This window comes from Scomber scombrus, chromosome 2 (assembly GCF_963691925.1).
Source record: "Scomber scombrus chromosome 2, fScoSco1.1, whole genome shotgun sequence".
NCBI lineage: Eukaryota > Metazoa > Chordata > Actinopteri > Scombriformes > Scombridae > Scomber > Scomber scombrus.
Genome location: NC_084971.1, coordinates 35,347,096 through 35,491,274, shown reverse-complemented (window position 1 = coordinate 35,491,274; position 144,179 = coordinate 35,347,096). Strand labels below are relative to the sequence as shown.

Sequence of the window (144,179 nt, the reverse complement as noted above, 5' to 3'; positions counted from 1 at the left end):
CCAGCAGCTCCAACAGGACATATAAAAGATCAGGTAGTAGCTGCATTGCTGTTATTAATATTGTAAAGTGTTAAAAATACTTTATAAAAGACATAACTATGAAGTGTAAAAAACTAAAATGCATAAATGCAGGATAAGAAATGATGGAAGTAATTTTGACTATTACAGTTGATTTGGGTACATTTCATTATTAAAATAAGTTAAATAAGTTATGCTTAATCACAGCAGTGTATAGTGCTTAATGCGCCATCTATTGCCATGTTTAGGTATTGCAACAACTAACAGATTACAGTGAAATCAGGACTGAAGACACAATAACTAAAATATAGGTGGTGTGTCTTTTTAAGCATATTACCTTATTGGTAACTCTGCTTTAACTGCTGGTAACTTTAGGTGATGTGAGTGAAATGGGCATTTTATCATATCTGGTTATAATTTTTTATTCCTCTCTCTGTGGGTCAGAGATACCATACTGGGACAAACCAGGGGACATTATAGTGTGTTGTGTTGTGTTTAGATTAGTTTTCCTTTATTATTTTTATTTTTTTGCTGCGGTATGAAGTGGTGCTACGGTTTGTTTGACACGAACCCTAGGACCACCAACCATCAAACTGCGCCCCCCCCCCAAACATTTATGTCACCAGCCGCCACTGTTCAGATCTCTGCTTCACATACTCTTTGTTTCTGGCCAAGTATACGTGATCTCAGTCAGCACATATTCTTATGTGGTGAGCATACGTGCTCTCAGTCAACATACGATCTGAGTTCAACCACTGTATCTTTGCATGTTGTCAATAAAGCAACATTTGGTTTCAGGCGCCATCTTGAACATGAGTCCATCAGCCATTTTAAATCTTTTGAGTTTTGCCTCACACACACACACACACACACACACACACACACACACACACACACACACACACACACACACACACACACACACACACACACACACTGTCTATTTAATGTTGTACAGGAGTGAATATTGCCAAACTCTCCTTTACTAAGAACTCCAAAATCCTTCAACCAGTACTAACTATGGATATGGTAATTGTGTTTGTAGTTATATAGTGTAGCATATTATATTTATTGAGACTGAATCATTCTCATAATGAGACTCAGGGCGCACTCACACTAGGGCCAGTTGTTCCGTACCGTGCTGAAGCACAGATGTCCCCCCTCCCCTGTCCCCTGCTGGCCTGCACTCACATTATCCCAACCGTACTGTACTCAAGCACGGTTGCCTCCGACACGTTGCACAAAAACATATAGACAGTTTACTCTCATAAAACATGCACAGGTGTGTGTTGGTGTGCTGTGAGCCGGTAAAACACAACACAGCCGATCAGTTAACACAACACTAATACAGCACTATGATTACAAAGTGCAAGCTTGTTCTTCTGAGTCATGCCTGTGTAGTATGCAGAACTAGATACTGGTGTAAAAGCAGACGTACTGATTAAACTCTTTACTGCAGTAAAAGTAAGACTTAGTTTAATGACTTAGAAGTCGCCAAATGACTTTAATGAATTTCGTTAGTTTATATAATGCATATTAGTAAGATATGACTTTTATGAAGGTCACAGTCACAGATAATAAACTTAGCATTTTATAATTGTGGTAGCAGCGGTGCAGCAGATGTAATGAAGTCCACGCAGCACGCTGGATGCAAACTAATATTAAGCCTTTAGCCTTTTCATTATAATGTCCATGGACATAAAATTAGTTCTTTTGCTTTAATAATGATAAAATAATACACAAAGAATGGTTGGATTGGGAACCCATACATGCATAATGTCTCCATGTTGCATTTAGTGTTGCACTAAATGACCAGGGCTCAGCTGGTGTTGGGATCCCTGGAAAACTGGCTTCTTTTCCAGGGATTTACAATGTCTTATTTCCGGGAAAAATATGAATCCCTAGTGTGCATGCGTGACCAAGTGTATCGTGCCTAAGCACACCTCTTCCAACCGTACCGTACCAGGGAAGTGTACCGTACTCAAGCACGGTACACTTGCACTCACACTAGACTAATAATCTGGATTTTAGGGGCAAACGTGCTCGGGCACGGTACGATTGCCTAGTGTGAGTACGCCCTCAATCAACTGACTACCTTTCCCCCGTCTTCCAGGTTAGTTCTTAATTAGTTAACTCAAGGCCTCACAAAACTCAAGTTTGTCTCTATTTAATAAATATTTGCAACCCAAACGAGAGACAATGAAAGGGGACAGAAAAAGGTATTATATATTATATTATAATTTCCTAACAATAACCTGATTTAGTCTATACTTTATAGAGATGCCTGTAAAAAATATAATGCAGACACTGCTGACTTTTCTGGGTTGTAAAGTCTTCACTGAATTCTCTTTAAAAGATAAATTAATTTTTACAATTTTGAAATTATCTTTAATTATTTTAACTGGTTCATCAGATCTTTGTTTATGATGTTGATGAAACCTTTATCATTATTTTTATGAAGTGTTATTTATTTGGGAAATCTCATGGACATTGAGATGTTTTGCAAAAGAAACATGAGAGCAGGTTACACACACACACACACACACACACACACACACACACAGATCACAATAAGACGGTTCATTCACATCACAATCACAAACAATCTGAAGAATAGCAGCTAATTAATCTTTAAAGTCACTCAGAGGAACAAATGACTGACTTTTAGCTGTTTTTAACTGTGTTGCAGTTCTTCCCAGTACTGAGGTGATACTGGAAACCAGTCACAGTTGGTTTGTATTTTAGCTTGTGAGGAGAAATGTAAGTTTTGTGTTGATGCTGGTTGTTGAAACACAGTAAATCAGTCAGAACTTTTAAAGTCAACCTGCTCTGTGATCTGTGTCATGGTTAGCAGCTCTGAACTCAACTAAAGGTTTTTAATAACTGTGACTTAGATAACAAGGCTTCATAGATGACCTCTGACCTTCTCATGTAACTGTAGCCGTCTGCTAAGTTTTGTGTTGATGCTGGTTGTTGAAACACAGTAAATATTATCAGTTGTACTCACCAGTGTTTGAGTCAGTTGTTGAGAAAGAAGTGAAGAACTCAGATGGTTTCTTCAGACAGATAAGAGTTGTCGACAGCAGCTCCTCGTGTTTCTGACAAACTAAGTTTTATTTGAGGAATTGAAACGTTTCTCTTTGTAGTGATGCTCCACCTCTTACTGCAGCTTGTTTGTTTCCTGTTGTTATCTGTCACTTAAGTGTGAATCATCCTCCCATCATCCTAATCTCAGACCTGTCTTAATTCTAACCTTAACCCACCTCCAGTATCTAGACTTTATAAATAAGATGACATCACAATGGGACAATAAAATAACTGTCACTAAAAAAAAGATTTCTCTGCTGATTGAACTTCAGTTATCTTCATTTATCTGCAGTTTTGGTTTATTGTAGCTCACAGAACAGTTTTCAGAATCAGATATCAGGTCTTCTGCAGCTCTGAAATAACCAGTCAGTCCAAAGTTCAAACCTCAGTGACTTTAATGCACATGTGCATGCACACATGCATGTGACATGAACACACAGATTGAGAAACACACACACACACATACATACTCATTAAGACTACATGCATGCATGCACATAGACACACATACCTATAAACATTATATGAATTATATGAAGTATTGCCATGAATTAGGGAACATACACATGTGCACATATACACTTATGCAACACATGTAAAATGATTTAAATGATGTACATTTTGTGTGATCATGTCACTATTTATTATGTGCTCAATTTAACAAATTGATGATATGAGGATATGACGTTATGACCAATTTTAAGCAGAAAATGTAACAAAGCCTCTGGTCTTGACTCGAAATACAGAGCTTGAGGTGCACGCAATGCATTTCTATGTGAGGGCTCTGTAGCTTGAGCGAGGATCGCCTGCTGCCTCCACTCCACTGTCTCTTAACCAGAACACACTCTCTGCCTCTGCTGGGTTTGACATCAGTAAACATATTGCATTAAAGCTGCAAGCAGCACACACACACACACACACACACACACACACACACACACACACACACACACACTCTCTCTCTCTCTCTCTCTCTCTCTCTCTCTCTCTCTCTGTCTCTCTCTGTCTGTGTAGACATTTAGACTGAGCAACTGAAATGAACTGCCACTTTGATGAGTCAAACAGGAGAGGAACTTATTTCCAGTGAAACCTGTAGATATGTTTGTAGTTCATGCTCATGTAATTCGTGTTTGATCTAGACTTTGACAGCAATGTCAGTGAAATAGTTGACAGACTGCACAGATGTCTAAAAACATAAAACAGTTTTTTCCAATTGCTGAAACACAATTTTGCAAACTAGGCTAGTTTTATCAAAAATACTTAACACAATTCACAAAACCACACACCCAAACTGCAAAATGAAAAGGCACCTTATAAAGTTGTTTCATTCTGATTTGGTTTCGCTTGAGGATGCGAGCCAATGTTGACAGACTGACTTGTTGAATGTTGTTGAATATGGTGTTGTCTTGGATGATGTGCCTTTGAATTTCTCGTAATCTGATTTCATTATTTTCCAAAACCAAGTTACAATGGCAGCTTCCTGTAGCCCGGTGAACACGTGGCCCCTTCCTCCACCATGGTTGCGTCTCTCAGTCCTTTAGAAATACACAAAAACACAAATATAGGGCTTGGACAATGCAGCCTAAAGATATTTCCCCCACAATAGAGTAAATTGTACAGGAAACGTGTACAGTTAGTGTATGACATCAGCCATTCATGAAGTAACCAGGTGTCACCCAACAGACACACTATGACATGGGGTGTACTACATAGTGTGAAAGTAATCTTGGTTACATAGCTGTACTCCAGTCTAAATGTCTGGATGACACAGGCGACAGTAAAACGGCTCAAATTGGGCTGCTCTCTCTGTCCAGCCTCTCGCATTGTCAGCCCACGGTTGATGCCATTTTGAATTGCAAAATGTGTCTAAAGCAGAAAATGTGTTTAGACTTTTGGAGACTTGAGAAGAGGTTTTGCTCTCTGTGTGTCAATTTAAATAACTGTGCTATGCATGTCATTTTTTTGTGTTAGCAATTGGAAAAAAACTGTAATGATATCACTGAAACTTTACTGAGGATGAAGCAGAATGTCTGAATATCCAACATCAACCTGTCTACATCACAGCTGATTTGACCGTGGTGTCCGAAACATTGGTGTCATAACATGCTGCACAACCTGATGTAAACAAGCTACACATAAAGAGTTCATGTGGCATCATATTGTAGTTTTCAGACATGTTTTGTATCAAACTGGCTCGTTCACCAACCGCAATATGCAACACGGACTCGACTAACGCTAAGTACCGAAATTGTTATCTAACAGCTGTTAGCTTCAACTTGCTAACGCTAATATTTAGTACAGGAGAAGCAAATTAAACAAGGCAACAGAACAAACTGCACTTGAAACACTCTTCTTTATGCAGAGTATTTTTATTTAGGGCACATGGTTTACATTAGCCAGTGGTCACAACTAAATTAGATGGACTCACCTGCTGTTGACCGGACGCTCCAGTGTTTCAGCTCTGACTTCCTTTAGGGAAAGCATTGCCACCTCCAACACATCCACCTCCAGGCATAACATGCCAAATGACCGTACCCTGGTGATGCAGGAATGGTCACGCAACATATGGTCCAGACCAGCCTCCTGACAGCAGACAGACTCTGTCACAGTGGGCATCGGCACGCCCGCCGATAGGGGGGGACAAACGGGTCTGTTGTCCCGGGCCCAGGGTAGGGGGGGGGGGGGGCCCAGAACTGGGCCCACATTAAATTATGGAATAATTTTTCAAAATAGGCCTATTTGTGGAAAAAAATTGTAATATTTGAGTTAAATAAAAGCTTTTAATTGTTTTCTTCCAAATCGCTCTTGAAATAGTGGTCAAGAACCCCCCCACCCCCAACACAAAAATGGTTTGGCCACTGATCAAAACTTGATGTTGTCATTTGAAGTTCAGTAGCTAAAAATGCCCGGTCAGCCCAAGTCCGGTGCTCAGAGAAGAGGAAAATAGAGGCCTTAGAGATTTTCCAAACAAATATTTAAAAAAAGGTGGTGACAGTGAAGCTGGAACTAGTAAAGTCAACGTAGAGCAAGGTAAGAAACAGCGCAGCCAACGTTTACCGGCAGCCTTGTAACGTAACCTAACAGGTCAGCTCTAATGTTAACGTCCATTAGCTTGTATAAAAGCCTGACACAACACTTTATCTTTGACAGAAACAGTTGAGTTTGGTAGCTCCGTCAGAGAGGAGAGAGATCCAGCTGCAGTCAGGTGATAGAGAGAGTGATGCGGGAGAGCTGCCCCGCAACGGAGGGACAGAGTCAGGCTACCGGTGAGAGAGAAGAGAAAGAGAGCGGGAGGGGTCCGCTGCCCCGCAGAGAGTCTGAGCAGGATGGATCAGAGACTGATCAGACATTTAATATCAGCGATCCTGCATTATGGCCCAATAAAATGACCGAGTCTGATAGAGTAGGAGTAGGAAGAGCAGAGGAGAGGCAGTGTTGGGGAGACTTAAACTACATGTAGTTGAACTACATAGCTTAACTACAATTAGCTGTAACTTGCTGGTAGTTAAACTACATTCATATGTTGTGCTGTAGTATTTCAAATACTTTTTGGGTCATTTTTTGTAATTAAACTCAATTTACAAACTACAATTTTGGCCAATAACATGAAATATTATTATTTTATTTTTTAAAGATTTTGTTGGCATAGACGCCTTTATTTAGCAGTGTATATGGCATGCGCTCTAACCACTCGACCACCTGCACATGAAATATTTTTTATTAAAAAAGACCTATATAATATACATTCTATTTTACCATTATTGTGTTCCAGAACTCTCTTTGAAAAAGGGCATGAATCATGACATGCCAACATTGTTGTTCAAGACACACCGATCTAGAATATGTCTACCTCATTCAAACTACTGTCAGGCTGAACTACATGTAGTTTTAAAAGCTACGCTTGCAAAGTAGCTTCCCCAACACTGAGGAGAGGAAGAGAAGAGGAGAGGAGAGGAAAAGCAAGGGAAAAGGAGAGATCCAGGTGCGTGGGGGCCAATCTAAGATTAGCTCGTCCCAGGCCCAGGCAAGACTGTCAGCTGGCCTGGGCATCGGTGTACAGTGGTGTAGATATATGCTATGAATTGGCCACTGCTAAAATATCACATAAGGGGATAATTACTTTGTTGTTTGTTTCATATAAATATGTGGTCCTATGTGTAACAATCTGAAAGCAGTAAGCTTGTTGTGTAATAAGAATGCATGAAGACAGTTTACCCTGAAGTGTAAGTAAATAGGTAGATTCTGGATGTTGACACGTCCCACTTGCATAGGTTAAAGGTTTATTATTAACAGGAGAGCGGGGTCAAACATTCAGTCAGAGCCCTGACCATCCTTTGTTAAACAATGCAGAACTAACCATAAAACCCCCACAGGAGGTCTGGTGATTGTGTAGTTTCAGAAGAACTAACCATGAAACCCCCACAGGAGGTCTGGTGATTGTGTAGTTTCAGTTAAGGAGGTCAAAGGAAGATCACATATCCTGGACTGTGAGAAGATGGAGGATGGAGTCAGATCAACAGCCAATCATGAGACGACAGCACCTCACACATTATATCTGATTGTATTTTTGTATAAAGGGGTCAGGGAAAGGAGAGGAGTCGGACTTCATGAACTGACACACACTGTTGTTCATCAGGGACAGGAAGATCTCGACCCAGAGCTCTGTATGTTTTATTCATTTACTGCTAAATAAAATAGCCTGTGAGACCACTCATCTTCTCCTATCCTTTCATTTAACGAACACACAGACTGAGCTAACACATAGCGTATGATTTAGCAAGTAGAATTAGCTCAAGTTTCAACAAAATGGTGACCCTGACTGAGTGATCGGAAGGAGAAGTGACGGACCACAGCAGGAAATTGAACGACAACAGACAACTGACGTGTGGTGACATCAATCAGCGGCCGCAAATAAAAAGGTAAGCAGACGCCTGTTTTATCAAAAGTTCTGCAATTGGATATACCAAATTGAGTGTTGTCATTATACTGCAAGTGTCTTAGTAAAAGTGAATGAGTAAAACATAGAATAAAAAGGGTAGGTTAATAGGTATACAACGCACAGGTTTAAACACCTTTGGGTTTTTTAGAAGACCCATGAAAGCAGGAGTGTGTTGATGGGTTTGAGTCCCTTGGACTTAGAGTCCAGAAATTCTAACACATTGGCCACGTGTGGGTTTAAACACCCTTTTAGGTGAAATATCCTAAACAAAAGCAGGGCAGACACGTACGGAAATTAAAGAGAGGGGTTTAAAGACCGTTGGGGTTATTTTCCTCATAAAAGCAGCGCTCTCTATTTATCATTTTCAGTTGTATGAAAATGACTGTTATATGTGTTTAAGCTGACGAAATAAGGTTGTTCAGCATAGGGAGATAGAAATTGAGTAGTGTCTCAGAGAGGACACTCGGGGGTGTCTCAGTGAGCAGATAAGCCAGCAGTGGCTGAAAAACTCGCTGAAAGGTCAGTTGCTCGGGTGAACTCCATACAAACTGACTGGCCACTGAGGGTTAACTCTGATCAAGTTCTAAAAGGGAGTAAAGATTAATTCCGGGTCCGTTCGGTATAGACCGATAAAAGCGCTTAGTGAGTGGAGAACTCACTCTTTTTGTTTCTTGTAGGTTGTGGGTTGTTGTTAAAAGTTTTTGTACTGCTGGAAGTGTGTGTGAGATAAGGCAGTTCACATGTGTGGGTGATGCAGGAGTGCTTGTGCCCCCCTCTTTTTTCCTGATCTGGGTGTGTGTCTGATATCCTGAGTGTTAGGGGTTGTATGTGGAAGAGAGAGACCACTTGTGGTTCTTATTGTTTTTTGTTCTTGAGACAACCTATGTTTGAAACCAGTGGTGTGTGAAAGTTTCTTGTTGTTTGTTTATGAAATTTTGTGTTGTTTAAAGAATTGGAAGGTTTTGAATAGTGAGTATCTTTTGGTGGGAAGAGCTGAAACATTTTTGATTTTTGGAATACTCTGTTGTATGTGGGAAGTAGAAAATACAGAGTACACAATACAAGTGGTGGTTAACGTTAGGTAGATACTTTTTGCCATAGTGTTCACATTATATGGATTTAGGAATTCTTAAAATTATTCAGAGTAAAAAAGACATTTTCAAGATTTCTGGTTTAATCTATCGCTAGTAATAGGGTATTTAATCCTGATTGATAAGTTTTAATTTTACTTTGGCTTCCGGTTATTCTTTGTAGTTTTAATAGAAGACTTTCATTGAAGAACAATTATTTTGGGGATAGATGTAGGATTATTATTGTTAGGACAGTAATATAGTTGACTGTGAGAGGTTTGCCACGGGTGCTGATAATAGTTGTCAGAATAAAGTTCAGGGCACAGTAGAAGTTATGTATGGAAAATATGACAGCATAGTGATGCAGTTTTTTGCCTAAGTGATAAATAAATTTGAGGTTATTAAAAGTGGGAGAATTGATTATGTGTCGCTCAAAACTTTGAGATATAAGATGGGAGAAAGGTTGTAAGATAATATTAGCTAGAAAGCTTAGAAAACTAAAGTATGTGTTTATAAGAAGGGTAATGGTAAATGGTTAAGGAAAGTGAAAGGTTGAAGCTGAAGGAGCAGACAGAGACAGGGTTGTAAAAGGATATAAATGGTTTGAGAATGTGTATTAGAGTGTTAAGGAGGTTGTTTCATTGTGTCTAGATGGTACAAATGATAGAATTGAACGGATGACACTTAGGGTTTCTGTTGATGAGGTGAAGTTATGATGATGCCTTTATGTGATCATATAGGAGAGAATAATCCACATACATAATATGACATTAGCCTGTGCAGCCGTAGAAATGTCACAGAGGGAACCAAGCGGTCCCAGTAAAGCAGGACCCTTTGCTCCATCATACCCTATATTGCCCATTGCACCTCCCCATGTACAGCACAAACACAGATGTATCATGACAGGAATGCCACAGTCTGTTAAAGAAGCCATGGAAGGCAACCCTGATATCCCAGGTTGTTCCACAGAACAGTGGGAAAACACTTGACACACCATATGAAAAGACATAGGGTAAAATTAGATGAAGATAAACAGAATACTGAGTCAGCTCACATACAGCTGTTGACATTACAATTACAAGATGCTGAGAAACAGTTAAATGATGCAAAGAAAAACTCGCAAAAACCAGCCAACCAAATAGTTCAACAGCCCCAGCCACAGGCCTGTTCCCCAGATTTATATCCAACAAGATCTTATCAATAACAGGGGGGTAGATTTGCCAGGGTGGTGGGAGGAATGCGTGGGAGAGGCGGGGGTCGCGGAGGATCCAGAGTGCAACCATCCAGCAACTGTTTTGTAGGCGGTCAACCAGGGCACCCCCACCTCAGCCAGCAGGACCATCCTTCCAGGCCCCGTATGCAGCAGTAGCCCTCGCACAGGGTCAGTATCCCAAGACTATGATGGGAGAAAAGGGGTATGACTACTGAAAGGGCCCGAGGACTCAGGAACATGTAGGGTTGGCAGATCCCGACATTCCAAATGGTACTCTGTGTACTGTTCCAAGACAATGATTCAGTCTGGAACACAGATGATGTTATCAGCAGACACATCTCTATCAGCAGAAAGGACAGGAGGAGAAATATACTGGGGACTCCTGGAACCTGAAGGAAGTAGCCGGCATACAGTGATTACACAATTAATGGAAACCCTGGGTTCAGATGCTACACCCCTACACTCCCCCCGCAGACCCCCTCCACACAACCCTGTATTAGGATAGAGAAAGTAACGAGCTTTAACAGCATGCAATTTTTTTTATCAAGAGTTAGAAGGAACACACTGGGGCATTTCCTCTAGCAGTATTGTTGTTGGGAAAGAAGGCGTGACTGCTGTTGTTGAACTTATATAAGAACAAATGGAATGGTTTGAGTGTTCCTGATTAAAAGGAACCATTCTTCCTAGATGTTTCTGAAAAATTACACACAGTAAATGGTGTTCTTTTTCAGAAAAAAGGGGGATGTAGGCAGGTACTGATGTATATAAGTGTTACTCTTGATCCAACAGAGGACAGACACCCGCCATGCACACGACATGCAGCAGGGGTAGCAAAGACTCTCCAAAAAGTAGCACACATAGTCATGGGATACCCACTCACAGGGTTAACAACACATAGTATAGTGGTATTTGTGAATTCAACAGCCTTCACAATGACATCACTAAGACAGACCAGATTAGAAAAAATTCTAAACGCGCCACACATCACGTTTACACATGAAGGAATCAACATGGCTGATAACATGGGGGAGGGAGAGCCACATAGGTGTGAGGAAAGGGTACAGAGAGATATCAGGGTCAGAGCAGACTTGCAAGCAAAACCAATCACAGACCCAGAGGAAACTTTGTTCACAGATGGGTGTTGCTACAGACACCCCACAGAAGGATTAAAAGCAGCATATGCAGTAATAAGGCAAACAGAAGACGGGTTTGAGGAAGTATTGACAGGCACAGTGGAAGGGAAAGAATCAGCTCAGCTAGCAGAATTACAAGCAATGGTAGCAGCGTTAGAATGGGCAGAAGGGAAGAGAGTGAACATTTATACCGATTCAGCATATGTGGTGGGAGCGATACAGGTAGAATTGAGTCAATGGATCAGAGCAGGATTTTTTACTGCAGCCAAAACGCCCATCAAACATGAAAAAGACATTAAAAGGTTAGCAGAGGCCTTAATGAAACCTGCAGAAATAGCAGTCATTAAGTGTAGGGGTCATGATAAAGCAGAGACCACCGTAGCAAAAGGAAATCAGGAAGCAGACTCAGCAGCTAAAAAAGCAGCAGGGTATACGGCTCAAAACATGATGATACAGACCGAGAAAACAGTGTATGATTTGTTACCGGCATGCGATTTAAACATGTTAATAAAAGAGCAGCAGAAAGCCTCCCCTCAGGAGCTAACAGTGTGGAAAGAAAGGGGGGCTAAGGAATCCGAGGGGGTTTGGAGGTCACCGGACGGTCGACCAGTGTTGCCCCCCGGATTGATAGCGTCCACGCTCCACGAAGCACATGGTCTTACACATTGCGGAAAAACACAGATGCAGAGACATCTGACACATTGGTGGCATCCGTTTTTGCCAGCAATGATCGAGAATCATATCAGAGAGTGTAAAACGTGTACAGAATACAATGTGAGAGCAACAGTGAAGCCGCATGAAGGGAAATTTCCTCTTCCACAAATGCCAGGGCAAGAGATAGTGATTGACTATACTGATATGATTGAGAGAGTAAACGGGTACAGGTATCTCCTGGTCGCAGTGGATGCATACACTGGTTGGCCAGAAGCTATGCCTGCAAAGAAGGAAGACGCAAAAACAGTGATCAAATTTTTGATAAATCACTACATTCCGACGTATGGGTTTCCAAAAAGAATCAGGTCGGATAACGGCACACACTTTAAGAATAAAGATTTGCAGGAGGTAGAAGCAGCGCTAGGACTGAAACACGCGTTTGGAGCAGTATACCATCCGCAATCACAGGGAAAGGTGGAAAGAATGAATCAGTCCATTAAAGGTAAAATAGGAAAAGTGTGTGCTCAAACTAAATTAAGCTGGGTGGATGCTCTGCCCTTAGCCTTAATGTCCATCAGAAGCTCAGTTAATTCAATTACAGGGTTCACCCCTTATGAGCTAAGAACAGGTCAACAGTTTCCCGGACCTGGAGCAGGGGTACAGATGGTAGATAGAGAAAGGGTTCATGTAAGGTATAAGCCATACTATGATCAACTAACAGCTTTGGTTTCAGCTTTCTCGAAACAGGTTGGAGCTGTAAAGGGGGACCCCGAGAGGCAGAGCCCGCCTACAACAGACTGGGTCCTACTGAAAGTCATCAAGCGGAAGTGGTCAGAGCCAAGGTGGACAGGACCATTCAAGGTGGTGGAAAGGACATCGCACGCACTCAGGCTGCAAGGAAAGGGAGACAGCTGGTATCACTGGAGCCAGTGTGCTGCCACAGACCCTCCAATCAGGACTTTAGATCAGATAAGACAAAGGAGGAGTATAGTGGAGCATTGATAACGAATTCTTCTTTTCAGCAGCCTGAGGACAACATTCTGGTATAAGGTTGAGAAGGTTTGAAAATCTTCCGGAAAAGTAGTTTTTCTAGAATCCAATTGAGCAAACTGAGCCAGTTTTGCTTGCTAAAAATAATCAGAAGAGTGTATTAAGATGTATATTGCAGCAGGGGAGCCACACCACAACAAGTGGTGGTGGCTAGGAGTGTTTACTATCATATCATGCATTATTGTTATTATGTTGGTGTTGTTATGGGGATCAGCCATGGGGGATCGAAATACGGAGGGGAAAGGGAAACCCGGAAACAAGAGAGCTGCCCAAGAAACGGGGGATTGGTGCCTGAGTAAGTACGGAGGGGTAGAATTGGATTATACGGTAGGAACCAATGTGACGTTCCAATTCGATTTATGCAGTGTAATTGAATGCGGGAAGAATGAAGCACGATGGAAAATGTATGATTTATATCTCTGTGGAAGCAATATGGTACATGAGGCCTGTGTCGAGAGCTTCACCCCAGGGGGAAGCTGGTGTGGAGGGTGGGATCTAGTGTGGCAATTTACAGGGCCACGTTGGGTGCCAACATTGTATGCTGTTAAAGATAAGGGGAAGGTCAGCAAGATTAAGTTTATTAAAGGTCAGTTTCACAGTGATTCTAGGTCCATGAACCCACTGCTTTTGACCATTAACAATCTTTGGGACGACCCCTTTATGACTAAAAATTACATAACACCAAAGAGGTTTTACATAGTTTTAGGAGTAGACCTACAAGGAAAAGATCCTGTGGGTTTAATTAAGGTTAATCTTCTCCCTACTCCACCTGAAAGCAACATCAAAACATCTACTAGTGCCACTGAAATAGAGCACAGGCAGAGAAAGGGAGTAGTACAAATTGATTATAGCAAATTGACCAAGCAGGACATTGTTAAATTAGCTACTGGTTATGGGGAAAAGAATATGTGGTTGGACTGGATAGCTGCTACGGCAGCTTCGATGAACATGAGCAATTGTGTTGCATGTTCCTCGGCCAGACCAACCTTATTCACTACCCCAGCACCACTGTATCCTGAAATTGACCCTGTAGGATTTCAGTGTATGATGTCCCTGACCATGCAGGAAAACCCGCTTCATTGTGCCACTTTGAGTGCTATCTTTCCACCTGTAAAGAACTCTACCATCCCACCCACATTCACCCCACAACTTAACAACTATACTTGTTTCACCAGGACTAACGCCACCAGGATGGGAGACATTTCTACTGATTGGTGTAAAACCATGATTAACATGACGGGCTGGCAGAATGCCAGTACAATGGTTTGGGCCAGGGCAGACTTGTTTTGGTATTGTGGAGATAGGACCTTGCACACGTACCTGCCACCAGACTGGTCAGGAACCTGTGCAATGGTCCGCTTAGGGTTACCACTACTCCTCCTGGGACCACGTCGTAGTGGTTTCACCAAAAAACGGACGAGTAGAGATGCATTTGACCTCACCTCAGGCTCAACCACCTACGTGGATGCCATGAATATAAATTGGCTAGTCAAATAGCAGCAGGGTTTGAGAATCTCCCCCTGATTAGTGCCTTATTTCCAGTTACCCCAAACAAGAACGTTGATCGTATAAATTACATCCATTACAATGTACTTCGCTTGGCAAATAAGACCCGGGATGCAGTAGCAGGTCTCTCAGAACAGCTGGCAGCCACCTCATTGATGACAGTACAGAATAGAATGGCATTGGACATGTTATTAGCAGAAAAGGGAGGGGTCTGCTCCATGTTTGGAGATCAGTGCTGTACTTTCATCCCAAACAACACTGCACCGGATGGCTCTGTAACCAGAGCTCTGGAAGGATTGAGAACCTTATCCTCAGAAATGCATGAACACTCAGGCATCGATAACCCTTTGGAAAGCATCTTGGAATCATGGTTTGGTAAATGGAGGGGATTGATTGTGTCTGTATTAGTGTCCCTAGTAAGTGTAATGGGAATGTTGATTTTATGTGGATGTTGTTGTATTCCCTGTCTAAGATCTTTGTGTAACAGATTGATTGTCACCGCAATTGAAGGAAAGGTTCCTCCTCCTTACCAGATGCCACAGTTGGAGATGGAAGTGATGGCGTTGGTGGCGGGGGAAGGATATCGGTTTGAGGATGAGGATGAAATATGAATATGTTTCGTGGTCTCATGTTTATGAGACCAAAAGGGGGAATTGTAGATATATGCTATGAATTGGCCACTGCTAAAATATCACATAAGGGGATTAATTACTTTGTTGTTTGTTTCATATAAATATGTGGTCCTATGTGTAACAATCTGAAAGCAGTAAGCTTGTTGTGTAATAAGAATGCATGAAGACAGTTTACCCTGAAGTGTAAGTAAATAGGTAGATTCTGGATGTTGACACGTCCCACTTGCATAGGTTAAAGGTTTATTATTAACAGGAGAGCGGGGTCAAACATTCAGTCAGAGCCCTGACCATCCTTTGTTAAACAATGCAGAACTAACCATAAAACCCCCACAGGAGGTCTGGTGATTGTGTAGTTTCAGAAGAACTAACCATGAAACCCCCACAGGAGGTCTGGTGATTGTGTAGTTTCAGTTAAGGAGGTCACAGGAAGATCACATATCCTGGACTGTGAGAAGATGGAGGATGGAGTCAGATCAACAGCCAATCATGAGACGACAGCACCTCACACATTATATCTGATTGTATTTTTGTATAAAGGGGTCAGGGAAAGGAGAGGAGTCGGACTTCATGAACTGACACACACTGTTGTTCATCAGGGACAGGAAGATCTCGACCCAGAGCTCTGTATGTTTTATTCATTTACTGCTAAATAAAATAGCCTGTGAGACCACTCATCTTCTCCTATCCTTTCATTTAACGAACACACAGACTGAGCTAACACATAGCGTATGATTTAGCAAGTAGAATTAGCTCAAGTTTCAACAGTGGCCACACTGACACCAGGTGATGTTGCCGAGCCGCTCTTCACCCCCGACCACCAGGTCCACGACTTCTTCCACCTGTGCCACTGCTCTATTCCCATGCTGTATCTGCTCAAATGCGTACGCCAATCGGATTTCTCACAAACTCAGTTGGTCTTTCAAGTTCATCTTCTTCCATTTTCCAACTTCAGTAACATTTGGACAATCTGAAGAGCCGTGTAGTAACTCATCACGGGGCATCAGAAATGTAGTAAATCATAATAATGGGGAAGCCATTATTTAGGGATTGGAACTAGTCTCATCACGGGAGCACGGAAAATGTAAGAACTTGAGATACTGGCCTCACTAAGGGGACACCAAAATGTTGGAATTAGCAATAACTAGAAATGATGGCCTCGCTACGGAGCACCATAATGTGGTAACTAGTCTCACTAAGGGGACTCTATGATGTTGTACCATAAGAGCCTTATCACGGGGACATCGTTTGTAGGATCTTGAGCTCACTAGAAATCATGGTGTTGGTGATAGCCTTGCTACAAGGCAACCATACATGTAAGAGAAGAAAAAGGAATGCGTTTGGTTATTAATAATGACTAATAATTATAAGTTATGTCGTGTTCAAAATTTGAGGAAAGCGATGCAGGCAACGTTTGAGAGTTCAAAGATCAAAGTGTTTATTTTACAAAGCAAAGAATTATACACAGCTGTGGACTTGGTCTACTTCGCTCGGAAGTTCTGTAGAAGAAGCCTTAAGTATGCATTTTAATTCCTTATATAAGTTGCAGTTTAGGTGATGCTATGTGCCACATCCTCATTGGCTCACACTGGATGCTTTTGTTCTACTTTGGGGGTTTTCCATATCCTATGTGGTCCTGTCATATGCTTTAAGTTTATTGTTGTATTTGGCGCCACTTCCTCTTAATTAGCCCGCAGGAACCCTAAATCCTCCAGTGGAACGGCTTAGATGCATAAATTGTCCTGCTACTTGTCTCGCATTGTTTACTTTCTTCCTCCTTTGTATCAGCTGTGGTGGCCTTCTGTGCTTACAGAGAAGGGAACATATACTCTCACTTCTGTATCTTAGGGTTGAATTAAAGGTCTTAGCCTTCTAGTGAACTTTAGAGTCAGCAACACACAGCATCACTTCAAACCACAATAACGAGTCTGTCTGACTCTACATTTTTTGATGAGATAAGCAAAAACTTATTGGTGTTACATTATGTCTGATTAAAACTGATTAGCAAAAGGATACAAAACCTCACAGTTATTAACAAGAAATTAAAGAACAATCAATTCTAATGATTAATATGGGGCACCACCAGGAAAACCGGAATAATCAAACAGTTAAATTTAGCCTCAATCAGTCATAAAATTAGAAAAGGTGAAAGGTGACTAAATCCCAGTCAGTCTTCTCTTTAACCTGAACCTCATAGTAAAATCTGCCTGAAGACAAACGCTGCTTTCCTAACAAATTAACACATTTCTAAAAACTCTGTCGGGGAGACTTTATACATCAATGTGGAGGGAGGAAATTGGAGGGGGCGCCATAGAGCAATTTTGCCACAGCCATTTCCAGGTCTGGCAATTTTCTTACAGTTACAGTAGGGTCAATCATGAAAATCATAGAAATATATAGATCCACCATAATGTCTTGAATTATTCTGCTCTATTAGATATGTTCCATGTTTCTGTTTCAGGCCAACCTCCTGCCAGAGATGACACAGGCTGAAACCTGATGTGTAAGTGTTTGTTCACTTTGATTCATTAAAACAAGGCAGCACATGTTAAAGTAGTTTCAATCAAAAGCTTGTTTATCTGCATTTAATCTGCATTAAAAAAGATGAAAATTGTATCTATTAATATCTCATATATACATTTTTATTTATATCTCATTGTCTGATTCTCTCCATCATCCTTAAAATTTGAATTTGGTGTAGATCGGACAATGCATCAATACTGTGTCATATACACAGCGCCACCTACTGGACACAGGAAGTCAGCCTCATATGACAAACATTATCCGATTTATATGAAATTTACAGGATGTGTTCTCCACATCACATACTACAACATGACATATAATTGGTGGGTGATCTCTAGCGCCACACAGTGGACACAGGCAGTGATATTTCACCACATCATGCAACGTCAAATAAAAGCCTGCGTATGAAGACTTCTACGTGCGCGCCCTCCGACTGCGCCACAGCCCTGACATGCATGGGGGGGGCGAGGGCCCGTTCATCGCTGCTTGCAGCTTTCATTTCTTTGGTGTTTGACAGTACAACATTTTACTTTGTGAGACATTTCTTGTTATACACATTACATGGACCATCAGTGGCATAAAAAAATCTAACAAGAATAAAATAAAAATACAGTATAAATAAATAAAACCACTCATATAAAGGACATGTTGATAGTTATAGAACTAGGTATAATATCCACACAGCAGATTATAATGTTAGATATAATCAGAGGAAGGTAATTACGCTACAGGCTCATCAGGCAGTGCAATGCGAGTCCAAAACAAGTCCCAGTTCGGTGCCTTATTCTTGTTTCTATTGTTCATCCGGTTGAGCATAAGTTCGTATGAAGCTGTTTTTATCATAATGTTTACCCACTCTTTCAGTTCAGGGGGTTTGGGTGTTTTCCATAATTTAAGTATCCAGTTACTCAAGTTGTCCAAAACTGTCTTCCAGAAGGGTTGAATGACAGGACACTCCCAGATGCAGTGTAACAGAGTACCTATGTCCTTCTGACATTTCCAACACAGGTTATTATTTGTAATGTCTGTTGAGTCTTTGTGGTGTCCAGTAATACCTGTGAGTTATTTAGCTTCCCTAATGTATTTCCCATTATTACATATAATTTTCAGCCATTCCTCGACAGTCATCAGACATCCCAGGTCTTTCTGTGAAGACACATTTCACTGTTTATGGAGAACGATTAAGTTGTTTGTTTTTCTTGTATTTGCGTTAGGAATACTTACAAATGTAATTCGGCAGATGCGCAGGCACACAGCAAATTCAGAAGTGTTAATTCAACTCCTAGGGAGTTAAATTCAACACATTAAAAGTGTCTATATTGGTCCACACTAAATCGAGTTAAAATACATTGAACACATTTGAAAGTGTTAAACAATTTACACTGTGACAGAGTTGGAAAAACACTCTCAGTAGTTGAAATCTAACACTCACAGTGTTGAATTTTTCTAACACTAGTGTGTAGTGTCAAAAATTAACACTCATTTCAACACTGAATAAGATTCAAATTATAGTAACACTATTGGGGTGTTAAATATATTATTACTACTACTAATAATAATAATAATAATAATAATAATAATAATAATAATAGTAAAGACAGAAAACCACACAAGTTGCAGTTTGAATCAACATTTATTTCAAACAAGCACACCACATAAAAAACAGCACTGGCTTTGCACTACAGGTCACACAATATGGCAATGTGGCACAATGTATGTTTTGTCACATATCTCATTAGAAAAAACTGTTTGTCATAGAGTCTGTAATAAATCAACTCCTTAATTGGGAAAACAGAAAATGAATCTGCTCTCTCATTGATGCAGTATGCATTGAAATGATCATCAAAATAAAGAGTGTCCACTCTGCAAGTTAAAATAAAAGCTTGCTCATCATGTATAATAATGTTTGTTACCTTTCTGAAAATAGGAACTTCCATATTTGTTCCAGTACAAACAAACATACCAATCTGATATTCTGTTCCATAGTTCTTCACCCAATTAGTGGTTGACACTTCACAGTATGCATTTACATTAAAAACAGCACTTAAAACCTCACCACCTTCCAAGCTATCAACAGTTTCTTTCTTCACTGGACCAAACTCAAATCTCTGAAAATCAAAATTCTCCCAGTGGTAAGCTAGCTGTCTTTGGTGTTGTTTCACCAATGATTTTGTGATATTTTTGTAATTTTTCACTGATCTTTTAAAAAAATTATGTTTAGCTTCAAATCTCATACACCATACGTGAAGGAGTGGACCTATTTTTGTAATACAACGTGGATAATGTAGCATAAAGTGATGCTTAGGAATCAATCGTTTTTGTGAAAACAAAGACTTAAATAGCTCGTGGTGGTCCATAATCAAGTGCTTCAAATAGTATGTCATACCGTTGGTTACAATAGGTGAAAAGACAATATTCACAATCTGAATCAAGAGGAGGAGCAGATTCCAGTAACAGTTATTTCTTTCCAATACATCACCAAAAATAAGTGTGTTTCTCACAAGACACCATGACTGTAAACTCCTGTTGTTTGATCCCTGCAAACATCAAACCGCACCCCAAAACATATTCAACAGGTTCGACATGATTTCCCATTTTTCCTCAAAGAACTTCTGTCGTTTCACTCTTGTGTTTAAAGTTGAGAAAGGATTTTTCAGTTGATCAAAACACTTTTCCACCTTCTTTTCCAAATCTGTGCCTTGAATTTCTGAAGTACAGCTGAGAACTGCCCCTTTTTTGCTTGCCTATGAATGTCATTTACAAGTTCCTCCATGGACCCCACCATTGTTTGGACTGTGCTCTCAACAGAACCACACATGTTTAACACAAGATTATTGTCAACAGAGAGCTGGGTAGTTGTTGGAGAGTCTGTTCTCATTGCTTGTGACGTTGAGGGCTCACCAACTTCATCCTGAGTGTCCACATTGTCAGCAGGAGGAGTTAAAGCAACATCTCTATGGAAATGAACAAGATGCTTCTTGAAACCTGAATAGGTGCAAAATGATGAACAACATCCCGGCTGTCCACATTTTAAACGTAATGTCTTTCCAGGATATAGACCGTGGTGTAGTCTTAAATGCTGGCAAAGCAATGCAGAACTTGTGGTGTAACAAAGAAACATATTTGCATACAAGGATATTTATCACCTCAAGCGTCGTGCAAAAACCTTGCTCGTAGCTCCTTGACTCTGGGACTTTCCTTGGCACTTCCCACATCAATGTTAAAAACTGTGGTTTGGATGAACATATAGGAGTTGAAAAGGGATTCATGGTAGTTGACACTGAAGGTAAAGTGTGCTTTGAAGAGCTCATCGAAAGCTGCCAAGGATGTCTGGGCCTTGCAGGGGATGGCCTTGTGATCAATGATGACGAAGTATCTTTGGATGCTGTTCTTTGTGCCAACACACAGGAGGAAGGGCTGTCCCGGCGCCACACCAGATAGGACGGTTTCGACACTGGCTCCCATCTTTAACAAAATGTAAAGAAGAATCATGAGAAAATCGTGAAATGTAGCACTTCTGCATTCAACGTAGTCAATAAAAAATGTGCTTCAACACAAGATGTAGGATCGTCAGAATAGTTGCATAAGATTACATTAATATTTGCATACCTGCAAATATCTCACAATATGGTCATCATCATCACCAGGTGATGTTGCCGAGCCGCTCTTCACCCCCGACCACCGGGTCCACGACTTCTTCCACCTGTGCCACTGCTCTATTCCCATGCTGTATCTGCTCAAATGCGTACGCCAATCGGATTTCTCACAAACTCAGTTGGTCTTTCAAGTTCATCTTCTTCCATTTTCCAACTTCAGTAACATTTGGACAATCTGAAGAGCCGTGTAGTAACTCATCACGGGGCATCAGAAATGTAGTAAATCATAATAATGGGGAAGCCATTATTTAGGGATTGGAACTAGTCTCATCACGGGAGCACGGAAAATGTAAGAACTTGAGATACTGGCCTCACTAAGGGGACACCAAAATGTTGGAATTAGCAATAACTAGAAATGATGGCCTCGCTACGGAGCACCATAATGTGGTAACTAGTCTCGCTAAGGGGACTCTATGATGTTGTACCATAAGAGCCTTATCACAGGGACACCGTTTGTAGGATCTTGAGCTCACTAGAAATCATGGTGTTGGTGATAGCCTTGCTACAAGGCAACCATACATGTAAGAGAAGAAAGGAATGCGTTTGGTTATTAATAATGACTAATAATTATAAGTTATGTCGTGTTCAAAATTTGAGGAAAGCGATGCAGGCAACGTTTGAGAGTTCAAAGATCAAAGTGTTTATTTTACAAAGCAAAGAATTATACACAGCTGTGGACTTGGTCTACTTCGCTCGGAAGTTCTGTAGAAGAAGCCTTAAGTATGCATTTTAATTCCTTATATAAGTTGCAGTTTAGGTGATGCTATGTGCCACATCCTCATTGGCTCACACTGGATGCTTTTGTTCTACTTTGGGGGTTTTCCATATCCTATGTGGTCCTGTCATATGCTTTAAGTTTATTGTTGTATTTGGCGCCACTTCCTCTTAATTAGCCCGCAGGAACCCTAAATCCTCCAGTGGAACGGCTTAGATGCATAAATTATCCTGCTACTTGTCTCGCATTGTTTACTTTCTTCCTCCTTTGTATCAGCTGTGGTGGCCTTCTGTGCTTACAGAGAAGGGAACATATACTCTCACTTCTGTATCTTAGGGTTGAATTAAAGGTCTTAGCCTTCACCTGCACATGAAATATTTTTTATTAAAAAAAGACCTATATAATATACATTCTATTTTACCATTATTGTGTTCCAGAACTCTCTTTGAAAAAGGGCATGAATCATGACATGCCAACATTGTTGTTCAAGACACACCGATCTAGAATATGTCTACCTCATTCAAACTACTGCCAGGCTGAACTTCATGTAGTTTTACAAGCTACGCTTGCAAAGTAGCTTCCCCAACACTGAGGAGAGGAGAGGAAGAGAAGAGGAGAGGAAAAGCAAGGGAAAAGGAGAGATCCAGGTGCGTGGGGGCCCATCTAAGATTAGCTCGTCCCAGGCCCCGGCAAGACTGTCAGCTGGCCTGGGCATCGGTGTACAGTGGCCACACTGACACCAGGTGATGTTGCCGAGCCGCTCTTCACCCCCGACCACCAGGTCCACGACTTCTTCCACCTGTGCCACTGCTCTATTCCCATGCTGTATCTGCTCAAATGCGTACACCAATCGGATTTCTCACAAACTCAGTTGGTCTTTCAAGTTCGTCTTCTTCCATTTTCCAACTTCAGTAACATTTGGACAATCTGAAGAGCCGTGTAGTAACTCATCACGGGGCATCAGAAATGTAGTAACTCATAATAATGGGGAAGCCATTATTTAGGGATTGGAACTAGTCTCATCACGGGAGCACGGAAAATGTAAGAACTTGAGATACTGGCCTCACTAAGGGGACACCAAAATGTTGGAATTAGCAATAACTAGAAATGATGGCCTCGCTACGGAGCACCATAATGTGGTAACTAGTCTCGCTAAGGGGACTCTATGATGTTGTACCATAAGAGCCTTATCACAGGGACACCGTTTGTAGGATCTTGAGCTCACTAGAAATCATGGTGTTGGTGATAGCCTTGCTACAAGGCAACCATACATGTAAGAGTAGAAAGGAATGCGTTTGGTTATTAATAATGACTAATAATTATAAGTTATGTCGTGTTCAAAATTTGAGGAAAGCGATGCAGGCAACGTTTGAGAGTTCAAAGATCAAAGTGTTTATTTTACAAAGCAAAGAATTATACACAGCTGTGGACTTGGTCTACTTCGCTCGGAAGTTCTGTAGAAGAAGCCTTAAGTATGCATTTTAATTCCTTATATAAGTTGCAGTTTAGGTGATGCTATGTGCCACATCCTCATTGGCTCACACTGGATGCTTTTGTTCTACTTTGGGGGTTTTCCATATCCTATGTGGTCCTGTCATATGCTTTAAGTTTATTGTTGTATTTGGCGCCACTTCCTCTTAATTAGCCCGCAGGAACCCTAAATCCTCCAGTGGAACGGCTTAGATGCATAAATTGTCCTGCTACTTGTCTCGCATTGTTTACTTTCTTCCTCCTTTGTATCAGCTGTGGTGGCCTTCTGTGCTTACAGAGAAGGGAACATATACTCTCACTTCTGTATCTTAGGGTTGAATTAAAGGTCTTAGCCTTCTAGTGAACTTTAGAGTCAGCAACACACAGCATCACTTCAAACCACAATAACGAGTCTGTCTGACTCTACATTTTTTGATGAGATAAGCAAAAACTTATTGGTGTTACATTATGTCTGATTAAAACTGATTAGCAAAAGGATACAAAACCTCACAGTTATTAACAAGAAATTAAAGAACAATCAATTCTAATGATTAATATGGGGCACCACCAGGAAAACCGGAATAATCAAACAGTTAAATTTAGCCTCAATCAGTCATAAAATTAGAAAAGGTGAAAGGTGACTAAATCCCAGTCAGTCTTCTCTTTAACCTGAACCTCATAGTAAAATCTGCCTGAAGACAAACGCTGCTTTCCTAACAAATTAACACATTTCTAAAAACTCTGTCGGGGAGACTTTATACATCAATGTGGAGGGAGGAAATTGGAGGGGGCGCCATAGAGCAATTTTGCCACAGCCATTTCTAGGTCTGGCAAATTTTCAACAGTTCCTACAATTACAGTAGCGCAATCATGAAAATCATAGAAATATATAGATCTGCATCAACTGCATTGTAATATCACATTTGCTACTGTTTGCACTTCCTGTGTGAAAAAAAAGTGTTGTATGGGTAATTCATCTTTGTAATAAAGTTTACATACATTGAAAGTGTCACTTTTGGTTACTGTCCTGGTTTGGGTGGAAATAGAGTTGCAACTTGAGATGCAGTTTAAAAGTCATGCAGTGTACTGCTTATTGTTAATGAAGATTATACACCATAATGTCTTTAATTATTCTGCTCTATTAGGGTTAGGGTTAAACCTCTGCATGTTTCTGTTTCAGGCCAACTTCCTGCCAGAGATTAGACACAGGCTGAAACCTGATGTGTAAGTGTTCTACAAACACAATTACCATATCCATAGTTAGTACTGGTTGAAGGATTTTGGAGTTCTTAGTAGAGGAGAGTTTGGCAATATTCACTCCTGTACAACATTAAATAGACAGTGTGTGTGTGTGTGTGTGTGTGTGTGTGTGTGTGTGTGTGTGTGTGTGTGTGTGTGTGTGTGTGTGTTTGTGTGTTCATGTGAAAATCAGACAAAACTCAAAAGATTTAAAATGGCTGATGGACTCATGTTCAAGATGGCGCCTGAGACCAAATGTTGCTTTATTGAGCAACACGCAAAGATACAGCGGTTGAACTCAGATCGTATGTTGACTGAGAGCACGTATGCTCACCACATAGGAATATGTGCTGACTGAGATCACGTATACTTGACCAGAAACAAAGAGTATGTGAAGCAGAGCTCTGAACCTTCTGTTAAATGTGTGTAGTTTAAATTTAATTCAGTTCAGTTGAGTTTTATTTATATGACATCAAATCATAATAAAGTTATCTCAGGGCAATTTCACATAAACCAGGGGTCAAAAATCACAAAATGATCCAAACACCATTTCCCGCACACAAACTGGTATTTATAGACACAGAATGTGCAACTCTTGTGTTCTTTAGACCAGAGGGGGAAATCCAGACTAAAATGAAAAAATGACCATGACAATAATCAAGTAGGGATTATTCATCACTGATTGGGCCAATGCCCGCAGCCCTGCATGGTCTAAATCAGGGGTGTCCAAACTTTTTTCACTGAGGGCCATATACAGCAAAATATACGAGGGGCTGGGCCACTTACTAGAGGTGAGGTATATAGCCTCACATCTATTGTATTAAAGTAAGAAAAATCCTTTAAAAGTTGGTCAAATTTGCTATATTGTTGAATATATTTACAGAAAAAATCAGCCGTCATCACAGTTATACATTTTTAGTTTTTGTTGACATTGTCAAAAATGTGATAATTCCACTTAGTTTATTACTGAGGTCGTACTAAGAGGTGGTGGTGTACTTGGGTGCATTATATTGAAAGGTGTTCCTAATATTTTGCCCTCCTCATGTATGTTGATGGAATGGACAAAATATTAGGAACACCTTTCAATATAATGCATCCTAATACACCTCAATCACTCAATAATGAACATAAAGCAGAATTTTCACCTTCTTGTTAAAAAATGTAGTATAAGCTTCATAAATGTAGAATTTATAGCAGAGCTGCTGTATTGGATTAAATTAGATTGCACAGGTTAGGCCAGTGAGAGTCTATCTTATATAGTTAACTTATTCTCTGAACTATATTTTATAGTAATTACAAGTTATATAGTATTATACAGTTAAGTAGTGATATTCAGCTTCAGTAGCATCACGTTTTTGTTGAATCTGCCTCACTCTCTCTCTTCAGGACTGCTGAATGAGAAAGCCTGAAACGTGTTGCTATAGTAACGTCACAGTTACCTGTCTGAGGATTAACATTGTTAATGATGACATCACATGGCGCTGTTTTCATTAGTTTTTCTGAGCAGGTTCTGCCTCAGATGATGTAGATTTATGTTTTAACCAGCGGTCTGTGTTTGTTTCCTTAAACTTAATATCACTGTTAGCTTGTCTGTGTTATGCTAGCGGGAGGTACAGCGAGAGCTACAGGTGTGTTCAGGGTCGAAGTCAGACAGTCGGACATAGCAGCTCCGGCCAGTCGTCCTGCAGTAAACACCGCTGCAGACGTTGGTTGAACATTAATATACATCGCTGTAAATGTGTGCGGGAATATAAGTGTTGGATTTGCGGGAATCAATTAAATTGTGCGCAATACCTGCAATCCCGCGCTGAAATTCAGGCCCTGATCATATATATATATTTATTTTTGTTTTTAATTTTTAATTTTTTAAGACGTTAGTTAAGGCGGCAGGCGTGTGTTGCTAAGGCGGCCGCCTTAACTGTAAAGTGCTGTGGGAAACCCTGTTTGCTGTCTTTTAGGAAGAAAGTTGAGGACTCAATGATGGACTAAGACACATGTTTAAAATAACCATGAACTTGTTATGAGGCTTTTTAAACACATTTATTTGGTAATTCTTCAAACACAGATCAGCCATCCAAAGTTCTTTACATGAAACTATGAAGGTAATAAAAAAATCAAAGATATCAAAAGTAAAACAGTAGAAACATAGAAAGAATATAATCAATGCAGATTTAAAAACAAGTTGATCAATTCTAATTTAATACACTTCAGTGGCGGCTGGTGACAAAAATGTTTGGGGGGGCGCAGTTTGATGGTTGGTGGTCCTAGGGTTCGTGTCAAACAAACCGTAGCACCACTTCATACCGCAGCAAAAAAATATAAATAAGAAAGAAAAACTAATCTAAAAACAACACAACACACTATAATGTCCCCTGGTTTGTCCCAGTATGGTATCTCTGACCCACAGAGAGAGGAATAAAAAATTATAACCAGACATGATAAAATGCCCATTTCACTCACATCACCTAAAGATACCAGCAGTTAAAGCAGAGTTACCAATAAGGTAATATGCTTAAAAAGACACACCACCTATATTTTAGTTATTGTGTCTTCAGTCCTGATTTCAGTATTTTTTAACACTTTACAATATTAATAACAGCAATGCAGCTACTACCTGATCTTTTATATGTCCTGTTGGAGCTGCTGGATGCAGCCACTGACTGAATCTATGTTCCTCTTCTGGAGCTTGGCATAGCAGAGGTCTACATGTGGCCAGATGTGGTGAAACAGCTGCAGAAAGAGCTCAGCAATGCTAAGTCTGCTAAAAACAACTTAGCTCCATGCTATTGTCTCGATGGCTGCAGCTTTCTGTTTGATTTTTTTCAGAGAGATGTTTTAGTCTCGTTCCCCTGTCGTTGTCCACAACGTTTCGGTGCTGACACTTTGAAACAGCAAACAGATAAAGCAATAAAAGGAATAACTCACACTGCATCCAGCTAGCCAGCTCCGTTTATCATAACAGCAGCAGGAGATACTCTCAGCTCCTCCATCACCTGCTGCTGCTTTATCCTCTTTCTCTCTTCTAGTGAAAGTCTTGTGAAATTATGTTTTTGTAGAGAAATTACAGAATAATCTTCTTTAATTTCCGCGGCTCCACTTTAACGTCATCTCCTGAACCTACCGTCAGCAGGAGTTTGGGTGACAGCAGCTGACGGGAGGGTGTGAATGATTTCTGGTTTAATCTATCACTAGTAATAGTGTCTTTAATCCTGATTGAAAAGTTTTAATTTTACTATTGGTTTCCGGTTATTCTTTTTTAGTTTTTAACAGAAGACTGTTTCATTGAAGAACAATTATTTGGGGACATTGCAGGATTATTTTCATTAGGAAATTAATATAGTTCACTGATATGAATTGCATCCTGGATAAAATGCCTCCCCCCACTGAGGGAGGGGGAACATGGATGACTAAGTTTTGTCAATACACATTAGGCCATAAACTAGCACTGGGAGACTGGAGAGCATCATTGGGGAAACAATTGAGTTTTTGGGAAATTAAACAGATCGAAAATACTGCAGGGACGAAGACTCTACCCGATTCAGAGGCGTTTGCTCCACATGCTACAGAAATAAGGGGTGCTATGAGTGAAAGATTTCCAATTCCACAAGGGGCAATGCACTCACTCACTTTCCATTTGAAAGAGGGTGAGGACATGTCTGCTTTTCTGATAAGGTGTAAAAGTGCATGGACTGACACAGTAGTTAGTCATCCAGGGTCAGGCTTGTTACAGACTACATTGTTTAGAAAAACCAGCATGACAGAAATGGCAAAAGCCGTTAAAGAAGCCATCCCTGGTTGCTCCACAGAACAACCCTTGACACACCACATGGGAAGACACAGGACAGATGAAGATAAGCAGAATATATTGGCAGCTCAAGTATAGCGGTTGACATTACAATTAAAAGACGCTAAGAAAAAGTTAAACGATGCAAAGAAACACTGTTTCGTATGCGGCCAACCAGGGCACTGGAGAAGGGAGTGCACGCTGTGGGAAACCCAAGGGAGACAAGCGCACGCAGACACCCGGTTTTCCCAACCAAGCATACCCCAACAAAGAGGGATAACTACATCCCTACGCTTCCCCCGCAGACCCCCTCCACGCAACCCTGCATTATGATAGAGAAAGTCACAAGCTTTAACAACATGCATTTTTATCAAGAGTTAGAAGGAACAAACTGGAGCATTTTCTCGAGCAGTATTCGTGTGAAAAAAAAGGGTGTGGCTGCTGTGGTTGAACTTATAAAAATGGAATGGTATGAGCGTTCCTGATTAAAAGGTTAGCAGAGACCAAAACAGCAAGAAATCAGGAAACAGACTTAGACAAGCCATACTATGCTCAACTAATAGCTCTGGTTTAAGCTTTTTTTTTCAAAACAGATTGGAGCTGTAACCCCCAGAGTCAATGTCCCATCAACCACAGACTGTCCAAGAAGGACTTGAGCACAGATAACACAAGGAGAAGCAAAATGGAGAATTATTAACACATTTTTCTTTTTAGCAGCCTGCGGACAATATTCTGGTAGAAGTGATACCTGTTCGAGGATGAAATGTTAAATGTTTAGTGGTCTCATGTTTTATGAGACCAAAAGTGGGAGTTGTAGATATATGCTATAACTTGTCAAATGCTAAAATATCAGATAATGTGATTTAGTACTGTATTGTTTGTTTCAATTGTTAAATGTGGTACAATGTATAACAGTGAAAACATGATGTGTGTCATAAGGAGAGGAATACACCCAAGACATGTGAAAAGCATGGGAACCAGTATCACACGGAGGTGTGATTGGAAGGGGGTGACTGTATTAACATAGTCCTGAGCCTCCATCTGTTGATCAGATGGTAACAACAGGGTCAGAAAACATCTGGATTGTTTGTATGGGTAACTTTTAACCTTTTGTTGGGCAATGGGAACGAACCCTTGAAAGACCCCCCGCAGAATTTCTGGAGATTCTGTAGGGGTCAACACGGGAATCACACCTTACCACACCTGTAAGGGATTTTCACAGGGAGGTCACAGATACTGGAGTCAGAAGATGAAGGATGAAGCCAGACCTACGGCCCAGCGGGAGACGACACAACTCACATTTCAATTTGCATTCTGTTTTTGTATTTAAGAGGGTCAGGGAAAGAGATAGGAGTCAGAAATTTACGAACGCTGACAGAAACGCTGTTGAATGTTAGGGAGAGTAAATTGACCCGGAGCTCTGTATATGCTTTATAAATTTACTGTTAAATAAATAGCGTGTTGAGACCGAATATTCTTCTCCTATTTTTTCATCAAAACGAACACGTGGACTGAGCTCACACATAGTGAAAGATTTAGCAAGTAGAATAGCTCAGATCACAACAGTGTGTGTGTGTGTGAGAAGCGATGTAACGTTAAAGTAAGTTGTTTATCTGAATTGAAGACCTAACGTAACTTTATAAAAACGTTAACATTATGACAATGTTTCCATATCTGTCATTAGTGACGCTGTAACGTTAACGTTAGCATGAGATTACCAGGTGATGACATTGTATGTGGCCCTGTTTTGGAAGAGGGGGAGGTGGAAGACTGCTTTGGTAACATGATTTTCCTGTAGGCATAGGGACATGAGACTCTGTTAAAAATAATAAATTAATTAATAATAAATCAATGGTTGATAGTTGTGTGTGTTAGGCTAACTTCTGTATTTTTTGTCGGGCTGTGTGGGTAACTAATGACTGTAGTAGTTATAAATGCAGACCATCTGATTAGCTGATGCCCTGAGTCATGTATAATATTAATATACTCATTATATGTTTTGACTTGGTAATTATTATTAATTACATCTTGATGATATTTACTAGCTACTGGTCTGGCAGCTGTATTTGCACATGACACTTAACTTTAGAAGAGAGATGTTTTTTCTAAAGTATTCTACATTTGTGTTTTTGACACTGCTGTGCGCTACTGATAAATCATATTTGTGGGTGCTGATATTTTGATTTATTCACCTTGTCCTTTTGTGTAATAAAAGCTGGTTAAAATACATGAAAAAGTACTTTTCCCCATTTTTATTTCATAATGATAATATTTAATGATTTTTCACCGCCGCATTGAAAATGTCCCAGATTTTCATTTCAGAAATCTGGTCACCTTAGGTTAGGAGGAACCTAAAACCCCATAGAAGCAGCGCTGCAGAATAAATCCTGCAGCCAAGTGGAAAGGAAGCTAATGTTGTCTGTCTCTGTGTTAATATATACAGCGACTTCTCCTAACATCCATCAAGTTAGAGGGAAACACAACCCACATCAACATGTATAATTGTGAGATACCTACGTTTCTTTTGACTTATTGTTTTCTATTGATCTGTGTCAATTCTGAGATCACCAGAATCTGGTCTTCCTCTCATCATCCAGATCTCAGCTCTGCTTTTATTCATCACCACCACCAGTATCTAGACCAGGGGTCGGCAACCTTTAACACCGAAAGAGCCATTTGATCCGGTTTCCACGGAAAAGAAAACACTGGGAGCCGCAAATACTTTTTGACATCTAAAATGAATTTATTTATGAACGCATTTATTAAATAGAAAGGAAAAATATTTAAAACAACAACAACAACTTCCCTTTCATGCTTCGGGGTTCACCCCAGCCGTACACTTATTAATGCTTTGACTACCCTTTTGAAGATGGGCTATCATCTTATCTAAAATGAAGATAACACTGTATATATTGCTTTTTCTTACCTTTACACTTTGTATATACAACTAAAATGTGTTGCTTATGAAATCCACGAAGTGCTACAGAGAAATTAAATTTTATCTATGTAATGAACACATTTTGAACATTTTGAATTCTTGAAAAAATAATACAATGTCTGAATGTCTCTTTCAAATAAATTAAAAAGTTGAACTTAAATCATCCATGTAGCAAACAAAAGCAAAAAAATGCTGTGTGCCGTCATCCTTATATCGCCTTTGGGCTTTCAGAGCATGTAGCGGAGCCTTGACCTGAATTTAAAAAATAAATTGGGGAAAAAAGCACTGTGTCACTAAACAATGAAAAATAAATATTTGCAAAATATCTGCATAAATATTTATTTTACCTGGTTAATGGGACTTCTGCTCCTGAACCTCTGCGCACAGCGTCTGCAAATCGGGGCTGTACGAAGCCACTCTCATCAGAGGTAAATGCAAATGAATCTGTCCAGGCATCATTGAATGTTTTATTTTCTTCAGATATTTTTCTTTTCTTACATTTCTCCATACTTGGCCTTGCTGGGGTTGAAAGTTGCGACAAATGGACAGCGTTTTTCGCGGGTATACCGGTGTTCAAATCAACTGGTTGATGCCGGGTGACTTTTTATTTATTTATTTATTTTTATTTGAACATGTATACAGAATATGGTGTCCAGTATTTCGGATCTCACAATTGTACTTCACAACATGAGGCATCATGCTTGGATTAAGCAGGTGAAGCGAGAGATCATCAGATATATGGACGTGCATTCAGGCATTCGCGAGGTCAGCTACATTTTCTCTCCGTGACTGGAACATCTGCAGTAGCGGACCTAATTTTTAACACCGGCTTTCGCGAGTATGACGTTTATTCTGAGCGACGAAAAACAATAAAATATATTTATTCTAATATGTCAAGATCACAATAATCTTCCAATTTAGAACTAAAATATTAAAGAACTAACACAAATAAAATACACTTCAATTAAATACTCAGTTTTTTTTTTAGTAATTTATTTTCCCAAGCCACTCAGAGCCGCAGTATAAGGATGAAAGAGCCGCATGCGGCTCCGGAGCCGCGGGTTGCCGACCCCTGATCTAGACTCTAACAGGGGATATACCATTATAAATATGATGACATCATGATTGGGGTCTAATCACCAGACGTTACCACATTTTTTCATTATATGCATGTTCAATCAACTCCTGATTTTTTCTGTAGTGTTGGTTTATTTCAGCTCTGAAAGAATCAGTCAGTCTAAAGTTCAGCTCACTGTTTGTCCTGTAATGTTTTAAACTGTTCATGTGATTCTTGTATTTTATTTTCTCCTGTAGTTATTAATAAATCAGATGAGGAAGTTGAGAGTAGTGTGCAGTCTGTCCCTGCCTTTATCAACCTGTCCTCTCTCTGATGTGTGTGTTAGCGGCACCAGACCTAGGGGAAATCTGGACCAGCAGCAAGGGTTACACAGGCTAGGGAGCACTGTGTAGCCAATATATACATTAAATAGCTCTGTGGATTAATAGAGAGAGGACCAAAGTTAGCGTTTTGTTCATGCCTGAACTTGTTTATTTCTGACACACAATTGTATACAATTCACATTCCATCTTAATTCTCTGATTAGTGGACGTAAACTCAATACCAACATATTTAACCCAATAAAATAAAACACAGTGTAACCAAACTAATAGTAAATAATAAAAACATTCTGCCAAAAGAAATATATTTGCACGTGAATTCAAAATAATTCAATATATTTCATATAAACAGAAATTGGCTTCACTCAATTTATAACATATACAATCCTGCTTACACTCATCTTACTGTTACAGGTCTCAGCTGAGAGCCTGAATACAGATAATATACCTGAATAAACAGCAGAAAAGATGAGACAGTTGGTGTTACTTCTGTCCAGTTCAGCCTCGCTCAGCAGAATTATTTATTGACAAATATGCAAAAATGAATCTCATCATAACTCTTTCTGTATGTTTCCCAGTTTTCACTGTTATTCCACACAAAGACCCACAATATCAAAAACATAAAATGATGTAATAATACAAATAAATGAGTATTTATAACCTCTTTTTCCAGATAAAACACTTTTCATTCACTATTTAAGAGTACAGTAACCCTCAGTTCAATCAGTATACTGCTGCTTTAACTAATCATCATTCAGTCCTTTCACTGAGCTTACATTTACATTTTAGTTCACATCCAACAAAAGAAAACAGTCAAATACAGTTTCTCTCTAACCTGTCAGTGTGAAAATTAAAAATAGCTAAACACTGCTAATGTATCAGTTAGCAAAAATGCACGAGCTGCTGGCTGGCAAAGCTAACTTCTCTCAACACCGCTTATATTATGCCATATACATGAAGATATTAACATTATACCTTGAACAGTCAAACAGATAATATTCACATAACGGTATGAAATGTACTGGCGCCAAAACTACACCAAAACTTACGTTGGTAACAGAGAAGTTTAACGGCTGGCGGCATCTTGAAAAAAAACAACATTTCTCTACTTGTTCAGAAAAGCACATAAATACATATTCCACTCTTCCAAAACCAGTTTAACATGTACATTAAGCATCCAGTAACATGTACATGTTCTTATCTAAGTTGTTAATACTTCTCAAACCTGAATAAACAGGAGAAAAGATGACAGTTGGCGTTACTTCCGGTCAGTTCAGCCTCGCTCAGCAGAATGAACGAGGAAACGAAAGTCCGCTCAGAAGAGGGTCGAACAAGGAAGTAACACGCCACACTGCCCCCTGGTGGCAACACTGACATCTGCAGGGTATATTGTAAGGAAGCCTTATAGGTTTAACAAGGGACAATATTTGAGCATTATGACTCATATAAAATACTCTTCTCACATAAATGACATAAATAAACAACCCAAAATGACATAATTTGTGACCATACATTTTGTGTGCGTCACATTACACTGGGATAATATATAAACAAACCCTTTCTACAATATTCTTACAGGTTATGCTCTTACACACACACAAACACAAACACACACATTGTTTACATAAAAAATTTAATCTGTAGCATTTTCAACCTACCACAGTTTCTTCTTCTGCACAGGATTTAACTGCAGTGATACTGTATAGCAGAGTAGTTTCATTCACCACAAAACGTCTTTTCGTCACTTTACAGCATCTGTTTTAGTCTCTGACATACATCCACATTTTCTGTCTTTTAGGAAGAAAGTTGAGAACTCAATGATGGACTAAGTCACATGTTTAAAACAGCCTGTCATGAACTTGTTATGAGGCTTTTTAAACCATTTTATTTGGAATTATTCAAACACAGATCAGCCATCCAAAGTTCTTTACATGAAACTATGAAGGTAATAAAAAAATCAAAGATATAAAAAGTAAAACAGTAGAAACAGTAAACGAATATAATCAATGCAGATTTAAAGACAAGTTGATCAATTCTAATTCATTACAATATAATCATATTTTTGAATTAGCAACAACAGTCAAAGGATTTTTACAAATATTCAATACATTTAAAATATTCAGCAAATTAAAAAAGAGTAATATGAAATCAGGCTGTAACTGAATATTATGTTTCTGTTCATTTTCAAACCTTGAAGCTAAAAGACACACAATAAAATATTCAAGCTCACTAATGAAAAAATATAGATATAGATATATTGAACATCACTGTAGATACATTTCCTAAAATTCATTCTTGATACAGACTTTATATCTTTACAAACTTTGGGATGTTCACTAGATCTTAAAGCTCTATTGGTTTGAACAAAGTTTCTTTTCACATGTTTCTCATGATGGATCCATCAACTATGAAGAGGTTATTAAATGAATAATGGGAGGATACTGAAGCAGTAAAACGACAGTTAAAGGTAAAATCCAACTGTTCATTTTAAAATGTATCATCATTGTAAGGTCTCTAAACCACTGACTGCTAGTATACACTATTGTGGCAGTATTGTAGTAGCATTGATACTGTATTTACACAGTAGATGTAAAACATAATCATTAACACATGAAGTAAATTAATTGTTGGTGCTGCTCAATATGTTGCTGATTACAGAAACTAGATCAAGCAGTTTAATATACAGGACGGATGATCAGAGGGGCGGAGTTTCTACCACCATCATTAGTACAGGGACTGAAGAATGGGTAGAGTTTCTCAGTGAATGCGCATTCAGTAAAGGAGTAGATAAGAGCTGCAGCATCTACGTCATAAAAGGAGACCAGACCCTCTGTATAATCCACAAACACCCCGACCTTCTGAGGAGGAGACTCTAGAGAGAGATGGTCTACCAAGTTATAATTAGCGCTGTACCTATTTCTTTTTCTCAACCCAATAGTCCAGTAACCATTCTCAGGGCTCAGTGTGATTCCTCGTTTCCTGTCGATCGACTCTCTGGCCACTCCTAAATCCCAGCAATTCTTTCCTCTAACCTGAACCTCAAAGTAAAATTTGCCTGAAGTCAAACTTTGCTTTCCTAAAACATTAACAGAAGACACAAATCTCTTTGAGTTGTCTGGGAGATTCTTCCACACATCACCATGTTGTACTTGTTTCCCATCATCAGACAGGATGAGTTTAGGATGAGCTGTATCCGGATCAAGAGTCACATCCACTGCATACTGCTGGACTCTCTTCAGCTCCAGCGGAGCCACAGCTCTTCCCACAGTCCCGTCTTTGGATGCCAACACTACAGAAATATTAGAGAGGAATTATTTTCAAAACTTGAGACTTGACAGATGGAAGTACTTTATGTTCAAGTAGCCTAACTGAGGTGAGCTGGGTGGCCAGTTTTTTATTTGAGTTTTATATTTCCCAGGGATGGAAGGACCTAATTACAACTACTCAAATTATTGTAATTAAGTCATTCTTTTGGGTACTTGTACTTTCATTTTTAAACATACTTAAGTATTCATTGCACTATGTAATCTAGTCAGTTAATTTTAATGGATGGGATGCACCCAGACTGGTTTACCCAAGGGGGGACAGTCCTGATCATGAATGATCCCCAGAAGGGCACGATTCCATTTAACTATTGGCCAATAACCTGCCTCTGTACAACATGGAAGCTCCTGTCAGGCATCATAGTGGCTAAGATGAATAAGCACATGGCCTGAGCAGGGCCCAGAAAGGAATTCTTAGCAATACCAATGGAGCCAAGCACCAGCTACTGGTAGATAGAGCAGTCACCAACGATTGCAAGACCAGACAAACCAACTTGTGCACTGCCTGGATTGACTACAGAAAGGCTCTGACTGGAGGCCTGGAGGAGGGGGGGTCATATTTTGGAATAAAAACTCACTTTGCAATACTGGAGCGAAGTCGCTCTTGCATTATGCTGCCGTGGAAGAACTGATCTAATTGTACTTTTCAGTTGGGTTTAGCAATACGGAGATACTTTTGTAACCAAACATTATAGACACCCATACTTAAATAGGTTATAAAATAAAAACACGGAGGCTACGCTGCTTGAACAGGACGGCCACAAATTTGTGGAGGAGGCCACAAGGAAGTCAGCCACAGCCAGATACCTAGACAGGGTAATGAGGTCTTGAAGAGTCGGATAAATGGGACGAACAAGGTCTGAGCCATCAACACGTACGCCCTGCCATTCATCACTGGTATAATAAGCTGGCCAAAAGATGGGATAGAGGCCACTGATATCAAGACATACAAGCTCCTCACAATTCATGGAGGATTCCATCCCAAGTCCAGCACCCTGAGGCTGTACACTAAGCGGAACGAGGGAGGCCGAGGACTGTCCACGATGAAATAAACAAGATTCAGGAGTACATCAGGAAGATGGCCTCCAAAGTCGAGACGCTTAGTGAATACCTCAGGCAGCAGAAACCCAATAATGGAGAGGAGGAGGACGAGCCCCTGAACAGCATGAACCACCGACAGATAGAAGAAGTGGCTGATATCAATAAATCATCACAGTGGCTGGAAAAGGCCGGACTGAGAGACAGCACAGAAGCACTAATCATGGCAGCACAAGAACAGGCACTTAGTACAAGATCAATAGAGGCGGGGGTCTACCACAGCAGACAGGACCCCAGGTGCAGACTGTGCAAAGATGCTCCTGAGACAGTTCAGCACATAGTAGCAGGGTGTAAGATGCAGTCGGGAACAGTGTACAAGGAACCAAGTGTCTGGCATAGTGTACAGGAACATCTGCACTGAGTATGGGCTGATTGAGAATGACCAAGCTAAGATCCTGTGGGACTTCCTGATCCAGACTGACGAACTGGTAATGGCTAACCAACCAGACATTGTGGTGACGGACAAACAACCAAAGAAGGCAGTAGTGATAGACGTAGTGATCCAGAGCGACAGCAACATCATGAAGAAGGAACACAAGAAGCTTGAAAAATACCAAAGGCTGAAAGAGGAGCTGGAGAAAGCAAGTGGGGGGTAAAGGCAACAGTGGTGCCAGTGGTAATAGTGTGTGTGTGTGTGTGTGTGTGTGTGTGTGTGTGTGTGTGTGTGTGTGTGTGTGTGTGTGTGTGTGTGTGTGTTTATTGAATTGAACTGAATTGAGTCTCACAGTGAGTGACGGCCAGACACACCACAACCACCAGAACCACCAGAATCACCAGAACCACCAGACAGAGCTTCAGGGCCTTCCGTTTGGTGGCAGCAGACGTATCTACACAAAGAGAATAAAAGTGGAAATAAATTTAATTACAGAAATATTAATTGTATGTTGTGTATTACAATCATGAGGAAAATATAATGTTGACTTCTGTAGTTTAACTAAATTATATCAGACCCGTCAGTATTTTTGGGCCCAAGGGACAAAGCTTCTTCAGTCTGTTTGCTGTATGTGCCTGAGTAAAAGTACCAATACTTGTGATCTAAGAGGTTGTCAATGTAATGAATTTATATTATTTATGTTTCAGAGACCTAATTGTTAGAGCGCCTTCTAGCAGGTTTTCGCTGTTTCCTCACAAAATGACAGAAAGAGAAAATGAACTGGTCTGTAAGTTTCAATGCACAACAATTAAAGAAAAATCTCCAGTGAGTTTTAAAATAATAACTGATCACTCGAAGATGAAAATGACCAAGAAAACAGGAACTGTCAGATGTAAAGTGAACATAATTTGAATCTTGGATTTAGATAATGTCGATATTTTTGTGTAGATGAAATCAAGAAACCTCACCTAGTTCAAAGAACGACAGCTCAGTGTGTGTATGTATGTTCATAGCTGGTAGATTTCAGTTCGTACATGTTAATGATAAATCCTCTATGCAAACAAAGCGTGGGAAGGAAGGAATGCCTTTTTTCATCTACATAACACTGCATTGCTGCATTGGCTCCCCGTAAAATCTAGAATAGAATTCAAATTCCTTCTCCTCACTTTCAAAGCTCTTAATTGTCAGGCTCCATCATATCTCCTCTCTCATCTTCTCATTCTCTTCCTCTCCTCTCTCTCTTTTTCTTTCAACCCTAACCGGTCCAGGTTTCTCCTTGTTAAAAGGGAGTTTTTTCTTGCCCTTCACGCTAAGTGCTTCTCATGTGGGAATGTTAGGTCTCTTTAAATATAATAAAGAGTAACTTGAAGAGACCTACTCTATGTGTAAAGTGCCTTGAGATTACTTTTGTTGTGATTTGGCGCTATATAAATAAAGATTGATTGATTGATATTAATTGGTGTATAATGTGTGATGTCCCTGTCTCCCTTTTACTTGGGCTTCCCGGCTCAGGAGCCAGTGGACGGGACTAGAGAGGACGTCAGGGAAACTACCTGCACCTGTGTAGTTTAGGCCTCAGCCTATTTAGCTGGCTGTTTTGTTAATCACTCTCTTTTCTCTCTTCCTTCCAGGCCTTCACCAACCAGATGGGTTAGACTTTGGGTTTTGGTTTTGGTTTTGGTTTGCACACATCACATTTCACTCATCCATATACTGTGTTCATGACTGATGTAACTGACAAACATTATTTTATTCTAACTTAATTTTGTAAAATATTATTTTATTGTATATTGTTTTATTTTATGTTATTTTTGTCATGTGTGATTCCCATTTTTTTTTGTGGACTTTGGGCCGGTTCATAACAAATGTTGTGACAATTGTCAGAGGTGCTTGGCAGCTGTTAGTCATAATTAAGTTTGGTGCAGCACAATTCAGGCTTTGCATTGAAAATGTCTACAGTGCTGAGTGCAAAGTGAATATGATCCAGAATTTTATTTAAGCCATAGGATAGGTCTGGTGATTTCTTTTGTATTTTTCTTAGAATTAACTGATCTACTAACAACAAGTATTGTTTGTGTATCAAAGTCTGATATATCTTGTTCCTCTGCTGTTGTCCAAGAACTATTAAACGCACATCAGTGAGTCAAACCGCTGCACTGAGTGACATGTTCCTTCATTATGAGTTTGGTCACATTAGTTTGTTCAGAAATGGCTCCAAAGATTAATAACAGTGATCATGTTTACAGAGAGCAGTTCTGTGCAGACACTTTCACTACTTCACTCTGACTGTTGTTGGTCAGAGGCTGAGAGGAGGAAGGTCCTCTCTTCTCTTAAGACTCCTTATCATTGATATTATCTGGCACATAAATTGACAATTTAGTAAGTCTGTGTTAAATTAGCATGAGAGGCACAAAACTTCACATCACCACAAAAAGATCTGAGATGTAAATGAGCCACAGTTCAGACTTAAAGCCACTAAATCTGCTGCAGTGTTCTTAAGTTAGGAAACAATTCCTTCCTGAAACAATATTTAGTAGAGCTCCAGAGGAGTTCTCATCTGTTAATAATTTGAAAACTACACCAACAAATACAAACCAGAGATTGCAGCAGCTTTACCTTCACTATGACTGGTGTTAGTGGGAACATCAAGAAGAGGACGAATCTGACAGGAAGAAGGTCCTCTGTTCTCTGAAGCCTCCAGATCAGTACTAACAGATACTGGGAGAGATAATTAATAATCAATAAAATATAATAATGTGCAATTTAACTATGACAATAAAGGAAGTGAAGACTTTTCCACTGACAGTGAAAGCAGAGATGTTTGTGTTAATCATGGTGGACAGATGGAGGTCTGTGTGAATGTGGAAGTTCTTCAGTATTAAAACAAATAAATAACATGAATGTAACATTTCTGTGTGATCTCCACAGTCTGGATGTGAGAGATGCATCTTGTGTGAACAGGTTCATATCTTGTTTCAGTATCTAAATGCAGCTCTCACCCTGCAGTGACATCATGTTTCTGTCTTCCTGTGACTGACCTTCTGGTCCTCTGATGTCTGATAATCTCTGCAGCAGATCATTCATGTTGATCTTCTTTAAAAGCTTCTTGGTCGCCTCCACAGCTCCAGGAAGTTGGTAGGTCTTCACCATCAGATCCACAGTGTTTTGTCTCTCTGCATTCTCCAGCTGGCAGGTTTTGATGGTTTGGTAGCCTTCCAGACTTCCATTCTTTAGGTGCCACTTGAAGTCCTTAAATTCCTCATCTGTTAAATCCTCCAGAGTTTTCAAGAGGTCTTCCTTCTTCACCATCTTTCCTTGTTAAAATTACAGAATATTTTCAACATGAATGACTTTTAATTTCCAGAAACACTATTCTACGGCCATACTATCTTCCCTGCTCTGATGCTGAGTATTGCTTTTGATTCCAAACATCACCCACTAGAAACATAAAACATTTGTATCACATGTATTGCATGCTAATTGTGGTGCCACTTGAATTCCTCAAATTCCTTGTCTATCAAATCCTCCAGAGTTTTCAGCAGTTGAACCTTTGTCGTCATCTCTTCCTGTTAAAATACAGAATATTTTTGACATGAAGGACTTGCAGTTTTCCCAAACATTAGTCCACAGATGTTCTATTGCTCCCTCATGGTCATTGTTTTTAGGTCTCTGATCCTTCCTGCTTCCCTTTTGGATTCTGCTGTCCGTTAGCTAACCTTTTTTCCTGAATAAAATACTGTTGTTAAACTTTTATTTTACCTGTTGGTTCATCTTGCTTTTGAGTCCAGACATCACCTACCAGAAACATAAAAAATAATAATCATAAATGTGTCACATGTATTGCAGGCTACTCAAATCCACCTCTCATTCAATTCCAGTGATGTTTTTAGGTAATAAAGCTTCTTGACTGTCTTAATGCCATCAAAAACTTGACAAAAGCAAATTTTCTTCAGCTCAATGCAGAAAAGACTGAGGTTATAGTTCTTGCACCAGAGAAGGTTGTCCCTGCGATCAGGAAACATTTGGGACTTCTTTCATCTGCTGTTCAATCCAGTCTAGTCAATTTAGGAGTAACTTTTGACCAAATCATGTTTTTTCCAACTGAGAAATATCAGTAAACTAAGATCAACAGTTTCAAAAACCAAGCTAGTCATGATTATACACGCATTCTTGAGTGTTTCTGCCTTAGATTGTCTTCAAATGATCCAAAATGCTGCAGCAAGACTTCTAACTAGGGCTCATATTACCCCAGTGTTACAATCTGTTCATTGGCTTCCAGTAGCATGTAGAAGGCATTTGGGTAATCTTTGTCATCAGGCTCTTAGCATTTCATCTTTATCTTAATTGTATTATTATTTTTTTAATTATTTTTTTGATTTCTATTTTATATGTATGAATGTGTATCTATGTATACAGTATCATTGTGTGTCTGTTTTGTGTGGACTGCTGTAATACCTTTTTATAGTATCTCTTGTAAAGCACTTTGTGACATCTGTCTGTGAGAAGTGCTATATAAATAGATTTTATTATTTTATTATTATAATAACTTGTGCTGTAAGGTGTAAGTACACTGAGAATTGAAGGGAATTCATTGTTTATGAGTGATTGAGCGGTAAAGACTTGGTTCAGATTTGTGAATTGGAGCCTGGGACTAGAAATGTTAGTTGTTTCTTAATTAACTACCAGAATTCTGTATTTCTTTCTTTAAAAAAAAGTATTTCACATGTAATGGTCATTTTAAAATCTTTTGAGTATTGCCTGTACACACACGCACGCACACACACACACACACACACACACACACACACACACACACACACACACACACACACACACACACACACACACACACATTTAGATTAAATATTGTATGTTTTTACCTTTTATCTTGTAAAAGATGTTTTTGGAATACATGCTGTCTATTTAATGTTGTACAGGAGTGAATATTGCCGTCCTCTGCTCTACGAAGAACTTCAACATCCTTCAACCATGACTAACTACTGATATGGTAACTGCTGAAATGCTGAACTTAACAAAAACTTACAACTCTGAAAAAAGTCCAAAGTTTCTCTGACTGGGTCAATCTCATAATGATACTCAATCAACTGGCTACCTTTGTCCTGTCTTCCAGGGTGGTGCCCAGAGGTTTACAACCAATCTTTCATAATTAATATTAAGGTCTCACAAGATTCAAGTTTTTCTCTATAAAATAAGTTAGTCACAACCCAAACGAGAATAATGAAAGGTGAGAGAACAGCACATCTTTTGGTTTATTTTTTTATAATATAGGGAAGCCTGTGAAAATATAACACAGACACTGCCGACTTTTTCTGGGTTGTAAAGTCATTGCTGCATTCTGGTTAAAAGATAAATTAATAATTCATTTTTAACTGGTTACTGCAAATGTCTAATGTTTTTTTTATGTAAGACTTTTTAACAGGACATCATCGAAATGTATTCAGTAACCATCAGACTAGTGCAACCAGTGACACTGCACTCTTTGTTTATGACTTCACGAGGAAACTGTGACTTTGATAACAAGGCTTTATAAATGAAGACACAGGTCTGCTGTGATGACCTCTGACCTTCTCATGTAACTCACAGTGATGCTGTGATAACTGTCTGCTGTCATGAATCTAAAGGCTCTGTGGTAGATAGAGTCCAGAGGTTTAAGTAGAAACAGTATGAGCATACAGGATATCTCCATAATAAAGTAAGCACAGTATGGTAGATTGTATAATGTGTGTTTTTTTATTTGGAAAGAGATACAAGTTCTGTTCCAGTACAAGAATACGATCTGAATATTTAGTTTTTGAAGATGTACTGTACAATGAATAGTTAGCCTAATGATCATATCAGCAATAATGATTAGAACATGGACAGTACACATTTATTTAACAAGAAAATAATTTAGAACAAATATTAAAACTTACATATAGATAATGATCTAACAGGTGCAGCAGCAACTAATGAACTCATTTATCAATTTATGCCTACATTTTCTTCATCAATTGTGACATTGTTCTTAATCAATAATTCATATTTTTTAGACTTATATAAAAATATGCTTAAAATCACAAAAAAAGAGAGAAAAGAGTAGGCCACAATTGTATTCATCATGAGTGGTGTTTGGAATAAAATGGAGATAGAAGAGTGTAAGTTTTGTGTTAATGCTGGTTGTTAAAACACAGTAAATATAATCAGCTGTACTCACCAGTGTTTGAGTCAGTTGTTGAGAAAGAAGTGAAGAACTCAGTTTAAGTTTCCTTCAGACAGAAACAGACAGTTGTGTTGACTGCAGCTCCTCTGTATTAACTTTCTTCTCTCATGTAGTTGTTAATTAATCAGATGAGGAAGTTGAGAGGTGTGTGCAGTCTGTCCCTGCCTTCATCAACCTGTCCTCTCTCTGATGTGTGATGTTATGCTGCCCTCTGCTGGAAACACAGACAACTTGTACAAACCTCAGTGACTTTGAGAGGAAGACTGATAGCAAAATAAAACACTTCCACACAGTTTCTTCTTCTGCACAGGATTTAACTGCAGTGATACTGTATAGCAGAGTAGTTTCATTCACCACAAAATGTCTTTTCATTCACTTTACAGCATCTGTTTTAGTCTCTGACATACATCCACATTTTCTGTCTTTTAGGAAGAAAGTTGAGGACTCAATGATGGACTAAGACACATGTTTAAAACAACCTACCATGAACTTGTTATGAGGCTTTTTAAACAATTTTATTTGGTAATTCTTCAAACACAGATCAGCCATCCAAAGTTCTTTACATGAAACTATGAAGGTAATAAAAACAATCAAAGATATAAAAAGTAAAACAATAAAACAGTGAAAGAATATAATCAATGCAGATTTAAAATCAAATTGATCAATTCTAATTCAATACACTGTAATCATATTTTTGAATAAGCAGTCAAAGGATATTAAGCAAATTAAAGAAAAAGAAAATAATAATAATATGGGGTGTGCTTGAGAGGACGCACATAACTCTGCAATATTTGGCTGAATTTGAGAAAGTCTTAGTCTTAAATCGTTCTCCACACAAAGTCTTGCTCTGTATTTTGTTTTCATGCTTGTCAGAGCTGAGAATCAACTCTCACACAAGTACGTGGTGGCAAAGGGCATCAAGGTCTTGACAGCGCATTTGGCCAGCGCAGGCTGTTCTGTGCGCAATCCGATCCAGAAATCTGGTAGGTGGCTTCTGATTAAATTCCATTTTCAGGGATCAATTGGTTGAAATCTCAATCAGACTCTCCTGTTCAGATAATGATAAAGAAGCAGGCACAGCTGTAAATGGATGACGTATCCAATTGTCTGACCTGTCAGTTTCGGGGAAATACCTGCGCAGCTGTGCAGCCAGCTCACTGAGGTGCGTGGTTATGTCACGTTTCACACTTTCTGTCAAACAGAGTTCATTTGCGCACAAAAAGTCATGCAACGACGGAAAGACCTCTGTTTTGTTGTTCTCCGTGCAGTTTAACTAGAGGTTCAACTTCTTTATCGTGGCCTCAACTTTATCTTGCACGTTGAATATGGTTGCGGAAACCCCCTGTAATCCAAGATTAAGTTCGTTCAGGCGAGAAAAAATATCGGCCAGATAACCCAGGCGTGTAAGAAACACTTCATCGTGCAAATGCTCAGACAAATGAAACTTATGGTCACAAAAGAAATCTTAAGTTCATCTTTGAGTTCAAAGAAACGTGTCAATGCTTTGCCTCTTGATAACCAGCGTACCTCTGTGTGAAGTAGTAACGTCTCATGATCACTGCCCATTTCACTGCATAATCCAGTAAATATGCGAGAGTTCAGGGGCCTGGCTTTCACAAAGTTCACCATTTTCACTGTTCTGTCCAAAACATTCTTCAGGCTGGCAGGCATTCCCTTGGCAGCAAGAGCCTCTCGGTGGATGCTGCTGTGAACCCAAGTGGCATCAGGCGCAACCGCTTGCACTACTCCGCTGTGTCTCCCGGTCATGGCCTTTGCACCATCAGTACAGATGCCAACTCATTGTGTCCACATAAGTCCGTTTGATGTCACAAAGGTGTGCAGCATTTTGAAAATGTCCTCTCCAGTTGCCCTTGTTTCCAGAGATTTACAGAAGAGCATGTCCTCCTTAATTGTCCCTTCATGAATGTACCGCACATATACCAGGACATGTGCCAGGCCCGCTACATCTGTGGACTCATCCAGCTGTAGTCCGTAAAATTCACTGGGTCGTACGCGATGTAGTAGCTGTTTTAAAACGTCCTCTGCCATGTCACTGATGCGCCGAGAAACAGTGTTGTTTGATGAAGGCATAGTCTGTATAGTTTTTTTGGCCTTTTCCCCCAGCATTGTCCCAACCATATCCATGGCAGCTGGGACAATTAAGTCCTCCACAATAGTGTGTGGCTTGCCAGTCTTAGCCACTCTGTAAATCACCATGTAAGATGCTTGTAGCCTGCTCCTATTAACGGTATCTGTCTCCCGTATGCAAGTTTTACTGATAGAAAGTCTTCTCAATTCTCGTTCAAAAAACTCCTGTGGCTTATTTCTCAAATGAGCATGTTTCGTTTCTAAATGTCTGTGCAACAGTGAAGGTTTCATTGAGTTGTTGTGAGACAGTACCTTTACACATATAACACACTGTGGCCGAGTAAATCCACCAGTACCAATACAAGTGAATCCCAAAGCAATGTAGTTTTCATCATATTTGCGCATTTTTGACGAGGTTGTTTCTCTGTCCGTCGCTGCATGCTTTCCCACATCAGGAAGCTCTGCATCCGACTCATCGTCGCTGTCCGTGGCTATGCTAGCAGCTTGGCTATCCACAGGTGCATCGCTAGCATCCCGGTCAACGGTCGACCTTGAAGGTGAAGAATAACGTGGGTTGTTGTCGCTGGAAAGTACACCTTCGACTGTGGGCTGACTGGTGATAGCAGTGGATGTGCCTCTGGAAGGGCAATTTATCCTTTTTAGCCATTTATCCATTTTTGGCGGTTAGCCGGGGGTCGGGCGACCGACTTTTGGCAGTGCAATTAATTCACTGAACACTAGAGGGTAGCCTATACAGTGTGCACGACAGTATGTGTGTTTTTTGGCAGTGTGAGCAGGCACCCTAGAGCCTAGACTGTATGTATATTTATACGCCAGTTTCAAAATGTAATCAGGCTGTTTGCAAATCATTTTATTTATTTTTTTCGCGTACCCCCTACGTCACGTTGCGTACCCCAGTTTGGGAATCACTGTCATAGACAATAGACAATAGACAATTACGATATTGCTGCTGTAGATCCTGGTGATGTGGATCAGTGAGTCGTTGTCTCACTCATTTCGGGCATACAGCTTGATGTCATCCATGTGGAGGATGTGGCTGATGGTTGCTCCACTTCAGGCCTACAGAACAGCAGAGGTAGGTTGTAAGTTAGTAGGTTAGTAGATTCACAGTGTCTCATCTCTCTGCTTTCTCCAGCTGCCATATAGAGACTTTGGGGCCTGCTAGTCTTTCATCCTTGAGGAGCCACTTGAATTCCCCAAATTCGTCATCTCTCAAATCCTTCAAAGAGCTCCATCTTCTTCACCATCCCTCCCTGTTAAAATTACAGAATGCATGCAATTACATGAAGGACTTCCGGAAACACTATTCCACAGTCAGACTTTCTCCTGTCATTGTGTTTAAGTCTCTGATCCTTCCTGCTTCCCTTTTGGATTGTGCTGTCTGCCAACTAACCTTGCCTTGATTACCTGCTCTGTTTCTTAGTGTGCCTTTTGAGTCCAAAAATCACCTAAGAGAAACATTACAAATTAAAATAATAAATGAATCACATGTATTGCAGGGTACCTGTATCATAAGATGTATGTGCACTGAAAATTGAAGGACAATATTAATGTTTACGACTGATTGAGCAGTAAAGGCTTGGTTCAGATTTGTAAATTGGTATTGGAGTGTGGGGCTAGAAATGTTAGTTGTTTGTTAATTAAGTGTCAGAATTCTGTATTTTGTTTGTATTTTTGTGAGTCAATAAGAACATTTTAAAAAGTGTATAACACATGTATACACATATACAAACAGTACAGAAAATAAGGACTCACGTGTAAAAGCAAGGTGTGAAGAAGCCACAGAGAGCTGATAACTTTGTCTGGAGATAATGGAGAAATGTATTAAATCGTGTGCAACAACATCAGTTATGTAAGTTTATTGCATGTCACACTGTGCCAGACATTACCAACAATGTCTCAGTCACAATCTGTGTCAGACTGCAAACAATTTTGTCAGATTGTGTGATGAATTTGAATCGTAAATGGAGTATAACTTGTTGTATGAAAATTCATTTTCTTCATGAAAAAGTTCAGGAAGATTTCAAAAAAAGACATTTAGAGACCTCTTACTTTAGTCAACATAAAGTCTTCCTGATTGCAAGTAAACTACAAGAAAGAGAGAGACAGTGACTAGCAGACGCTGCTGTCTTAATGACATTAATGCTACAGGACTCAACACTCCATCACAACATGTCAGATAGGTTGGTTAACTTGAATGAAGTCGACCATTCCTTAAAACAGTGAAGAGACGGAAATGTATTTAATACTCATAGAGAGACAACAGCTGTCTTTTTCCTGACTGAAGTCTTGTTGGTTGTAGATTCTTCTGCAGACTGAGAGAACTGAATCAGTGGAGTCTTTATGAGCCGGTCAGAAGAGCTGAGACACATGAAGAGAGATTAACATCTCAAACAGGAACTTAAACTACACATTTCCTCATGTGAGAGAAAAAGAACATGATTGCTTACAAGTAGTCCAGTATGTTTGGTCTCAACACCAATGAAATTAGGTCAGAACAGAACTGACAGTCATAACCCGAATATGAATGTAATGTTATTTGATGTACACATATCAATTTACAGTCATTCATAATTAATTAATGTTAAGGTCTCACACAACTCAAGTTTTTCTCTTTAAAATAAAATATTCACAAATCAAATTAGAAATGATGAAAGGTGAGATAAACAAACACACTCAAGTATTATTAAGATAAGATCAGATAAGACGTCTTTATTGTCACTGTACTTAGAATACAAAGAAATGGGCACTAGCAATCGCACCTGCTCTATCTCTTTCAATGTCTTTTCCTTTTCTGGCTGAGACGTCGTCCTGAAAAGCCCGCTCCGATCAAGCTTAAAGACCTCCCAGTATGAAAATACGATGTAATATGATAAATTCACGATATATTGCCTCATATCAACTACTAAGATGTTTGTTCATCAGGAATTGATTACTGTATGTGAAAGTTAACGTGAGGAGCCGCATCTCTCCTGAGCTCTGGTAAGCAATGCAAAGCCACATGTTGCTAATAGGCTAAACCTCCATCTTAGCTTGTTGACATTAGTTGACCACATGATGCCTTTGTTCACATACTTTTCTTAAAACAAATCGGAGTTATGGTACTGATGCCTAATGTTTAACACTACCGTGGTCCAGTTTGTATCACTGTAATTTGCCTAGAATGTCTTAAAAAAGATCGCTAATAGCATTAGCTGCTATGCTAACGGCTAATGCTGCAGCTAACTCAGCTAAGCTAACTTAATGACAGCTGGTGCAGCATTAAAGGTGCATTACACCCATTTCTGTTGTATTTAAGTCAATCAAATAATTAAAGGTATATAGTACCTGATATAGTTATCAATTGGTAAGGCTAAGGGTGCTACACTACTACAAGTATTCAGCAACACACAATCAATCATGACCCGTCATAAAACTATACAACAAAATAAAAACTAAGGCAGGTAAAATTAAGATAAGCCAGGTAAGTAAAAACAAAGTGCTGTGAGTGCAATAGTCTGTGGAATATTGCACTAATATATATTGCATATATATAAATGGAGTTTTTAAAAGTGTGTCACTGTCTGTTTATTCAGAGTCTGGATGGCTTTGGGAAAGAAACTGTTCAAGAGTCTGTTGGTGTGTGTTTTTATTGACCTGTAGTGCTGTGGTGGAGCGAGCTAGAGAGTGAATGAAGAGAGAGAGAGAGAGCGCTGACAGTAAGAAATCCGGTAAATCAGATCAATAAAATGTTATTTTCTGATTGTTTCACAGCGGTTCCGTTCAACAGCACTAATAAACTTCCCCACACACCTCCACTCAACCCTGCAGCTCAGCCTCAAACCTCTGAATGTGAAACACCTGCGTGCTGTTTAAAACACAGCATTAGCTTTATGCTGCTTTAGTTGTTTCACTTTAAAAAGTCTTAATGAGAGATCTTCTTTATTTCCATCTCAATCAACTCTGATCCTGATCCACTTCTAAGACATCTGGAAGTCTGTTATTGATCCGCAGACAGTTAGCTTAGTTATTATGGAAACACAATGTAAAAACAGATATTTACTGAAACAGTGTTTTATATGTTCATCAGTAATAAACTAGTTGAACTTTGATAGTCTTTTATTGTTTGATTGGAACATTTATTAACATGGTAAAAATTCTTTCTTGTGCTTAATGGGTGTGACCTTTTTGCTGTGTCATCACCGTTCAACCAGTTGTTAAATAACTAAAGCACAAAAAAAAGTCTAGATATAACCTCTGAATGTTGTTCTCAGAGTGCACCAGAATGATGCATTTGACTTAAAATGTAAAAAATTTGGAATAAAACACTGGAAGATATTAGAGAAGACACCAGCAAGTTTGTGTGCACAAGCCCTGAGTAATTTTCTTTTCCAGCAGCCTTCTGCTTCTTCTTCATGTTCCTGTACAGTCAATGCCTGGGTGCCTGTAACAGGGGAACGTGTGTGAGAGTGGAGTGTTAACTTCATACCGATCAAAGAAGCAATTGAGCTTCTCTGCCAGTGAAGCTGTGCTGTTAGAGTCAGTGGTGATGCTTCCCCTGTAGTTTGTAATTTGCTGAAGTCCCTGCCACATCTGCCTAGTGTTGTTTTCTGTAAAGTTTTCACTTGTATGCCCGTAAGGCATGTTTGATACCTCTTTTAAGGTTGGCTCTTGCAGTGCTGTAGAGGGCCCTGTCCCCTGACTTGAAGGCCATATCACCAGCTTTGAGGGATACATGGACATCTTTCAACATCCAGGGTAAAATTTAATTTTGTACATGTTTAAAAAAAAATCTAATTGAGTCTATACTAAATAAAGAAGCCTGTGAAAATATAAAGAAGACTGCTGACTTTTTCTGGGTTGTAAAGTCCTCACTGCAGCAATCATGGTAACTTCATCTTAAAATGTAACTTGTGTTGTATCTTAGAGAAAAGAAAAATATAACCTGACAACAACAACTAAGTCAACTCATAAATTGTCTTCTATTGTGAATACAGTTGATAAAAATGTAATCTTACAATAAGAATTTTGGATAATGTATCTTTAAGAGATGTGTGTGGGGAGGTAGAGAGAGGGAGGAACCAGTTCCAGTCCTCTGTCATGAGATCAGAGGTTCTGGCTCAGAGATGACGTTATTTTATTATAAAGAGGTCAGGTGGTGATATGATATGATGTTATTATATTATAAAGAGGTCAGGTGGTGATATGATATGATGTTATTATATTATAAAGAGGTCAGGTGGTGATATGATGACACGATATGATGATATGATTTAAGCAGTTATACAATTTTGACATTTCATTTTAAAATCAATTTTGACACCTGTGTAATCACATGGCTTTAGTGTGAATATTTGAAATGTAATTCTTAAAATAAATATTCATTTTTAATGAATTCTTATGAATTATCAATGTTTTCTAGGGTTACACCATGGTACATATAAACTGAGCAAACCTGACCAAGTCCAACAATGTAAGTTTATGAGTAATTGTTAAGAGTTTCTGATCAGGGGTTGTTCTCTGTAAAACCACTTCCTGTTATATGGCCATCACAATTTAAAAAAATTGCCTTTTAAATGGTGGTTACACTTTGAGACACTTCACATGTGGTTCACTTGACTATTTAATATTAAGAACAATTGTATTCCATTACCTTTATTTAATATAAAAGTTATAATGTTATTTGGTACAAAGTTTTTATGGTTACACCACTTAGACATTTTTGCCATAATCCTCTAATATATTCTCTCTAAATGGATTAAAAGCAGAAGTTTGATCAGACAGGCTGCGGCTGAATATCATTTTTCTGCTCATATTCAAACCTTCAAGCTAAACGACACAGTAAAATACCCAAGCTTAGGACAGCATGAATTTTATGACTGCATAATTACATTTAATGAGAAAATATCTTGATATTAAATTTTACTGTAAACATTTCCCTAAAATTCAGTCTTGATACAGACTTGGTATCTTTACAAACTTTGGGATGTTCACTAGATCTTAAAGCTCTGTTGGTTTGAGCATAGTTTCTCTTCACATGTTTCTCATGATGGATCCATCAACTATGAAGAGATTAATGAATGAATAATGGGAGGATACTGAAGCAGTTGGTAAAATCCAACATGCATAAAAACAAATGTAAAAAATGCTATAATAAATCATAAAGATATGAAAAATTAATACTTTCCTGATTAACTGAAGTTTATAAAAACACCAAAACAAAATTCATCATTAATCACAAAAGAATAATCACATCCTGATTAAATCAAGTTCATATAGTACATTACTACTGCATATGTACATTTTTTAACTTGAATGACGGTGAATCTGTTACAAATGTTTTTCTGTCTCTAATCTATTGTCATGTAAGTATTGACTGCTGTGTCAGTATTGTGTATAAATACTTTGTCTGGTGTTTATTTACACAGTAGACTCAAAATGTACAGATAGATTTATATAGAATGATATACTGTACATTATTGGCAGTGCTTCATTGTTTAATAAATTGCTGATCATGAAAAATAGATCAGGCAGTTTGATTGACAGGAGAGATGATCAGAGGAGCAGAGTTTCTACCACGATCATTATTACAGGGACTGAAGAATGGGTAGAGTTTCTCAGAGAAGGAGCAGCCAGTAAAGGAGTAGATAAGAGCTGCAGCATCTACGTCATAAAAGGAGACCAGACCCTCCTCATAATCCACAAACACCCCCACCTTCTGAGGACGAGACTTCAGAGAGAGACGGACTGTAGGGTTATTATTAGCAGTGTACACATTTCTATTTCTCAACCATATAGTCCAGAAACCATCCTGAGGTCTCAGTGTGATGTTTCCCTTCCTGTTGATCGACTTTCTGGCCACTCCTAAATCCCAGTCAGTCTTCCCTTTAACCTGAACCTCAAAGTAAAATCTGCCTGAAGAGAAACTCTGCTTTCCTAACACATTAACATAAGAAAAAAATCTCTCCGGGTTGTCTGGGAGATTCTTCCTCACATCACCATGATGTACTTGTTTCCCATCATCAGACAGGATGAGTCCAGGATGTGCTGTATCAGGATCAAGAGTCACATTCACTGCATACTGCTGGACCCTCTTCAGCTCAGCCTCAGCGAGCAGCTTCTTCATCTGTTTACTGAGCGTCTCCTCCAGCTGAGCCACAGCTTTCACCACAGTCCCCTCATATGATGGTGGACGGACGCTGACCTCTGTCCAGTCTTTGGTGGGTGGAGCAGCTTTCAGGGACGGGAAGTTTTGGAGGAGGTGGAGGTGGTCTTCAGAGTGTGAGAGCTTCTCCACCTCAGAGCTTCTCTTCTTCAGCTCAGAGATTTCCTGTTCCAGCTCTCTGATGAAGTCTTCAGCCTGTTTCTCTGTTTTTTTCTGCCTCTTGTTGATTGAGTTGATGATTTTTTTTTTACCTCTCTCAACAGACTCCTTCAGAATGCTGAAGACCTGAACACCTTCTGCTTTCTCTCTGTCTGCAGCTTCCTTACTGAGGTCAACTGAGTGTTTGATCTCTTGAATCTTCAGTTGTCTCTTCTGGATCATCTCCTGAATTTCAGCCTCTGTCTTCCCCAGTTCTGCTTTCTTTCCTTCATATTCTTCTTTCAGAGGAACAAAATCGTGTGTCTTGTGGTCAGAAGATGTGCAGAGTGTGCAGAGAAATGTCTGGTCGGTCTTACAGAACAGCTCCAGAGGTTTATTGTGCTTCGTACACATCCTGTCTTCCAGGTTCACCACAGGGTCCATCAGCTGATGTCTTTCCTCATGTGAAGGTGTTGGATAAGGCTCCCGGTGAGTTTGAACTAAGCAAAATATAATAAACAAAGAAGAAAAACACATCACTTATTGGAATTATGTTGCATTCTAACAACAAAACATTAAGCCCTAAACAGACAGTATATTGAGGCAGAATACCTGACCAAAGTAATTATTAATAACCTTGACAATGTACAGACCGAGTGACCAAAGTCTGGCAATAAAGAAGGTCCTGTCATATGATGGTGGATGGACACTTTCTTTCTTTGAATGACAACACTACAGAAATATTAGAGAGGAATTATTTCCAAAATTTGAGATGAAACTGTCCCAAATTCGGATGTCTGACAGAAAGAGACAAATAACCCCTCATTCTGAGGCTAAAGAAGAATGAGCAATGTTGTTTGCTAAATATGTCACTTCCTCAGGTAGGTCATAGACATAAAGACATTTACGGAGCGGGGGAGGTTGCAAGGGCTGGATCTACCACAGTCTACATCGGCAACCTGGTGATGCTAACCAAGTTAGCTGTTACGACTATAACCACAAAACTCCGGAGAAAACTGTCGGTGTGAAACAAGTTCACGGCTATTTACTGCAGTCTATCTGTCCACGCTCCTGAACCTGTGAATCAATCAACCTGTCAATCACGACGTAGCCACGCCCTAATGCATACCCTGCTTTATCGTCACATATATAATCAGGGAGGCCAAAATGTCCCAAATGAACATCATACTGCATTGAAGAAGGCGTTAAACTAGCGATTGAGACCATAAACACATTTTGAAAACGTTTACTGAGGTTAGAAATCAAGTGAGAAGTTGGTGAATTCTCCATTGACTTGTATAGAGACGGAAGTCCTTTTGACACCAAAACGGTCGCCCCCTGGTGGCCTTTTGATAGAATGCAGTTTTAAGTTACTTCCACCTGGTTATAACACTACATGTATTATTATGACTAGATGTCTATGTAGTAGTCTATATATACAATGGCATACATCCAAGAAAGAGTGTCAGGTATGAAAAGCTGGACAACACAGGGCCTTGATATGCTCCACACCTACTGACTAAAGAAACTAACTGCCCTCCATGAACACCTGGCAGCACTAACCAACTGTCCTGACCATGAAAGATCCCCAGAAGGGCGCAATTCCATCCAACTATCGGCCAATAACCTGCCTCTGTACAACATGGAAGCTCCTGTCAGGCATCATAGCGGCTAAGATGAATACGCACATGGCCTGAGCAGGGCCCAGAAAAGGATTGGTAGTAATACCAGTGGAGCCAAGCACCAGCTACTGGTAGATAGAGCAGTCATCCAAGACTGCAAGACCAGACAGACCAACCTGTGCACTGCCTGGATTGACTACAGAAAGCCTCTGACTAGGGATGCTCAATATGGACTTTTCTGCCGATATCCGATATTCCGATATTCCCCAACTCTTAATTTCCGATACCGATATCACCCGATACCGATATTTGCAGCTTTTTACACCAAAACTATAAGGTAACAACATAACATATCTCCTACTGTTGAATTAACACATTATGCCTAATTTTATTGTGATTCCCCACTGGATGCATACATAAATGAAACATGGCTTTCCACATGTAAACACTGTCTGTGAAAAATAAGAGAACAACTGCCAACTGAAAAGTGCCAATATGGCACTGCCATATTTATTATGCTGCTTTGCAGTAATTGCAAATTACAAATCTACTATCCGTAGGGGACACTTGGAAACTTAGTTCCAAACCACAGACATAAGCCCCGTTTCTGGAGGCGGGACCTTTTATAGGAACGTCCTCTCACACGGTCCTCTCAGCTGTTGTGTCTCCAGCAGAGTAGGACCCAGATAGGACCCAGATAGGACCCACCGGACTCTGACGGTGACGTCAAAGAGGCGACTCACCGAAAGCATAACAGAGAAAATGACAACGAGGAGGTAAACCTTGTTTCTGTTTGTGTGTTCGTGTACATGGCGGTGGATGCTATGAACTTGTCAGCCACGGTTAGAGACCCACGAGTCTAGCGTGTTGTTGTTGTTGTTATACGTCATCAAGCGCGCGCCGGTAAACATCCCATGCTGCGTTCATGCAGGCTCGGAAATGCTGAAGCCTACAGAACAAATATCGGTTATAAAATCCTGATACCGATACTTCTGATATTACATTTTTAAGTGAATATCGGCCGATAATATCGGACATCCTTACCTCTGACTCAATGCCATCCAACATGGGGCTGTGGAAAATGACTCTGGAGGCCAATTCAAAGCCAGGTTACCATCAAGTGCTGCATATACCAAGGTGATGCACTATCCCGCTGCTGTTCTGCATAGAACTGAACCATTTCAGCCAGATCATCACAAAGAGAAGCTACGGATATCGATTCCGAAGTGGAGCAACCATCAGCCACCTCATCTACATGGATGACATCAAGCTGTATGCCAGGAATGAGCGACACATGGACTCACTGATCCACATCACCAAGATCTACAGCAACGATATCGGAATGTCCTTTGGACTAGACAAATGTGGTCGGATGATATATAGTAGAGAGGGCAATTATCAGAACCAAGGGAGTTGAACTGCCAGAATGCAGCAATGCAGATGTTCAGGACTGCTACAAATATCTTGGTATCCCGCAGGCAAATGGTAACCATGAGGAGCCCACAAGGAAGTCAGCCACAGCCAGATACCTACACAGGGTAAGGCAGGTCCCTGAAGAGTCAGCTGAATGGGAAAAACAAGGTCTGAGCTATCAACACGTACGCCCTGTCAGTCATTAGTACCCCGCTGGTAGAATAAGCTGGCCAAAATGCATGGAGGGTTCTATCCCAAGTCCAGCACCCTGAGGCTGTACAGTAAGCAGAATGAGGGAGGCCGTGGACTGTCCAGGATAAAACAACCAAGATTCAGGAGTACATCAGCACTGAGTATGGGCTGGAGGTCTTGAGGTCAGAATGGAAGTAATCTCCTAAAGTGGCTGAGAATAACCGAGCTAAGATCCTGTGGGACTTCCAGATCCAGACTGACAAACTGGTGATGGCTAACCAACAAGACATCGTGTTGATGGACAAACAACAGAAGAAAGCAGTAGTGATAGATGCAGCGATTGAGAGAGACAGCAGCATCAAGAAGAAGGAACACAAGAAGCTTCTTAAATACCAAGGCCTGAAAGAGGAGCTAGAGAACATGTGGGGAGTAAAGGCAACAGTGATGCCAGTGGTAATGGGAGCACTGGGAGCTGTGAGACACAGACTGGGAGAGTGGCTCCAGCAGATTCCAGGTACAGGTGTGTGTGTGTGTGTGTGTGTGTGTGTGTGTGTGTGTGTGTGTGTGTGTGAGTGTGTGTGCGTGAATGAATGTCAGGTGTCATGTTTATTGAATTGAATTGAATTGAATTGAGCCTCACAGTGGGTGAAAGTCAGACACATCGGAATCGTGAGAAACACCAGACACACCAAAGGCACCAGACAGGACTTCAGGGCCTTCAGTTTGGTGTCACAGGGAACTCCTCCTGGTTTGGCAGCTTGTTGCTCTGAGTTGTTGTTCCAGTTTTTGCTGACGTTATGTCCACATGGTGTGCTGACTGGATAAGTGATCAGACAGTGATCAGACTGGATCAGACAGCTGGCAGCAGACATATCTACACACAGAGAAAACAAATTTAATTTAATTACAGAAATATGAAAGTATGTTTTTGGGTCCTTGCTGTTTGGGCCCCTCAGCTGTGGAACTCCCTGGAGAACTTAGGCAGGCAAACTCAGTGTCATCTTTTGAATCTCGTTTTAAGGGTTTTATCATATAGCTGTTGGTATTTGTTGTGTTATTTAATTATTGTATATTGTCTAAATTTTTTACTTTGGATCTTCTATCTGCATTATCTGATTTTATTGTAAAGCACTTTGTAACTTTGTTTTGAAAGGTGGTATATAAATAGATACATAATAATAATAATAATAATAATAATAATAATAAAAATAATAATTATTATTATATACACTGTCGCCCCTAAAGTTGGAATAATTTAGTTTTCAGACACAATCCTCTGTTTTTTCCTATTGAAATTTTCATTGTGATATGTTTGGAAGACATTGATTAATAAAGTTTTGAGAAGATATACACTTTATCTGTCAAGAATAAATCACATTGTCACAATCATTTCATGGAAAGAGGTAAAAAAATATTTTATTCCAACTTTATGGGCGACAGTGTATGTATACAATCTTTGCAGATTTACAAGTGGAAACACACTCACACAAAAGCACACAACATTGAAGCTGCTGAAAATAAAAAGAGTCATCATCATTATTATTATCATTAGTATAATAATCACATAATGATTTGTTAAAATTCCTTTTTCCTCTCATTTGTTTCTATTCACATAATTACTCATTCACTTATCCATTCACTCATTTCCCCCTGCTGTCTTTCCCATTCTTTGTTTCTACTATTACCACTGCCACATATCAATAATGATCAGATACTTTTATGGCCAAACTCTCCACACAGCTGCTTCCTTACAACAATCATCCACCTCACATCTTTTCCATGCACATCTACGGTTTATCTCTCTATTTCAATATTCTACCTGCTGTTAACCTGTATCCTCCCCTGCCTTCCTATTTGTATGTAATATCTGTGTCTTTGTTGTTACAAATGAAAGAGAATAAAAGGAATTGTAAATGTAAGAACATGTCTTGGGGTCATAAGGAAACAAAAGTCCGTTAACAATCCTTCACAACTCTGCAACAATCAAACAGTCAGTCCAAAGTTCGGCTCATTGTTTGTCCTGTAAAGGTTTATCATTGCTCATTTAGTTTTAGAACCTAGTTAAATAAAAAATGTTATAATTATGATAATATATATATATATTTCAGCCTTAAAAGAAATGTGCCCAAAGTCAGATTACCATTCAATACATTTCCTTTGACTTACTTTTATTTTACGATTGTGAGAATATAATTACAGAATTATTAAATTATTGTTGTTTATTGTAATCATAAAGAAAAAAACTGCTTAGTTTCACTTAACCTCATTTGACAAATGTCAGAAATGAAGAGTGTAAGTGTTGTGTTAATGCTGGTTGTTGAAACACAGTAAATATAATCAGCTGTACTCACCAGTGTTTGAGTCAGTTGTTGAGAAAGAAGTTTAACTTTTCTTCAGATAGAAACAGACAGTTGTGTTGACTGCAGCTCCTCTGTGTTAACTTTCTTCTCTCCTGTAGTTGTTACTGAATCAAATGAGGAAGTTAAGAGGTGTGTGCAGTCTGTCCCTGCCTTTATCAACCTGTCCTCTCTCTGATGTGTGCTGTTATGCTGCCCTCTGCTGGACACAGGAGGGAAACACACACAACTTGTACAAAACTCAGTTACTCAATAAGGTTTTTATGCGTCCATGTGGTTTAGTTTAAATTTAAAGGGTTAAAATGTGAAAATAAACGTATGAATAACTTGCACACATTCTTTTTTTGTGGACCCAGCATCAAGTTTCTGCTTTTAATCCATTTAGAGAGAATATATTAGAGGATTATGGCAAAAATGTCTAAGTGGTGTAACCATAAAAACTTTGTAGTTGTGGTCTGTTTGCTTAACGTGTATGTGTTCATTCTTGGTAAACACATCTCAATGGCATCACTCGTATGAACAAGTGTGTATTTAACCAGCAGTCAGGTGTCCATATGCACAGGTAAAGATGTTTTCCTCTCTGTAATCATTCCTCGTGTTCATACTGACTATTAAAAGATCTCCTTCCAATGTGCTTTCATTGTAACACCTCTTTCAGACCGAGCTCCAACCAGGATTATTCCCTGGTCAGTTTTGTGTCTGAAAGGGTCAACCACCTCTCATTGATACTGATACTAATATTTAATTGTAAAACCTCATAAACCCCAATCAATATGTTTAAGTAGAACATGTACTGTACAACTGTAAAGATAACATATTTTCATCCTTTATTACAGAGACACACACTCTACTCTGTTCATGTTCTGATCTTGAACTTAGATGACAGTGAAATACTGAAGCTGAGGACACCATGAATCTTATGGCTGCATCATTACATCTAATGCAACATATCTTGATATATTGAAAATCACTGTAGATACATTATCCTAAAGTTCAGTCTTGATTTCTTAGTCTTGGTTTCTTTTAATATGTATCAGTTTTTCATTGATTGGTTTGTTTTTATGTCTCTACACTATTCAATCAATCAATCAATCAATCAATCAATCAATCAATCAATCCATCCATCTTTATTTATATCGCCATGTAGTGAGTGCAGTGGCAGTATTGTCTTAAATATACTTTGTGTTTATTTACACCGTGGATTCTAAATGTACAGATTAATTCGATACGTGTATGAATTACATTATTGGCAGTGCTTTATTGTTTAATAAATGGCTGATCGAAAAAATCAATCAGGCAGTTTGATTGACAGGAGAGATAATCAGAGGGGCGGAGTTTTTACCACCATCATTAGTTAAGGGACTGAAGATTGGGTAGAGTTTCTCAGTGAAGGAGCAGCCAGTAAAGGAGTAGATAAGATCTGCAGCATCTACATCATAAAAGGAGACCAGACCCTCCTCATAATCCACAAACACCCCCACCTTCTGAGGAGGAGACTTCAGAGAGAGATCGACTGGAGGGTCACCCAAAACAAAGTAAACATTTCCTGTCAACCATATTGTCCAGAAACCATCTTCAGGACTCACTGTGACTTTTCCCTTCCTGTTGATCGACTTTCAATACACTTTAGACTCCAAATGTACAGATTGATTTAATAATTATGTACTATACAATACTGACAATGCTTCATTGTTCAATACATTGTTGATCATAAAAAAATGAATCAGGCAGTAGGGTTGGTCCGATGGACGATGCCATCGTCCATCGGCGATGGCTGTCAGGCATGACATGATGTGCCCCCCCCGCTTGCGCAGCAGTGTCCCGCATATTGATATGCCCGCAAATTAGACGTATTCTCCCGGAATCTGGAGTGAACGAGCAAGAGCACGCACTAGAGTGACAGTGCGTGTGTGTTTGTGTGACTGTGTTTTCCTATTTTTCAAACATGTTATTGTTTCCTACTGTTTATATCATTGGGTGTTCATAGCGCGCTTTAGCAGCAGCAGTACACTTTGTATTTCTTCTTCGGTGGTTATGCTTATTGTGACTCGGTTTTTGACCGGTGAAGTTGAGCTGGTGAGTTGATATACAATGTGATTGTAACTTGTGTTAAATATCATAAATATGTCCGTGCCATTAACGTAGTTATGTTTATATGTTATGTTTTTCAGTTGATTACCTGCTGACGGCACGATCACTGTTTAAGTACTAAAAGAAAAGCATGTGTGGAGTTGCTAATGAAGAGAAATAAACACGTGAAAAAGACAGAGATTGAGTGTCGGAGCTGAGTGTGACACTGTTTCGCCGGTCAAACACACCCCGTGCGGTGGGATTTGTTAGTTTAACACAGTTGGGTTAATAAAAAACGTACAGTGACTATAAATGCAGCGCGTGCAAGAGCAAAGCTCTATGTTGCCGCTTATTAGATCGATCACCGCCCCCGCCGATGCCATCGGCCATCACAATGTTTTGCTTTGAAGATCGTCGATCGTCCAAATCCTGGACATCGTCCAACCCTATCAGGCAGTTTGATTGACACGACAGATGATCAGAGGGGCGGAGTTTTCACCACCATAATTATTACAGGGACTGAAGAATGGGTAGAGTTTCTCAGTGAAGGAGCAGCCAGTAAAGGAGTAGATAAGAGCTGCAGTCTCTACGTCATAAAAGGAGACCAGACCCTCCTCATAATCCACAAACACCCCCACCTTCTGAGGAGGAGACTTCAGAGAGAGACGGACTGGAGGGTCACCCAAAACGAAGTAATCATTTTGTGTCAACCTTATAGTACAGAAACCATCCTGAGGTCTCAGTCTGATTTTTCCCTTCCTGTTGATCGACTCCCTGGCCACTCCTAAATCCCATTTAGTCTTCTCTTTAACCTGAACCTCAAAGTAAATTCTGCCTGAAGACAAACTCTGCTTTCCCAACACATTAACATGATCTGAAAATCTCTTTGGGTTATCTGGGAGATTCTTCCACACATCACCATGATATACTTCTTTCCCATCATCAGACAGGATGAGTTTAGGATGTGCTGTATCAGGATCAAGAGTCACATCCACTGCATACTGCTGGATCCTCTTCAGCTCAGCCTCAAACAGCTTCTTCATCTGTTTACTGAGCGTCTTCTCCAGCTTAGCCACAGCTCTCACCACAGTCCCCTCATACGATGGATGGACGCTGACCTCTGTCCAGTCTTTGGTGGGTGGATCAGCTTTCAGGAACGGGAAGTTTTGGAGGAGGTGGAGGTGGTCTTCAGAGTGTGAGAGCTTCTCCACCTCAGAGCTTCTCTTCTTCAGCTCAGAGATTTCCTGTTCCAGCTCTTTGATGAAGTCTTCAGCCTGTTTCTCTGTTGTTCTTTGCTTCTCTTCAATCGTCTCAATGAGCTCATTCAGGCTTCTCTCAACAGACTCCTTCAGAGCGGTGAAGACCTGAACACCTTCTGCTTTCAGTCTGTCTGCAGCTTCCTTACTGAGGTCAACTGAGTGTTTGATCTCTTCAATCTTCAGTCGTCTTTTCTGGATCATCTCCTGAATTTCAGCCTCTGTCTTCCCCAGCTCTGCCTTCTGTCTTTCATATTCTTCTTTCAGAGGAACAACATCATGAGTCTTGTGGTCTAAAGAGCAGAGTGCACAGACAAATGTCTGGTCGGTCTTACAGAACAGCTCCAGAGGTTTATTGTGCTTCGTACACATCCTGTGTTCCAGGTTCTCCACAGGGTCCATCAGCTGAGTTCGAACTAATCAAAATGTAACCAAAGAAAACAAAAAATACATCACTTATTGGAATGGTAATACATGCTAACAACACAAATTAGAAACAGGTTTGGCCTTACACAGATAGTATACTGAGGCAGAATATCTGACCACAGTAACTGATAATAACCTGAGACAGAAGGTGACAATGTACAGACTGAGAGACCACAGTCTGACAGACACATGCTCTGCTGTCATTGTTTTGAGGTAGCTTTACAGATAGATTTACACTTTCTATAAGGATGCCATAACGACAGAAATATTAGAGAAGAATTCTTTCCAAAATGTAAGAAAAAAATTGCCCCTAATTCTGATGTCTAACAGAAAAGAACAATGTCACTTCCTTTCCCAACAGGTAGGACATTGGCATATAAAGAGACATTTATAAAAAGGAAATTCTTATTACCATAATCTACTTACTGCCACCATCCCTTGAAGTGTTCTATGTTATTTATTTATATGTCAAATGTCATGAATACTGAATTGAGCCTCACAGTAGATGAAGGCCAGACACACCGGAATCACCAGAAACACCAGAAGAACCAGACAGGACTTCAGGGCCTTCAGTTTGGTTCCAGTACAGACGTCACTGGGAACTTCTCCTGGTTTGGCAGCTTGTTGCTCTGAGCTGCTGCTGCTGGCGTTCTGTTGAGCTTCCTGTCTGAACTGAGAAACCATCTCAGAGATGAAAGTGTTGACCTTCATGTCAGGTCTTGTGTTGAACATTTCTTTACACATTGGACACAGGTACTGGTCATTACTGTTCCAGTGTTCATTGATGCAGTTTTTGCAGAAGTTATGTCCACATGGTGTGGTGACTGGATCAGTGAACACATCCAGACAGATGGAGCACAGAAATGGATCTTCAGATCTCAGACAGCTGGCAGCAGACATATCTACACACAGAGAGCAAATGTAAAAAAAAAAAAATGAAATAAATGGATCAATAAATATTAGGTTGTGTTCATTGTGAATAGTTTTACGAGGTTCTTGGCAGTTGTCAATCATAATTAAGTTTGATACAGCATATTTATGGCTTTAGATGGAAAATGCAGCATTTGTTGGCACAGTTTCATGATGAGTCTGATTTGCTGTTTCAGTTTGCTGTTTACTGCAAGTCATCAGTACAGTGTAGTAAAATATCTGCATTTTAAAGTCTGTGTAAAGTAAGAATAAATATGTGTTCTGAGTTTGACATACCACAGAAAAGTGTGTTGTTAACCACCCTGCCAAATTTGAATGATGAAAAAAATTGCCAAATATATGAAATTAGGCTTCAAAGTTGTGTAAAAGTCAGCCTATTTCTCTTCTCCAAACGCTGTGGGCGTTCCCACCGAGTCCGCTGAAGCCCCGCCCCCTACCAAGTGTCCCACCTGTCAATCAAAGTCACCACCTCTACCAGAAACATGGACGCTATGTCTGAGAGCTTTCTGCTGCTAACTCAGCTGCTAGCTCGGCGGCTAACTCAGCTAACTAGCTAACTGTAGTAGTAGTAGTATGATCTGAATGTATTTATACCTCTACAGCAGCAGGGGCGGGTTTATGCTAAGCCTAGCTCCACAAATCAAATCTAAATGGTTGAAATGCTTTTTACACCTTTTATAGAAATAAATGTATGACCTATTTAATGTGTTTAGAAGAAAATGTCTTAATTCACTTTACACGGTCTTTGAATGCATTGTTCTTGTTTGCTTCATTTATGAAGTTCACCTTTATGCATTAAAAAGCAGATGAGATCAAAAGTATATCAAAACTTATGAAAACAGCACTTATCTCAGTACTCAGTCAAATAAAGACCCGACTCTGCACAAGCTATTGCCTCATATCATTGATCAACAGACATTAAAACCATTAGTTAAATATTAACATTTTGAATTGAGTGAATAATTTCCTCTGTCATTCACCCAGATCAAACAGGAGAAGCTGCAAAAAAGTTTGACTTTGGAAAGTTATTCATTTAATGGATTAAAATCTATTTATGATAAACATCACTACAAATGGATGAACTTCACACTCTGCAGAGGGACCAGACAAGGACGTCCACTATACTGTGCACTGTCATATATAGGATATATACTATTATTTTTATATTACTATTATGTATTTTTTGTACTGTTTTTGTATTTGTATAGCTTCTTTATTTATTTTCCTTCACCTTGGAGCTGCTACCTTCCTATTATTTGCCCTTTTTTACTTGTACTTTTATTACTCACCTCTATTTTTTTAAAACATGACTGTGAGAGAACGTACAACAATTCCAATTTGCCTTTACTGTATTGTACTTGTTAAAATAGCAATAAACTCTATTCTATTCTCTCACTGAAAAACATTTAGTAATAAGTTTACTGGTAATTCTCTGAAATCCAGATTCTTTCATGATCATTGCAGACGGATCATTTGGCACGGTTTTAATTTGGTTAATTCAGCTACATTGAACAAAGCATAATCAAAATGTATTAAAAACTGCAAGAAAATAAGTCTGGACATTGCTCGCTATTTGTTGTTTTAATTCATTTGTTTTTGTTTTTCCTTACATTAATCCCCCAATTTTTATTTCTATTGTTATGTTGTATTTAACTTTGATCTGTTATTAATATCCTCTTTGAGATTCTGTATTTTTTCAATGTTCAATAAAGTTCTGAAAAAAAAAAAAGTCTGTCAAAAGTAATTACCTAGAGCGCCGCCAGCGCCCCCTGTAGGTTTGGGGCACTTCAGCATTTACCTGAAGTTTAACACTTATTCACTACCAGTGCAGAATGACAGGATGAGTACGAGATGAAGAGAAACATACTATAATGATCCACAAGAGGAGAGCAGAGAATGGAGGATGTAAAGAATCAGTTCAAATAAGTATCAGAATAAGTTAAACAACGAGGGAAGCAGATACATAAAGAAGCTTTGCATACCTGTGGTGTTCAAGGTAGTCAGGTGAGCAGGAACATGGCGTGTACCGAATACCACAGAGAGCGTCCTGAAACCTCTTCATGTAATTCTTGTATTTTCTTCTCTCCTGTAGTTGTTAATAAACCAGATGAGGAAGTTGAGAGGTGTGTGCAGTCTGTCCCTGCCTTTATCAAACTGTCCTCTCTCTGATGTGTGATGTTATGCTGCCCTCTGCTGGACACAGGAGGGAAACACACACAACTGGTACAAAGCTCAGTGACTTTGAGAGGAAGACTGATAGCAAAATAAAACACTTCCACACAGTTTCTTCCTCTGCACAGGATTTAACTGCAGTGATACTGTATAGCAGAGTAGTTTCATTCACCACAAAATGTCTTTTCATCACTTTACAGCATCTGTTTTAGTCTCTGACATAAATCCACATTTTCTGTCTTTTAGGAAGAAAGTTGAGAACTCAATAATGGACTAAGTCACATGTTTAAAACAACCATGAACTTGTTATGAGGCTTTTTAAACTATTGTATTTGGTAATTCTTCAAACACAGATCAGCCATCCAAAGTTCTTTACATGAAACTATGAAGGTAATAAAAAAATAAAAGATATAAAAAGTAAAACAGTAGAAACAGTGAAAGAATATAATCAATGTAGATTTGAAAACAAGTTGATCAATTCTAATTTAATACAATATAATCATATTTTTGAATAAGCAGTCAAAGGATTTTTACAAATATTCAATACATTTAAAATATTTAGCAAATTAAAAAAGAGTAATATGAAATCAGGCTTTAACTGAATATTATTTTTCTGTTCATTCTCAAACCTTGAAGCTAAAAGACACACGATAAAATATTCAAGATCACTAATGAAAAAATATAGATATAGATATATTGAACATCACTGTAGATACATTTCCTAAAATTCATTCTTGATACAGACTTTGTATCTTTACACATTTTGGGATGTTCACTAGATTTTAAAGCTCTGTTGGTTTGAACAAAGTTTCTTTTCACATGTTTCTCATGATGGATCCATCAACTATGAAGAGGTTATTAAATGATTAATGGGAGGACACTGAAGCAGTAAAACGACAGTTAAAGGTAAAATCCAACTGTTCATTTAAAAATGTATCATCATTGTAAGGTCTCTAATCCAGTGACTGCTAGTATAGACTATTGTGGCAGTATAGTAGTAGCATTGATACTGTATTTACACAGAAGATGTAACACATGAAGTAAATTAATTGATTACAGAAAATAGATCAAGCAGTTTAATTGACAGGACAGATGATCAGAGGGGCAGAGTTTTTACCACCATCATTAGTACAGGGACTGAAGTATGGGTAGAGTTTCTCAGTGAAGGAGCAGCCAGTAAAGGAGTAGATAAGAGCTGCAGTATCTACATCATAAAAGGAGACCAGACCCTCCTCATAATCCACAAACACTCCCACCTTCTGAGGAGGAGACTTCAGAGAGAGATCAACTGAAGGGTTATTACAAGCTTTGTACTTGTTTCCATTTCTCAAAACTATAGTCCAGAAACCATCCAGAGTACTCAGTATGATTTGCCCCTTCCTGTTGATCGACTCTCTGGCCACTCCTAAATCCCATTTAGTCTTCTCTTCAACCTGAACCTCAAAGTAAAATCTGCCTGAAGACAAACTCTGCTTTCCTAACACACAGGCATTTCTAGAAAATCTCTCTGGGTTGTCTGGGAGATTCCTCCTCACATCACCATGATATACTTGTTTCCCATCAGCAGAAAGGATGAGATAAGGATGTGCTGTATCAGGATCAAGAGTCACATCCACTGCATACTGCTGGACCCTCTTCAGCTCAGCCTCAAACTGGTTCTTCATCTGTGTGCTGAGCGTCTCCTCCAGCTGAGCCACAGTTCTCCCCTCAGTTGTTCCCTCAGTTGTTCCCTCATATGTTGATGGATGGTGGACGCTGACCACAGTCCCGTCTTTGGATGCCAACACAACAGAAACATTAGAGAGGAATTATTTCCAAAGCTTGAGATGAAACTGCTAAATATGTCACTTCCTGTCACAACAGGTAGACATTCACTTCAAATGACCATATTCTACTCACTTCCATGTCCTTTAGTTATATGTGTATATTAATGAATTGAATTGAGCCTCACAGCAGATGAAGACACGACACACCAGAATCACCAGAATCACCAGAATCCCCAGAAACACCAGACAGGCCTTCAGTTTGGTTCCAGCACAGACTCTCGGTTTGGCAGCTTGTTGCTCTGAGAATGTAAGTCAATGTAATTAATATACATTGTACCTAACTGAACGAGAGAGCCCTGCAACTGATTTCCTCTGTTTTTCCCACAAAAAGACAGCAGGTGGTAGAAAGAAGAGAATAATAAGTTGGTCTGTAAGATTAAGCGTACAACAACTTTTTTGTTTAGTTTTTTGTCTCCAATGAGTTTTAAAAGAGTAAATGGTCAGTCAAACTGAGAGTGACCATTGTTTCTCTGTCTTGTTTTTAAATGAGACACAGTAATAACTATCAGATGCTAAATGAATAGGACCTGAACGTTTGATCTAGATCATGGAGGAAGAAAACTTTCCTGGTTTAAAGAAAGACAGTCTAGTCTGTGTATTTATGCTCATAGCTGTTTAGATGTGTAATAGAATGACAGGCTTAACAAATGGACCAATAAATATTAATTTGTGTAAAATGTTATGACAATTTCCATAGGTGTGTGGCAGCTATCAGTCATAATTAAGTTTGATATGATGCAGCAGATTTCAGGTTTTGCATTGACAATCAGTGCTGGGTGCAAAGTGAACATGATCCAGACTTTTTATTAAAACACTGGAGTTTGGTCACATTAGTTTGTTTAGAAACTGCTCTAAAGACTAATAACAGTGATCATGTTTTCAGAGAGTAGTTATGTGTAAGGCAGACTCTACTGAGCATGTGCAGCTTTGAGCAGCTTTACCTTCATAAACTTCAGGTAGAAGATGAGGAAGACGGGAGGAAGGTCCTCTGTTCTCTGAAGCACCCAGATCATCACTGAAATTCACTGAGAGAGATATTGGTAATTAATAATAAATCAAATGTAATAATATGGAATTTATATATGAAAATAATGTTACTGTGTTCTTGTGAATAAAGTTAATTGAGAATGACTGCATCAGAGTGGAAGTGAAGACTTTTCCACTCTTCCTGTGACTGACCTTCTGGTCCTGAGCTGCAGTCTGATAATCTCTGCAACAGATCATTCCTGTTGATCTTCTTTAAAAGCTTCTTGGTCGCCTCCACAGCTGCAGGAAGTTGGTAGGTCTTCACCATCAGATCCACGGTAACTCGTCTCTCTGCATTCTGCAGCTGGGATGCTGTGATGGTTTGGTAGCCTGCCAGTCTTCCATCCTTCAGACACCACTTGAATTCCACAAATTCCTCATCTGTTAAATCCTCCAGAGTTTTCAAGAGGTCTTCCTTTCTCACCATCTTTCCCTGTTAAAATTACAGAATATGTTCAACATGAAACACCAGTCCACAGCCAGACTTTCAACTGTTTAAGTCTTTGATCCTGCCTGTTTCCCTTTTTGATTCTGCTGTCTGCTAACCAGCCTTTGCCTCGAGTTAAAAACTCATTAAATGTTCATCTTACCTGTTGCTTAGTCTTGCTTTTTAGTCCAAAATATACCTACCAGAAACATAATCATAAATGTATCACATATATTGCAGGCTATATGTGCTGTAAGGTTTAATTACAGTGAGAATTGAAGGACAATAATAATGTTTTTGACTGATTGAGCAGTAAAGCCTTGGTTCAAATTTGTAAACTGGTATTGGAGTGTGGGGCTAGAAGAGCTCATAACTTTCAGTCAACAAGACTAAAAGAAATTGTGCAACAACATCAGTTGTGTAAGTTCATTACATGTCCCACTGTGTCAGACAGCACCAACAAAGTCTGAGTCACAATCTGTGTTTGACTGTTTGATATCAGTTTGAAGAATTGTGTCAGATGTGTGATGAATGTGAATCATAAATGGAAGATAAGTCACAGTCTGAGGTTCAGGAAGATGTATTTAACACTCACAGAGAGACAACAGCTGTCTTGTTGGTTGTAGATTCTTCGGCAGACTGAGAGAACTGAATCAGTGGAGTCTTTATGAGCCGGTCAGCAGAGCTGAGACACATGAAGAGAGATTAACATATCAAACAGGAACTAAAACTACACATTTACGTGAGAGAAAAAGGGCATGATAGGTTAAAAGTATTCCAGTAAATTGTGTCTCTACACAACTTGTGACACATTCAATTCAAATTCAATTCACATGGACTATAAACCACCCAGCAAACATGCCCATGTGGGTCCCCTGTGGGTTTGCTGTGTTGGTCCCATAGTCATCATGCCCTCTTGGACTTTGGACTGTGGGCAACCAACAGAAACCCCACATGGACCCAATCAGTGGTGAATAATCCCTACTTGATTATTGTCATAATCAATCAGACAAATATGCAATTAACTTTCTAATTTAAGGACTCTCTTCGTCTTGGACCAACAGTATCGGTCATTTTTTCATTTTAGTCTGGATTCCGCCTCTGGTCTAAGAATACAAGAGTTGCACATTCTGTGTCTATAAATACCAGTTTGTGTCTGGGAAATGGTGTTTGGATCATTTTGTGATTTTTGACCCCTGGTTTATGTGAAATTGCCCTGAGATAACTTCTGTTATGATTTGATGTCATATAAATAAAACTCAACTGAACCGAATTAAATTTAAGCTACACACACATTTAACAGAAGGTTCAGATCTCTGCTTCACATACTCTTTGTTTCTGGCCAAGTATACGTGATCTCAGTCAGCACATATTCCTATGTGGTGAGCATACGTGCTCTCAGTCAACATACGATCTGAGTTCAACCGCCGTATATTTGCATGTTGCTCAATAAAGCAACATTTGGTGTCAGGCGCCATCTTGAACATGAGTCCATCAGCCATTTTAAATCTTTTGAGTTTTGTCTGATTTTCACATGAACACACACACACACACACACACACACACACACACACACACACACACACACACACACACACACACACACACACACACACACACACACACACACACACACACACACACACACACACACTGTCTATTTAATGTTGTACAGGAGTGAATATTGCCAAACTCTCCTCTACTAAGAACTCCAAAATCCTTCAACCAGTACTAACTATGGATATGGTAATTGTGTTTGTAGTTATATAGTGTAGCATATTATATTTATTGAGACTGAATCATTCTCATAATGAGACTCAATCAACTGACTACCTTTCCCCCGTCTTCCAGGTTAGTTCTTAATTAGTTAACTCATGGCCTCACAAAACTCAAGTTTGTCTCTATTTAATAAATATTTGCAACCCAAACGAGAGACAATGAAAGGTGACAGAAAAAAACACCCTACGGTTATTAAATGTTTCTATTTTCCTAACAATAACCTGATTTAGTCTATACTACATAGAGATGCTTTTAAAAATATAACACAGACACTGCTGACTTTTCTGGGTTGTAAAGTCTTCACTGAATTCTCTTTAAAGGATAAACGAATAAAACTTTTTTGAAACCGGTTTGTGTGCTGCAAACACAGTTACTGTAAATGTCTAATGTTTTAGATTGTTTTAACAGGACACCATCAAATCCGTAATCCTGTAACCATCAGATCTTTGTTCCCTGATGTTATGAGGAAACCTTTATCATTATTTTTATGTAGCTTTGTTTGGGAAATCTCATGGAGATTAAGTCTGTTTTGCAAACGAGACATGAAAGCAGGTTACACACACACACACACACACACACACACACACACACACACACACACACACACACACACACACACACACACACACACACACACACAAACACACATCACAATCAGAAACAATCTGAAGAATAGCAGCTAATTAATCTTTGGAGTCACTCAGAGAAACAAATTACTCTGACTTTAAGCTGTGTTTAACTATGTTAAGTTCAGATGCAGTTCATCTCAGTACTGAGGAGATAGATGTAAGTTTTGTGTTAATGCTGGTTGTTGAAACATAGTTAATATAATCAGCTGAACTCACCAGTGTTTGAGTCGGTCGTTGAGAATGAAGCTCCTCGTGTTTCTGAGTCTATTTGTGGACTTTTTTCTTTTGCAGCTTGTTTATGTGGTTTTTACTTCCTCTTATCAACTGTCATTTCAGTGTGAAGTGCTGACTCATTTCTTCATTATGTGCACGTTCAAAGCACGTTCAATGAGCTGACGGTCAGTTCTGCTTCTAATTTTAGTCAAGTCTAATTATGCTGAATCTGATACAATCTAATCTGACATACTCTGACCAACCACTTGAGGAACCACTTGATAACATAATGCAACCCAATCTCACAGCAGATTAAGTAACTCAGATTGAGGACTTTTTAGATGAGCAGAAATGTTAAAGATAATAACAGTGAGTCCAGAATAAGAGTAATGCAATCCAGTCTAATGTAATACAGGAGACACATGCTCCACAAGGCCTATGCTAATATAAGGCCTAACATGTATAATTGTGAGATGTCCTACATTTCTTTTGACTTATAGTTTTCTATTGATCTGTGTCAATTGTGAGAACACCAGAATCTGGTCTTCCTCTCATCATCCAAATATGATGACATCATGATGGGGTCTAATCACCACAGACGTTACCACATTTCTTCATTATATGCATGTTCAATCAAATAAATGTCACTTAAAAAAAAGAATTCCCTCCTGATTGAACTACTGTTATCTTCTTTTTCTGCAGTGTTGGTTTATTTCAGCTCTGAAAGAATCAGTCAGTCTAAAGTTCAGCTCAGTTTTGTATGTGATGTTGTAACCTTTTCATGTAATTTTTGTATTTTATTTTCTCCTGTAGTTATTAATAAATCAGATGAGGAAGTTGAGAGGTGTGTGCAGTCTGTCCCTGCCTTTATCAACCTGTCCTCTCTCTGATGTGTGTGTTAGCGGCACCAGACCTAGGGGAAATCTGGACCAGCAGCAAGGGTTACACAGGCTAGGGAGCACTGTGTAGCCAATATATACATTAAATAGCTCTGTGGATTAATAGAGAAAGGACCAAAGTTAGCATCTTGTTAATGCCTGAACTTGTTTATTTCTGACACACAATTGTATACAATTCACATTCCATCTTAATTCTCTGATTAGTGGACGTAAACTCAATACCAACATATTTAACCCAATAACATAAAACACAGTGTAACCAAACTAATAGTAAATAATAAAAACATTCTGCCAAAAGAAATATAGCTGCACGTGAATTCAAAATAATTCAACATATTTCATATAAACAGAAATTGGCTTCACTCAATTTATAACATATACAATCCTGCTTACACTCATCTTACTGTTACAGGTCTCAGCTGAGAGCCTGAATACAGATAATATACCTGAATAAACAGCAGAAAAGATGAGACAGTTGGTGTTACTTCTGTCCAGTTCAGCCTCGCTCAGCAGAATTATTTATTGACAAATATGCAAAAATGAATCTCATCATAACTCTTTCTGTATGTTTCCCAGTTTTCACTGTTATTCCACACAAAGACCCACAATATCGAAAACATAAAAATAATGTAATAATACAAATAAATCAAACAAACAAAAGAAAACACTTAAATACAGTTTCTCTCTAACCTGTCAGTGTGAAAATAAAAAATAGCTAAATACTGCTAATGTACCAGTTAGCAAAAATGCACGAGCTGCTGGCTGGCAAAGCTAACTTCTCTCAACACCGCTTATATTATGTCATATACATGAAGATATTAACATTATACCTTAAACAGTCAAACAGATAATATTCACATAACGGTATGAAATGTACTGGCGCCAAAACTAGACCAAAACTTACGTTGGTAACAGAGAAATTTAACGGCTGGCGGCATCTTGAAAAAAAACAACATTTCTCTACTTGTTCAGAAAAGCACATAAATACATATTCCACTCTTCCAAAACCAGTTTAACCTGTACATTAAGCATTCAGTAACATGTACATGTTCTTATCTAAGTTGTTAATACTTCTCAAACCTGAATAAACAGGAGAAAAGATGACAGTTGGCGTTACTTCCGGTCAGTTCAGCCTCGCTCAGCAGAATGAACGAGGAAACGAAAGTCCGCTCAGAAGAGGGTCCAACAAGGAAGTAACACGCCACACTGCCCCCTGGTGGCCACACTGACATCTGCAGGGTATATTGTAAGGAAGCCTTATAGGTTTAACAAGGGACAATATTTGAGCATTATGACTCATATAAAATACTCTTCTCACATAAATGACATAAATAAACAACCCAAAATGACATAAATTGTGACCATACATTTTGTGTGCGTCACATTACACTAGGATAATATATAAACAAACCCTTTCTACAATATTCTTACAGGTTATGCTCTTACACACACACACACACACACACACACGCACGCACGCACACACACACACACACACACACACACACACACACACACACACACACACACACACACACACACACACACACACACACACACACACACACACACACACTGTTTACATTAAAAACTAAATCTGTAGCATTTTCAACCTACTACATGTGCTGTTATGCTGCCATCTGCTGGACACAGGAGGGAAACACAGACAACTTGTACAAAGCTCAGTGACTTTGAGAGGAAGACTCTGATAGCAGAATAAAACACTTCCACACACAGTTTCTTCTTCTGCACAGGATTTAACTGCAGTGATACTGTATAGCAGAGTAGTTTCATTCACCACAAAATGTCTTTTCATTCACTTTACAGCATCTGTTTTAGTCTCTGACATACATCCACATTTTCTGTCCTTTAGGAAGAAAGTTGAGAACTCAATGATGGACTAAGTCACATGTTTAAAACAACCATGAACTTGTTATGAGGCTTTTTAAACACATTTATTTGGTAATTATTCAAACACAGATCAGCCATCCAAAATTCTTTACATGAAACTATGAAGGTAATAAAAAAATCAAAGATATAAAAAGTAAAACAGTAGAAACAGTGAAAGAATATAATCAATGTCGATTTGAAAACAAGTTGATCAATTCTAATTCAATACACTTATCATATTTTTGAAAAAGCAGTCAAAGGATTTTTACAAATATTCAATACATTTAAAATATTTAGCAAATTAAAAAAGAGTAATATGAAATCAGGCTATAACTGAATATTATGTTTCTGTTCATTTTCAAACCTTGAAGCTAAAAGACACAATAAAATATTCAAGCTCACTAATGAAAAAATATAGATATAGATATATTGAACATCACTGTAGATATATTTCCCTAACATTCAGTCTTGATACAGACACTAGATTGTAAAGCTCTGTTGGTTTGAACAAAGTTTCTCATGATGGATCCATCAACTATGAAGAGATTAATGAACGAATAATCGGAGGACATTGAAGCAATAAAAGAAAAAAAAAAGTTAAAAATCCATTATACATACAAATGTCATCATATATCACAAAAGAATTATCAAATTAATCACATCCTGATTAATTCACGTTTATATTGTACATTACTACTGCATGTGTACCTTTGTTTTATTTTGAATGACAGTAAATCTTGTGTTTTTATGTCTTTAATCTATTGCCATGTAAGTATTGACTGCTGTGTTAGTATCAATACTTGTTCTGGTGTTTATTTATGCACAGTGGACTCTAAATGTACAGATTGATCTAATAATCATATTCTGTACATTATTAACAAAGCTTCAATGTTTAATAACATTTCAATTTTTTTTACTTATACGCCAATGTGGAGGGAGGTAGAGCCATTTTGCCACGCCCATTTCTATGAAGCATAAAATACCACATTTTCTTCACCAGGTCTGGCGTGTGTGTGCAAATTTCATGACTTTTCGTGAATGTTTAGTCTCTCAAAAACATGTTCATTTTGGAAGAAGAACAACAGTTCCTACAGTTACATTAGGGCCTTCACACTGCTCTGTGCTTAGGCCCTAATGAATCATGAAAATCATAGAAATGTATAGATCTGCATCAAGTGCATTGAAATATCACATTTGCTACTGTTTGCACTTCCTGTGTGAAAGAAAGTGTTGTATGGGTAATTCATCTTTGTAATAAAGTTTCAACTTGAGATGCAGTTTAAAAGTAATGCAGTGTACTGCTTATTGTTAATTTTCAAATGGTTAGACAATTATTTTTGGACTCTAAAAATACCTATCAAGGATGTCATAAATTCATGTTCCAGAAAAACAAATTCTTTGTTCTGTTAATCAAATGCAACAATCATCAAAATGCCCCAAAATCCTTCAGATAGTGAGCAGAGGGGATCAGAGCAAACTCAGAAATCAGCAGTAAAAGTCTATAATAGGTATAGTTATGAGACAGACATCCTCAAGTCTTTAACACAAATACATTTTGAAACAAATTATTTGTTTTTCATTTACATTATATGAGCAACGCCCCCCTCCCCTCCCTGATTCAATAACATAAAGAGTAACAATGAAGAACTGCAGACCAGAACCTGTACACAAAGTTTCTGATTCATAATGAAAATGGAGAAAATAATAATAATGAATTGTTTTTTGCCACTCAACAGAACACTTCTGTGTTTTTTTTCTTTTCTCATAATTTACTTTTGGATGCTGAGCTGATGTCTCACAACCGCCTCACCAGATCATTTCTTTTCATTTTCTTGAAAATATCCTTGATCACCTTCACAGCCTGATGGCCGTAAGTCTGCTCAATTAAATCCACCACATGTGTCCTGTCTGCCTTCTCCAGTTTGCTCTGTGGGATGGGCCGGGACTTTTCATTCTGCAAATACCACTTAAAGTCTTTGAATTCTTCCTCTGACAAACGTTGCAGCAGCTTCAGAATTTTCTCTTTGATGGTTGTGTCGTCTTCCTCCTGGTGAATTAAAAACAAGAATATTTGAACATAATTTTATTGATCTTAGTTGAACAGCTCCTCTGAATGCAGCATCAGTTCTAATGATGATTTAAAATATTGGATGAATTTCAACCTGCATCTTATTGAATGAAGATTTGTTGTGAAAAGTCATTACTCACTTCCTGGATGAATAGAGATTGCTCAAAGGCAGGGTGTTCCTCTGAGGAGAAATGGAATAAAACACTTTACATCAGGCTAACTTGATTAATAGACATACAAATAAAAACAGTTTTCATCCATAAATGACAAATTAATCTTGAATCTCTCATCCTTTAATCATTGTTATAAAATTCAGGGTCAGATTTCACATGAAAGAGCAGCAACTTTGTGTTGCTCCTTTAACTCACACAATCAACTATTTCAACATAATTTCAACTCTTTGTATTTAAAGTGGAGCTGACTCAAATATTACAAATATTACAAACACGCAAAACACTTATTTGTTTACATTTTTGCATAAGTGAGGGTGATTATAGAACAACGATCAATGATAACCGTAAAAACAAACAAAGAAAAAAAACAGTTTGAGATCAATACAAGAAATAAAACGGATTTACAAGCTGTAGTATCAAAAATAGAATGTAATAAAAACTAGATTTAAAAAATATAATAATGATAATGATAATAATAAAACGTATAAACTAGACTAAAAACTCAATAAAATAGAATAAAAATATAAAAGATCAAACAAAAAAAAGACACAAATCAGTAAGAGGGATAAGAAACATATAATATTAATTATAACAAACTAATTGATGAAATTTAAATATTATGAGTGACATCAGCTGCAAACACCTGTTGCTGCTCCTAATCTATGGAAACGTATTTCTGTCACGCCAGAAAAAAATAGTTCACGTCTCTGCTTGAGACTAACTATGACTTTTACGTTATAACGTGATAAGTGTTATAATTTTCAGCACTGATGCTTTTTTCCCCCCTTTTTATCATCTTCAGGGTGAAAAAATTACTTACTAGAAAAAATAAATTATTCAGAAAAACAGCTTCTTCTTTTTTTTTAAGTGAATGCAATACGCTTCTGTACACTGGGACAAAAAAAAACTCTTAGGTTTAAATGGAGTATGTGATGAAGTCTTAACAGTGAGGTCAGTGTTTTATCTGAAGAGATATCTTAGTTTAATTTGATCCCACATTAGGTACAAAAGATAGTCCTTTGGACAGAAGAGATGTGTGTTCATCAGAGAGTTCTTTTGAGGAGATGTTGATTACCTGGTCTCATCTGCATCTCTTCTCTGCCACTACTAAGAGTCAGTGGAGGATAGGAGTCCGCTGGAGTCAGTGTCTCTACATGAATCCTCCGTTGCATTTCAGCGCCACCTAGGGGTGGAGACCACGACTTGTTATTAAAAAGAAGGGAGGCATTCTGGATATTTACGTTACAGACTCTGTCTCCAAAAGAATTGAATGATGAACTTCTACTTAATGTAATGATGTCACTTTTCATTTAGAGTGTCCTTTACAAAAGACTAAACATATTGAACATCATATCTGTTAGATAAATGCCCAGCCTATTTACAAATATCTCAGAGGGTTTTGTTCTTGTGATACAGTCTATTTTTCTTACCTTTTCTTATCTTTATCTTTCTCTTATTCATCATGGAGTCTGTATGTGTAGGTTTCCTAATAATTACAGTCTTATTTCTAGCTTGCACCGATGTTGTATTTTTGACCACTGGTATTTATAGATCATATCAAGAGGGCAGCTGTGGCTCAGGAGGTAGAGCGGTCGTCCTCCAAGATTCCTTCCTTGGAAGAATGGCAGTTCGATTCCTGGCTCCTCCAGTCCACATGTCGATGTGTCCTTGGGTAGACACTTAACCCCAAATTGCTCCCGTTGCTGTGCCAACGGTGTATGAATGTGTGTAAATGGTTAACTTCCACCTGATGTGCAGGTTGGCACCCATCAGTGTGTGAATGGGGTGAATGAGATGTAGTGTAAAGCGCTTTGAGTGGTCGAAAAGACTAGAAAGGTGCTATATAAGTACAGTCCATTTACCATTTATAGATCTAGCTACATCAAGTGTATTGGTATTTTATTGTATTTTACCAATTTTTATATTTCTCTATTCCCTCTAATCCTCCTTCTATTGGCTGACAGGTGATGCACATCATTAGTATTAATCCAGGTGCTCATCATTTAGCCAGTGATCTTTTAAGTCGTCTCATTGGATGATTGAGGCAGCTCTTGTTTGTATATTAAAGTGTGAAAATGCTGCCCATCATATGGATGATGAAGGTCTGAGGGACGAAATGTTGAAACTCATTAAAACTATCGATGAGTGAGACAGTATGCAGGAGCCTTATTCATTTTGGTTTCAACACTACAAAGTCTATTCTACTCTATTTTAATTGAAAAACGTGCAATGAATGTGTGATATATTTAAGACATATGACTGAAATCTGAAATCTTGTATAGTAATGGACATTTTCTGCAGTGTCTTACCTTCACCAGAGTTTGAATAGTCATCTGAAATTAAATGAAGAACAAAACAAAATAATGATAACTGATATTGTTGGTTTATGTAGATTTAATAATGACTTTAGCTAAATGAAATTACATTTACATTAAATATCATTAACATTCTAATGCTTGAATCAAAAACCGACCAACGTTATTGTTACAACATAACTTTTACAGATACAACCAGATTATTATTATTAGAGAAACAAGTCCATTTGTGCATTGGTGTTGATTCAGCTCTCATTTATATTTGACATTAATTACACAGAATGGTTGAGTTAACAGAAAAGGCAGAATGAATCTTTTTATATATTGTAGGTAATATTGTTTAATAACCACTGACCTTCTTCAATTCCACAGGTCCACACTGGTTCAGACACAGGTTCTTCCCTCTTGAGTTTAAGGTTGACGTCTCTGTCTGGATTTTTAATGACCACTTCATAGAAATTTGGTTCACTGCTATGATATCTGAGGGTTAATCCCTATGTAAAAAACACACAAGACAAAGAGAGAAGGATTTAGTTTTTTTTCCAAAGGTAAACAGTCAAGTTAATCATTTATAATAAATAACTGAGTTGATTAGTGACTGGTCATTAGGAACAGTGTTTTGTAAATGCTCAGCTCATTCACATCTCTGTCTGGCTGCTGATCGTTCCCACACTCTGAACACAGAGAGCAAAACTGACTCCATGAGCAGTATTAACACTTTCATGAAGAAGCTTATGTGCAGCCAAATAGTCAATAGATGTGTCACTCAGCTCTCAATTCCACCATCACTTACATAAAAAAAAAAAAATCAAAAATCAACACAAATACAAAAAATATATCTAACTGAAATAAAATATAAATGAAGTACAAGATCATGTGTAAAAACACCTTTTGTACACTTCCTTGTAATGGAACATATTCTCATCTTCTGTTCGTATGATATTGTACGAAAAGTTGTGCACTACTTTTCATACGATACAAATTTAAATACATGCAGTAACACGAGTGATCAGTGCGCCTGTGCAACCACGTCTGCGAAAGATCGGATAATTCACTGACGATTTATTTACACTATCGTTCAAATTTTGTGTTTTCCATGAAAAGTCACACTTATTCACCACCATACGTTGTGAAATGAATAGAAAATAGAGTCAAGACATTGACAAGGTTAGAAATAATGATTTGTATTTGAAATAAGATTTTTTTTACATCAAACTTTGCTTTCGTCAAAGAATCCTCCATTTGCAGCAATTACAGCATTGCAGACCTTTGGCATTCTAGCTGTTAATTTGTTGAGGTAATCTGGAGAAATTGCACCCCACGCTTCCAGAAGCAGCTCCCACAAGTTGGATTGGTTGGATGGGCACTTCCTGCGTACCATACGGTCAAGCTGCTCCCACAACAGCTCAATGGGGTTCAGATCTGGTGACTGCGCTGGCCACTCCATTACCGATAGAATACCAGCTGCCTGCTTCTGCTCTAAATAGTTCTTGCACAATTTGGAGGTGTGTTTAGGGTCATTGTCCTGTTGTAGGATGAAATTGGCTCCAATCAAGCGCTGTCCACTGGGTATGGCATGGCGTTGCAAAATGGAGTGATAGCCTTCCTTATTCAGAATCCCTTTTACCCTGTACAAATCTCCCACCTTACCAGCACCAAAGCAACCCCAGACCATCACATTACCTCCACCATGCTTAACAGATGGCGTCAGGCATTCTTCCAGCAGCTTTTCATTTGTTCTGCGTCTCACAAACGTTCTTCTTTGTGATCCAAACACCTCAAACTTGGATTCATCCGTCCACAACACTTTTTTCCAGTCTTCCTCTGTCCAATGTCTGTGTTCTTTTGCCCATCTTAATCTTTTTCTTTTATTGGCCAGTCTCAGATATGGCTTTTTCTTTGCCACTCTGCCCTGAAGCTCAGAATCCCGCAGCCGCCTCTTCACTGTAGATGTTGACACTGGTGTTTTGCGGGTACTATTTAATGAAGATGCCAGTTGGGGACCTGTGAGGCGTCTGTTTCTCAAACTAGAGACTCTAATGTACTTATCTTCTTGCTCAGTTGTGCAACGCGGCCTCCCACTTCTTTTTCTACTCTGGTTAGAGCCTGTTTGTGCTGTCCTCTGAAGGGAGTAGTACACACGGTTGTAGGAAATCTTCAATTTCTTAGCAATTTCTCGCATGGAATAGCCTTCATTTCTAAGAACAAGAATAGACTGTCGAGTTTCAGATGAAAGTTCTCTTTTTCTGGCCATTTTGAGCGTTTAATGGACCCCACAAATGTGATGCTCCAGAAACTCAATCTGCTCAAAGGAAGGTCAGTTTTGTAGCTTCTGTAACGAACTAAACTGTTTTCAGATGTGTGAACATGATTGCACAAGGGTTTTCTAATCATCAATTAGCCTTCTGAGCCAATGAGCAAACACATTGTACCATTAGAACACTGGAGTGATAGTTGCTGGAAATGGGCCTCTATACACCTATGTAGATATTGCACCAAAAACCAGACATTTGCAGCTAGAATAGTCATTTACCACATTAGCAATGTATAGAGTGTATTTCTTTAAAGTTAAGACTAGTTTAAAGTTATCTTCATTGAAAAGTACAGTGCTTTTCCTTCAAAAATAAGGACATTTCAATGTGACCCCAAACTTTTGAACGGTAGTGTATATCCTCAACATTTCTTAACACAAAAACAAGAAAGTTTCCTGGATAACTCAACGAAATGCTGAGTATATATAATATTTGTGGATAACTGGATTTTAATCAATAGATTACATTTTGGGGCTATCTTAAGAACTGCAGTGAGACTTGGTTGCGCCTGCTCCGGCTCACTGCACCGGCTGATGATAATCAAGCCGGTTTATTTAAGTCATCAGTACTCTGCTCACACTTTTGCTTCATGCCTGCTGCCACACTGCTCATACAGGTTAGGTTTCTTACTGCTGTTGTTCATAGATTCACAACATTTCAAAAGACCTCTGTAGCGGCTAAATCTAAAACTTAAAGCCACTGAGGGGCTGCATAGATAGGCTAAGAGTAGTCGACGTGCTGGCTACTGCACGACTATAACTTGTGTCTAGTGAAACAAACAGCTTCCTGATTTCCTTCTTGATTTGATGCGTATTTTATTTCTCACCGTTTCAAGGATATTCAATGACATGCAAGTATCCATTGCCAGTGCATATAAAGTCCATTCAGCTGTGCCACAGACAACAAGACAAACGTGACGGAGACCGGAGCGGTCGAAAAACTGTGTGCTCCTCCGTCTAGCAACACCTGACACCTGTCAGAAAGTTCCCACCTATACAGAAATGTACACCCAACACCATGAGGACACCTACTGGCCCACTTTGGTACCTTCCACACATTGACATAGAAATGGCTCCTACATACCAGCCCCTAATTGTAATGGATACCAGACATACAATTATTTTAAATGCAAACCATGAAGCCATAATCAAAATAATACATGAACACATTTTACAAAATACTTTCCTGTACCACATACAAAGGAACTGAGTTGACCTGCTAATCTGTAACCTCATAAAGTAAGCAAAGCTTTGTCACAGGACGTTCAATGATACTAGACTTTGTTTGCAAACGCACAAGTCCCCTTTTATCCCGAAAAGCCTCCAAGACTGTTCCTACTGGCCAGGAGCCTCATGGGGCAGTAGCATCCATTATGACCACAATATCTCCAGACTTAAGATTCCTCCTTTCCTGGTTCCATTTTCCTGCAACAGAGGTAGGTATTCCCGTACCCATCGTTTCCAGAAAAGGTCAGATATATACTGGACCTGTCTCCATCTTCTTTTTACATATAGATCATGTGGCTCAAACAATCCAGGTGGTAAGGATGGTCTTCCTTTCATGAGCAAGATATGATTGGGAGTGAGCGGCTCCAAATCGTTTGGATCATCTGAGAGTTTGGTGATCGGCCGGTCGTTTAAGATGGTTTCAGCTTCACACATTACTGTTTGAAGTCCATCGTCATCCAGACTCTGCTGTTGAAGCACTGAACTCAGAATCCTTCTCACCATGCGGATTACATGCTCCCAGACTCCACCATGATGTGAACCTGCTGGAGGATTGAACCTCCAAATAACTCCATCCTTCCGCAAAGCTCCTTGGATTTGTGCATGATTCAACGATGCGAGCGCATCCCTTAGCTCTCTCTCTGCTCCGATGAAGTTGGTTGCATTGTCGGACTGAATATGAGCAACTTGACCTCTCCTGCAGATGAAACGACGCAGAGCATTGATGCATGCATCTGTATCCAAAGAGTTAGCCACCTCCAAATGGACCGCTCTGCTGCTTAAACAGGTGAAAACCACACCATAGCGTTTGACTGTGCCTCGTCCTTTGCTCACAACAATTGGTCCGAAATAGTCAATGCCAACGTTGGTAAACGGTGGATAATCAGGAAGAATCCTTTCCTTTGGCAAATCTGCCATTTTTTGCTCCCCCATTCTTCCATTATACCTCCTGCAGAAACCACATTCTGTTATGACCTTTCTCACCGCTGAGTTGGCACTTGTGACCCAGTAATTCCTTCTCAGTGTGGACAGCGTGTGATTGTGCCGACTATGGCCAAGCTGCCTGTGAATGTGCCTTAGGATGAGAGTAGCAACATGTTGATCCTTGGAGAGGAGAAGTGGATGCTTAGTTTCTTCTGGCAGAGAGCCCTTAGTCAACCGTCCTCCAACTCTCAGAAAGCCCATTATCCAAATATGGGTCCAACCTGTAGAGAACACTGTGTCTGCTCACAGTAGCTTTCCCAGATGACAGCGGAGCAATCTCTTCTCCAAATCTTTGTTGCTCTCATTCCTCTGGATGCAACATCAGCAGGATTTTCCTTAGAGCTCACATACCGCCATTGTGCAGTTCTAGTGGCTCCTCTGATAGTCGAGATCCTGTTGGCCACGAATGTATGGAAACGCTTGTCTTCATTCATTATATATTTCAGCAAAGAAGTGCTGTCTGTCCAAAAGACTGACTCTTGCAGCTGGAGCTTAAGCTCTGCCTTCAGCATGAGGTCAACACAAACAGCCAAAACGGCAGCAGTCAGCTCCAAGCGAGGAATGGTAACAGTCTTTAAAGGGGTAACACTAGCCTTACCCATGAGGAATGCAACATGGATGTCATTTTTACTATTCTGCATCCTGAGATAAGTGACAACTCCATATCCTGCTTCACTAGCGTCCAGAAAATGATGTAGCTGAGCATGTATGGGATGTCCAAAGCCCTTAGGTTTAATGCACCTTTCAACCTTAAACTCAGAGAGCATATCCAGGTCCTCCATCCATCTTGTCCACTGCTGCAAGATGTCCTGGGGTGTGGTCTCGTCCCATCCCAAATTTCTTCTACACAGCTCCTGCAGCATGATTTTAGCAGGCAGCACAACTGGTGCAAGAAACCCCAGAGGATCATATACAGAACTAGAGACAGACAACATTCCCCGTCTGGTGCAAGTCTTTTGTTGGACATCCATCTTGAAGTTAAATGCATCAGTCTCAGCACACCACTGCAGCCCAAGAGCTCTTTCCACAGGAAGTTTGTCTCTATCCAGATTGAGTTCATGCAGATCTTTAGCTCTGTGTTCCTCAGGAAGAGTATGCAACATGGTGCCCCCATTTGGTCAGAGTGAAGCCTCCCTTTTTACAGAGCGAAGTAAGATTTTTGACCATGAGGGTGGCTTCCTCTTCAGAGCCCATGCTCTTCAGACAGTCATCAACATAAAAGTTCTCCTTGACTGTTTGAACCACCGCAGCTGGAAAGTCAGACTGATTGTCATCTGCTGTTTTCCTCAAAGCGAAGCTTGCACAACTTGGAGAGGACACCACACCAAACAGATGAGCAGTCATACGAAACTCAACCAACTCCTTGGTCAGATCTCCTTTCAGCCACCACAAAAAGCGCAGGAAGTCTCTGTCCTCCTCTGCAACCTTGACTTGATGGAACATTGCTTGGATGTCACCCATTACTGCCACTGGTTCCTGCCTGAACCTAACGAGGATGCCAAGCAATGTACTTGGTTGGGACCTTGCAGGAGCTGCTGGTTCAATGATGTTCCCTTGCATGCTGCACCGCAGTCAAACACCACCCGCACCACCAGTCCTCTTCCTTGGATGATATACACCGTGGTGAGGGATATACCAAACCTTTCCACTGCCACCATCAAGCTGGTGCACAGGTACTTGTTCTGCATGGCCCTTACTGATCATCCCGTTGAGGCATGTTTTATACTCCTCATAAAACTGCTCATTTCTTAGGAACTTCCTTTTCAGACCAAGTAACCGTTGTTTCACGACAGAAAAGTTGTTGGGCAGAGACACATCATCCTTCTTAAAGGGCAACCATTAGTACACCTACTGGCCCAATTTGGTACCTTCCACACATTGACATAGAAATGGCTCCTACAACCTCTACCCAACATCTACCTGTAGGCTCTGAGGAAGGAAGTTAGTATCATTGCTCCCAACTTCCTACTGTGTGAGATCACTGTTTCATTGTGTTGAGTCATGAGATCACTCAAATACTAATGCTGTACATATTCTTCATTTAAATAATGATCTACTCCACATGAGTTGGCTGACTGTGATGTAATAACTGACAGACAGTACAGATTATACCTGAGGGGGGGTGACTTTAGCTGTGTTCATGTCTGCAGTGAGGATGAATATTTGTTCCATTCCCAGGTACCTGTCTGGATGTGGCTTTCTTATTTCTTTGTATCCATCTTTGTTTTCCCTCTGATGCACTGTCTAGAAAAAAAACAATATACTGTAATTACAAAGCTGCTTTTAGGTTACAGTAGCAAACATATTCATTTGTGTTTTAAAATGATTTTTAAAACAGAGTGTTAGGGCCATGTGAGATTTCCAGCAATTTTATTTTGAGAATACATTTTTAATGTCATATAAATTTTGTGAAATATTTATTTCAAGAATAACCAAATACAGTGCTGTAGAATTATGGCCGAATGATTAAACAGAGGAGAGCATCCTTCATTAAATATAATGTGTGTATCAGTGAGGAAATACTTGGGGTCTGATTTACTAAAGGTCTGTGTGTGTAAAAACGTGTACTAACTTGACCGATCTACTAACGCAGCGCACTGAGGTTTGTGTCTGTGCAAGATAATACACGCTGTCCATTTAGTACATTTACCATAATGAATGTAATATTAGTAGTTTATCGTAATGAATGTAATATTAGTAGTTTTACCCCCCCCCCCCAATTACAAATGTGTGACAGTAAATATTAAATAACCTTTTGTAGACCAGGATCATGTGGGATCAGGTACACATGTAGGTTGAGGGATCGCTTCAGTTTATAGTATATTAACACGTTGCACTTTATTGTCACTGGAAGGCCGAGTCTAACCAGGACCATTCTTGGAGAGAAAGTTGGTTCCAATAACTTGACATGGTGTGGTGTGACCTCAGACACTTCTTCAACAACATCCCCACACGCATCATCAACGTGTAGTACTGCAAACTTGTCTGATATTGTAGAATCATCTGCACAAAATACAAGCACACACGTTTAGTGAGGAGGAAGGAACTGTATCACAAAACATTTAAATTCATGCTTCATTATTTCCTTATGTCTGTTTACCTGTACAGATCCAGTGTGGCAGGTACACTTCATTTAACTTCCCAGATATGACTGTGATGTCAAGTATGGGTCCAGCAGGCATGTATCCTAAACGTTCTGTTCTCTCCATGTATTCTGGCAAAGTGCCGAACTGGTACTTAAAGCTGACTTTTTCTTTACAGACCCATTGCAAGTTAGAGACACGACATTCAAACCTTCCTGCTTCAGACTGAAGGCTGAAAGAAAAAAAACAAATATATATATATATATATATATATATATATATATATACATATATATATATATAACTTCTTTTCATTATTGCTAATTATGTATATAAAGCACAATGCATAAAATATGAAACAAAAGCTTTTTATCATGGCATTTATATGTATTAAGTTCATGGATTAGAATAAAACAACGACAGGATGAGACATGATTCAACAACTATCAGGTAAAAACACTTAAGGGACTGAATGGAGTAAATGTAAACTCAACCAGTAGCTGCCTTCATTTTATTTGGAGGTAAATGTAACATGACCACAGTTACCTGTAAGTTGGAGCTTCATCTGCATCTGGACTGTTCACTTCAGGTTCAAGTGTGGTCCAGTCACTGGAGTCCTGCATCAGTCACATTTGTTAATAAGAAGAATTGTTCCTGTTTAATCACTAATTTTACAACATCACACAAATGGACAAAAATGTATAAAGTGAATAAGAAATAAACAAGTGAGCAGATTAATGAATGAAAGGGATTACCGTAATGCTTCCAGACTCTGAGCTTCTTGAAGTCCCTTGTTAAGAAACATCACAAAATGTTTTAAATTATGTTATGTTTATATTTATAATTATATAGTTTAGTAAAGTCTAAGTTGAGGAAAAGTGGCAGCACTTCACAGAGCTTCTCTTATCTTTAATGTACAGGCTAACTACATGTAGCTATTGAATTAACAATTACTCATGAGAAGGAAAATACAACTGAATAGTGGCCAACATCACATTTGTGAAATAGATGTTGCAGTCATAATATGTATTTTTATTTTTGTATGATTAATAACATCATTGTTTATTTTTTATTTTTTTGTATTTTCACCTTGATGAGACAGTATGAGATGAGAGTGTGACTGCTAACAAACCAGTCCATTACAGTTACGTGTGTCATGTCTCATCTTCCTTTTTCAGTTTACATTATTTCCTGTTTTATTTTACTCACATTTTTTCCTAATTTCAGGTCACTTCACTTCCTGTTTCCCGCTTGTGTGATTACCTGGCCCCTAGACATCATCATGTCTACCTGTAGTGAGTGTTCCAGCATTTTTGTTCTTTCTAGTGTTTCCTAGTGTTCTGCCTGATTCTTTGGATCTTTACCTCTGCCTTGCCCCAGTGATACCTCTGCTCCGCTGACTGACTTCCTGTGTTTTTGACCATTGCTAATAAAGCATTTTTTAATCTCTCCTTGATGTATTACTGAGTCGTGTTTTTGTGTCTTCTGACTTTAGTGGTGATAAGCACCTTAACCATTTGGATTTTTAACTTGACATATTTTTGGAAGCTATGCTATATGTAGGAGAATCTGTTTATCCAGTGTTTACTTTTGGCTTTTTTTTTCTGTGGACAGTTTTAAAACAGTGACAGATTTTATAAAATGACCTGCTGGAATATCATCAGCGTTACGACACGCCCCTCCCACTCTGCCTCAGAGATGTGTGCACGCAATTCATGCAGTGACAGACTTTACAGTATGGATAGTTAAGTCCCCTTACTCCGCTGGTCTGTTCTCCCAGTGTTATTAGTGCCACGGGTGCTAAGCTTAGCACCCGTGGCATCTATTAATCTTGCTCATACTTTTACTTTTTATTATTATTCTTTCGCCAAATTTTGGCTCGTAACTCCTCCCGCAGCTTTGAGAAAATCCCAACAATATATACATCAAAACGTGCGGCTCGATCGGGAAAGAGGTGCTATGACTTTTGGTGTTGAAATTGAAAATGAATGGGATTTTTTTTTTAAACGAAGGAAAACTTGTGCTCTCTCCAAAAACTGTTTTTACATAACATGGAAACTTTTCAAACTATGAGCAGTCAAACGAGGAGTGGAAATCACTTTTTCTTCAAAGTTAGAGTGGAAGCGTCAGTTAGCTTGAGTGCGAGAAGCAGTAACCTTATTTTTTATTTTTAACTCAAGCTCACTGCCAAACCGTGAAAAGCAGACAAATCATTTTTTGTCAAAATGTAGACATAGGTGTTGGGATTCATAAAATGTGACGTTGACAGGCGGGATCTGCACAAAATTTAATGGGGGGGGGCCGAGACCGGCGGCAATACCTGTCTCGCTCCCCCATTGATGTAATCATCAAACAAACAATGTCCCGCCCAACGCTGCTCGCAGCTTTAATTATTATTATTCTACCGCCTCTTTGACCCTTAATTTGACCCCCTAAACCTGCTCCAAAACTCACCAAATTTAGAACGCACATCAGGTCTGGTGAAAAATTCGATAAAATGGAAAAACAAACAACGTCGAACTCTCTAGCACCACCTACAAACACTAAAACGGCCACTACGCCTGATAAGAATGTCGTAGAAAGATCAAACCAAAACTCATTTTTTCGTCTAATCAATACCTACAAATCATGCGCTGACACCCCTGACCTAAATCCAACAGGAAGTGCACAATTTGCTGTTACATGTGGAATTTTTGACGATTTTTGGCCTCCTACAAACGTTATCTTGTCCTAGGGCGTTTTTCATCGTGGCGGCTTCAAATTTAAATAGCTGACTGAGCACACCCTGCTGCAAAAAAGTTTAGAACAACTTTTTCATTACTCGTCCGGTTTGGATTTTAGAAGCCCTCAAAGGTCAAGTGCCCAAAAACCCTCGCCAAAACGCTCCCATAGACAATGAATGGGAGGAGAGTCTAATGCCACTTTGACCCTAAATTTGACCACCTAAACATGCTCCAGGACAGACCAAATTCACCACGCACATCAGGTCTGGCCATAAATTTGATAAAATTGAAAAATTAACCCCAATAGTGCCAAAATTGGCTCTCTAGCGCCACCTAGAAACAGTAAAACTGCCACTATGCCTGATAGGAATGGCGTAGAAAGATCAAACCAAAAATCAATTGTGTGTCTTATCAAGTCCTACAAATCACATGCTGACACCACTGACCTAAATCCAACAGGAAGTGCACAGTTTGCCGTTACATGTGGAATTTTCGAACGATTTTTCAGGCTTTTCAAAATATATATATTATTCCTGCATACTTTCAGTTACAGACTCCATTCAAACGTCAAAATGTAGCCACAAGTCTCAGCTATAGATGTGTGTAATTTGGTCTGGCTATGTTTAATACTTTTTGATCTGCGGACACACATATGCACCCTGTTCCTCTCCCATTCAATCCCTACTCTGCCTGCTGTCTGACCATGCTCTGTTGTCATGCTCTGCAGTCGTTAACTACCATGGCAACGACTGTGTGTGTGTATGCAGCTGGCTGAGCCAGGTTCATTTGTGATCTTAGTGTGCCACCCAGTGGAGAAAACTTGTCATGATACCTGATAAGGAAGATTCTTGTTCAAGTTTATTTACTGAATTATTATTTTAGATATCTGTGCAGTCTGTCAACTATTTCACTGACATTGCTGTCAAAGTCTAGATCAAACACGAATTACATGAGCATGAACTACAAACATATCTACAGGTTTCACTGGAAATAAGTTCCTCTCCTGTTTGACTCATCAAAGTGGCAGTTCATTTCAGTTGCTCAGTCTAAATGTCTACACAGACAGAGAGAGAGTATCGTGTATGTAACATATATCTACATATTGCAGTGTCCAATAAATGCCCGGGTCTGAATGTGTCTAAATGCACCTGACGGAAACGTTTCCGCTTCGCCGCGGCCCTACGTGCGCAAGGGGGCGAGATCCCGCCCAACGCTGCTCGCAGCTTTAATTTAACTGTTGCAATAGGAACCTTAGAGAGATCCAAGAAGGAATTGTGAGTACCAACTAGAAAATTCCAGGGAAATTTTGAGTGCCAGGGGCTGTGGCACAGTCGGAAGGCGCGCAGGTAGACGTCTTCATACGCAGGCTTTTATTAAACTTCGCATGATGTGGTGAAATATCACTGCCTGTGTCCACTATGTGGCGCTAGAGATCACCCACCAATTATATGTCATGTTGTAGTGTGTGATGTGGAGAACACATCCTGTAAATTTCATATAAATCGGATAATGTTTGTCATATGAGGCTGACTTCCTGTGTCCAGTAGGTGGTGCTGTGTATATGACACAGTATTGATGCATAGACGTGTTATATTCCATAATAATAATTTATATGTGTTCTGAGTTTGACATACCACAGAAAAGTGTTTTGTTAACCACCCTGCCAAATGTGAATGATTAAAAAAATCGCCAAATATGTGAAATCAGGCTTCAAAGTTGTGTAAAAATCAGCCTCTGGTCTCTGCTCCCAAACGCTGTGGGTGTTCCCGCCGAGTTCGCTGAAGCCCCGCCCCCTACAGAGTGTCACCTGTCAATCAAAGTCACCACCTCTACCCTAAACATGGATGCTATTGCTGAGAGCTAGCTCGGTCAACTGGCAAAATAGACAGACAGGAATTAACCAATCACAAAAAAGAAGGTCAGTTTCTGCCCAGCAACAGGCTGTCAAGGTCAGCAGAGTCTCTACGGTTGCTAGGGCGATTTGAGAATCTACTTGGAAAAAATGCTCAAAATGCCCCAGAATTTGGCTTCTGACAAGGTCCCGAACAATTGCAAACTGTGAGAAAACCGTAACTCCTGTCCAAAAACCGAAAACACTGTGAGAGACACAGAAGCCGGCAGATTCTGTCAGTGTTTATTTTATTCAGATATTCCTTAAAATGAGCGCGTAAGCTCAGTGCGAAGACAGAGTGAGATTCTTTTGTAAAAACAAAGACGATTACATTACAGTCAATGGGGAGCAAGGCAGGTATTGCCACTGGTCTCGGCCCCCCCGTTTAAAATTTGTGTAGACCCCGCCTGTCAACATCACATTTTATGAATCCCAACACCTATGTCTACATTTTGACAAAAAATTATTTGTCTCCTTTTCACGGTTTGGCCGTGAGCTCGAGTTAAAAATAAAAATTAAGTTAATATTTTACTGCTTCTCACAATCAAGCTAACTGATGCTAACTTTGAAGAAAAAGTGATTTCCACTCCTCGTTTGACTGCTCATAGTTTGAAAAGTTTACATGTTATGTAAAAAAAAGTTTGGTGTTTTGGAGAGAGCACAAGTTTTCCTCCGTTTTAAAGTTTGAATCACATTTCTACGTGCAGGTATGAGAGAGCTAGGTGACTAGGTGACTCTGAAAAAAGGTGAAATTTTGTGGTTTAAAAAAAAAATTCCCATTCATTTTCAATGGAGAAATTTCCCAGTATTTTGGGAATAACTCTGGGAAAAATTGGATTCTGGACATTCTGAATAATAGCACCCATCTCCCGATCGAGCCGCACGTTTTGATGTATATATTGTTGGGGTTTTCTCAAAGCTGTGGGAGGAGTTACGCGCCGAAATTTGGCGGAAGAATAAGAATAAGTATGGTGCAGTCTGCAGTGTTACTGCTGAGAGAGTGCCTCGGAGCATAGCACCCGTGGCACTAATAAAGAAACAACCACTACAGGAGGCTATTTGAATCAAAAACCATGGGATAACATTTTCAGACTCTTTGGAGGACACCCCACTATTGCATGGATTTTGAGCATATTTGCCTCCATTATTGGGCTTATTAGTGCCACGGGTGCTACGCTCCGAGGCACTCCCCTCAGCAGTAATACTGCAGAGGGGAGTGCCTCGGGGCAAAGCCCCGAGGCATCTATTAATCTTCACCATACTTATTATTAGTGCCACGGGTGCTACGCTCCGAGGCATCTATTAATCTTCACCATACTTATTCTTATTAGTGCCACGGGTGCTACGCTCCGAGGCACTCCCCTCAGCAGTAATACTGCAGAGGGGAGTGCCTCGGGGCGAAGCCCCGAGGCATCTCTTAATATTGCTCAAACTTATTAGTGCCACGGGTGCTACGCTCCGAGGCACTCCCCTCAGCAGTAATACTGCAGAGGGGAGTGCCTCGGGGCAAAGCCCCGAGGCATCTATTAATCTTCACCATACTTATTCTTATTCTTTTTATTCTTCCGCCAAATTTCGGCGCGTAACTCCTCCCACAGCTTTGAGAAAACCCCGACAATATATACATCAAAACGTGCGGCTCGATCGGGAGATGGGTGCTATTATTCAGAATGTCCAGAATCCAATTTTTCCCAGAGTTATTCCCAAAATACCGGGAAATTTCTCCATTGAAAATGAATGGGAATTTTTTTTTAAAACCACAAATTTTCACCTTTTTTCAGAGTCACCTAGCTCTCTCATACTTGCACGTAGAAATGTGATTCAAACTTTAAAACAGGGGACAACTTGTGCTCTCTCCAAAACACCAAACAGTTTTTACATAACATGTAAACTTTTCAAACTATGAGCAGTCAAACGAGGAGTGGAAATCACTTTTTCTTCAAAGTTAGAGTGGAAGCGTCAGTTAGCTTGAGTGTGAGAAGCAGTAAAATATGAACTTAATTTTTATTTTTAACTCGAGCTCACGGCCAAACCGTGAAAAGGAGACAAATAATTTTTTGTCAAAATGTAGACATAGGTGTTGGGATTCATAAAATGTGACATTGACAGGCGGGGTCTGCACAAAATTTAAACGGGGGGGCCGAGACCTGCGGCAATTCCTGTCTCGCTCCCCATTGACCCTAATGTAATCGTCTGTTTTTTTTCAAAAGAATCTCTCTCTGTCTTCGCACTGAGCTGACGCGCTCATTTTAAGGAGTATCTGAATAAAATAAACACTGTCAGAATCTGCCGGCTTCTGTGTCTCTCACGGTGTTTTCGGTTTTTGGACAGGAGTTACGGTTTTCTCACAGTTTGCAATTGTTCGGGACCTTGTCAGAAGCCAAATTCTGAGGCATTTTGAGAATTTTTTCCAAGCAGATTCTCAAATCACCGTAGCAACCGTAGAACCTCTGCTGTCCTTGACAGCCTGTTGCTGGGCGGAAACTGACCTACTTTTCTGTGATTGGCTGATTCCTGTCTGTCTATTTTGTCAGTTAACCAAGCTAGCTCTCAGCAATAGCATCCATGTTTAGGGTAGAGGTGGTGACTTTGATTAACAGTTGACACTCTGTAGGGGGCGGGGCTTCCGCAGACTCGGCGGGAACGCCCACAGAGGTGGTGACTTTGATTGACAGGTGACACTGGGTAGGGGGCGGGGCTTCAGCGAATTTGGCGGGAACGCCCACAGCGTTTGGGACAGAGACCAGAGGCTGATTTTTACACCACTTTGAAGCCTAACTTCACATGTTTGGCGATTTTTTTCATCATTCACATTTGGCAGGGTGGTTAACAACACACTTTTCTGTGGTATGTCAAACTCAGAACACATATTTATTCTTACTTTACAGGGACTTTAATTGGTTTAAATAAATATTATTTATGCTTAAATATGATGAACATTTACTTAATATTTTCAGGGATGTTAAGTTGAGAATTAAGTAGATTACACCTGATACTGACTAGTAAGATGTACTTAATACTCGAAACTAAATATGCAGGTTGACTTTTGAACCGGGATGAGTACATGATTTATTTCCAGTCAATTTCCAAGCAGAATTCCAGTCATAAAAAATTATAATAAAATTTACTCTCTTAATGATAAGATTTACTTATTAATTTCATAACAGTGATGTTCCTGTCTGTGAAAAAAATGAAGTAGACTTTAATTAATTAGTTTAAATAAGTATTATTTATGCTTAAATATGATTAACATTTACTTAATATTTCAGGTATGTTAAGTTGAGAATAAAGTACATTACACTTGATACTGACTAGTAAGATGTACTTAATACTCGAAACCAGAATATGATCAGGGTCCAGTTTTGAACACTGGAAATAAATCGTGGACTCGTTCCGGCAGCAGTCCCGTGGCACTCAAAATTTCCCTGGAATTTTCTAGTTAGTGCCACGGGTGCTACGCTCCGAGGCACTCCCCTCAGCAGTAATACTGCAGAGGGGAGTGCCTCGGGGCGAAGCCCCGAGGCATCTCTTATTCTTCACCATACTTATTAGTGCCACGGGTGCTACGCTCCGAGGCACTCCCCTCAACAGTAATACTGCAGAGGGGAGTGCCTCGGGGCGAAGCCCCGAGGCATCTCTTGTTCTTCACCATACTTATTATTAATTAGTGCCACGGGTGCTACGCTCCGAGGCACTCCCCTCAGCAGTAATACTGCAGAGGGGAGTGCCTCGGGGCGAAGCCCCGAGGCATCTATTAATCTTCACCATACTTATTATTCTTCTTCTTTTTATTCTTCCGCCAAATTTCGGCGCGTAACTCCTCCCACAGCTTTGAGAAAACCCCTACAATATATACATCAAAACGTGCGGCTCGATCGGGAGATGGGTGCTATTATTCAGAATGTCCAGAATCCAATTTTTCCCAGAGTTATTCCCAAAATACCGGGAAATTTCTCCATTGAAAATGAATGGGAATTTTTTTTTTAAACCACAAAATTTCGCCTTTTTTCAGAGTCACCTAGCTCTCTCATACCTGCACGTAGAAATGTGATTCAAACTTTAAAACGGAGGAAAACTTGTGCTCTCTCCAAAACACCAAACTGTTTTTACATAACATGTAAACTTTTCAAACTATGAGCAGTCAAACGAGGAGTGGAAATCACTTTTTCTTCCAAGTTAGAGTGGAAGCGTCAGTTAGCTTGAGTGTGAGAAGCAGTAAAATATGAACTTAATTTTTATTTTTAACTCGAGCTCACGGCCAAACCGTGAAAAGGAGACAAATAATTTTTTGGCAAAATGTAGACATAGGTGTTGGGACTCATAAAATGTGACATTGACAAGCGGGGTCTGCACAAAATTTAAACGGGGGGGCCGAGACTGGCGGCAATACCTGTCTTGCTCCCCATTGACTGTAATGTAATCGTCTGTTTTTTTTCAAAAGAATCTCACTCTGTCTTCGCACTGAGCTTACGCGCTCATTTTAAGGAGTATCTGAATAAAATAAACACTGTCAGAATCTGCCGGCTTCTGTTTCTCTCACGGTGTTTTCGGTTTTTGGACAGGAGTTACGGTTTTCTCACAGTTTGCAATTGTTCGGGACCTTGTCAGAAGCCAAATTCTGAAGCATTTTGAGAATTTTTTCAAAGGCAGATTCTCAAATCACCGTAGCAACCGTAGAACCTCTGCTGTCCTTGACAGCCTGTTGCTGGGCAGAAACTGACCTACTTTTTTGTGATTGGCTGATTCCTGTCTGTCTATTTTGTCAGTTAACCAAGCTGGCTCTCAGCAATAGCGTCCATGTTTAGGGTAGAGGTGGTGACTTTGACTGACAGGTGACCATTTTGTAGGGGGCGGGGCTTCAGCGAACTCGGCGGGAACGCCCACAGAGGTGGTGACTTTGATTGACAGGTGACACTGGGTAGGGGGCGGGGCTTCAGCGAATTTGGCGGGAACGCCCACAGAGACAGAGGCGGATTTTTACACAACTTTGAAGCCTAATTTCACATATTTAGCCATCTATTTAATCATTCACATTTGGCAGGGTGGTTAACAACACACTCTTCTGTGGTATGTCAAACTCAGAACACATATTTATTCTTTCTTTACAGGGACTTTAATTAGTTTAAATAGATATTATTTATGCATAAATATGATTAACTGGAATATTGGAATTCAAATACTGGAATATTTCCAGTCAATTTCCAAGAAGAATTCTAGTCAAAAAAAAACTATAATATCTACTCTCTTCATTATAAGATTTACTTATTAATTTCATAACAGTGATGTTCCTGTCTGTGAAAAAAATTAAAGTAGACTTTTATTAATTAGTTTAAATAAATATTATTTATGCTTAAATATGATGAACATTTACTTAATATTTCCGGGATGTTAAGTTGAGAATAAAGTACATTACACTTGATACTGACTAGTAAGATGTACTTAATACTCGAAACCAGAATATGATCAGGGTGACTTTTGAACACTGGAAATAAATCGTGTACTCGTTCCGGCAGCAGTCCCGTGGCATTCAAAATTTCCCTGGAATTTTCTAGTATTCTTATTATTCTTCCGCCAAATTTCGGCGCGTAACTCCTCCCACAGCTTTGAGAAAACCCCGACAATATATACATCAAAACGTGCGGCTCGATCGGGAGAGGGGTGCTATTATTCAGAATGTCCAGAATCCAATTTTTCCCAGAGTTATTCCCAAAATACCGGGAAATTTCTCCATTGAAAATGAATGGGAATTTTTTTTTAAAACCACAAAATTTCACCTTTTTTCAGAGTCAACTAGCTCTCTCATACCTGCACGTAGAAATGTGATTCAAACTTTAAAACGGAGGAAAACTTGTGCTCTCTCCAAAACACCAAACTGTTTTTACATAACATGTAAACTTTTCAAACTATGAGCAGTCAAACGAGGAGTGGAAATCACTTTTTCTTCAAAGTTAGAGTGGAAGCGTCAGTTAGCTTGAGTGTGAGAAGCAGTAAAATATGAACTTAATTTTTATTTTTAACTCGAGCTCACGGCCAAACCGTGAAAAGGAGACAAATATTTTTTTGTCAAAATGTAGACATAGGTGTTGGGATTCATAAAATGTGACATTGACAGGCGGGGTCTGCACAAAATTTAAACGGGGGGGCCGAGTCCGGCGGCAATACCTGTCTTGCTCCCCATTGACTGTAATGTAATCGTCTGTTTTTTTTCAAAAGAATCTCACTCTGTCTTCGCACTGAGCTTACGCGCTCATTTTAAGGAGTATCTGAATAAAATAAACACTGTCAGAATCTGCCGGCTTCTGTGTCTCTCACAGTGTTTTCGGTTTTTGGGCAGGAGTTACGGTTTTCTCACAGTATGCAATTGTTCGGGACCTTGTCAGAGGCCAAATTCTGAGGCATTTTGAGAATTTTTTCCAAGCAGATTCTCAAATCACCATAGCAACCGTAGAACCTCTGCTGTCCTTGACAGCCTGTTGCTGGGCGGAAACTGACCTACTTTTCTGTGATTGGCTGATTCCTGTCTGTCTATTTTGTCAGTTAACCAAGCTAGCTCTCAGCAATAGCATCCATGTTTAGGGTAGAGGTGGTGACTTTGATTAACAGTTGACACTCTGTAGGGGGCGGGGCTTCCGCGGAGTCGGTGGGAACGCCCACAGAGGTGGTGACTTTGATTGACAGGTGACGCTGGGTAGTGGGCGGGGCTTCCACGGCTGATTTTTACACAACTTTGAAGCCTAATTTCACATATTTAGCCATTTTTTTAATCATTCACATTTGGCAGGGTGGTTAACAACACACTTTTCTGTGGCATGTCAAACTCAGAACACATATTCATTCTTTCTTTACAGGGACTTTAATTAGTTTAAATAAATATTATTTATGCATAAATATGATTAACTGGAATATTGGAATTGAAATACTGGAATATTTCCAGTCAATTTCCAAGAAGAATTCCAGTCATAAAAAAACTATAATATCTACTCTCTTCATTATAAGATTTACTTATTAATTTCATAACAGTGATGTTCCTGTCTGTGAAAAAAATTAAAGTAGACTTTTATTAATTAGTTTAAATAAATATTATTTATGCTTAAATATGATGAACATTTACTTAATATTTCCGGGATGTTAAGTTGAGAATAAAGTACATTACACTTGATACTGACTAGTAAGATGTACTTAATACTCGAAACCAGAATATGATCAGGGTGACTTTTGAACACTGGAAATAAATCGTGTACTCGTTCCGGCAGCAGTCCCGTGGCACTCAAAATTTCCCTGGAATTTTCTAGTTATTCTTTTTATTCTTCCGCCAAATTTCGGCGCGTAACTCCTCCCACAGCTTTGAAAAAACCCCGACAATATATACATCAAAACGTGCGGCTCGATCGGGAGATGGGTGCTATTATTCAGAATGTCCAGAATCCAATTTTTCCCAGAGTTATTCCCAAAATACCGGGAAATTTCTCCATTGAAAATGAATGGGAATTTTTTTTTAAAACCACAAATTTTCACCTTTTTTCAGAGTCACCTAGCTCTCTCATACCTCCACGTAGAAATGTGATTCAAACTTTAAAACGGAGGAAAACTTGTGCTCTCTCCAAAACACCAAACTGTTTTTACATAACATGTAAACTTTTCAAACTATGAGCTGTCAAACGAGGAGTGGAAATCACTTTTTCTTCAAAGTTAGAGTGGAAGCGTCAGTTAGCTTGAGTGTGAGAAGCAGTAAAATATGAATTTAATTTTAATTTTTATCTCGAGCTCACGGCCAAACCGTGACAAGGAGACAAATAATTTTTTGTCAAAATGTAGACATAGGTGTTGGGATTCATAAAATGTGACATTGACAGGCGGGGACTGCACAAAATTTAAACGGGGGGGCCGAGTCCGGCGGCAATACCTGTCTCGCTCCCCATTGACTGTAATGTAATCGTCTGTTTTTTTTCAAAAGAATCACACTCTGTCTTCACACTGAGCTTACGCGCTCATTTTAAGGAATATTTGAATAAAATAAACACTGTCAGAATCTGCCGGCTTCTGTGTCTCTCACAGTGTTTTCAGTTTTTGGACAGGAGTTACGGTTTTCTCACAGTTTGGAATTGTTCGGGACCTTGTCAGAAGCCAAATTCTGAGGTATTTTGAGAATTTTTTCCAAGCAGATTCTCAAATCACCGTAGCAACCGTAGAACCTCTGCTGTCCTTGACAGCCTGTTGCTGGGCGGAAACTGACCTACTTTTCTGTGATTGGCTGATTCCTGTCTGTCTATTTTGTCAGTTAACCAAGCTGGCTCTCAGCAATAGCATCCATGTTTAGGGTAGAGGTGGTGACTTTGATTGACAGGTGACACTGGGAAGGGGGCGGGGCTTCAGCGAATTTGGCGGGAACGCCCACAGAGACAGAGGCGGATTTTTACACAACTTTGAAGCCTAATTTCACATATTTAGCCATTTTTTTAATCATTCACATTTGGCAGGGTGGTTAACAACACACTCTTCTGTGGCATGTCAAACTCAGAACACATATTTATTCTTTCTTTACAGGGACTTTAATTAGTTTAAATAAATATTATTTATGCTTAAATATGATTACCTGGAATATTGGAATTGAAATACTGGAATATTTCCAGTCAATTTCCAAGAAGAATTCCAGTCATAAAAAACTATAATAAAATCTAATTTCTTAATGATAAGATTTACTTATTAATTTCATAACAGTGATGTTCCTGTCTGTGAAAAAAATGAAGTAGACTTTAATTAATTAGTTTAAATACATATTATTTATGCTTAAATATTTTATTTATTAATTTACTTAATATTTTCAGTTATGTTAAGTTGAGAATAAAGTACATTACACTTGATACTGACTAGTAAGATGTACTTAATACTCGAAACCAGAATATGATCAGGGTGACTTTTGAACACTGGAAATAAATCGTGTACTCGTTCCGGCAGCAGTCCCGTGGCACTCAAAATTTCCCTGGAATTTTCTAGTTAGTGCCACGGGTGCTACGCTCCGAGGCACTCCCCTCAGCAGTAATACTGCAGAGGGGAGTGCCTCGGGGCGAAGCCCCGAGGCATCTATTAATCTTCACCATACTTATTCTTATTCTTTTTATTCTTCCGCCAAATTTCGGCGCGTAACTCCTCCCACAGCTTTGAGAAAACCCCGACAATATATACCTCAAAACGTGCGGCTCGATCGGGAGATGGGTGCTATTATTCAGAATGTCCAGAATCCAATTTTTCCCAGAGTTATTCCCAAAATACCGGGAAATTTCTCCATTGAAAATGAATGGGAATTTTTTTTTAAAACCACAAATTTTCACCTTTTTTCAGAGTCACCTAGCTCTCTCATACCTCCACGTAGAAATGTGATTCAAACTTTAAAACGGAGGAAAACTTGTGCTCTCTCCAAAACACCAAACAGTTTTTACATAACATGTAAACTTTTCAAACTATGAGCAGTCAAACGAGGAGTGGAAATCACTTTTTCTTCAAAGTTAGAGTGGAAGCGTCAGTTAGCTTGAGTGTGAGAAGCAGTAAAATATGAACTTAATTTTTATTTTTATCTCGAGCTCACGGCCCAACCGTGACAAGGAGACAAATAATTTTTTGTCAAAATGTAGACATAGGTGTTGGGATTCATAAAATGTGACATTGACAGGCGGGGTCTGCACAAAATTTAAACGGGGGGGCCGAGACCGGCGGCAATACCTGTCTTGCTCCCCATTGACTGTAATGTAATCGTCTGTTTTTTTTCAAAAGAATCTCACTCTGTCTTCGCACTGAGCTTACATGCTCATTTTAAGGAATATCTGAATAAAATAAACACTGTCAGAATCTGCCGGCTTCTGTGTCTCTCACGGTGTTTTCGGTTTTTGGACAGGAGTTACGGTTTTCTCACAGTTTGCAATTGTTCGGGACCTTGTCAGAAGCCAAATTCTGAGGCATTTTGAGAATTTTTTCCAAGCAGATTCTCAAATCACCGTAGCAACCGTAGAACCTCTGCTGACCTTGACAGCCTGTTGCTGGGCGGAAACTGACCTACTTTTCTGTGATTGGCTAATTCCTGTCTGTCTATTTTGTCAGTTAACCAAGCTAGCTCTCAGCAATAGCATCCATGTTTAGGGTAGAGGTGGTGACTTTGATTAACAGTTGACACTCTGTAGGGGGCGGGGCTTCCGCGTAGTCGGTGGGAACGCCCACAGAGGTATTGACTTTGATTGACAGGTGACACTGGTTAGTGGGCGGGGCTTCCATGGCTGATTTTTACACAACTTTGAAGCCCAATTCCACATATTTGGCAATTTTTTTAATCATTCACATTTGGCAGGGTGGTTAACAACACACTTTTCTGTGGCATGTCAAACTCAGAACACATATTTATTCTTTCTTTACAGGGACTTTAATTAGTTTAAATAAATATTATTTATGCTTAAATATGATTACCTGGAATATTGGAATTGAAATACTGGAATATTTCCAGTCAATTTCCAAGAAGAATTCCAGTCATAAAAAACTATAATAAAATCTACTCTCTTCATGATAAGATTTACTTATTCATTTCATAACAGTGATGTTCCTGTCTGTGAAAAAAATTAAAGTAGACTTTTATTAATTAGTTTAAATAAATATTATTTATGTTTAAATATGATGAACATTTACTTAATATTTCCGGGATGTTAAGTTGCGAATAAAGTACATTACACTTGATACTGACTAGTAAGATGTACTTAATACTCAAAACCAGAATATGATCAGGGTGACTTTTGAACACTGGAAATAAATCGTGTACTCGTTCCGGCAGCAGTCCCGTGGCACTCAAAATTTCCCTGGAATTTTCTAGTTCTTTTTATTCTTCCGCCAAATTTCGGCGCGTAACTCCTCCCACAGCTTTGAGAAAACCCCGACAATATATACATCAAAACGTGCGGCTCGATCAGGAGATGGGTGCTATTATTCAGAATGTCCAGAATCAAAATTTTCCCAGAGTTATTCCCAAATTACCGGAAAATTTCTCCATTGAAAATGAATGGGAATTTTTTTTTAAAACCACAAATTTTCACCTTTTTTCAGAGTCACCTAGCTCTCTCATACCTGCACGTAGAAATGTGATTCAAACTTTAAAACGGAGGAAAACTTGTGCTCTCTCCAAAACACCAAACTGTTTTTACATAACATGTAAACTTTTCAAACTATGAGCAGTCAAACGAGGAGTGGAAATCACTTTTTCTTCAAAGTTAGAGTGGAAGCGTCAGTTAGCTTGAGTGTGAGAAGCAGTAAAATATGAACTTAATTTTTATTTTTAACTCGAGCTCACGGCCAAACCGTGAAAAGGAGACAAATATTTTTTTGTCAAAATGTAGACATAGGTGTTGGGATTCATAAAATGTGACATTGACAGGCGGGGTCTGCACAAAATTTAAACGGGGGGGCCGAGTCCGGCGGCAATACCTGTCTTGCTCCCCATTGACTGTAATGTAATCGTCTGTTTTTTTTCAAAAGAATCTCACTCTGTCTTCGCACTGAGCTTACGCGCTCATTTTAAGGTGTATCTGAATAAAATAAACACTGTCAGAATCTGCCGGCTTCTGTGTCTCTCACAGTGTTTTCGGTTTTTGGGCAGGAGTTACGGTTTTCTCACAGTATGCAATTGTTCGGGACCTTGTCAGAGGCCAAATTCTGAGGCATTTTGAGAATTTTTTCCAAGCAGATTCTCAAATCACCATAGCAACCGTAGAGCCTCTGCTGTCCTTGACAGCCTGTTGCTGGGCGGAAACTGACCTACTTTTCTGTGATTGGCTGATTCCTGTCTGTCTATTTTGTCAGTTAACCAAGCTAGCTCTCAGCAATAGCATCCATGTTTAGGGTAGAGGTGGTGACTTTGATTAACAGTTGACACTCTGTAGGGGGCGGGGCTTCCGCGGAGTCGGTGGGAACGCCCACAGAGGTGGTGACTTTGATTGACAGGTGACGCTGGGTAGTGGGCGGGGCTTCCACGGCTGATTTTTACACAACTTTGAAGCCTAATTTCACATATTTAGCCATTTTTTTAATCATTCACATTTGGCAGGGTGGTTAACAACACACTTTTCTGTGGTATGTCAAACTCAGAACACATATTTATTCTTACCTTACAGGGACTTTAATTACTTTAAATAAATATTATTTATGCTTAAATATGATGAACATTTACTTAATATTTTCAGGGATGTTAAGTTGAGAATGAAGTACATTACACCTGATACTGACTTGTAAGTTGTACTTAATACTCGAAACCAGAATATGATCAAGGTGACTTTTGAACACTGGAAATAAATCGTGTACTCGTTCCGGCAGCAGTCCCGTGGCACTCAAAATTTCCCTGGAATTTTCTAGTTATTATTATTCTTCCGCCAAATTTCGGCGCGTAACTCCTCCCACAGCTTTGAGAAAACCCCGACAATATATACATCAAAACGTGCGGCTCGATCGGGAGATGGGTGCTATTATTCAGAATGTCCAGAATCCAATTTTTCCCAGAGTTATTCCCAAAATACCGGGAAATTTCTCCATTGAAAATGAATGGGAATTTTTTTTTAAAACCACAAAATTTCACCTTTTTTCAGAGTCACCTAGCTCACTCATACCTGTACGTAGAAATGTGATTCAAACTTTAAAACGGAGGAAAACTTGTGCTCTCTCCAAAACACCAAACTGTTTTTACATAACATGTAAACTTTTCAAACTATGAGCAGTCAAACGAGGAGTGGAAATCACTTTTTCTTCAAAGTTAGAGTGGAAGCGTCAGTTAGCTTGAGTGTGAGAAGCAGTAAAATATGAACTTAATTTTTATTTTTAACTCGAGCTCAAGGCCAAACCGTGAAAAGGAGACAAATAATTTTTTGTCAAAATGTAGACATAGGTGTTGGGATTCATTAAATGTGACATTGACAGGCGAGGTCTGCACAAAATTTAAACGGGGGGGCCGAGACCGGCGGCAATACCTGTCTTGCTCCCCATTGACTGTAATGTAATCGTCTGTTTTTTTTCAAAAGAATCTCACTCTGTCTTCGCACTGAGCTTACGCGCTCATTTTAAGGAGTATCTGAATAAAATAAACACTGTCAGAATCTGCCGGCTTCTGTGTCTCTCACGGTGTTTTCGGTTTTTGGACAGGAGTTATGGTTTTCTCACAGTTTGCAATTGTTCGGGACCTTGTCAGAAGCCAAATTCTGAGGCATTTTGAGAATTTTTTCCAAGCAGATTCTCAAATCACCATAGCAACCGTAGAACCTCTGCTGTCCTTGACAGCCTGTTGCTGGGCGGAAACTGACCTACTTTTCTGTGATTGGCTGATTCCTGTCTGTGTATTTTGTCAGTTAACCAAGCTGGCTCTCAGCAATAGCATCCATGTTTAGGGTAGAGGTGGTGACTTTGATTAACAGTTGACACTCTGTAGGGGGCGGGGCTTCCGCAGACTCGGCGGGAACGCCCACAGAGGTGGTGACTTTGATTGACAGGTGACACTGGGTAGTGGGCGGGGCTTCCACGGCTGATTTTTACACAACTTTGAAGCCCAATTTCACATATTTGGCCATTTTTTTAATCATTCACATTTGGCAGGGTGGTTAACAACACACTTTTCTGTGGCATGTCAAACTCAGAACACATATTTATTCTTTCTTTACAGGGACTTTAATTAGTTTCAATAAATATTATTTATGCTTAAATATGATTAACTGGAATATTGGAATTGAAATACTGGAATATTTCCAGTCAATTTCCAAGAAGAATTCCAGTCATAAAAAACTATAATAAAATCTACTCTCTTAATGATAAGATTTACTTATTAATTTCATAAAAGTGATGTTCCTGTCTGTGAAAAAAATGAAGTAGACTTTAATTAATTAGTTTAAATAAATATTATTTATGCTTAAATATGATTAACATTTACTTAATATTTTCAGGTATGTTAAGTTGAGAATAAAGTACATTACACTTGATACTGACTAGTAAGATGTACTTAATACTCGAAACCAGAATATGATCAGGGTGACTTTTGAACACTGGAAATAAATCGTGTACTCATTCCGGCAGCAGTCCCGTGGCACTCAAAATTTCCCTGGAATTTTCTAGTTCTTTTTATTCTTCCGCCAAATTTCGGCGCGTAACTCCTCCCACAGCTTTGAGAAAACCCCAACAATATATACATCAAAACGTGCGGCTCGATCGGGAGATGGGTGCTATTATTCAGAATGTCCAGAATCCAATTTTTCCCAGAGTTATTCCCAAAATACCGGGAAATTTCTCCATTGAAAATGAATGGGAATTTTTTTTTAAAACCACAAAATTTCACCTTTTTTCAGAGTCACCTAGCTCTCTCATACCTGCACGTAGAAATGTGATTCAAACTTTAAAACGGAGGAAAACTTGTGCTCTCTCCAAAACACCAAACTGTTTTTACATAACATGTACACTTTTCAAACTATGAGCAGTCAAACGAGGAGTGGAAATCACTTTTTCTTCAAAGTTAGAGTGGAAGCGTCAGTTAGCTTGAGTGTGAGAAGCAGTAAAATATTAACTTAATTTTTATTTTTAACTCGAGCTCACGGCCAAACCGTGACAAGGAGACAAATAATTTTTTGTCTAAATGTAGACATAGGTGTTGGGATTCATAAAATGTTACGTTGACAGGCGGGGTCTGCACAAAATTTAAACGGGGGGGCCGAGACCGGCGGCAATACCTGTCTTGCTCCCCATTGACTGTAATGTAATCGTCTGTTTTTTTTCAAAAGAATCTCACTCTGTCTTCGCACTGAGCTTACACGCTCATTTTAAGGAGTATCTGAATAAAATAAACACTGTCAGAATCTGCCGGCTTCTGTGTCTCTCACTGTGTTTTCGGTTTTTGGACAGGAGTTACGGTTTTCTCACAGTTTGCAATTGTTCGGGACCTTGTCAGAAGCCAAATTCTGAGGCATTTTGAGAATTTTTTCCAAGCAGATTCTCAAATCGCCGTAGCAACCGTAGAACCTCTGCTGACCTTGACAGCCTGTTGCTGGGCGGAAACTGACCTACTTTTCTGTGATTGGCTAATTCCTGTCTGTCTATTTTGTCAGTTAACCAAGCTAGCTCTCAGCAATAGCATCCATGTTTAGGGTAGAGGTGGTGACTTTGATTAACAGTTGACACTCTGTAGGGGGCGGGGCTTCCGCGGAGTCGGTGGGAACGCCCACAGAGGTGGTGACTTTGATTGACAGGTGACACTGGTTAGTGGGCGGGGCTTCCATGGCTGATTTTTACACAACTTTGAAGCCCAATTTCACATATTTGGCAATTTTTTTAATCATTCACATTTGGCAGGGTGGTTAACAACACACTTTTCTGTGGCATGTCAAACTCAGAACACATATTTATTCTTTCTTTACAGGGACTTTAATTAGTTTAAATAAATATTATTTATGCTTAAATATGATTACCTGGAATATTGGAATTGAAATACTGGAATATTTCCAGTCAATTTCCAAGAAGAATTCCAGTCATAAAAAACTAAAATAAAATCTACTCTCTTCATGATAAGATTTACTTATTCATTTCATAACAGTGATGTTCCTGTCTGTGAAAAAAATTAAAGTAGACTTTTATTAATTAGTTTAAATAAATATTATTTATGTTTAAATATGATGAACATTTACTTAATATTTCCGGGATGTTAAGTTGCGAATAAAGTACATTACACTTGATACTGACTAGTAAGATGTACTTAATACTCAAAACCAGAATATGATCAGGGTGACTTTTGAACACTGGAAATAAATCGTGTACTCGTTCCGGCAGCAGTCCCGTGGCACTCAAAATTTCCCTGGAATTTTCTAGTTCTTCTTTTTATTCTTCCGCCAAATTTCGGCGCGTAACTCCTCCCACAGCTTTGAGAAAACCCCAACAATATATACATCAAAACGTGCGGCTCGATCGGGAGATGGGTGCTATTATTCAGAATGTCCAGAATCCAATTTTTCCCAGAGTTATTCCCAAAATACCGGGAAATTTCTCCATTGAAAATGAATGGGAATTTTTTTTTAAAACCACAAAATTTCACCTTTTTTCAGAGTCAACTAGCTCTCTCATACCTGCACGTAGAAATGTGATTCAAACTTTAAAACGGAGGAAAACTCGTGCTCTCTCCAAAACACCAAACGGTTTTTACATAACATGTAAACTTTTCAAACTATGAGCAGTCAAACGAGGAGTGGAAATCACTTTTTCTTCAAAGTTAGAGTGGAAGCGTCAGTTAGCTTGAGTGTGAGAAGCAGTAAAATATGAACTTAATTTTTATTTTTAACTCGAGCTCACGGCCAAACCGTGAAAAGGAGACAAATATTTTTTTGGCAAAATGTAGACATAGGTGTTGGGATTCATAAAATGTGACATTGACAGGCGAGGTCTGCACAAAATTTAAACGGGGGGGCCGAGACCGGTGGCAATACCTGTCTAGCTCCCCATTGACTGTAATGTAATCGTCTGTTTTTTTTCAAAAGAATCTCACTCTGTCTTCGCACTGAGCTTACGCGCTCATTTTAAGGAATATCTGAATAAAATAAACACTGTCAGAATCTGCCGGATTCTGTGTCTCTCACAGTGTTTTCGGTTTTTGGACAGGAGTTACGGTTTTCTCACAGTTTGCAATTGTTCGGGACCTTGTCAGAAGCCAAATTCTGAGGAATTTTGAGAATTTTTTCCAAGCAGATTCTCAAATCGCCGTAGCAACCGTAGAACCTCTGCTGTCCTTGACAGCCTGTTGCTGGGCGGAAACTGACCTACTTTTCTGTGATTGGCTAATTCCTGTCTGTCTATTTCGTCAGTTAACCAAGCTAGCTCTCAGCAATAGCATCCATGTTTAGGGTAGAGGTGGTGACTTTGATTAACAGTTGACACTCTGTAGGGGGCGGGGCTTCCGCGGACTCGGTGGGAACGCCCACAGAGGTGGTGACTTTGATTGACAGGTGACACTGGTTAGTGGGCGGGGCTTCCATGGCTGATTTTTACACAACTTTGAAGCCCAATTTCACATATTTGGCAATTTTTTTAATCATTCACATTTGGCAGGGTGGTTAACAACACACTTTTCTGTGGCATGTCAAACTCAGAACACATATTTATTCTTTCTTTACAGGGACTTTAATTAGTTTAAATAAATATTATTTATGCTTAAATATGATTACCTGGAATATTGGAATTGAAATACTGGAATATTTCCAGTCAATTTCCAAGAAGAATTCCAGTCATAAAAAACTATAATAAAATCTACTCTCTTCATGATAAGATTTACTTATTCATTTCATAACAGTGATGTTCATGTCTGTGAAAAAAATTAAAGTAGACTTTTATTAATTAGTTTAAATAAATATTATTTATGTTTAAATATGATTAACATTTACTTAAGTTGAGAATAAAGTACATTACACTTGATACTGACTAGTAAGATGTACTTAATACTCGAAACCAGAATATGATCAGGGTGACTTTTGAACACTGTAAATAAATCGTGTACTCGTTCCGGCAGCAGTCCCGTGGCACTCAAAATTTCCCTGGAATTTTCTAGTTCTCATTGTAATCGTGCTAATGGATTGTTGTTTTCCTATTTTTCGTGCACTAATTTTGAAATCTGTTTATTCTGTCGCCAATATGAGCATGATCCAGAACCCGGTTAGGAACATAACCATCAATGCTCCACCAGAAGCAAAGCAGTGATTCCACTTCTATTTCATCTGATTCTTCGAGGAATCCAACAGCAACGACCTTTTATGGACAAACTTCCCTCATGAGTGGCATACTATGGAGCACGTTGGGATGGATCCCAGCCTTCTTGATGGCGGTCATGCGAAGACTGGGTAAACGGGGGGGGGGGGCTATGATGCCAAGTTTAATGATGAAGGGAATCAGGGTTTACATTTTTGTACTGATATTTTACTCCCCATTTATGTGTTTGTGTTAGCTTTGAATTAATAAAATTAAATATATTCAATTGTTTGCAATTGTGTCATTTGGAGAAAAAAAGGAAATAAATCAAATAGAAAAAGGGGGAATTGTTAGTATGCATATCCACCGTCCATATACCTGATATGGTCGGAGGATCATGTTTTGCTGCCAGACAATCTAGGAACCGTCAGCAGAATGACGACACTTTTGAGTAAAATTACCTCTCGGAAAATATCTGACATACCAGTAATAGTATAGCTATTTCGCACTGTAGGACACTCTGTCATCATCATACACCTATATGCCTGAATGCTGTGTGCTGTCTATGATGATCCAAGCCTGTAATTAAACGTGCATTAAGAAAGAACTCCTGATTCGCCTAATTTTAGCATCTTCAAGATCATCACAGAACATCTACTCTCATAGAGTTTTGCAAATAGCCTATAGTTTCAAAGATAGTGCCTAATTAATAATAATAATAATAATAATAAAAATCAGAAAAAACTGTAATAATGTGAAGATTACATCAACAAATACAAACCAGAGATTACAGCAGCTTTACCTTCATTCTGACTGCTGATAGTGGAAACTTCAGGAAGAGGACGAGGCTGAGAGGAGGAAGGTCCTCTGTTCTCTGAAGCCTCATCATCATCACTGACATCCACTGAGAGAGAAAAATAATAATATAAAAATGCACTTATAAGAAAGAGAAATATAATAATATGCAATTTATCTATGATGTGACAACATTTGTTGTTGTGTTGACAGAATCTCCACATGGTTTAACAATAACAGTTTTAATGAAATCAAGAGAATGTGTCGGGCAGCTGAAAGAAAATGAAGGAAAACTAGATTCTCTGTTCACTGTAATATACTAGAAGCCATGACAGCATATAACAAATCTGTACGTCTGGCCAGGAAGGATTATTTTCCAAGATTGACCTCTGGAAAATTGTGGAAACTATAGAATATTATTCTCCACTATTGACCAGCTGACCAACACTTCTCTGTTGTCTGAAGCCACATCATCACTGATATCTACTACGAGAGAATAATTAATAGTAATCGAAAAATATAATAATATTTATCTATGGCAATAATGTACCAGCATTTGTGTCAATAAACCTGAGTTAGGAAACAATTCCTCCCTGAAACAATATTTAGTAGAGCTCCAGAGGAGTTCTCATTTATTAATAATGTGAAAACTACACCAACAAATACAAACCAGAGATTACAGCAGCTTTACCTTCACTCTGACTGCTGATAGTGGAAACTTCAGGAGGAGGACGAGTCTGAGAGGAGGAAGGTCCTCTGTTCTCTGAAGCCTCCTCATCACTAATATTGACTGACATAGAGAAACAGGGACAGACATCATTTGGAAATTTAGTAAGTCTGCATTAAATTGCTCTTAAAGAACTGATGGCATGGACAAACACATCGTAGCAACCACAGACTATATGGTATCTCTCTCAATAATCTTAAATCTGTCAATGTTCAACCACAACCAGTCTCCCTTACTGTCACAGAATCCCTAAAGCTGAAATGAGCTCTTTTAAATGTGAGATCATTGGCCTGGTTAATGATCTGATAACTGAAAGGAATTTGCATTGTATGTTTTTAGTTGAGACCTCCTCTTCCCTCTCTCTGTCCATTTCTAACCATTTACATTCATGTACTATTAATACATTCACTAACTTAAACTTCCTCCCCAGAGTTCTCTGTGCTCTCTCGTCCCACAGGTAACCTGTGATTGGTGCAACATCAATAAAGATTGATTGATTGATTGATTGATTGATTGATTGAAGTGTAACCACCATTTTAACAAAAGGGGATTTTGTTAAAATTGTGAATAAAGCCATATAGTAACAGGAAGTGGTTTTACAGAGAAGGACCCCTGATGGTCACAATTGCTTCCTGACAATGTTAAACCTTGTAGTCAACAAAGCAACAGTGTGGATCAGAACATCATCTGGTCAGAGTCACCTTTGATAATATGCTGTTTATCTATGACAATAATGTCACAGCATTTGTGTCAATGACATTGCTTTAAACTGAGAATGACTATCAGAGTGGAAGTGAAGACTTTTCCACTGACAGTGAAAGCAGAGATGATTGTGTTAATCATGGTAAATAACATGAATGTAACATTTCTACAGTCCCCTCGTTCATCCCCCACCCACCTTATATTTTAATCATAGGCAGTCCTAAACTTCAATAATCAATCAGGAATAATGTATTTATAATAAAAATTAAGTTGAAGTGCCTTTATATGTTATGCAATGTACCTGCCACTCACTTCAATAGACTAACTAAAGTACAAGAATACTGAACAAAGTAGCCCAGTTCAGCTCTGTGACAATAATAATAATAATAATAATAATAATATAATAATATATAATGATATAGTAATATCAGAGTGATGTTACAATTTGGTTTAAAAACTAAAACAATTATATTCTACTTTATTCTAATTGAAATACTTGAATGAATGAATGTGACATATTTGTGTAAATATAGATGCATATAGTGACATTGCATATAATATATATTAGTGAGAAATGTGTTTACTGTATGATGGTATGAATATGTGATTAAATTATGGCAAAGGCTATGTGCACCCCTCTTTGTACCCTGCTGTAGACAGCAATGTATGTGTGTTTGTGTGGAGGCGGGTCGGAGGGGAGCATCTGGAGATATGTGGAAGACTCCCGTATCCCACCGGGACAGTGGGATAAATATAGGTCGCTGTTCTCTTCTGTATATCATATAATAATTTCTCTAAGATCTTTTAAGATCTATCACTTCTCGGCATGAGAAATGTCAGGTGCGGTGTGTGAGCGTGAGAGCAGTTTGAAATAAAATGCATTCGTCTCACGGCCAATGCCTGACACTTGAGAGGTCTGGAATGTATTTGGTATCCATGGCAACCATAGATCTGTCAAGATTTGATTCCCATCATATAACAAACTGAAGGTTGTAAATTCAGGTATTTTCGGGTTGTATGCAGCAGAGTTTTTCCGCTGAAAACATTATAAATATATAACTGCTGCTGCAAAGACTCGAACCCGAGTCTCAACACTAATGACGGACACACTGCCCATTACACCACCGCTTCAGTCCTATGAAGTGATGTGACAGCCCAATATGTTTGCTAATACGGAAGATAGATATTGGCGACAAATTATTTCTAACTGACAAACTGACGCTTGAATGCATTCACTGAGGAAAGATTATGAAAATAAAATACAACTTTTTCGCCAGAAATGTCTTTAGAACAAAAATTAGAGATGATGTTGTTATACGTCTAGGGTGAAATAGCTCAGTTGTGTGGCCGAGGCTATTTGTACCAGGGTAGTCTTACATTAGCTCCCGATGACTGCAGTCAGCTCATTGGGCTTTATCCTCCCTGTTACGATTGTTTAAACCCACCTAGGAATAGCAGACTTGGGGTGGCTCAATGAGCCACATCTGCCTGAAATCAAATCATCATCACAGTTCTCTAATTTCATATCTAGTCTGGTGATAAATTATAACAAGGTTGTTTTAACATTAATGACCAATCCTGTGCTTTTGCCCGTGATTTTTTTTTTCTTTTTTTAATATTACGACTCTTGCACATGTTGCTGTTCCTAATCTATGGAAACGAGTTTCTGTCAAGCCATGCTTTTTTTATCCCGTTAATTCAGAAAAGAAATAGTCCATTAAACAAAAAAACTAAAACTTCTCAGAAAAACTGAAAAAGAAAATAAAGTGAATGCAATACGCTTCTGTACACTGGGACAAAAATACTCTTAGGTTTAAATGGAGTATGTAGTCTTTAGTAGTCTCCCACATTAGGTACAAAAGATAGTCCTTTGGACAGAAGAGATGTGTGTTCATCAGAGAGTTCTATTGAGGAGATGTTGATTACCTCGTCTTCGGATATGGCTCATCGGTATCTCTTCTCCTCCACTACTACCTGCTGCGTTTGACATTTCAGTGCCACCTAGGGGTGGAGAACATGACTTGTTATTAAAAAGAAGGGAGGCATTCTGGATATTTACGTTACAGACTCTGTCTCCAAAAGGATTGAATGATGAACTTCTACTTGATGTAATGTTTTCACTTTTCATTTAGAGTGTCTTTTACAAAAGACTAAACATATTGAACATCATATCTGTTAGATAAATGCCCAGCCTATTTATAAATAATAATAAAATAATAAATATCTCAGAGGGTTTTGTTCTTGTGATTCAGTTTATTTTTCTTACCTTTTCTTATCTTTCTATTATTCATCATATGCATGATGAAGGTCTGAGGGACGAAATGTTGCAACTCATTAAAACTATCAATGAGTGAGACAGTATGCAGGAGCCTTATTCATTTTGGTTTCAACACTACAAAGTCTATTCTACTCTATTCTGCAGTGAATGTGATATATTTAAGAAATATGACTGAAATCTGAAATCTTGTATAGTAATGGACATTTATGCAGTGTCTTACCTTCACCAGAGTTTGAATAGTCATCTGAAATGAAATGAAGAACAAAACAAAATAATAATAACTGATATTGTTGGTTTATGTATTGCATTCACTACAAAAGATTTAATAACAACATTTAATAATGACATTTGAGCTAAAATATCTATTACATTAAATATTAACCTTCTAATTCTAAAAGGTCAGTTGTAGTTGCTTGAATCAAAAGCCAACAGATGGTATTGTTACAACATAACTTTTACAGATACAACCAGATTATAATTATTAGAGAAACATGTCCATTTGTGCATTGTTGTTGATTCAGCTCTCATTTATATTTGACATTAATTACACAGAATGGTTGAGTTAACAGAAAAGGCAGAATGAATCTTTTTATATATTGTAGGTAATATTGTTTAATAACCACTGACCTTCATCAATTCCACAGGTCCACACTGGTTTAGATTTTCCCCTTTTTGTACGACAGAGTTTAAGGTTGAAGTCTCTGTCTGGATTTTGAATGTACACTTCATAGAAATGTGGGCCTTTGGTATAGCTGAGTTTTAATCCCTATGTAAAAAAAAAAAAGAAAAAGAATAAAGAAACAACATAAAAAGAGAGAAGGATTTAGTTTTTTTCCCAAAGGTAAACAGTAAAGTTAATCATTTATAATAAATAACTGAGTTGATTAGTGACTGGTCATTAGGAACAGTGTTTTGTAAATGCTCAGCTCATTCACATCTCTGTCTGGCTGCTGATCGTTCCCACACTCTGAACACAGAGAGCAAAACTGACCCCATGAGCAGTATTAAAACTTTCATGAAGAAGCTTATTTGTGGCCAAATAGTCAATAGATGTATCACTCAGCTCTCAATTCCACCATCACTTACATCTAAAATAATGAAAAATCAACATAAATACAAAATATATCTAACTGAAATAAAATATAAATGAAATGTACAAGATCATGTGTGAAAACACCTTTTGTACACTTCCTTGTACATTTAAATAATGATCTGCTCCACATGAGTTGGCTGACTGTGATGTAATAACTGACAGACAGTACAGATTATACCTCAGGGGGGATGATTGTAGCTTTGACGTTGTCTGCAGTGAGGATGAATCTTTCTTCCATTCCCAGGTACCTGTCTGGATGTGGCTTTCTGATTTCTTTGTATCCATGTTTGTTTTCCTTGTCATCCACTCTCTGGAAAAAATCAATATACAGTAATTAAAATCTGCTTTGAGGTTACAGTAGCAAACATATTCATTTGTGTTTTAAAGTGATTTTTACAACAGAGTGTTAGGGCCATGTGAGATTTCCAGCAGAAGTCCTGATGTTGAGGAAAGTATATTTTATTTTGAGAATACATTTTTAATATCATATCAATTATGTGAAAATGCAATTTTAAGAATAACCAAATACCGTGCTGTAGAATTGTGCTTTAATGATTAAACAGGTGAGAACAGCCTTCATTAAATATGAAGTTTAAGTATATGTGAGTATCAGTGAGGAAATACTTAGTTACATACTTAGTTTCACTTTTTTCACCACTGGCCCTAATACTCATTTGTTTTCTTTTTAATTCTTATAATATTACAAAAGTGTGACAGTAAATATGAAATAACCTTTTGTACACCAGGATCATTAGGGATCAGGTACACATGTAGGTTGAGGGATGATGGGTTTAGTTTATAGTATATTAACACGTTGCACTTTATTTTCACTGGAAAGCCAAGTTGCATCAGGACCGCTCTTAGAGATAAAGGCGGTTCCGATGACTTGACATGGTGTGGTGTGACCTCAGACACTTCTTCATCAACATCCCCACAGACATCATCGATGTGTAGTGCTGTGAACTTGTCTAATATTGTAGAATCATCTGCACAAAATACAAGCACACACATTTAGTGAGGAGAAAGGAACTGTATCACAAAACATTTAAACACATGCTGTTCTAATATGATAAACATGACATACTGCTTAGTAAAGTCTAAGTTGAGGAAAAGTGGCAGCACTTCACAGAGCTTCTGTTATGTTTAACTTAAAAAGTTAGGGAATAATAATAATAAAAGCCGCAAGCGGCGATGGCGGGCCCTCGCTCACCCATGCCACCGCGGGGCCTGAGGCATGGCGGGGCTGTGGCGTGAAGCAGAAAGTGAGAAAAAACCTGGAAGGAGGCCAAAAATGCAATGTTTCGTTCATCCAGTAGGGGGCAGTCACAGGTAGTTACACATATGGTCTGGTGTGGTCTGGTGTGTTCAGGGCGGCCACTCATCAGTCATGTGAAGTTTGTAGTGAATTGGACAAAGCATGAAGGAGTTATGAGAGGTTGATGGTTCATCCACCAGGGGGCAGTAATGGGATGCATGCAGGTGTGTTCAGGGTCAGTCCCTCATCACACATGTGAAGTTTCGTGGAAATCGGACAATGTTGATGCAAAAAATGGCACTTCCTGTTTCCACTAGGGGGCGACATGAGCGACACCCCTATCAGATGGAAGAGGTCTCCACCCTGGACCTGTGTATCAATTTTCATGATGATACGTGTTCAATAAAGCCATCAAAAAGCCAAACGTATTTTCATGGCGAGGAATTGATGGTCGCCGCGTCGCCACACGGACGCCATTACTCGTAGCTTCACAGTCTTCATAATGTAGCTTCACCAACTGGTTCTGCATGTTTTAGAAGTAGAATGAAGTTGATGGGGTCAACTATGTATTTTTCATGAATTTAAGTTCACTTCCTGTTACCACCGGGGGGCGCTATGAGTTACGTGGGAAGTTAATATATCGGGACGTTCAGGGCGGAGCCATCATCATGTCCAGCAAGTTTGAAGCTGATTGGATGAAGTATGTGGGCGTGAGAGCCACTCGTATGTACATGGCGAGCACGCCAAAGTTAGTTGAGCCCTGGCAGACACGCCCTTTGACCTACGGATGCGCAGAGCACAACTTAAGCTCAGCTAGGTCTGGAGATGTTGCGTACCTAATTTGAACTTGATCGGGCGAACGCTGTGGGAGGAGTTAATTTTAGGCGGGAAAAATCAAAACCAAAATGGCCGACTTCCTGTTGGGTTGAGGTCATGAGGTCAAGAGGCTTCTTTGCATATGTGGGTATAATACATATGTGTACCGAATTTTGTGAGCATAGGACAAAGTTAGCAAAATTCCCTATGGGCTTTTTTGGACTTTGTAGGGGGCGCTTTTCCGCCATTCTGCGTTGACCATGTGCGACCACCCAAAAATATCGAGTTTCGGATGAGGCCGGACGTCCGTGCAAAAGTATAAGCATTTTCGCATTTGGGAAATGCGAAATGTCGGAAGAATAATAATAATAATAAACATTACAATTTCAATAGGGCTTTCGCCAGGCGACTTGCAGTCGCCGCTCGGGCCCTAATGATGATAATAATAATAATAATGATAATAATAACAATAATGGTTATTATTATTAAAAATACCAAGCACCTAATATAATGTCTGCTTCTGACATTAAGATTAAATATTTTTGGGTTTCTTTTGTCTTTTTTGATCATAAACTGATTATTTTTGGGTTGTGGACAAAAGTAAAACAAACCACAGTAATATGACGAATAAGATGATTGTAACAACAACAAAAAACAACACAACAAACTTATTTGAACACCTCAAGCAGAAAAACCCAGCTGAATATGAGGAGAGTCAAAAATCATCATAGTTTTATTTCTCATTCTTTAGTCTTTCTGATCCTTCTCACAGCTCATACTGATCTCTGTCAAAGCTCATATTTTCCTTGCTGTTATTTCTGGAGCATCAACTGACACATCAGCTGATCACATCAGCTGTTCAAGTCTAACCAATAGCACAGTGACACACCTTCATTGTCAGCCTATCATATTGCAGCTGTCTCTTTAAATGTTCTTCTTCTCTGCTCAGGTGCTTTATTGATGTTGTTTTTGTGCGACCCACCAGCTCCCAGTCTTCAGATTCATCAATGCAACACTTCATCCTCATCAGCTGATCAGTCTCAGTAGAGTCTGACTGACATTGTTTGTCTCCGTGCTCTATCTCCTCTATCCCTTTCTCTCTTCTCTTGACTGTTACTTGTTATGAGGAATGAAAAGAGAAAAACGTTCATGTCTCAAATCTTCTGCTCATAGTTGTCTACAGCCTCTATGAGGACAATAATAAGGCTGTGAAACAAGAAAGAAATCCCATTTAGATCAGTGGGAATCGCCAGTGATGTCATGTGTTTCCCAGAAGAGAACCCCTCTGCTCCCTCCCACCTTTTTTATAATTCATTTCGTACAATCATCATACGAATAGTGAATGAGAATATGTTTGTTTCTGTCTTGGATCTAGATCATGGAGGTTTTTGCACAGAGGAAGTCAATAAAACTTTCCTGGTTTAAAGAAAGACTGTGTCTGTGTATTTATGTTCATAGCTGTTTAGATGTGTAATAGAATGACAGGCTTAACAAATGCATCAATAAATAGTAATTTGTTTAAAATGTTATGACAATTTCCATAGGTGTGTGGCAGCTATCAGTCATAATTAAGCTTGATATGATGCAGCACATTTCAGGCTTTGCATTGACAATCAGTGCTGGGTGCAAAGTGAGCATGATCCAGACTTATTATAAAACACTGGAGTTTGGTCACATTAGTTTGTTTAGAAACTGCTCTAAAGACTAATAACAGTGATCATGTTTTCAGAGAGTAGTTATGTGTAAGGCAGACACTACTGAGCATGTGCAGCTTTAAGCAGATTTACCTTCATAAACTTCAGGTAGAAGATGAGGAAGAGGGGAGGAAGGTCCTCTGTTCTCTGAAGCCCCCAGATCATCACGGAAATTCACTGAGAGAGATATTGGTAATTAATAATAAATCAAATGTAATAATATGGAATTTATCTATGAAAATAATGTTACTGTGTTCTTGTGAATAAAGTTGATTGAGAATGACTGCATCAGAGTGGAAGTGAAGACTTTTCCACTTTTCCTGTGACTGACCTTCTGGTCCTGAGCTGCGGTCTGATAATCTCTGCAGCAGATCATTCCTGTTGATCTTCTTTAAAAGCTTCTTGGTCGCCTCCACAGCTGCAGGAAGTTGGTAGGTCTTCACCATCAGATCCACGGTGACTCGTCTCTCTGCTTTCTGCAGCCGGCATGCTCTGATGGTTTGGTAGCCTGCCAGACTTTCATCCTTTAGGAGACACTTGAAGTCCTTAAATTCCTCATCTGTTAAATCCTCTAGAGTTTCCAAGAGGTCTTCCTTTCTCACCATCTTTCCCTGTTAAAATTACAGAATATTTTCAACATGAAAGATTTGCTATTCCCACAAACACCAGTCCACAGCCAGACTTTCACCTGTCGTGGTGTTCAAGTCTTTGATCTTTCCTGTTTCCCTTTTTGATTCTGCTTTCTGCCCAACTAAACTTTGCCTCGAGTTAAAAACTCTTTTTATACTTTCATCTTACCTGTTGCTTAGTCTTGCTTTTGAGTCCAAAAAACAACTACCAGAAACATAAAACATGTTAATGATATGTTGAAAAGGCTGTCTAGGGCTGAGCAGAGTGGCTAAACATCAACCAGTAGAGGGCGCACTGTCGCTGTTCTGCCTGCCAGTCTGAACCAGTTTTGCTAGCAGCAAGAAAAAAAGAGAGCATTAGACTTGCTTTTAAGAGCTTTCAGTTGGGTTTTTTGATGTTCCAGGTCTAGTTTTTCAGTTCGATGGATTGTGTGCGTCCATTTGTCCTGCAAGTAGGTTTCAGTTTGATATTGTGAAACATAATTAGTTTGAGTTAAAGTAGTAAATAGAGAGTTAATGTGGTTAACCTTTTTATTTATGACTTAAGGCTTGGTTCAGACTTATAAATTGTTATTGGAGGCTAGAAATGTTAGTTGTTTCTTAATTAATTGTAAAAATTCTGTATATTATATATATTCTATATACAAGTGAGACGTGTCAGCGGTGGTTTCCTTCTTCATCAACACATCAAGAGACAACCTTTATAAGGGTTAAAAAGGGCTGAGATGGGAAATCAAGGTGTGAAGAAATCACAAAGAGCTGATAACTTTCTCTGGAGATAAATATTTATAATAATAAAGGAGAAATGTATTCAGTCAACAAGACTAAAAGAAATTGTGCAACAACATCAGTTGTGTGTTTATTACATGTCCCACTGTGTCAGACAGCACCAACAATGTCTCAGTCACAATCTGTGTTTGACTGTTTGATGTCAGAAGATAACTCACAGTCTGACTGTAAATAACCTCTATGTAACCAAATACACTTGCAGTATTTACCATATTTATGTTTTCTTATTTTCTCATTTGTTTTTGTAAGTTATGGCCATTAATTATTTAATTAGTTTATTATTAAATTAGATGCCCTTACTTTGAAAGGTTAAACCTGTTAAAAGAGCTGTAAAGTCTGACTGACGTAAAACAAAGGAAAGCTGTATCGCCTTTATCACCTGGCTGATAAGGGCACAGGGTTGGTTTACTTTGTTTTATGTTGTGTTTAATTATGAGTTGCGTTGCTTTGTTTTCCATGTATTTGTTGAACTGGGTTATGTTAGTGCGATGCTAAACAACCATGTCAATTTTAACTAAGTAGGTGTAAAGTTTGTTTAGCTGCCTGCTTAATTCATGTGTTCAAGTTAAACATCATTGATAACATTTTGTTTGAAATTGTCAAGTGTGTACATTTATGATTTTAATATAAAAGCTTTAAAATGATAAAAACTGTAAAATTGTTTTAAAAAACTGTAAAAAAACGAATTTAAGGTAACAGATTATTTCACTATTCGATGAATTGATAAAAAATAGGTTTCAATGTAATGTGAAAAAATGGTAATGATGAGGTCAGTAACAAAGATTCAGACCATCATCCATCATTCAGCCAGAAGTGCTACACTGACAATTCAGTTTTCTTCAAGAAAAGGTTCAGGAAGATTTCAAAAAGACATTTGGAGAATTCATACTTTAGTCGACATAAAGTCTTCCTGATTACAGCTAAACTACAAGAAAGAGAGACAGTGACTAGCAGACGCTGCTGTCTTAATGACATTAATGCTACAGGACTCAACACTCCACCACAACATGTCAGATAGGTTGGTTAACTTGAATGAAGTCGACCATTCCTTAAAACAGTGAAGAGACGGAAATGTATTTAACACTCACAGAGACACAAGCTGTCTTTTTCCTGACTGAAGTCTTGTTGGTTGTAGATTCTTCTGCAGACTGAGAGAACTGAATCAGTGGAGTCTTTATGAGCCGGTCAGAAGAGCTGAGACACATGAAGAGAGATTAACATCTCAAACAGGAACTAAAACTACACGTTTCCTCATGTGAGAGAAAAAGATAATGATAGGTTAAAAGTAGTCCAGTATGTTTGGTCTCTACACATTTTCGTGACACATGAAAAGGGCCCTGATACAACTTCTGTTGGGGTTTGACGCCATCTAAATAAAACTGAACTGAATTGAATTAAATTTAAGCTACACACACATTTAACAGAAGGTTTAGATCTCTGCTTCACATACTCTGGCCAAGCATACGTGATCTCAATCAGCACATGATCTGTGTAGTGGTGATTGGTCCTTAACTTGAAAAAAGGGAGGGAAAAAATTAAAAAAGGAAATAAATAAACCCAAATTCAAACTACCACTGAGGCACCTCAGGAATGAATCTTAGGCAGGGGAAAGGTGCATTGTCCAGGTAAGCATAGCGCTTCTTGGGTTCATTTGACTATTTTTGCATGCGAGCAAAAGAACAATGGCGTCTCTCTTGCTCTGGTAAACAGCTGTATGCCCTTCCTGGTGCCTGCTGCTCCTCTACCTGTAGCCTACCTATAGAAATACATTCACCTCTGTGCTCCAAGCTGCCCAAGTGCCCTGAAACAAAAGCTTTAACGAGTACCCAAACTAAAATAATACTAATATAATAATCAAATTAATGAAGCTATACTCTTCAAAACAAACATCAACAAAGTACATAAATCAACATTTAATGACTAACTTTAACAAAAATAACAAATAGCTCCAATAATCTGAGTTCAACCACTGTGTCTCTTTTTGTCTGTTACTTAATAAAGCAACATGTGGTCAGAGACATGATCCATCAGCCATTTAAAGTCTTTAGAGTTTTGCCCACACACACACACACACACACACACACACACACACACACACACACACACACACACACACACACACACACACACACACACACACACACACACACACACACACACACATCAAACTGTGAATGCTGCTAAAATGATGTCTGTGGTGTATTGTTATAGTTTTGTTTTTATACTTTGGTGTTTGTTGCACTTTATAAGGAGAGCTCTCCTATATAATTGTACAGAAATGCATAATGATAATAAAAGCTATTCTGTTCTATTCTGAGCAGCCCAATGCGGAGGTCCTCAATGCACAGGATAGTTGAAAGTATCATAGCAGCTGATGAGCTGATCTGAGCATCTGAACATTAAACATTCCTCATCACATTCAATGGGAGCTACGGTGTTTTACTTTATGAATGCATTTGTTTATTTATTTATTGCAAACAACATTGCAACCCTTGTCCCTGGCTTTTCTACATAATATAACTACCAAGAGTTTATCAGTTAAATTGCTTGCCCAATAGATATTGACATTTTCAACCTTCTATTCATCTTACATCTGTAGTTAGATGTAAGATGTAGTTACTGCCTCATGGCGATAGATAGATATTATTATTATTATTATAGCCTACAATTAAACTACTAATGATCGGCGTAGGTCGGCGGGTTGAGTTTCTTTTTCTAAACCTGAATGAGCCGCGAACTCAGTTACAAAAAATATTTTATTTTGACAGCGTAAACCTCACTTCCGCTTGCGGCCCGTACTCGTTACATTCCGAAATAAGAAACACATAAATGATCAAAGAGATTTAAAAAAAAAAATAATAATAATAATTTCAGCTGTTATTTGAATTTCGTTTTTTGATGGTAAAAGCAAAAACCGTTTTCCCGTTTTTGGTTTAAAACGAAATATGAAAAAGGGACCGCTTTTTCCTTTTTTTTCGTTTTCCTGTTTTGACAGAAAAACGGATTATACTTTAGTACACGGACCGTAACTTCTTGTTTGAGCAGAGCTGTAAGTTTTGTGTTAATGCTGGTTGTTAAACACAATAAATATTATCAGCTGTACTCACCAGTGTTTGAATCAGTCGAGAAAGAAGAGTGAAGAACTTCAGTTTATCTTCAGAGAGGAAAAAGAAACAGTTGTGTGGACTGCCGCGCTTTATGTTTCTGACTTACTTTCAGTTTTATCTGTGGTGATGCTCCACCTCTTCCTGCAGCTTGTTTCTGACGTTTTTGTTTCCTGTTGTCAACTGTTATTTCAGTTCATCTGATCAGTACCTCTCACCCTAAAGACAGACAGGTTCATTACACCAACAGGAGAGAGATGTGTTCCCATTCATAAACTATATTTATTAACAATCAATCAATCAATCTTTATTTGTATAGCACCAAAAAACAACAAAGTCATCTCAAGGCTCTTTACACATAGAGCAGGTCTAAACCGAACTCTCCAGGTTTAATTTAAAGAGACCCAACATTCACACATGAGCAGCACTTGGTGACAGTGGAGAGAAAAAACTCCCTTTAAACAGGAAGAACCCTCAGAACCAGAACCAGACTCACAGTGCATCGACCGGTTGGAGTAGAGGAGAGAGAAGAAGGAGAGGAGAGAGAGGAGGGAGAGGAGAGAGAGGAAGGAGAGGAGAGAGAGGAAGGAGAGGAGAGAGAGAGAGGAAGGAGAGGAGAGAGAGGAGAGAGAGGAAGGAGAGAGAGAGAGAAGCACATTGAAGGTCCAGGACTGGAATCTGTCATCCGGACGTCTACAGGCAGTTTACCTGTAAGACGAGAAATCACAGACAACTCCAGGGAAGAAGTTTAGCTTATTGATGCATTAATAGTACATGAATGTTAATGGATATAGATGGATGGATAGAGAGAGAGAGAGAGGAGCCCAGTGCATCATGGGAGTCCCTCTGCAGTCTAAGCCTATAGCAGCATAAACTAGGAGCTGGAACCCTAACTATAAGCTTTATCACAAAGGAACGTTTGAAGCCTACTCTTAAACGTAGAGAGGGTGTCCGCCCCCCCGACCCAATCTGGGAGATGGTTCCACAGGAGAGGAACCTGAGAACTGAAGGCTCTGCCTACTGTTCTACTTTTAGAGATACTAGGAACCACAAGTAGGCCTGCTTGCTGAGAGCGCAGTGTTATAGTAGGTTCATAAGGTCCTATGAGCTGGGAGTGCAGTGTTATAGTAGGTTCATAAGGTTCTATGAGCTGGGAGTGCAGTGTTCTGGTAGGTTCATAAGGTTCTATGGGCTGGGAGTGCAGTGTTATAGTAGGTTCATAAGGTTCTATGAGCTGGGAGTGCAGTGTTCTGGTAGGTTCATAAGGTTCTATGAGCTGGGAGCGCAGTGTTCTAGTAGGTTCATAAGGTTCTATGAGCTGGGAGCGCAGTGTTATAGTAGGTTCATAAGGTTCTATGAGCTGGGAGCACAGTGTTCTGGTAGGTTCATAAGGTTCTATGACCTGGGAGCACAGTGTTATAGTAGGTTCATAAGGTTCTATGAGCTAGGAGCGCAGTGTTCTAGTAGGTTCATAAGGTTCTATGAGCTGGGAGCGCAGTGTTCTAGTAGGTTCATAAGGTTCTATGAGCTGGGAGCGCAGTTTTCTAGTAGGTTCATAAGGTTCTATGGGCTGGGAGCGCAGTGTTCTAGTAGGTTCATAAGGTTCTATGAGCTGGGAGTGCAGTGTTCTAGTAGGTTCATAAGGTTCTATGAGCTGGGAGCGCAGTGTTCTAGTAGGTTCATGAGGTTCTATGAGCTGGGAGCGCAATGTTCTAGTAGGTTCATAAGGTTCTATGAGCTGGGAGCGCAGTGTTCTAGTAGGTTCATAAGGTTCTATGAGCTGGGAGCGCAGTGTTCTAGTAGGTTCATAAGGTTCTATGAGCTGGGAGCGCAGTGTTCTAGTAGGTTCATAAGGTTCTATGAGCTGGGAGCGCAGTGTTCTAGTAGGTTCATAAGGTTCTATGGGCTGGGAGCGCAGTGTTCTAGTAGGTCCATAAGGTTCTATGAGCTGGGAGCGCAGTGTTCTAGTAGGTTCATAAGGTTCTATGAGCTGGGAGTGCAGTGTTCTAGTAGGTTCATAAGGTTCTATGAGCTGGGAGCGCAGTGTTCTAGTAGGTTCATAAGGTTCTATGGGCTGGGAGCGCAGTGTTCTAGTAGGTTCATAAGGTTCTATGAGCTGGGAGCGCAGTGTTCTAGTAGGTTCATAAGGTTCTATGGGCTGGGAGCGCAGTGTTCTAGTAGGTTCATAAGGTTCTATGGGCTGGGAGCGCAGTGTTCTAGTAGGTTCATAAGGTTCTAAGGGCTGGGAGTGCAGTGTTCTAGTAGGTTTGAAAGTGAGGAGAAGGATTTTAAATTCTATTCTAGAGCCAATGCAGTGAAGCTAAAATAGGAGTAATGTGATCTCTCTTTCTAGTTTTTGTCAGAACGCGTGCAGCTGCATTCTGGACCAGTTGGAGAGTCTTTAGAGACTTGTTAGGACAGCCTGATAATAATGAATTACAATAATCCAGCCTAGAAGTAACAAATGCATGGATTAGTTTTTCAGCATCATTTTCAGACAGAATATGTCTGATTTTTGAAATGTTACGCAGATGAAAATAGGCAGACCTTGAAATTAGTTTTATATGGGAATTAAAGGACAGATCCTGGTATAACTCCTAGGTTCCTACAGTGGTGCTGGAGACCAGAGTAATGCCATCCAGAATAGTTATATCATTAGATAATGTGTTTCTGAGGTGTTTAGGGCCAAGCACAATAACTTTTTTTTCTGAGTTTAATAGCAGGAAGTTACAGGTCATCCAGGCCTTTATGTCCTTAATACATGTTTGTAGTTTAGTTAACTGGTTGCTTTCATTTGGCTTCATTAACAGTATCAACAAATATAGTATTGAAAGAGCAATGAATTTATCATGTACAATTACCAATAAAAGGGAAATAATTTGATTAGCACAAACAAAATACCAATAAAATTGAGTTAATCAAGCAGAGGGGTGAACTAAGGGTGATGGCACACAATGGAGGAGACACCAAACAGCCCAGCCACCAACACTTTAGGCCCCCAGCTTCTGGAAAGGGACAAAGGAAAAGACCATTAGTGAGGTGGCACAAAATAAATAAAAAATGCTGAAACACAGCAGCCATTTAAATTCCTCCTGTCAGTCTGGCAACCAAAGAGAATCACCCAGGAAGCAACATGATTATGTACAAAATAAACTGAATAACAATAATTAGGAACCCCAAACAACAAAAGTAAACACTTGAAAATGGCTCTGAGGGTGCAACAAATATTGTACATGTTCAAAAAACGAGCTAGGCTTCAAAAACTGTGTTTCAACATTTCTGTGTCTGGATTTAATGTGCGGACCTGAAAATCACCGCCGCGTTACGTAACCCGGCGGTGTTTAGCATAAACCCGCCCTGCTGCTGTAGGTATAAATACATTCAGTGCACACTACTACTACTACTACAGTCTACAGTTGGCCAGTTAGCTGAGTTAGCCGCCGAGTTAGCCACCAAGCTAGCCGTCGAGTTAGCCATCTAGCTAGCCGCCGAGTTAGCCGCTGAGCTAGCAGCTGAGTTAGCAGCAGAAAGCTCTCAGACCTAGCGTCCATGTTTCTGGTAGAGGTGGTGACTTTGATTGACAGGTGACACTTGGTAGGGGGCGGGGCTTCAGCGAACTCGGCGGCCACGCCCACAGCGTTTGGGAGAAGAGAAATAAGCAGACTTTTACACAACTTTGAAGCCTAATTTCATATATTTGGCGATTTTTTAATAATTCAAATTTGTGTGGTTAACAACACACTTTTCTGTGGTATGTTAAACTCAAAACGCATATTTATTCTTACTTTACACAGACTTTAAACAATAAACGTCTTAAATTAGTCAAACTAGCAATGAAAACGCCACACAATATACAACTATACAGACTAATAATCATTTCTATGATATACAAAGGAAATTCTGGTTCGAATTTGGTAATATTGTCTGCATTTAAATCTCCTCAGACCGCATGGATTAGCAAAGTGCCTAATGCTGATATGAAACAGTATAACAAAGCACATTTCATCAGCCAAATTATAAAGAAGAATAATTCTTCCGCACTTACATTCTCATGGACGCACATCTACACAAATAAAGTCCACACAGGTGAGTCAAGCAGTTTGCACTCTGTCCATGAGACTTGCATAACTTCTCTATGGAAAAAAAAACTGCCAGAATTTTCTGGGGCTATGATGTCATAGCAGTCTATCATACAGCTCCATTCACAATCTCATGGCCTTTTTTTACAGTTCAAGACAGCAAGCAACAGATATTAATAAACCAGAAAGGAATATACTATATACACTCTGCTACATCAGCATAGTGGGAATACTTCACCTCAGTAGTCCTCCTTCTCCCTCACCACAGGTACTATCCAACCCACATCAACATGTATAATTGTGAGATACCTACGTTTTTCTTTTGACTTATTGTTTTCTATTGATCTGTGTCAATTGTGAGATCACCAGAATCTGGTCTTCCTCTCATCATCCAGATCTCAGCTCTGCCTTTATTCACCACCACCACCAGTATATAGACTCTAACAGGATATACCATTATAAATATGATGACATCATGATTGGGGTCTAATCACCAGATGTTACCACATTTCTTCATTATATGAATGTTCAACCAAATAAATGTTACTTAAAAAAATTGAATTCCCTCCTGATTGAACTACTGTTATCTTCTTTTTCTGCAGTGTTTGTTTATTTCAGCTCTGAAAGAATCAGTCAGTCTAAAGTTCAGCTCACTGTTTGTCCTGTAATGTTGTAACCTGTTCATGTAATTCTTGTATTTTATTTTCTCCTGTAGTTGTTACTAAATCAGATGAGGAAGTTGAGAGGTGTGTGCAGTCTGTCCCTGCCTTTATCAACCTGTCCTCTCTCTGATGTGTTCTGTTATGCTGCCCTCTGCTGGACACAGGAGGGAAACACAGACATCTTGTACAAAACTAAGAGACTTTGAGAGGAAGACTCTGAGAGCAAAATAAAACACTTCCACACACAGTTTCTTCCTCTGCACAGGATTTAACTGCAGTGATACTGTATAGCAGAGTAGTTTCATTCACCACAAAATGTCTTTTCATCACTTTACAGCATCTGTTTTAGTCTCTGACATACATCCACATTTTCTGTCTTTTAGGAAGAAAGTTGAGGACTCAATGATGGACTAAGTCACATGTTTAAAACAACCATGAACTTGTTATGAGGCTTTTTAAACACATTTATTTGGTAATTCTTCAAACACAGATCAGCCATCCAAAGTTCTTTACATGAAACTATGAAGGTAATAAAAAAATCAAAGATATAAAAAGAAACACAGTGAAAGAATATAATCAATGCAGATTTAAAGACAAGTTGATCAATTCTAATTTAATACAATATAATCATATTTTTGAATAAGCAGTCAAAGGATTTTTACAAATATTCAATAAATTTAAAATATTTAGAAAATTAAAAAAGAGTAATATGAAATCAGGCTTTAACTGAATATTATTTTTCTGTTCATTTAAAACCTTGAAGCTAAAAGACACACGATAAAATATTCAAGATCACTAATGAAAAAATATAGATATAGATATATTGAACATCACTGTAGATACATTTCCTAAAATTCATTCTTGATACAGACTTTGTATCTTTACACATTTTGGGATGTTCACTAGATTTTAAAGCTCTGTTGGTTTGAACAAAGTTTCTTTTCACATGTTTCTCATGATGGATCCATCAACTATGAAGAGGTTATTAAATGATTAATGGGAGGACACTGAAGCAGTAAAACAACAGTTAAAGGTAAAATCCAACTGTTCATTTTAAAATGTATCATCATTGTAAGGTCTCTAATCCACTGACTGCTAGTATACACTATTGTGGCAATATTGTAGTAGCATTGATACTGTATTTACACAGTAGATGTAAAACATAATCATTAACACATGAAGTAAATCAATTGTTGGTGCTGCTCAATATGTTGCTGATTACAGAAACTAGATCAAGCAGTTTAATATACAGGACGGATGATCAGAGGGGCGGAGTTTCTACCACCATCATTAGTACAGGGACTGAAGAATGGGTAGAGTTTCTCAGTGAATGCGCATTCAGTAAAGGAGTAGATAAGAGCTGCAGCATCTACGTCATAAAAGGAGACCAGACCCTCTGTATAATCCACAAACACCCCGACCTTCTGAGGAGGAGACTCTAGAGAGAGATGGTCTACCAAGTTATAATTAGCGCTGTACCTATTTCCTTTTCTCAACCCAATAGTCCAGTAACCATTCTCAGGGCTCAGTGTGATTCCTCGTTTCCTGTCGATCGACTCTCTGGCCACTCCTAAATCCCAGCAATTCTTTCCTCTAACCTGAACCTCAAAGTAAAATTTGCCTGAAGTCAAACTTTGCTTTCCTAAAACATTAACAGAAGACACAAATCTCTTTGAGTTGTCTGGGAGATTCTTCCACACATCACCATGTTGTACTTGTTTCCCATCATCAGACAGGATGAGATAAGGGTTTGCTGTATCAGGATCAAGAGTCACATCCACTGCATACTGCTGGACTCTCTTCAGCTCCAGCGGAGCCACAGCTCTTCCCACAGTCCCGTCTTTGGATGCCAACACTACAGAAATATTAGAGAGGAATTATTTTCAAAACTTGAGACTTGACAGATGGAAGTACTTTATGTTCAAGTAGCCTAACTGAGGTGAGCTGGGTGGCCAGTTTTTTATTTGAGTTTTATATTTCCCAGGGATGGAAGGACCTAATTACAACTACTCAAATTATTGTAATTAAGTCATTCTTTTGGGTACTTGTACTTTCATTTTTAAACATACTTAAGTATTCATTGCACTATGTAATCTAGTCAGTTAATTTTAATGGATGGGATGCACCCAGACTGGTTTACCCAAGGGGGGACAGTCCTGATCATGAATGATCCCCAGAAGGGCACGATTCCATTTAACTATTGGCCAATAACCTGCCTCTGTACAACATGGAAGCTCCTGTCAGGCATCATAGTGGCTAAGATGAATAAGCACATGGCCTGAGCAGGGCCCAGAAAGGAATTCTTAGCAATACCAATGGAGCCAAGCACCAGCTACTGGTAGATAGAGCAGTCACCAACGATTGCAAGACCAGACAAACCAACTTGTGCACTGCCTGGATTGACTACAGAAAGGCTCTGACTGGAGGCCTGGAGGAGGGGGGGTCATATTTTGGAATAAAAACTCACTTTGCAATACTGGAGCGAAGTCGCTCTTGCATTATGCTGCCGTGGAAGAACTGATCTAATTGTACTTTTCAGTTGGGTTTAGCAATACGGAGATACTTTTGTAACCAAACATTATAGACACCCATACTTAAATAGGTTATAAAATAAAAACACGGAGGCTACGCTGCTTGAACAGGACGGCCACAAATTTGTGGAGGAGGCCACAAGGAAGTCAGCCACAGCCAGATACCTAGACAGGGTAATGAGGTCTTGAAGAGTCGGCTAAATGGGACGAACAAGGTCTGAGCCATCAACACGTACGCCCTGCCATTCATCACTGGTATAATAAGCTGGCCAAAAGATGGGATAGAGGCCACTGATATCAAGACATACAAGCTCCTCACAATTCATGGAGGATTCCATCCCAAGTCCAGCACCCTGAGGCTGTACACTAAGCGGAACGAGGGAGGCCGAGGACTGTCCACGATGAAATAAACAAGATTCAGGAGTACATCAGGAAGATGGCCTCCAAAGTCGAGACGCTTAGTGAATACCTCAGGCAGCAGAAACCCAATAATGGAGAGGAGGAGGACGAGCCCCTGAACAGCATGAACCACCGACAGATAGAAGAAGTGGCTGATATCAATAAATCATCACAGTGGCTGGAAAAGGCCGGACTGAGAGACAGCACAGAAGCACTAATCATGGCAGCACAAGAACAGGCACTTAGTACAAGATCAATAGAGGCGGGGGTCTACCACAGCAGACAGGACCCCAGGTGCAGACTGTGCAAAGATGCTCCTGAGACAGTTCAGCACATAGTAGCAGGGTGTAAGATGCAGTCGGGAACAGTGTACAAGGAACCAAGTGTCTGGCATAGTGTACAGGAACATCTGCACTGAGTATGGGCTGATTGAGAATGACCAAGCTAAGATCCTGTGGGACTTCCTGATCCAGACTGACGAACTGGTAATGGCTAACCAACCAGACATTGTGGTGACGGACAAACAACCAAAGAAGGCAGTAGTGATAGACGTAGTGATCCAGAGCGACAGCAACATCATGAAGAAGGAAGAAGCTTGAAAAATACCAAAGGCTGAAAGAGGAGCTGGAGAAAGCAAGTGGGGGGTAAAGGCAACAGTGGTGCCAGTGGTAATAGTGTGTGTGTGTGTGTGTGTGTGTGTGTGTGTGTGTGTGTGTGTGTGTGTGTGTGTGTGTGTGTGTGTGTGTGTGTGTGTGTGTGTGTGTGTGTTTATTGAATTGAACTGAATTGAGTCTCACAGTGAGTGACGGCCAGACACACCACAACCACCAGAACCACCAGAATCACCAGAACCACCAGACAGAGCTTCAGGGCCTTCCGTTTGGTGGCAGCAGACGTATCTACACAAAGAGAATAAAAGTGGAAATAAATTTAATTACAGAAATATTAATTGTATGTTGTGTATTACAATCATGAGGAAAATATAATGTTGACTTCTGTAGTTTAACTAAATTATATCAGACCCGTCAGTATTTTTGGGCCCAAGGGACAAAGCTTCTTCAGTCTGTTTGCTGTATGTGCCTGAGTAAAAGTACCAATACTTGTGATCTAAGAGGTTGTCAATGTAATGAATTTATATTATTTATGTTTCAGAGACCTAACTGTTAGAGCGCCTTCTAGCAAGTTTTCGCTGTTTCCTCACAAAATGACAGAAAGAGAAAATGAACTGGTCTGTAAGTTTCAATGCACAACAATTAAAGAAAAATCTCCAGTGAGTTTTAAAATAATAACTGATCACTCGAAGATGAAAATGACCAAGAAAACAGGAACTGTCAGATGTAAAGTGAACATAATTTGAATCTTGGATTTAGATAATGTCGATATTTTTGTGTAGATGAAATCAAGAAACCTCACCTAGTTCAAAGAACGACAGCTCAGTGTGTGTATGTATGTTCATAGCTGGTAGATTTCAGTTCGTACATGTTAATGATAAATCCTCTATGCAAACAAAGCGTGGGAAGGAAGGAATGCCTTTTTTCATCTACATAACACTGCATTGCTGCATTGGCTCCCCGTAAAATCTAGAATAGAATTCAAATTCCTTCTCCTCACTTTCAAAGCGCTTAATGGTCAGGCTCCATCATATCTCCTCTCTCATCTTCTCATTCTCTTCCTCTCCTCTCTCTCTTTTTCTTTCAACCCTAACCGGTCCAGGTTTCTCCTTGTTAAAAGGGAGTTTTTTCTTGCCCTTCACGCTAAGTGCTTCTCATGTGGGAATGTTAGGTCTCTTTAAATATAATAAAGAGTAACTTGAAGAGACCTACTCTATGTGTAAAGTGCCTTGAGATTACTTTTGTTGTGATTTGGCGCTATATAAATAAAGATTGATTGATTGATATTAATTGGTGTATAATGTGTGATGTCCCTGTCTCCCTTTTACTTGGGCTTCCCGGCTCAGGAGCCAGTGGACGGGACTAGAGAGGACGTCAGGGAAACTACCTGCACCTGTGTAGTTTAGGCCTCAGCCTATTTAGCTGGCTGTTTTGTTAATCACTCTCTTTTCTCTCTTCCTTCCAGGCCTTCACCAACCAGATGGGTTAGACTTTGGGTTTTGGTTTTGGTTTTGGTTTGCACACATCACATTTCACTCATCCATATACTGTGTTCATGACTGATGTAACTGACAAACATTATTTTATTCTAACTTAATTTTGTAAAATATTATTTTATTGTATATTGTTTTATTTTATGTTATTTTTGTCATGTGTGATTCCCATTTTTTTTTGTGGACTTTGGGCTGGTTCATAACAAATGTTGTGACAATTGTCAGAGGTGCTTGGCAGCTGTTAGTCATAATTAAGTTTGGTGCAGCACAATTCAGGCTTTGCATTGAAAATGTCTACAGTGCTGAGTGCAAAGTGAATATGATCCAGAATTTTATTTAAGCCATAGGATAGGTCTGGTGATTTCTTTTGTATTTTTCTTAGAATTAACTGATCTACTAACAACAAGTATTGTTTGTGTATCAAAGTCTGATATATCTTGTTCCTCTGCTGTTGTCCAAGAACTATTAAACGCACATCAGTGAGTCAAACCGCTGCACTGAGTGACATGTTCCTTCATTATGAGTTTGGTCACATTAGTTTGTTCAGAAATGGCTCCAAAGATTAATAACAGTGATCATGTTTACAGAGAGCAGTTCTGTGCAGACACTTTCACTACTTCACTCTGACTGTTGTTGGTCAGAGGCTGAGAGGAGGAAGGTCCTCTCTTCTCTTAAGACTCCTTATCATTGTTATTATCTGGCACATAAATTGACAATTTAGTAAGTCTGTGTTAAATTAGCATGAGAGGCACAAAACTTCACATCACCACAAAAAGATCTGAGATGTAAATGAGCCACAGTTCAGACTTAAAGCCACTAAATCTGCTGCAGTGTTCTTAAGTTAGGAAACAATTCCTTCCTGAAACAATATTTAGTAGAGCTCCAGAGGAGTTCTCATCTGTTAATAATGTGAAAACTACACCAACAAATACAAACCAGAGATTGCAGCAGCTTTACCTTCACTATGACTGGTGTTAGTGGGAACATCAAGAAGAGGACGAATCTGACAGGAAGAAGGTCCTCTGTTCTCTGAAGCCTCCAGATCAGTACTAACAGATACTGGGAGAGATAATTAATAATCAATAAAATATAATAATATGCAATTTAACTATGACAATAAAGGAAGTGAAGACTTTTCCACTGACAGTGAAAGCAGAGATGTTTGTGTTAATCATGATGGACATATGGAGGTCTGTGTGAATGTGGAAGTTCTTCAGTATTAAAACAAATAAATAACATGAATGTAACATTTCTGTGTGACCTCCACAGTCTGGATGTGAGAGATGCATCTTGTGTGAACAGGTTCATATCTTGTTTCAGTATCTAAATGCAGCTCTCACCCTGCAGTGACATCATGTTTCTGTCTTCCTGTGACTGACCTTCTGGTCCTCTGATGTCTGATAATCTCTGCAGCAGATCATTCATGTTGATCGTCTTTAAAAGCTTCTTGGTCGCCTCCACAGCTCCAGGAAGTTGGTAGGTCTTCACCATCAGATCCACAGTGTTTTGTCTCTCTGCATTCTGCAGCTGGAAGGTTTTGATGGTTTGGTAGCCTTCCAGACTTCCATTCTTTAGGTGCCACTTGAAGTCCTTAAATTCCTCATCTGTTAAATCCTCCAGAGTTTTCAAGAGGTCTTCCTTCTTCACCATCTTTCCCTGTTAAAATTACAGAATATTTTCAACATGAATGACTTTTAATTTCCAGAAACACTATTCTACGGCCATACTATCTTCCCTGCTCTGATGCTGAGTATTGCTTTTGATTCCAAACATCACCCACTAGAAACATAAAACATTTGTATCACATGTATTGCATGCTAATTGTGGTGCCACTTGAATTCCTCAAATTCCTTGTCTATCAAATCCTCCAGAGTTTTCAGCAGTTGAACCTTTGTCGTCATCTCTTCCTGTTAAAATACAGAATATTTTTGACATGAAGGACTTGCAGTTTTCCCAAACATTAGTCCACAGATGTTCTATTGCTCCCTCATGGTCATTGTTTTTAGGTCTCTGATCCTTCCTGCTTCCCTTTTGGATTCTGCTGTCCGTTAGCTAACCTTTTTTCCTGAATAAAATACTGTTGTTAAACTTTTATTTTACCTGTTGGTTCATCTTGCTTTTGAGTCCAGACATCACCTACCAGAAACATAAAAAATAATAATCATAAATGTGTCACATGTATTGCAGGCTACTCAAATCCACCTCTCATTCAATTCCAGTGATGTTTTTAGGTAATAAAGCTTCTTGACTGTCTTAATGCCATCAAAAACTTGACAAAAGCAAATTTTCTTCAGCTCAATGCAGAAAAGACTGAGGTTATAGTTCTTGCACCAGAGAAGGTTGTCCCTGCGATCAGGAAACATTTGGGACTTCTTTCATCAGCTGTTCAATCCAGTCTAGTCAATTTAGGAGTAACTTTTGACCAAATCATGTTTTTTCCAACTGAGAAATATCAGTAAACTAAGATCAACAGTTTCAAAAACCAAGCTAGTCATGATTATACACGCATTCTTGAGTGTTTCTGCCTTAGATTGTCTTCAAATGATCCAAAATGCTGCAGCAAGACTTCTAACTAGGGCTCATATTACCCCAGTGTTACAATCTGTTCATTGGCTTCCAGTAGCATGTAGAAGGCATTTGGGTAATCTTTGTCATCAGGCTCTTAGCATTTCATCTTTATCTTAATTGTATTATTATTTTTTTAATTATTTTTTTGATTTCTATTTTATATGTATGAATGCGTATCTATGTATACAGTATCATTGTGTGTCTGTTTTGTGTGGACTGCTGTAATACCTTTTTATAGTATCTCTTGTAAAGCACTTTGTGACATCTGTCTGTGAGAAGTGCTATATAAATAGATTTTATTATTTTATTATTATAATAACTTGTGCTGTAAGGTGTAAGTACACTGAGAATTGAAGGGAATTCATTGTTTATGAGTGATTGAGCGGTAAAGACTTGGTTCAGATTTGTGAATTGGAGCCTGGGACTAGAAATGTTAGTTGTTTCTTAATTAACTACCAGAATTCTGTATTTCTTTCTTTAAAAAAAAGTATTTCACATGTAATGGTCATTTTAAAATCTTTTGAGTATTGCCTGTACACACACACACGCACGCACACACACACACACACACACACACACACACACACACACACACACACACACACACACACACACACACACACACACACACACACACACACACACAAACACACACACATTTAGATTAAATATTGTATGTTTTTACCTTTTATCTTGTAAAAAATGTTTTTGGAATACATGCTGTCTATTTAATGTTGTACAGGAGTGAATATTGCCGTCCTCTGCTCTACGAAGAACTTCAACATCCTTCAACCATGACTAACTACTGATATGGTAACTGCTGAAATGCTGAACTTAACAAAAACTTACAACTCTGAAAAAAGTCCAAAGTTTCTCTGACTGGGTCAATCTCATAATGATACTCAATCAACTGGCTACCTTTGTCCTGTCTTCCAGGGTGGTGCCCAGAGGTTTACAACCAATCTTTCATAATTAATATTAAGGTCTCACAAGATTCAAGTTTTTCTCTATAAAATAAGTTAGTCACAACCCAAACGAGAATAATGAAAGGTGAGAGAACAGCACATCTTTTGGTTTATTTTTTTATAATATAGGGAAGCCTGTGAAAATATAACACAGACACTGCCGACTTTTTCTGGGTTGTAAAGTCATTGCTGCATTCTGGTTAAAAGATAAATTAATAATTCATTTTTAACTGGTTACTGCAAATGTCTAATGTTTTTTTTATGTAAGACTTTTTAACAGGACATCATCGAAATGTATTCAGTAACCATCAGACTAGTGCAACCAGTGACACTGCACTCTTTGTTTATGACTTCACGAGGAAACTGTGACTTTGATAACAAGGCTTTATAAATGAAGACACAGGTCTGCTGTGATGACCTCTGACCTTCTCATGTAACTCACAGTGATGCTGTGATAACTGTCTGCTGTCATGAATCTAAAGGCTCTGTGGTAGATAGAGTCCAGAGGTTTAAGTAGAAACAGTATGAGCATACAGGATATCTCCATAATAAAGTAAGCACAGTATGGTAGATTGTATAATGTGTGTTTTTTTATTTGGAAAGAGATACAAGTTCTGTTCCAGTACAAGAATACGATCTGAATATTTAGTTTTTGAAGATGTACTGTACAATGAATAGTTAGCCTAATGATCATATCAGCAATAATGATTAGAACATGGACAGTACACATTTATTTAACAAGAAAATAATTTAGAACAAATATTAAAACTTACATATAGATAATGATCTAACAGGTGCAGCAGCAACTAATGAACTCATTTATCAATTTATGCCTACATTTTCTTCATCAATTGTGACATTGTTCTTAATCAATAATTCATATTTTTTAGACTTATATAAAAATATGCTTAAAATCACAAAAAAAAAGAGAAAAGAGTAGGCCACAATTGTATTCATCATGAGTGGTGTTTGGAATAAAATGGAGATAGAAGAGTGTAAGTTTTGTGTTAATGCTGGTTGTTAAAACACAGTAAATATAATCAGCTGTACTCACCAGTGTTTGAGTCAGTTGTTGAGAAAGAAGTGAAGAACTCAGTTTAAGTTTCCTTCAGACAGAAACAGACAGTTGTGTTGACTGCAGCTCCTCTGAGTTAACTTTCTTCTCTACTGTAGTTGTTAATAAATCAGATGAGGAAGTTGAGAGGTGTGTGCAGTCTGTCCCTGCCTTCATCAACCTGTCCTCTCTCTGATGTGTGATGTTATGCTGCCCTCTGCTGGAAACACAGACAACTTGTACAAACCTCAGTGACTTTGAGAGGAAGACTGATAGCAAAATAAAACACTTCCACACACAGTTTCTTCTTCTGCACAGGATTTAACTGCAGTGATGCTGTATAGCAGAGTAGTTTCATTCACCACAAAATGTCTTTTATTCACTTTACAGCATCTGTTTTAGTCTCTGACATAAATCCACATTTTCTGTCTTTTAGGAAGAATGTTGAGGACTCAATGATGGACTAAGACACATGTTTAAAACAACCATGAACTTGTTATGAGGCTTTTTAAACACATTTATTTGATAATTCTTCAAACACAGATCAGCCATCCAAAGTTATTTACATGAAACATCAACAAAAAATAATAGATATAAAAAAGTAAAACAGTAGAAACAGTGAAAGAATATAATCAATGTAGATTTGAAAACAAGTTGATCAATTCTAATTCAATACAATATAATCATATTTCTGAATAAGCAGTCAAAGGATTTTTACAAATATTCAATACATTTAAAATATTCAGCGAATTAAAAAAGAGTAATATGAAATCAGGCTTTAACTGAATATTATTTTTCTGTTCATTTTCAAACCTTGAAGCTAAAAGAAACACGATAAAATATTCAAGCTCACTAATGAAAAAATATAGATATACATATATTGAACATCACTCTACATACATTTCCTAAAATTCATTCTTGATATAAACTTTGTACGTTTACAAACTTTGGGATTTTCACTAGATCTTAAAGCTCTGTTGGTTTGAACAAAGTTTCTTTTCACATGTTTCTCATGATGGATCCATCAACTATGAAGAGATTATTAAATGAATAATGGGAGGATACTGAAGAAAATCAAAATGTGCATTTTAAAATGTATCATCATTGTATGGTCTCTAATCCACTGACTGCTAATATAGACTATTGTGGCAGTATTGTAGTAGCATTGATACTGTATTTACACAGTGGATGTAAAAACAATCATTAACACATGAAGTAAATAAAATGTTGGTGCTGTTTAATACGTTGCTGATCATAGAAAATAGATTAATCAGTTTAATATACAGGACGGATGATCAGAGGGGCAGAGTTTCTACCACCATAATTAGGACAGGGACCAAAGAATGGGTAGAGTTTCTCAGTGAAGGAGCAGCCAGTAAAGGAGTAGATAAGAGCTGCAGCATCTACGTCATAAAAGGAGACCAGACCCTCCTCATAATCTACAAACACCCCCACCTTCTGAGGACGAGACTTCAGAGAGAGACGGACTGGAGAGTTATTACTAGCTATGTACTCATTTCCATTTCTCAACCATATAGTCCAGTAACCATCCTGAGGTCTCAGTCTGATTTTTCCCTTCCTGTCGATCGACTCTCTGGCCACTCCTAAATCCCAGTCAGTCTTCCCTTTAACCTGAACCTCAAAGTAAAATCTGCCTGAAGAGAAACTCTGCTTTCCTAAAACCATTGCATAATATGTAAATCTCTTTGGGTTGTCTGGGAGATTCTTCCTCACATCACTATCATATACTTGTTCCCCATAATCAGACAGGATGAGATCAGGATGTGCTGTATCAGGATCAAGAGTCACATCCACTGCATACTGCTGGACCCTCTTCAGCTCAGCCTCAGGTTGGTTCTTCATGTGTGTGCTGAGTGTCTCCTCCAGCTGAGCCACAGTTGTCCCCTCATATGATGATGGATGGTGGACGCTGACCACAATCCCGTCTTTGGATGCCAACACAACAGAAATATTAGAGAGGAATTATTTCCAAAACATGAGATGAAACTCCTAAATGTGTCACTTCCTGTCACAACAGGTAGACATTCACTTCAAATGACCATATTCTACTCACTGCCATCTCCTTTAGTTAAATGTATATATTAATGAATTGAATTGAGCCTCACAGCAGATGAAGACCAGAAACACCAGAATCCACAGAATCACCAGAATCACCAGAATCCCCAGACAGGCCTTCAGTTTGGTTCCAGCACAGACTCTTGGTTTGGCAGCTTGTTGCTCTGAGAATGTAAGTCAATGTAATTAATATACATTGAACCTAAGTGAAAGAAAGCCCTGCAGCTGATTTCCTCTGTTTTCCCACAAAAAGACAGCAGGTGGTAGAAAGAAGAGAATAATAAGTTGGTCTGTAAGTATGATCCAGACTTTTTATTAAAACACTGGAGTTTGGTCACATTAATTTGTTTAGAAACGGCTCCAAAGACTAAAAACAGTGATCATGTTTTCAGAGAGTCGTTCTGTGTAAGGCAGACACTACTGAGCATATGCAGCTTTGAGCAGCTTTACCTTCACAAACTTCAGGTAGAGTACGAGGAAGACGGGAGGAAGGTCCTCTGTTCTCTAAAGCACCCAGATCATCACTGAAATTCACTGAGAGAGATATTGGTAATTAATAATAAATCTAATGTAATAATATGGAATTTATCTATGAAAATAATGTTACTGTGTTCTTGTGAATAAAGTTGATTGAGAATGACTGCATCAGAGTGGAAGTGAAGACTTTTCCACTCTTCCTGTGACTGAGCTTCTGGTCCTGAGCTGCGGTCTGATAATCTCTGCAGCAGATCATTCCTGTTGATCTTCTTTAAAAGCTTCTTGGTCGCCTCCACAGCTGCAGGAAGTTGGTAGGTCTTCACCATCAGATCCACGGTAACTCGTCTCTCTGCATTCTGCAGCTGGGATGCTCTGATGGTTTGGTAGCCTGCCAGACTTTCATCCTTTAGGAGACACTTGAAGTCCTCAAATTCCTTCTCTGTCAAATTCTCCAGAGTTTTCAAGAGGTCTTCCTTTCTCACCATCTTTCCCTGTTAAAATTACAGAATATTTTCAATATGAAACACCAGTCCACAGCCAGACTTTCACCTGTCGTTGTGTTTAAGTTAAATGTATAGGACAATAATAATGTTTATGACTGATTGAGCAGTAAAAGCTTGGTTCAGATTTGTAAACTGGTATTTGAGTGTTGGGCTAGAAGAGCTGATAACTTTCAGTCAACAAGACTAAAATAAATTGTGCAACAACATCAGTTGTGTAAGTTCATTACATGTCCCACTGTGTCAGACAGCACCAACAAAGTCTGAGTCACAATCTGTGTCAGACTGTTTGATATCAGTTTGAAGAATTTTGTCAGATGTGTCCTAACAAGGCGGGGAGTTCCGGTCTTCTGAAATGAGGCCAACGCGGAAGTAACTTAAAACTGCATTCTATCAAAAGGCCACCAGGGGGCGACCGTTTTGGTGTCAAAAGGACTTCCGTCTCTATACAAGTCAATGGAGAATTCACCAACTTCTCACTTGATTTCTAACCTCAGTAAACGTTTTCAAAATGTGTTTATGGTCTCAATCGCTAGTTTAAAGCCTTCTTCAATGCAGTATGATGTTCATTTGGGACATTTTGGCCTCCCTGATTTTATATGTGACGATAAAGCAGGGTATGCATTAGGGCGTGGCTACGTCGTGATTGACAGGTTGATTGGTTCACAGGTTCAGGAGGGCGCCTCATGCTCCTCCTGATGCCCATATAAGTAGAATCCATGTTTTTATTTTTCCCAGCATGAACCTGAAATTTTCAGGATGGTGCTGCTCAGTTACGAAACTATTGGACTCCGAGCAGCAGTTCACAAACCAATGGGTGACGTCACGGATGTTACGTCCATTTCTTATATACAGTCTATGGTCTCTACGTTTAAGAGTAGGCTTAAAACTTTCATTTATGATAAAGCTTATAGTTATGGCTCCAGCTCTTAGTTTATGCTGCTATAGGCTTAGACTGCCTGGGGACTCCCATTCCCATGATGCATTGAGCTCCTCTCTCTCTCTCTCTCTCTCTCTCTCTCTCTTTATCCATCAATCTATATCCATTAACATTCATGTACTATTAATGCATTCAATAACCTAAACTTCTTCCCCGGAGTTATCTGTGCTTTCTAGTCTCACAGGTAATCTGGGCCTGTAGACGTCCGGATGACAGATTCCAGTCCCGGACCTTCAATGTGCTTCTCTCTCCTATCCTTCCTCTCTCTCCTCTCTACTCCAACCGGTCGAGGCAGATGTTCCCTGAGGTTCAGGAAGATGTATTTAACACTCACAGAGAGACAACAGCTGTCTTTTTCCTGACTGAAGTCTTGTTGGTTGTAGATTCTACTCCAGACTGAGAGAACTGAATCTGTGGAGTCTTTATGAGCCGGTCAGCAGAGCTGAGACACATGAAGAGAGATGAACATCTAAAACAAGAACTAAAACTTCCTCATGTGAGAGAAAAAGAGTATGATTGGTTAAGAGTAGCAACAGTATGTTGTGTGTCTGCACAACTTGTGACACATTCAATTCACATGGACTATAAACCACCCAGCAAACATGCCCATGTGGGTCCCCTGTGGGTTTGCTGTGTTGGTCTTATAGTCATCATGCCCTATTGGACTTTGGACTGTGGGCAACGCACAGAAAGCCCACATGGACCCAATCAGTGGTGAATAATCCCTGCTTGATTATGGTCAAATTCTGCCTTAATTTGAGCAGATTCCCGACTTGAAAGGGATGGATAAGTGTCTTTGCAGAGTTTAAAACTGGATTCCACTCAAAGACCAAACAGTTCTTCTTTCTATCTTCCATTTATTTTCGGTTGTAATGGTTTGACAGACTTTTGTTATTCCTGAAAGAGCAAGAAAGCATTTATGAGCAGCTCGAGCAATTGAGGGAGGAGGAACCAAGCAGGAGAGAGACCAGGATGGAGCCACGGCACGCCAGAACCAAGTCAGCCAAGTCAAGTAATGACCCTGCAGGTTGTATCTACTTTTGTGAGCAATTCTGGGCGCTGACATTAGTGGAGAAGGAAGCTGCCGTGAGAAAGTTGGAGGCATGCAAGAAGTGTCTGGAGGTCCATGACGCCAGTTCACATTGCAAACCTGGCTACCTGTGCAGAAATCAAGGCTGTAGGGAGGGGAACGGTCCTGAGCACCACTACTATCTGTGCCTGAATGCTGATGCGATGAAAAGCAACGCAGTTCAGTATACTGATGCGAAGAAAAGCAATGCAGTTCATAGGAGGAGCAGGATTGGTCTAGAAGAGGATAAGAGCAGGAAGAAATACATGGAGGACCAGGAGGAATTTCTTAGGAAGCTCCCACCTGAACTGCGTTGCTTTTCTCCGCATCAGTATACTGAACTGAATTATTGTCATTGGTAATTTTTTCATTTTAGTCTGGATTTCCCCCTCTGGTCTAAAGAACACAAGAAGTGTGCACATTCTGTGTCTATAAATACCAGTTTGTGTCTGGAAAATGGTGTTTGGATCATATTGTGATTTTTGACCCCTGGTTTATGTGAAAAGTGCCCTGATATAACTTCTGTTATGATTTGATGTCATATAGATAAAACTGAACTGAACTGAATTAAATTTAAGCTACACACATTTAACAGAAGGTTCAGATCTCTGCTTCACATACTCTTTGCTTCTGGCCAAGTATACGTGATCTCAGTCAGCACATATTCATACGTTGTGTCAGCACATATTCCTATGTGGTGAGCATACGTGCTCTCAGTCAACATACGATCTGAGTTCAACCGCTGTATCTTTGCCTGTTTCTCACTGAATCATTCTCATAAGTAGACTCAACTGACTACCTTTCCCCTTTCTTCCTCTGAGGTTTACAACCATTTCTCATAATTAGTTGACTCAAGGCCTCACAAAACTCAGGTTTTTCTTTATTTAATAAATATTTGCAACCCAAACGAGAGATAATGAAAGGTGACAGAAAAAGGTATTATATATTATATTATAATTTCCTAACAATAACCGGATTTAGTCTATACTTTATAGAGATGCCTGTGGAAAATATAATGCAGACACTGGGTTGTAAAGTCTCCACTGCATTCTCTTTAAAGGATAAACAAATAAATCTTAACTTTTTTAACCGGTTCATGTGCAAACACAGTTACTGTAAATGTCTTATGGTTTAGATTTTTTTAACAGGACACCATCAAATCCGTAATCCTGTAACCATCAGATCTTTGTTTATGTTATGAGGAAACCTAAGATCTCAATAAGACGGTTCATTCACATCACAATCACAAACAATCTGAAGAATAGCAGCTAATTAATCTTTGGAGTCACTCAGAGGAACAAATGAGTCTGACTTTAAGCTGTGTTTAACTATGTTGCAGTTCATCTCAGTACTGAGGAGATAGATGTACGTTTTGTGTTAATGCTGGTTGTTGAAACATAGTAAATATAATCAGCTGTACTCACCAGTGTTTGAGTCGGTCGTTGAGAATGAGGTGAAGAACTCAACTTTTGAGAGTTGTGTCAACAGCAGCTCTTCGTGTTTCTGAGTCTATTTGAGGACTTTTTTATTTTGCAGCTTGTTTATAAGGTTTTTAGTTCCTCTTATCAACTGTCATTTCAGTGTGAAGTGCTGACTCATTTCTTCATTATGTGCACGTTCAAAGCACGTTCAATGAGCTGACGGTCAGTTCTGCTTTCAATTTTAGTCAAATCTAATTATGCTGAATCTGCTGCAATCTAATCTGACATAGATTGTATTATTGTTATGTTAGAGCTCAGTATTATAATTATCATTATAAATCAACAACTAAACATACAACCACTCGAGCAACCACTTGATAACATTGTGCAACCCAG

General features: G+C 39.1%; 4 protein-coding genes across 4 annotated transcripts; all 4 read right to left on the bottom strand.

Moving 5' to 3' along the window:
• Positions 1–52,653: 52,653 nt before the first annotated feature.
• LOC133987309 (E3 ubiquitin-protein ligase TRIM21-like) lies at positions 52,654–61,467 on the bottom strand. Its single transcript, XM_062426630.1, has 3 exons — positions 61,386–61,467; positions 57,298–57,531; positions 52,654–53,930 (listed from the first exon to the last, which is right to left on the bottom strand). Exons 1-3 carry the CDS (start codon positions 61,465–61,467, stop codon positions 52,654–52,656), a joined length of 1,593 nt encoding a protein of 530 aa, XP_062282614.1.
• Positions 61,468–61,533: 66 nt separating this feature from the next.
• On the bottom strand, positions 61,534–63,498 carry LOC133987302 (pyrin-like). The gene is made up of 2 exons (XM_062426619.1): positions 63,267–63,498; positions 61,534–62,756 (listed from the first exon to the last, which is right to left on the bottom strand). Exons 1-2 carry the CDS (start codon positions 63,496–63,498, stop codon positions 61,534–61,536), a joined length of 1,455 nt encoding a protein of 484 aa, XP_062282603.1.
• Positions 63,499–66,933: 3,435 nt separating this feature from the next.
• LOC133987292 (erythroid membrane-associated protein-like) lies at positions 66,934–141,730 on the bottom strand. The gene is made up of 6 exons (XM_062426606.1): positions 141,628–141,730; positions 119,215–119,250; positions 118,667–119,027; positions 118,510–118,593; positions 67,820–67,933; positions 66,934–67,639 (listed from the first exon to the last, which is right to left on the bottom strand). The coding sequence occupies exons 3-6, from the start codon at positions 119,019–119,021 to the stop codon at positions 66,945–66,947; spliced, it is 1,248 nt and encodes a 415-aa protein (XP_062282590.1). The 5' UTR covers positions 119,022–119,027; positions 119,215–119,250; positions 141,628–141,730; the 3' UTR covers positions 66,934–66,944.
• LOC133999831 (NACHT, LRR and PYD domains-containing protein 1 homolog) lies at positions 75,813–113,277 on the bottom strand. Its single transcript, XM_062439155.1, has 13 exons — positions 113,207–113,277; positions 110,543–110,641; positions 109,859–109,960; positions 87,474–87,508; positions 87,265–87,335; positions 86,736–86,950; positions 86,388–86,638; positions 85,748–85,879; positions 79,469–79,607; positions 79,108–79,131; positions 77,874–77,981; positions 76,766–76,806; positions 75,813–76,604 (listed from the first exon to the last, which is right to left on the bottom strand). The coding sequence occupies exons 1-13, from the start codon at positions 113,268–113,270 to the stop codon at positions 76,353–76,355; spliced, it is 1,533 nt and encodes a 510-aa protein (XP_062295139.1). The 5' UTR covers positions 113,271–113,277; the 3' UTR covers positions 75,813–76,352.
• Positions 141,731–144,179: the final 2,449 nt, after the last annotated feature.

Coding starts and splice junctions, on each gene's coding strand:
- LOC133987309 (XM_062426630.1), bottom strand. CDS start 61,467: ATGGCATCGGCGGGGGCGGTGATCGATCTAATAAGCGGCAACATAGAG. Junction 57,532..61,385: donor GCGCTGCATTTATAGTCACT/GTACGTTTTTTA, acceptor CTCTGTGTGTAG/ATATGTCTGCTGCCAGCTGT. Junction 53,931..57,297: donor GTGTCTGACTTTCACCCACT/GTGAGGCTCAAT, acceptor TATTTTGCTTAG/TTCAAACTCACCGGGAGCCT.
- LOC133987302 (XM_062426619.1), bottom strand. CDS start 63,498: ATGTTCAACACAAGACCTGACATGAAGGTCAACACTTTCATCTCTGAG. Junction 62,757..63,266: donor GTGTCTGGCCTTCATCTACT/GTGAGGCTCAAT, acceptor CATTTTGATTAG/TTCGAACTCAGCTGATGGAC.
- LOC133999831 (XM_062439155.1), bottom strand. CDS start 113,270: ATGTCAAACGCAGCAGGTAGTAGTGGAGGAGAAGAGATACCGATGAGC. Junction 87,509..109,858: donor TATCAGCAGTCAGAATGAAG/GTAAAGCTGCTG, acceptor TTTCTTAACAAG/GGACTTCAAGAAGCTCAGAG. Junction 79,608..85,747: donor CTAAAGTCACCCCCCCTCAG/GTATAATCTGTA, acceptor TTTTTTACATAG/GGATTAACCCTCAGATATCA.
- LOC133987292 (XM_062426606.1), bottom strand. CDS start 119,021: ATGGTGAGAAAGGAAGACCTCTTGGAAACTCTAGAGGATTTAACAGAT. Junction 118,594..118,666: donor ACTTTATTCACAAGAACACA/GTAACATTATTT, acceptor TATCTCTCTCAG/TGAATTTCCGTGATGATCTG. Junction 67,640..67,819: donor GTGTCGTGTCTTCATCTGCT/GTGAGGCTCAAT, acceptor TGGCATCCAAAG/ACGGGACTGTGGTCAGCGTC.